General features: G+C 47.3%; 9 protein-coding genes, 1 non-coding gene and 2 pseudogenes across 39 annotated transcripts in view; 7 read left to right on the top strand and 5 right to left on the bottom strand.

Moving 5' to 3' along the window:
• SLC39A2 (solute carrier family 39 member 2) overlaps positions 1 to 1510 on the top strand; it is a 2587-nt gene extending 1077 nt beyond the window's left edge. Inside the window, exon 4 of the mRNA XM_012465900.2 lies at positions 581 to 1510. Coding sequence (XP_012321323.1) covers positions 581 to 1213 — 633 coding nt within the window. The 3' untranslated portion in view covers positions 1214 to 1510. The remainder of the gene's footprint in view (positions 1 to 580) is intronic.
• Positions 1511 to 13471: 11961 nt separating this feature from the next.
• On the bottom strand, positions 13472 to 22380 carry NDRG2 (NDRG family member 2). 10 transcript variants are annotated; one of them, XM_012465910.2, is made up of 17 exons: positions 22340 to 22380; positions 20683 to 20749; positions 19877 to 19957; positions 19500 to 19541; positions 19038 to 19143; positions 18722 to 18842; positions 18487 to 18549; positions 17452 to 17512; positions 17172 to 17258; positions 16609 to 16665; positions 16328 to 16431; positions 15805 to 15849; positions 15455 to 15506; positions 15148 to 15195; positions 14895 to 14930; positions 14681 to 14732; positions 13472 to 14459 (listed from the first exon to the last, which is right to left on the bottom strand). In XM_012465910.2, the coding sequence occupies exons 3-17, from the start codon at positions 19949 to 19951 to the stop codon at positions 14293 to 14295; spliced, it is 1116 nt and encodes a 371-aa protein (XP_012321333.1). In that variant the 5' UTR covers positions 19952 to 19957; positions 20683 to 20749; positions 22340 to 22380; the 3' UTR covers positions 13472 to 14292. The 10 variants fall into 10 exon arrangements, with proteins under 10 accessions (XP_012321333.1, XP_012321351.1, XP_012321327.1 ...); XM_012465928.2 differs by lacking the exon at positions 22340 to 22380 and adding an exon at positions 22056 to 22079; XM_012465904.2 differs by lacking the exon at positions 22340 to 22380 and adding an exon at positions 21665 to 21744.
• Positions 22381 to 23763: 1383 nt separating this feature from the next.
• TPPP2 (tubulin polymerization promoting protein family member 2) lies at positions 23764 to 29795 on the top strand. Of its 2 annotated transcripts, none has more exons than XM_012465984.2 (4): positions 23764 to 23886; positions 27561 to 27739; positions 27990 to 28143; positions 28873 to 29321. In XM_012465984.2, the coding sequence occupies exons 2-4, from the start codon at positions 27567 to 27569 to the stop codon at positions 29056 to 29058; spliced, it is 513 nt and encodes a 170-aa protein (XP_012321407.2). In that variant the 5' UTR covers positions 23764 to 23886; positions 27561 to 27566; the 3' UTR covers positions 29059 to 29321. The 2 variants fall into 2 exon arrangements, with proteins under 2 accessions (XP_012321407.2, XP_064230523.1); XM_064374453.1 differs by lacking the exon at positions 23764 to 23886 and adding an exon at positions 27205 to 27291 and having other exon boundaries at positions 27498 to 27739; positions 28873 to 29795.
• A 753-nt stretch (positions 29796 to 30548) lies between these two features.
• RNASE13 (ribonuclease A family member 13 (inactive)) lies at positions 30549 to 31273 on the bottom strand. Its single transcript, XM_012465996.2, has one exon. It carries the CDS (start codon positions 31271 to 31273, stop codon positions 30812 to 30814), a length of 462 nt encoding a protein of 153 aa, XP_012321419.1. The 3' UTR covers positions 30549 to 30811.
• A 7954-nt stretch (positions 31274 to 39227) lies between these two features.
• LOC105726527 (ribonuclease 8) lies at positions 39228 to 41176 on the top strand. Its single transcript, XM_012466007.2, has 2 exons — positions 39228 to 39394; positions 39885 to 41176. The coding sequence occupies exon 2, from the start codon at positions 39925 to 39927 to the stop codon at positions 40393 to 40395; it is 471 nt and encodes a 156-aa protein (XP_012321430.2). The 5' UTR covers positions 39228 to 39394; positions 39885 to 39924; the 3' UTR covers positions 40396 to 41176.
• Positions 41177 to 55298: 14122 nt separating this feature from the next.
• Positions 55299 to 55956, top strand: LOC105726531 (ribonuclease 8). Its single transcript, XM_012466021.2, has one exon. It carries the CDS (start codon positions 55299 to 55301, stop codon positions 55857 to 55859), a length of 561 nt encoding a protein of 186 aa, XP_012321444.2. The 3' UTR covers positions 55860 to 55956.
• Positions 55957 to 67294: 11338 nt separating this feature from the next.
• Positions 67295 to 86609, top strand: ARHGEF40 (Rho guanine nucleotide exchange factor 40). Of its 4 annotated transcripts, none has more exons than XM_021674842.2 (24): positions 67295 to 67314; positions 69967 to 70164; positions 70848 to 72099; positions 72247 to 72414; positions 72561 to 72681; positions 73273 to 73369; positions 73476 to 73556; positions 73687 to 73803; positions 75071 to 75166; positions 75266 to 75381; positions 75776 to 75902; positions 77544 to 77666; positions 77757 to 77900; positions 78392 to 79002; positions 79139 to 79373; positions 79707 to 79793; positions 80394 to 80609; positions 81313 to 81483; positions 82278 to 82455; positions 83923 to 84027; positions 84242 to 84385; positions 84886 to 85016; positions 85761 to 85807; positions 85945 to 86609. In XM_021674842.2, exons 1-23 carry the CDS (start codon positions 67312 to 67314, stop codon positions 85800 to 85802), a joined length of 4563 nt encoding a protein of 1520 aa, XP_021530517.2. In that variant the 5' UTR covers positions 67295 to 67311; the 3' UTR covers positions 85803 to 85807; positions 85945 to 86609. The 4 variants fall into 4 exon arrangements, with proteins under 4 accessions (XP_021530517.2, XP_012321455.2, XP_012321469.2 ...); XM_012466032.2 differs by having other exon boundaries at positions 72238 to 72414; XM_012466046.2 differs by lacking the exon at positions 84242 to 84385 and having other exon boundaries at positions 72238 to 72414.
• Positions 86610 to 87003: 394 nt separating this feature from the next.
• On the bottom strand, positions 87004 to 100435 carry ZNF219 (zinc finger protein 219). 11 transcript variants are annotated; one of them, XM_012466074.2, is made up of 5 exons: positions 100354 to 100435; positions 90495 to 90583; positions 88788 to 90201; positions 88315 to 88446; positions 87004 to 88067 (listed from the first exon to the last, which is right to left on the bottom strand). In XM_012466074.2, the coding sequence occupies exons 2-5, from the start codon at positions 90498 to 90500 to the stop codon at positions 87463 to 87465; spliced, it is 2157 nt and encodes a 718-aa protein (XP_012321497.1). In that variant the 5' UTR covers positions 90501 to 90583; positions 100354 to 100435; the 3' UTR covers positions 87004 to 87462. The 11 variants fall into 11 exon arrangements, with proteins under 11 accessions (XP_012321497.1, XP_064230863.1, XP_012321488.1 ...); XM_064374793.1 differs by lacking the exon at positions 100354 to 100435 and adding an exon at positions 95697 to 96980 and having other exon boundaries at positions 88788 to 90215; XM_012466065.3 differs by lacking the exon at positions 100354 to 100435 and adding an exon at positions 95697 to 96980.
• Positions 95644 to 100974, top strand: TMEM253 (transmembrane protein 253). 7 transcript variants are annotated; one of them, XM_064374803.1, is made up of 8 exons: positions 95644 to 96084; positions 98334 to 98427; positions 98551 to 98694; positions 99110 to 99220; positions 99313 to 99369; positions 99655 to 99765; positions 99879 to 100025; positions 100390 to 100974. In XM_064374803.1, exons 3-8 carry the CDS (start codon positions 98587 to 98589, stop codon positions 100507 to 100509), a joined length of 654 nt encoding a protein of 217 aa, XP_064230873.1. In that variant the 5' UTR covers positions 95644 to 96084; positions 98334 to 98427; positions 98551 to 98586; the 3' UTR covers positions 100510 to 100974. The 7 variants fall into 7 exon arrangements, with proteins under 7 accessions (XP_064230873.1, XP_012321526.1, XP_021530522.1 ...); XM_012466103.3 differs by having other exon boundaries at positions 98320 to 98427; XM_021674847.2 differs by having other exon boundaries at positions 98334 to 98694; positions 99972 to 100025; positions 100390 to 100970.
• Positions 100975 to 101163: 189 nt separating this feature from the next.
• On the bottom strand, positions 101164 to 118510 carry LOC135274202 (cytoskeleton-associated protein 2-like; annotated as a pseudogene).
• LOC135274363 (U6 spliceosomal RNA) lies at positions 111168 to 111274 on the bottom strand. Its single transcript, XR_010342206.1, has one exon. It is a non-coding gene; the product is annotated as a U6 spliceosomal RNA (small nuclear RNA).
• Positions 118511 to 122049: 3539 nt separating the features above from the next.
• On the top strand, positions 122050 to 122972 carry LOC105726601 (small ribosomal subunit protein uS2-like; annotated as a pseudogene).
• The last annotated feature ends 8295 nt before the right edge of the window (positions 122973 to 131267 follow it).

Below are 131267 nucleotides of genomic sequence, written 5' to 3'. Positions count from 1 at the left end.
CTAGATCCTCTGATACACCTCACATGAGTTTCCCATATTTTTAACTCTATTGAGATTGTGTCCCTTAGTCCCTCTGGCAGTCTTTTGTTGTTGTTGTTGTTGTTTTTGTTTGTTTTCTGAGACAAAATGTCCTCTTTGTCACCCAGGCTGGAGTGCAGTGATGCAATCTCGGCTCACTGCAACCTCTGCCTTCCGGGTTCTAGCAGTTCTCCTGCCTCATCCTCCTGAGTAGTTGGGATTACAGGCACGTGCCACCACACCCAGCTAGTTTTTGTATTTGTTGTAGAGACGGGGTTTCACGATACTGGCCAGGCTGGTCTTGATCTCCTGACCTCCAGTGATCTGCCCACCTTGGTGCCCCAAAATGCTGCGATTACAGACAGGCGTGAGCCACTGTGTCCGGCCCGCTCTGGGGTTCTTGTTGTTGCATGTCCATGTCTACTCTTAGCTTTATTTCCCCTGTTCTTCTTTGTGTTCTGTTACCACATTTTCTCATTCTCTTCAATCTCCCAATTCTATGTCCATCCAATGCATTGCCTATTCTTCCTTTTCATCTCACAGCCCTCCTTTTTATTCCTAGACGGAGTATCCCTATGGAGAGCTCATCATCTCCCTGGGCTTCTTTTTCGTCTTCTTTTTGGAGTCACTGGCATTGCAGTACTGTCCTGGGGCTGCTGGAGGATCAACAGTGCAGGACGAAGAATGCGGTGGGGCTCATATCTTCGAACTCCACAGCCATGGACATATACCCTCACCCTCAAAGAGTCCCCTGCGAGCCCTTGTCCTCTTGCTCTCACTCTCCTTTCACTCAGTGTTTGAAGGGCTAGCTGTGGGGCTGCAGCCGACAGTAGCAGCTACTGTGCAGCTCTGCCTTGCGGTCCTGGCTCATAAGGGGCTTGTGGTATTTGGTGTAGGAATGCGGCTGGTGCAGTTAGGTACTAGATCACGATGGGCCGTGTTCTCCATACTATTATTAGCTCTCATGTCCCCCCTAGGTCTAGCCATAGGGCTGGCTGTGACTGGAGGGGACTCTGAAGGAGGGTGGGGCTTAGCCCAGTCTGTATTAGAGGGTGTGGCAGCTGGCACCTTCCTGTATGTCACCTTCCTAGAAATTCTTCCACGGGAGCTAGCTAGTCCTGAGGCCCCTCTAACTAAGTGGAGCTGTGTAGCCGCTGGTTTTGCCTTCATGGCCTTTATTGCCTTATGGGCCTGAGAGGGTCCTGGCTTTTCTGATGGGCCTACTTACGATGTGATGACCTCTCTATCCCCAGGGACACCTCCCAAATGGCTTTGGCCCTCAGACATTTCTTTACTGAGACTAAATAACATTCAATAGGACTGGGACTGGACCCCAGCTTTTCTTTACTTGAGATCCCATTTCTCACCCAGGACTGAGAAAAAGATATTTAGGTTGAGCAGCTATGAATTGGAGCATTGGTACAGAGACCCTTCAGGTTTTGTTCTTGTCCATTTATGCTATTGTGTGTAATAAAATGCCCATTTTACCCTCCTTCAGCCGTCTTGGATTTTATTTCTCCGGGTTGCCTAGAAGCTACCTGGCACATGAAGCGGTGGAATAGGGAATGGGAAGAATGAATGTTGAATGCAGTATTTTCTTCTGGAATTAGAACCCCTAGCCATTCTGTCAGTTGCCAGCCACAGCTCCAGACATGGAACCTTGCTAAAATTCCAACAACCCCCTCCCACCTTACCCGCTGTAGTTCAGAAAATGAGCCAGTTCCCAGCATTTAAAAGGAAAGAAAGTTAGAAACTGAAATGATGTGGATTGATTATGTTCCTACATTTAACACACCCACCCCACTCCCAGTTCCTACTATCAGCCACCCATGACACGTCCAGGCTAAATGGAGATCAGACGGAATGGAGCCTGTCTCCATCAGGTTTCTATTTCTTCACACTGAGCCCTGTGTGGCCTCAGGGACACTGTTGCTCTTCTTTGAGCTTCTATCTCCTTCCAGCCGCCTTGTGTTGAGGGATTAAAAAGCAGGGTGTTTGGAGAGGAGAAAGGTGCCAGATATTAAAATAAAGGCCTGGGGCAATTACTTGGCTCTCACAGGATTTATTGGCTTTCTTTGTGTTTGCCTTACCAATTGCCTTTCCATCTGAGTAACCCCTACAATGTGTTGCTTCTCTTAAAAACTGCTGAGGATGACTGGGCACGGTGGCTCGCGCCTGTAATCCCAGCACTTTGGGAGGCTGAGGCAGGCAGATCACAAGGTCAGGAGTTCAAGGACAGCCTGGCCAATATGGTGAAACCCCATCTCTACTAAAAATAGAAAAATTATCTGGGCTTGATGGCACATGCCCGTAGTCCCAGCTACTTGGAGGCTGAAGCAGAAGAATCTCTTGAAGCCGGGAGGAAGAGGTTTCAGTGAGCCGAGACCGCGCCACTGCACTCCAGCTTGGGCGACAGAGTGAGACTCCATCTAAAAAAAAAAAAACAAAAAACTGCTGAGGACAAATACGAAAGCAGGTTAGCTGAAATTGAGTAGGAACAGGATAGCTATTGCGTAGCCCCCAGCTCATGAGTTGGAGGAATATCTCAAACTTAGTGGAGAAATGGGGAAAGAGAAAGTGTGCTCTGTGAGTTCAATTAGCTGCACAAGTTGGTCCTTCCTAGTATTTTTAGCATGAAAGTCCAAGTAGTCTTAACACGGATATTCATTCTTCTCAGTCTCTGTCTCCTTTTGATACTGTTCCCCTCCCTACAAAGTAAGAAATACAAGCCTCCTCACAAGCCCAGTTTACACACCCAGAGATCAGCGAGAAGGCAAGCTTCAGGCAAAAATGATAGATAGATAGAGAGATAGATAGATATGTCTAACACAGGAAATCATTTCCCTAAAGCACCATAGTATTGTTTTCTATTTAGTGTTAAAATGCAGTAACATGGGGCTGGGCGCGGTGGCTCACGCCTGTAATCCCAGCACGTTGGGAGGCCGAGGCAGGTGGATCACGAGGTCAAGAGATCGAGACCATCCTGGTCAACATGGTGAAACCCCGTCTCTACTAAAAATACAAAAACTTAGCTGGGCACGGTGGCACGTGCCTGTAATCCCAGCTACTCAGGAGGCTGAGGCAGGAGAATTGCCTGAACCCAGAAGGCGGAGGTTGCGGTGAGCCGAGATTGCGACATTGCACTCCAGCCTGGGTAACAAGAGCAAAACTCCGTCTCCAAAAAAAAAAAAAAGCAGTAACATGTAATACACTCAGAACAGTTGTCCAGTGTGTAGTAGTTTCTATCATAATAGTTTCTACATTGAACAACTGCTATGTGCCAGGTACCACTGTAGCAGGCCAAGTTTCACTAATGCAGGACTCCATCAAAACTGTTTCACTATTGACTGAGTGGTTAAGTATTAAAAGCTAAAAAAGGCTAAGTACGGTGGCTCACACCTGTAATCTCAGCACTTTGGGAGGCCAAGGCGGATGGATCACCTGAGGTCTGGAGTTCAAGATCAGCCTGACCAACATGGAGAAACCAGTCTCTATTAAAAATATTAAAAAAAAAAAAAATAGCAGAATGTGGTGGCACATGCCTGTAATCCCAGCTACTCAGGAGGCTGAGGCAGAAGAATCGCTTGAATTTGGGAGGCAAAAGTTGCGGTGAGTTGAGATCCTGCTATTGCACTCCAGCCTGGGCTACAAGGGTGAAATTCTGTCTCAAAAAAAAGGTAAGGGTACTCACCCCTGCTTTACAGCTAGGTAAGGCCTGGGACACATGGAGTTAGATGCTGGAATAAGTCAGACTTTATCTGCACTTCTCTCTAGGTCCTAGGCTCCATACCTAGTACATAGTTAAAATCCCAAACTTACCAAGGTTTTCACCAAAAGTAAAGGTTGCTAAGAGTTAACAGTGTAGCATGTATTTGGGACTATTGAAGAAACAATTTACATGCAAGGTGTGTAAGTAAAGTAAAATATACTTTTTTTGGCAAAATATTATAAGGAAGCATGAGAATGTGAATTTTTACCTAGATTAAAAGGTTAAAAGATTGTTTTAAGTTGGATACAATAAAGGTTTAAGCAAGTTGTAGAAGGTTAATTGTAGAGAAAACTCTGTGTATAAGCATATTGGCTAAAGTTAGAGGGGTATCATCCAGTTTTCCTGTAAGTTGAGCATTGAAATAAAAGCACAATGGGTTTCTCTTAGAGCACTAACTGGCTCTCTAACAAAATTTGTAAAGTGTTATAAAAAGTCTATAAAAATCTTACCTTATGATCAAACATTAAAATTGGGTAAATATGTCTATAAAGATTTATTAAGAATTGGGTTTGACATGAATAGTAATGTATTCACTGATGTAAAGGTGAAATTTGGCTTACTTGGTATGAAAATTATACAGGAAGCATTGTCAAATATGAAATAGTGTTTGGCTTTCTTTGGGCTATATTTGTGTAATTATGTTATTGGAATATGTTCCAAAGTTATGGGAGATTCCTACAATTCTGATATATCTTACTGTATGTTATCAGTAATAATTATAATTGTCATGTTAAATTATTGTGTGCCACAGAGGTAACAGATTTCCTTGTCAGTTGTGTCTCTTTCTTTTTCTTTTGAGACAGAGTCTCACTCTTGTCACCCAGGCTGGAGTGTAGTGGCATGATCTCGGCTCACTGCAACCTCCGCCTCCTGGGTTCAAGCACTTCTCCGGCCTCAGCCTTCCAAATAGCTGGAATCACAGGCATGTGCTACCATGCCTGGCTAATTTTTGTATTTTTAGTAGAGACAGGGTTTTGCCATGTTGGCCAGGCTGGTCTTGATTTCCTGACCTCCTGATCTGCCCGCCTCAGTCTCCCAAAGTGCTGGGATTACAGGCATGAGCCACCACAGCTGGCCATCAATTGTGTCTTTAACTATGGCTACCCTAAAACATTTTGTTATCTGTAAACAATTTTCGTCTTGTTTTGATCCTCTTTAGAATGTGGTTTTATAATCAGCTATAAAGCTCTAACAGGGCTGGGTGCAGTAGCTCATGCCTGTAAATCCCAGCACTTTAGGAGGCCAAGAACGGTGGATCACCTGATGTCAGGAGTTTGAGACCAGCCTGGCCAACATGGTGAAATCCCATCTCTACCAAAAATACAAAAATTAGCCAGGCATGGTGGCATGCACCTGTAGTCCCAGCTACTCAGGAGGCTGAGGCAGGAGAATTGCTCAAACCCAGGAGGCAGAGGTTGCAGTGAGCCGAGACAGTGACATCAGAATCAAGGAAAAACATTCAGGGCTACTGGGAACAAATGGACCTCTTCCACTCCAGTGCTGCACTTGGTGCTTCATAACAATGACCCTCTCTCAGCAGGAAGTAGCCAGAAAGATTACAATGTCCCATCTCCCTATGATTCTCATGATAAACAAAATACAAGCATGATAGAAATCATGCACAAATTGACTGTGGGGATTGTGGCAAGCCAGGCTTCACTAACGCAGGCCTCTATCACAAATGTTTTAGTACTGACTGGGTGGTTAAGTTAAATGTTAAAAGCCAGTGTCCTTATACAAAGGCTGTAATGTAACAAAAGCCCATCGAGAGTTTTGCCTACGCCTTTCCTGGCAAAACTTAAAGCATGACAAAATAACCAAAAAATGATTAACAGGACCCATTTAGGATTAAACAAGTTTTATTGAGGGTCTTCACAAACAAGTCACAGCCTCTTGAATAGCTGGGACTACAGGTGCATGCCACCATGCCTGGCTAATTTTTGTATTTTTGGTAGAGATGGGATTTCACCATGTTGGCCAGGCTGGTCTCAAACTCCTGACATCAGGTGATCCACCGTTCTTGGCCTCCTAAAGTGCTGGGATTTACAGGCATGAGCTACTGCACCCAGCCCTGTTAGAGCTTTATAGCTGATTATAAAACCACATTCTAAAGAGGATCAAAACAAGACGAAAATTGTTTACAGATAACAAAATGTTTTAGGGTAGCCATAGTTAAAGACACAATTGATGGCCAGCTGTGGTGGCTCATGCCTGAATCCCAGCACTTTGGGAGACTGAGGCGGGCAGATCAGGAGGTCAGGAAGTCAAGACCAGCCTGGCCAACATGGCAAAACCCTGTCTCTACTAAAAATACAAAAATTAGCCAGGCATGGTGACACATGCGTGTGATTCCAGCTATTTGGAAGGCTGAGGCCAGAGAAGTGCTTGAACCCAGGAGGCAGAGGTTGCAGTGAGCCAAGATCATGCCATTACACTCCAGTCTGGGTGACAAGAGTGAGACTCTGTCTCAAAAGAAAAAGAAAGAGACACAACTGACAAGGAAATCTGTTACCTCTGTGGCACACAATAATTTAACATGACAATTATAATTATTACTGATAACATACAGTAAGATATATCAGAATTGTAGGAATCTCCCATAACTTTGGAACACATACCAATAACATAGTTACAGGCCTTCGCAAACAAGTTTATTGGATATCTGAAGGAACTCTCCAAACCTCTGTGATTTAGCAGGAGGCAAGATAAGGGTAATCACCCCAGCACCTAGACCCATTTAGATTAAGCAAACTTCCTGAGGCTCCAGAAGTAGGTCTTCAGGACTCAAACCTTAGTTATAGATTAAAAGAAATTAATCACTTATGTCTTTAGATGAATGCACACTTACACGTCTCGAACTCCTGACGTCAGGTGATTCACCCTTCTTGGCCTGCCAAAGTGCTGGGATTACAGGCATGAGCTACCATGCCTAGCCCTGTTAAAGCTCTATAGCTGATTATAAAACCACTTTCTATAGCTTAGAAAGTATATAAACTCTGAAAAATTTTGTAATTTTGAGTTGGTCTGAAAGACAATTTCCAGGCCTCCCTGTAACCAGTTACAGAAATAAAAACTTTCTTTCTCCGCAGTTCATCTGCATTTCATTATTGGGCCACAAGAAATAGCAGCCTGATCCTTTATTTGATCCAGGAACACTATAGTATTGCTTTCACATACATTATCATTGAGAATGACACCAAACCAGGTGCTTATTTAAAGAAAGGAGGGGGCCAGGTGTGGTGGCTCACATCTGTAATCCCAGCACTTTGGGAGGCCGAGGCAGGCAGATCACGAGATCAGGAGTTCAAGACCAGCCTGGTCAACATGGTGAAACCCCATCTCTACTAAAAATACAAAAATTAGCCAGGCATAGTGGCATGCACCTTTGTCCCAGCTACTTGGGAGGCTGAGGCAGGAGAAGTGCTTGAACCCAGGAGGCAGAGGTTGCCCTGAGCCGAGATCGCGCCACTGCACTCCAGCCTGGGTGACAGAGTGAGACTCTGTCTCAAAAAAAATAGAACTAAAATAAAATAAAATAATGAAAGAAGGGGATGATCCCCTGTGTATAGAATGCTAAATACCACACAGCTACAAACTCATTTCTTGCCTCTAGTTCTTGTGAAAGACAATTTAAAACTCTTAGAAAGCAATAATTTTCTTAGGCAATCCACAATATCTGGGGGTTTGGAATGTAAATGGATGGACAAATGCCCAAATGTACCTGACTGACTCAATGTTTCATAACCCCAGCAGGTAGACATTACTTCTACAGTAAGTCCAAGGAAACTGGCATTCAGAAAAGCTTAAAAAATTAGATCATATCCTAGCTGGGTTTCAAGCCCATGTTTCTGTGATTCTAAGAAAACTTCAGTGTGTAGATTTTCTTCTCCCTCCTTACTTTTCCTTACCATCTCCCCAAGCTATATGAAAGGATCCCAGAAGAAAGTAGATAGTACATTAGATGATTGAGCTGAGATTAATAAAGGGAATATTTAGGAATGTGTGGGTTTGAACAGAGCAACAAATCACGGGGCACCACCCTGGGACTGAATAAAAACAATGCTATTACCTAGACTAAGGAGAAAGGAGCAGTTGTCAGAAACTAGAGAGGGCCAGCCGGTAAGGACTGTGGCCTTCAGTGGAGGGATACAGCCAACCTGCAGGGACCCAATAAGCACAAACCAGGGGAAAAAGTTGGCTCTTCTACTGTTTGATCTCCTGCCAAACCCAAACAGAAGCCAGATAATAGAAATATCTGTTGGTGCATTGCAGCCAGGTAAGCCTCACGGGGCACAGAGCATAGTACCCAGATCTAAAGGGGCAAACAGAAGATGTTGCACGTACCATCCATTCTCTGCTACTTTCAACTTGTGTGACCTTACTAGGACTTTGGGAGGGATGAATTGAAAGGTACAAATTTAAGTGAAAGCTAGAGAGCTATTTCTAGTACAGAGGATTGGTATGGCTACAGAAAGGAGACTTAAGAAGGAGCACATTAGACTGTTGGAGCTCTTCAGCATGTTCTGGGACACTGATGCTGTCAGCATTTGAGGTAAATGAGGTAGAGCTTGGGACATGCCAAGCATAGGTGGATGAATTATGAATTTTCTGCCTCCCTCTATCCCAGAAGCACTTGGATTCCCCCTTTAGCCTCCTCTGTCCTCAGCCCTCAATGCTTTCTTTCCTTTCCATGGCTATTTCCTTTCCTTTTCCAAAAATTCTTACCAACCAGGAACAGAACCATCTTTAGTTTGAAGCATATTGGTTTTTTTTTCTTTTTTTTTTTTAATGTATGAGAGGTTCTCATATTGCCCAGCTTGGCATTGAACTCATAGCCTCGCCTCCTCAAGCGCCAGGACATCTGGCCGGAGTCACCGCAGCTCCCGAAGCATATTGTCTTAAGAGCTAGACTAGAGCTAGAGAACGGCTCCATGTAGAGAATATCAGGGAGAACATCAGGACCAGGAAACTGAAATAATCTTTGGATTGTTTTCAGAAGATATGAATTACCAGCAAGGAGCCAGAGGGGGCTGTATGGGAACAGAAGATGAATGTGATTTCTGAATAAGATTAAAACAAGAAAGGCTGGAATAAGAACAGGCATAAGAACCATAGGATAGGAAGGAGAGCTGAGATGCCTGGGGTATGGTGACTACAAACCAGATTCAGGAGTAAGCCTTGATTCATTCAGCCCTAAGAGATAGATTATAACAGAATAACTAGAAAGATGAGCACTGAAAAAATAAAAACAGAAGGAAAAGACCAGGCACAGTGACAGACACAGTGGCACATACCTGTAATCCCAGCACTTTGGGAGGCCAAGGCAGGTGTGTCAGTTGAGCTCAGGAGTTCAACAGCAGCCCAGGCAAAGTGGCAAATACATACATATATACACACACACACACACACACACACACACACAAACAAACTAGCTGGGCATGGTGGTGCACACCTGTAGTCCCAGCTACTCAGGAGGCTAAGGTGGGAGGATTGTTTGAGCCCAGGAGATGGAGATTGCAACGAGCTGAGATTGTACCACTGCACTCCAGTCTGGGCAAAGTGAGGCTCTGTCTCCAAAAAAAAAATCAGAGGAAGGGCATGCAAGATGGAAAAAGGGATGAGGGAAAACTAGTTGAAATAGGAGAGGATTTTTGTAGAGCAATTCTCAAGTCTCCGCAACCTCTGTCCTCCATCCCTACCCCTCATTCTCCACCACACAGTGTATTTTGTATATACTTAAAGAGGAAGAAAATAGAACATGATACCTCCAGCTGCCCTCCTAGAGCCAGCTTTCCCTTTCTGCCACCAGCACCTTTTTCTCTAAATTAACCCTTTGAAACTCATCTTCCCTTTGCTTTCAAGCTGAGGGCTTCATTTGAATATTGCAGTTTTAGGATGACAATGTGTAAAGAAAGAGAGATGGGGAATAGCATCGGTGAGAAACCAGAGTTTCAGCAGTAGTATGGGAGGTCAGTCAGAGATCAACACATAAGGACAAGACACATCTCGGAACAAAAAACCAAAAGCTCCTGACAAACTCTTACGAGAGTTTGTGCCACTTCACCCTCGCCACAGGAAACGGTCCCTTGCTCCTACCTCTGGTCTGATAAGGTACAAGGAACAGCTGCCAGAGTTTGAGTGAGTTTGTATATGTGAGTGTGGCAACCAGCCAGACACCCTCACATTCCCCCCACTGACCTGAGGGGGGAGCCCATTGCCACTAACAAGGGGGAAGCAAAAGAGGTGCAGAGAGGGATGACGCCCCAGGCATCAGTATGGGAATGCTTACAAAAGGCTTGTTGTTGATTTTTTTAAATTTTAAATTGTGCTCTTTGTTACTGTCTTTAGAATGTCAAATACACAAAGGATTCTACTTTTACTATGTATTTATCCAATTTGTGGGAAATTCTGATGTTAGTGAGAAGGTACAAATGACATTGCTCTGGGCACTGTTTGCCCTCACCATATCCTGGCCTCTAGTCAGAACTGACTCTCACTTTCTAGTTAGTCCTAAAATCACTCTAGAAAGGTAGGATGTCGCCGGGCGCGGTGGCTCACGCCTGTAATCTCAACACTTTGGGAGGCCAAGGCGGGCAGATCACAAGGTCAGTAGTTGGAGACCAGCCTGGCCAATATAGTGAAACCCCATCTCTACTAAAAAACACACACACAAAAATTAGCTGGGCGTGGTGGTGGGCACTTGTATTCCCAGCTACTTGGGAGACTGAGGCAGGAGAATCACTTGAACCCAGGAGGCAGAGGTTGCAGTGAGCTGAGATTGCACCACTGCACTCCAGCCTGAGTAACAGAGTGAGACTCCATCTCAAAAAAAAAGAGAAAGAAAGAGAGAGAGGGAGAGAAAGAAAGAGAGAGAGAGAGGGAAAGGAAAGGAAAGAGGGAGGGAGGGAGGGAGGAAGGAAGGAAGGAAGGAAGGTGGGGTGTCCCCCAGCCAGGTGCAGTGGCTCAAGCCTGTAATCCCAGCCCTTTGAGAGGCTGAGGAGGGTGGATCACTTGACCTCAGGAGTTCGAGACCAGCCTGGGCAACATGGTGAAAACCTGTCTCTACCAAAAATATAAAAAATTAACCAGGTGTGGTGGCACACACCTGTAGTCCCAGCTACTCAGAAGGCTGAGATTGGAGAATCGCTTGAGCCTGGGAAGCAGAGGTTGCACTGAGCTGAGATCGCGCCACTGCACTCTAGCCTGGATAAGAGTGAGATTCTATCTCAAAAAAAAAAAAAGAAAGGTGGTGTCTCCCACTCCAGTATTTTCCCTTACCATTAATATCCTCTCTAATGTTTCACATCCATCCCTCAATGAACTGCAGGTTCATTGTTTCATGTGTACCTTCAGAGACTCACCCTTTAAAATCTCTTTATGAGATCCAGAATTTTTAAGCTGAAACTATAAGCCTCTTTTCACTCTGTTCTTGTTTTATTCTCTTTCCCATTGAATCTTCTCTTAGCTATCTTTGACTTCTGTCCCTAAAGTCTAGGATATACTCAAATTCCTTTACATTAAGGGTAAGAGAGAAACAGGAGTCCTAAGCCTAAAGCAGAGACAAAAAGTAGGGAGTCTGTGGTTCTGCTTCTGTAAAATCACCTCCCCTCTCCTCTGAGCCTTCCCGCTCTGATCTTGAAAGATCTTGAAAATGGACAGGAGACTCCAACCATGATATTAGGACCTCCTACAGAGCTACTAAACAGAACCACAAAGTACAGTGCAGCTGTAAGACTGGGGAAACAGCAAGGGACATGGGAACTAGAGAAAGTTATTAAGAACCAGGTCAACCACAGGGGGGCACTGTGTCCTCACGGGCTAAACTAGAATGTTCAGCTGATTGACATGGAAATGGGACATGGAATATGCTCTTGATTCTTGAGCATTTCGTCACTCTCCAACAGAGTAGGGAGGTCAGTCAGGGACAAAACCCCCACCCCACAACTAGCTCTCAGCAGAGGGCATCTTTCTCTCTACAAAACTCAGATTTCTTATGCAGAGACATCTATAGGAGAGACACACACAGCCATCACCCATTTGACACGCCCACCTACATGATACATATGTATGCACAAACTCAGCTATGTACACATACATGTAATGCGCCCCCACTTCCAGAGATTGCCCTGCTGACAGTATTACCTATGTAGGCAGATATGCAGAAAAGACTTGCCTTCCCGTCCATAATACACAAGAGCAGCTATTGCCAGCAAAGATTGATGCTGGTTGTAATTTTTTGCCTTTTCCTTGTGTTTTTCCAAGAAGCTAGTTGGTCCCCAATGATTCCAGTTTTGCCACTTCTTTTCTTCAGTGTGGTACTTCAGCACTCTGCTGCCTGCCCTGCTTGTGGTCACCCAAAACCGTCACCATCCAACAGCGAGCTCCATAACCCTCCTTGTTACCAAGTACCTCTGCTTCCCCTTCTGACCTTGGCCTACCACATTTAATATAGACCCAGTTCTATGGGGGAGAGTGATAAAATGCTCAAGAATCAAGAGCATATTCCATGTCCTATTTCCATGTCAATCAGTATGTCGGCACCAGGCATCAAGCTGCATTAGTCCTCAGCTGTTTCACTGAGGCAAGGGTATAATTGCCCGTGGAGTTTCTATAAAACAATCGAGGAAAAGACCTTGAAATATTCCTTCACAGTAGTGTTGCCAATAATGCTACAAGGTGCCTCCTCATTTTTACTTCTTGTGCCTCAAGAGCCTAAGGATCAGCCTGCAACAGCTGCAAAATATGAATTCCTCGATTGTTGTTCATATTTATTAAAAAGCTTCTTAGTAAACCACAAACATAGACTTAATTAGCTCCCAGATCCCTTGAATTCCATGAGGGAAGAGGAATTCCCAAGAGAAATCCCCTTTTTCCTGCACCTTTCCTGAAAGAGTCTTCAGATCGGAATGAACTATGAGCAGCCCGATCCTTACAGTAAGTTCATGTGCCCTGGTCTACTGATTGGACTGAAACATCCAAAATGGAATCTGGGTGACCCCCTAGGGAAGATTCTACAGGAAGGTGAGTCTCAAGATATCCTGGCACTTCTGTCATCAGCCTTCTTCAACTATTATTATTATTATATTTTTTTGAGATGGAGTCTCTGTCACCCAGGCTGGAGTGCAGTGGTGTGACCTTGGCTCATTGCAATCTCCACCTGGGCTCAAGTGATCCTCCCACCTCAGCCTCCCGAGTAGCTGGAACTACAGGTGTGCGCCATCAGGCTCAGCTAATTTTTGTATTTTTTGCAGAGACAGGGTTTCACCATGTTGCCCAGGCTGGTCACAAACTCCTGAGCTCAAGTGATCTGTCCACCTCAGCCTCCCAACTGTGTTGGGATCACAGATGTGAGCCACCACGTCCACTCTCTTCAAGTCTTTCTCGAAGGTTGTGATGTTGGTGGCATCTCTGAAATTCTGTGGCCTTTCTCAGTTACCCATAGTTGATAAGAAAGTCTCCTAAGATCTAAATGGTTCCTCTCTCCCAAGCTTAAAAATATTAACAATATCAAGGCAACACCATTGCATTGGAACAGGGCCTATTTCTATGTGGTCATATTTTGTTAAGTATCTATGCCACAGAAGCCCCCCAGGGTTTATATCACTTTGAGAAGAGAACATGAGACTAGGACAGGGAGAGGCTAGCATGATGCAGGCACACCCAGACAAAGAATAATAACAGTACTGAGATTCCTCTACAGTTTATTGTTAGAGCAGAAGTTGTGGGAGACAGGAGGGCACCCTCCACACATAATACAGTGTGGTCAGAGCCCAAGGGTAGCCCTTTCCACCCCATGCCAAGCCCCAAGCAGCCCAGCCCAAGTTTAGCTCCCTCCTAGCCCCACTCTAGATGCTGACAGCTACCAAAATTAGTGCAGCCAAATGGCCCCAGGCCCCTTCCTGTTGCCCCAGCACCAATCCTTCCCCCATACTCATTCATTGCCCACCACCTCCCATTCCAACCTCCTTTTTACACACTGGATGTTTTTATCACATCCTGAGGCCCGCTAACCCACCAGCAAGTCTCCCCTGACACACATTCATGTAGGTCCACACCCTTCAGAGTCCTAAAGGGTTAATGAGAAGCCATATCAGCTTTGGTGAACGGAGCCCCAGCCCCAAATCCTCTCCCTTTGCAAATATGGGGAAAGCAGGGAGAATCTGATGGAGGCACCATGACAGCTACAACAACCTCTTATCCCTCATCTACAGACACCTAGATCAGGACAGAAGATACATGCCCTCTCCACCTTAACACCAAAATGGGAGAGGAGGATCATTTAGGGGTCTGGGTCCCTAAGAGATATTAGGACATCTCTCCCAGGAGCTGGGGGGAATCACAGGTTAAAGGTCAAGGTTAGGGTAGCAATCAAAGATCAAGGTCATCTCCCCACATGATCTGCGCTTTTTTCCTTGTTTACTCTGGCCCAGTGCCCCTTCAGCACCTCCCAGGTTAGTTCTGGGGGAGGTGAGGGCTGGGACCCATACTAGGGCAACAAGGGTCATTCAACAGGAGACCTCCATGGTGTGCCCCGGGGGCCCTGAAGAAAGAGTCCCAGACTCGCTGCTCTGCGACAGGGTGCGAGAGCGGGACCGGTTTCCATCAATGGACGCTGCACTGGTTAGAGAGGCCGTACGAGACCGGGACAGGCGAGTCATGCAGGATGAGGCCACTGTGGAGACAGAAGGGTGCACAAGCAGTCAGAGAGAAAGAGTGGAAGGGGGGCTGGTGACTCAGGGCGCAGTTCTTGGATAATGACTAGTTATAACTAAGCCAGGGGATCAATGAGCTCAACTGGGCAAATGGTGAGTCAAGGCATTAACCTAAAATGATTCCACCCCACTCAGTGCCCATCTCTCCTCTAGTGCAGCAGTCTCTTGTCCCCATACTCACTGTAGCCCATGCCTTGCAAGAAGTACTTGAAAGCCTCGGTCAGCTTGCCTGGCTATAGAAGTAAGAAGAGGCAAGGGAGACAGATGAGGTTAGAGGCAGAGCTGGAGCCTCAGGCTGAGGCAGTGTGGGGACGGGGTGTGTTGCAAAGGGCAGAGCTCAGTGCCACCTGTATCCTATGCCACTTCCCCGTCCCATGGACGGCAGGGGTACTCACCTGAGTCAGCTGGGGCTGACCTCCGGAGTCAGCCATCTGTTCAGTAGAGCGCCACCCAGAAAAAGTGATACATACATAAATGAGCCATGTGGAGAGGTGGAAAGGGTCTCTCTTCCCTAGCTTCTTCACTCTAGCCCCTTTGTTTTGTTATCCATTCACCCCATTTGCTCCCATGCAGGACCCTGGAGGCTTAGCAGCTGAATCTAGAGAGGATACGTGGCTCTGGACAGGGGGCCAGGAGCAGGTTACTGACCTTGAGGAACGAGGTCTGGGTAGGGTCCAGTTTTGAGTTACATTCCACCTGGAGTAAGCAGGAGGCTGAATGAATGAGGTCACACCTACTGTGGCCCCTCCCCTGCAAGGGACCCAGGAACCCAAACCCCAGTCCCTTTTCTATCAGCTCCCTACCCACTTCCTCCATACCAGGAATCAAATTCTTAGTGCCCCAAAGTTGATCTCCCTGTGCCAAACAGGGCATCCCCCTTGGCAAGATACTCTTCTGACCACCACCCTAGGACCCCAACTCTCCTCCCTCACTCACCCCAAAATTCCCTACTAACCACTGCATCTTCATGAGGTGCTTGGTCTCCTACCACCAGCATCACAGGACACCTAAAGGCATAGCATTGGGGAGAAGGCAGTGAGCCTCTGGCACTCCCTCACTGGCCTCTTCTTAGAAGTGCAGCTGGAAAAATGTCTGGCTCCAAAGAGGAAAGGGCCTTCTGTGTCTCCCTGCTGATACCAGCAAGAGGATTCAAAGGGGGAAGGCCTAGAGGGACGTGATTTACCAAATAGGATGGGGGACATGACAAGGAAGTTCCCTGGCAAAAGATCCTCCTTCTTCTAAGGGATACAAGCTCCTAGGGAAGATCCAGGGAGACGGGCAATGCATTATCTCTTAAAGTCTTACTTGAGGGTGATGTCACCTCCACGCTCAAAGTTCAGGTCTCGGCGGCTAGAAAGGGGTAAAAAGAGTAGGAATTTTAGGTGGGCAAGGCTATCTAACCACATATAAGCTATCTCCCCCATGAGGAAACTATCTTCGTCCCAAAAATTACAGTCAAATATTGGTTATTAGAAGTGGAAACCAAAGGAGAAGGTGGCAGACAGGCCCCACGCACAGCCCTTACAGTCACTTGTGCCCTAAGTCCCTAGTCAGAGGGCAGCAAAGGGGGAGGAAGGGCACAGGACACAAGTTCATCTTATTTCTGGGAGTCCAAAAATCCAGAGGAGGTAAACAAGAAAAGGGGGACCACCCCTCGCAATCCTTCCCTCTGGCTCTGTCCTGAAGCTGCCCGCATTGTACACTAAATCCTGCATTCCTTGCACATTGCATACTACCCAGACTTCTCTCTCCTCCTCTGTGCCTCCCCATGACCCCCAATTACTGCTTCTACATTTCTCTCACATGCACACACACGCAGTCCACCCACTTGTTGTAGCTGTTCCAGTACAGTTCAATGTTATCCAGGTTGGGTGCATGTGTAATGATATTTCTGTACTTTTGTATCAACTCAGAATTTCGAGAGAGCTCTTCCTGAAGGAGAGAGCAAGGAGAAAAATTATGGATGGAAAGAGAAACCAACAATTACCAGAGGAAAAGAGGTAAGCCTTCTTCCCTCCCCAAATCCTGTCCCAGCTAAGGAAGTTACCCCAAGCATTCAAGTTCCCTGCTGTTCCCCTTGACTCTTCTAATTCTTCTACAACCACTTACCTGGCTGAAAAGATGTCCAAGGATCATCTCCGAAATGGAAGAGGTAAGGCCTGTCAGCTATGAGGAAAAGGCAGGTGAGAAAGTTCAGGATATTGGCCGGGTGTGGTGCTCACGCCTGTAATCCCAGCACTTTGGGAGGCCAAGGTGGATGGATCACGAGGTCATGAGTTCAAGACCAGCCTAGCCAAGATGGTGAAACCCTATCTCTACTAAAAATACAAAAATTAGCCAGGCGTGGTGGCAGGCGCCTGTAATCCCAGCTTCTCAGAAGGCTGAGACAGGAGAATTACTTGAACCCAGGAAGCAGAGGTTGCAGTGAGCCAAGATTAGGCCACTACACTCCAGCCTGGGCGACAGAGTGAGGCTCCATCTCAATTAAAAAAAAAAGAAATAAAGTTAGTTCAGGATATTATAAGAGACTTGGGCAAAGTGACAGCTTCACTTTCCTGCCCCTTCACTCTCTCCTTGAAGTTCGGAGTCCATCAGTTACTTTGGTAGAGCCTAACTGGATCCATATGAGGGGAACCCCCACCCTAGGTCTCAGTACCCAGGCCCCTCCAAACCTTGTGGGCTGCCCAATCCATCCAACCCTTGGCATTGGGATCAATGTTGATGAGGACAAGACCTTCCACTGTGTCCGGGTGGTTAAGCTGAGGGACAGCAGAAGGAAGGAAATGAGAAGTAGGCCATGGTCCTCCCCGCTAAGCTCTACCCACTCTTGGACTCCCACAGGGCCTGACTCCCCATCCCGTGCCCACTTCCTCCCCCAAACAGCACTAATAAACAGATTTTCCTAATCAGCCTGGACCCTCATTTCCCTCGTCTGGGCTTTTTATTTCTTACAGCATATCTCGACAGGATGTAGGCCCCAGCTCCAACACCAACTCCAATTATTGTAGAGAAACTGTGAAAGAGAAAGAAATATATGCCTCATGGGCTCTGCTGTTCAAACCCTGCCACAGCCCATCCCTTCAAACTCTTCGTCCTCCCTCCTGAGTCCATGGGCACAAAGAAGGGCAGACACGGACCTTTCTTTGGAGGATGTGAAAAAGAAGGGCCCAAGGAGTTAAAGGTTGGCATGGGTAGTCAGGGTAGATCCCTGAAGTCTATCCCCAGCTTTCTCCTAGAGACCTATTGTCTTAAAAACAAACACCCATATACTAGCCAACCAACACACTGTTTTCCTACATAGATCGCTCTTTGTGTATTCTCAGTTTCCAAGAGCTAGTTCAACTTGTTTTGCTTTAGTTCCTGGTTCCTCTAGAGGAACGGGAAGAATGGAACTTAAAGCAAATGTGAAAACAGACACGACTTTAGTGAACAATCAAGAGAATAAGGAAAAGAGCAGCAAAGAGGTGAACCAGAGGTGCTGAGCCCTGCTGCCTAGAAGCCAAGCTAAGAACAGCACCCAGGGGTCGGCACCTCCCTCTGAATACCAAAGACACCTGGTCTGGCGTTCTCTTCCTTCCCTCCCTCTCTCTCACCCACAGAGCTCCCCATCCACCAGGTGTGGGCATGAAGGAGGGGGGAGTGGGAGGGAAAGAGACAGGTCTATCTGGTTCCTCAGGGATTATGTCACCCCCTTCTGTTCCTCCCTAGCTTTCTGATCAGAGAAGGCCCTCCTCAGCCTGAGGCAGGGCCAAGCATGGACCCTTTTCCTTCCCTCCATCCACTGGGGCTACTCTGTGACTCTGGCCAGTTCTCCAAACCCACCACCTTTTCTTTCAATAATCAAGGTGGGATCAATCATGAAGGAAGAGGATATATTGAAGTCAGAAGCCAAAACTGGCTCAGGAACCATGGTGAACCTGCGAGTTCTAGGGGTCTCCTTGTGCTGGAAAGAGAACTCTGGTTTGGAGGGGTTCCCAGGCCTCTCACTTTAGGTACTGCAGGATGCAAGGGATCATGTCTGCGAGCTGGTCCAGAGATGGGTACTGGTATCTGGAAAAGAGAGGCATGTTAAGGAAGATACCAACCTGCCCTCACATCCCCCACCTTCGAATGTCCTACTCATTCTCTCCTGGAATCACCACTGCCCTCCCTTTCCTCCTCCCCAATCTAACCTTCCCCTGTGCCTCACAATCTGGTGAAGCGGTAAAGAGCTAATTCTTACCCCAAAGGGAACACAGCGGCTCCCTCTTCCATTCCAGGAGCATCCACATGAACCCGCACAAAATTCTGAATGATTTCCTGCATGTCCGCAAATTGAAACAGTGGCTGGAAGCAAGATTTATCTAAAGAGAACCCACATCACCCCAACAACAGAATCAGACACGGAAACGTGTTCCACCGTCAGAACTCACCCTTTCTTTCATGCCATAGTCAGACTAGGAGAGAACGTCTCCTTCCCACTGCTCCCCTCCCTCTGGGTTTCTACCCTTCCCCCACCCTCTTCCCAGACAGGAGTGGAGATGCATGGAGGTCCTTACAGTTCAGTCCCACATCGTGGTAGGTGAGGATCGCTGGGCGTTTGGGTTTGGGGGTGCCATAGACAGTGAAGGTGACAGAGCCATATGGTGTCTCCACAGAGTGAGTCTGCAGGAAAACAGGGCACCATCAGGTAGGAGCTAGGCTCAGAAAAGGAGCAACACCAAGGTCAGGGAGCTGGGAGCGGGCGGACAAGGGGGAAAAGGGAACAGAGAATTAAAAACGGGATCAGCAAGAATTGAGGAAAACGTGACACTGGAAGATGAGTTTGAGGATAAGAAAGAATAACGAAGATTAGAGAGAGAAGAGGAGGGGAAGGAAGAAAAGGAGAGAGATGGAGAAGGGAAAGGACTAGAATAGAAGGGAAGAAAGCAAAGAGAGAAGAAAGGGCCAAGCAGAGCCGGTCTCTACTGGGGAAGACGAGAGCCCCTCCTCCCACCTTGGGACTGCCCCCACACTGTTACCTGTCCCGGTTCCAGGAGGATTCGGGCAGCTAACTCAGCCTCCTGGAGAGACACACACACATACACACAAAAACACACGACCATGTGGCGTCACAGATGGAAAGACAGACAGACGAAGAGAGGCAGGTAAAGAGAGACCAACAGAGACGGAAGACAGAAAGAGATTGACAGAGAGACATGGAAAGAATGAAGGTTAGTGCAGTGACAGGACAAGGGCCTGATTCCCAATTGTAGTGTCTGCGGAGAGCGACTAGGGTAGAGGTGGAGGAAGTGGTGGTGTGGGTTAGAGTAAGATCAGTAGGTTTGGGAAGTCAGAGGCAAGGGGGATGCTTAGAGGTCTGGAATTTAGGCTTGGGAGTCAAAAGGTCTCTGATAACCTTGGCTGCCTCCGGTGTCTGTCCTGGCAACAGTGGCTTCTCCTCTGTGATCTGCACCTCCTGCAGCTCCGCCATGGTGGCCTGGCAGGATGAAGAAACAACGGGACTGGGAGGTTGTCTCCACACCCCGACATCACCTCAAACCTCAGGCTTCCTCTTTCAGCATGGGAAGATGCAGGGAGCAGAGGGACCCAGGGGTGGAAGACTACTCCAGAACACACAGAGGGCCTTTCCTGCCCGCAGCTCCGTTTCCAGGCCGATTGGAGGAAGCATTGGAAGAGGAATCAGGACACCGCTTCTCTTGATACTCACCATCGCCACTGCCACCCTCAACACCCACACCTCCAGACCCCCTCCCTCCTCTGTCCTGGACCAAAACACCAGGGTGGGGCAGCAGTGTAGCTCAGATTTCCCAGGCTATATTTAGGGGGCCACCCCCCACTCTCAGGTAGGGAGTGAAACTCGTAGCTCAGTGACTGAGTATTCTAAAGGACAGGGTACCAAAAGACAGGATTGTGAGAGTTCACAATTGAACATGACCTTCAGTTAAAGCCCCAAGGTCGTTAGCTTAAAGGAAAGGGGGCTAAAAATGACCAAAGCAACATGACCGATGGGAGAGGTGGGGAAGACAACATAAAAGGGACATCTATCCAACCAACCCAATGCCTCCCTTCCTCCCAAGACTCTTCCTCCCAACTCTGAATAAATTCCCGTTAAGTTCAACATTAGTGGAGCAGGTGAGGAGCAGAGCACCTGGACAGACCTGCACAGGAAAAGCCTGCAACCTGGGGGGTGGGGTCACTTACTGGGCTCCTATTGGCTGGATGCAGTGGGATTAGGGGTCAGGGTTCTCACTCCTTCTGACTCTGGGGTCTGAGAAAACACAGCAACGAGGTGAATGACATGGGAGACAGACCCGGGGTCTTTTAGGTACAGAAAGCCTCAGCCAAGATCCAGACTGCCAGGGTCACCAACCTCCCGGGGTCACTAACCCTCCCCAATATCTACAAAAAACACGTCCTCTCTAGGCTCGAACTGGAATCAATACAGGCTGCAGGGGCATCAGTTCAGGCCGCGTGGAGGAGAGAAGGAAGTGCTGATGTGGAGGAAAGAGGGTGGCCTTGTCAGAACCTCCGGATTCGAATCCCTGTTCTGCCACTCCCAGTGTGGCCTTGCCCCAATTAGTTACTACATTTGGCCTCAATTTTCCATCTGAAGGGGGACTAAACGCGGGGGACTAGGGGATCCCCCAAATTTTTGACAGCTCTCCAGTAAGATGAGGGTAGCAGAGCATGGCTGTTTCCCTCCACCATTTAAAAACAAACAAAAAGCTTGGTGCCGTCGCTTCTCTCCTCTACGCAGTCTCTGTGTAGGTCCCACGAGTGGAGAAAGGGAGAGGAGGGCGGTCCCACAATCTCCTCCCGGTCTCCCTCGACGGCCCGCGAGGGCAAGCGACTTCGGGAAGGGATGGGTGGGACAGAGGAGACTGTTGGGGCCCAGCACCCGAAACCCGTCCCTACGAGGCCCTAGGCTGCCCGTCCGCGTGGAGACAGACACCCTTCAGCGGCCAGTGCCAAGCGCCCCGGACCTTGCCCACAACCTCGCGCGCACCCCAAACATGCCCTGCCGCTCGCGGAGCCTCAGCCTTTGTGCGCAGCAACCGAGCGCCTCCTCCGTGCGGGCCGTTTCCCGCGAGCCGTCAGCTCCAGGGGAACCGGGATCACTCAGCCCACCGGCCCCGCTGGCGCTTTCCAGGCCCAGCGGCCCCTCGCCTGCCCCTCCCCCTACCTGCTGCCGCGGCGGCCGCTTCCACCTTCACTTGCCTTTGACTCGGGCCCGCCCAGACTCGGGATCCCCGCAGACCCGCCCCCGGTCCGCCCCAGCCTCCCCAGCCCGCCCACGGGCGCATGGCTCCCTGCAGACCCGCCCCAGACCCCCAGTAAACACGCCCCCCCTTCACCCCGCCCAGACTGCAGCTCAGGGAGGGGTGGTGCTGGGGCCGCGGGGGTGCTGGGGACGGGCGGCTGGACGCTTCCAGGCTCCGCGGCGCTCACCATAACATCCTGCCCCCCCACCCCCACCCCGCGCCGCGCGCATTGGGTCGGTGTGGGGAGTACGGGGATCCCTCAGCCTGGGGAGAGATCCCTCGGCTGCCTTCAGCACCGCCCCCACCCATGACCTGGATCTGGGATTCGCACTCTGGCTCCTTCCTTCGCCCCCCGACTCAGCGGTGGGAACCAGTAGTGGGGAGACGAACCCGGGGTACTGACAACCCATGAGTTCGAGTCCCCCCTCCCAAGCACGGAGAGCTAGATTAAGGAAAGAGGAGGTGGGCGGGACCGCCGCTGAGGAGGCGGGGGTCTCGCCTGCTGGCAAGGGCAGGTGTGCCGGCGCCGAAAGGGGGCACTGGGGGACGTCGAGGGCGCAGAAGTTCCAACTCCCTAGCGCCCAGAGTCCTGGTACCTCCTCTCTTTGCTGCGTCCCGACGCCTGCTCTCCGGCTGCTCCGGGAGAAGTTGGACAACAAGGAGGGCGGGGGGGCGGGGAATGAGGGGGGCTGCTATAAATAGAGGGCGCTCGCAGGCGGGGGTGGGGGAGAGGATGGCCAACGGGGACTCCGGGGTCAAGGCCTCGAGGGGGGCAGGGGCGGGGCCGGAGACCCCCAGAGGCTCTGACTCCTGGGTAAACAGGAGCAGGGGCGGAGTTAACCCTGTGGGGGTGGAGTAGGGGCTTGGGGAGAACGCAGTGTCCCGGGCTGGGACCCAAGAGACCCTGTGGCTTCGCCGCTAACCCCTCCCAGTCCGGCCCAGAAAAGGAGACCAGCTCAGACCCGCTGAATCGCAATGCCCAGGCGATGGTCTTAGGGACTGCCGCGTCCCTCTCGGTGCCTGAGTGGGTATGCCACTCCAGACTTCAAACACACACATACACACCACCCCAGATGAGCCCTCCTTGTGCCCCTCAGAGGAAGGCTCCCTGGAATGGGATAGTTGATTAGATGATGTGGCTAAGGGAATTCGAAATTGTTTAGGCAAAAGGAAACCTGACGGAATTTCTCCCCACCTGCCCCCCTTGTAGCTTCCCAGTCCCAGGATCATATCCACCCCATCCCCCTTCGGCCTGGTTCCTGAGTTGCCATTTCGGGGGCTGGGCGCCAGGCCAGTCAGGAACAATGGCCAATGGAACTTGAGCTGCCAACTGCAACACCAGCATCGACTGCCCCCCCAAGACCCCCAAGTTTCCCTGCCCCCTCCTGCCTGGGAACCACCCTCCCACCGCCACCCTCACCACCCGCAATACCCCTCCCATCCAAGGAACATCAATGCCCCTTTCATCCCCACTTGGCAGGGTCTACTGGAAAGAAGGAGAGGCCAAGAGGGAGGAGGTGACCCAGAGTAGGAGAACTGGTCGGGCTAAAACCCAGCCTTCAACAACCCCAAATCTAAGGAGCCCCTCTACATCCCCCAGTTTGGAGAACCCAACTTTTCCTCTGTTCCTTTCTCCCACTCCATTTATAACTTTTTCCCGAGAAACTGGCACAGAAACTGGGCACCCTGGCTCCTCTCCTAGTCCCCTCTTCCCTCTGGATGCCAGTTTAACACTCTTTTGGACAAGTAAAAGCCTGCTGGAATGAGGGTCGTAGCCAAAGATGCACAAGACACGAGAGATCTCACCAGCCCCTGAGGAACTTGGGGAGAAGGAGCGCCTCAAGTGAGGGCTTTTGCCTGCAGGCTTTTCTTTGCGGAAAGTAGTCTTACTTGGAGTGGGGGAGGGAAGGACCTGAAGGTTCCAGCATCTAAATTCGTCTCTGGGTCAGGATGACTCAGGGGGAACCTGATAAGGGGCCCACGCAGGGGCACGGGGCGGGCAGGAGGTGGGAAATTTCCACTGAGATCCATTGGCTTCCTAGACCTAGGGGTCTCACCCAGCCTGCTGCAGGCAGAAGTAAGGCTGGTACCACCCCAAGATGGAGTTCTTCCATGTCAGGGCAGCTCCCAGCCCGACCAGTGTGTAAGTATCACAAGGACAAGCTCTCTCTCTCTCTAACTCTTTCTCTTTGGCCAGAGCAGCTTCAAACTATACCTTTGACTAAGCAACAGTTTTAAGTATCTGTTATGTGCAAGCCACTGTGTAGATGAAATTCAAAGTGTGAGTCTGGTCACACCCTCTCTAGATATTTGCGATGGAGTAGTCAAGAGAAGGTACAAACACAGGACAAGTTAAGAAAAATTATGTAGGCAAGGCCTAGTGACTCGTGCCTGTGATCCCAGCCCTTTGGGAGGCCAAGGGAGGCAGGTCACAAGGTCAGGAGTTGGAGACCAGCTTGACCAACATGGTGAGACCCGTCTCTACTAAAAATACAAATATCAAATATTGGCTGGGCATGGTGGCGTGGGCCTGTAATCCCAGCTACTCAGGAGGCTGAGGCCAGAGAATGGCTTGAACCTGGGAGGCAGAGGTTGCAGTGAGCTGAGATCATGCCACTGCACTCCAGCCTGGGTGACAGAGCAAGACTCCATCTCAAAAAAAAAAAAAAAGTATGTATATATAAGATCAATTATTTGGACAATAAGTCCTATAGCAGTAGTTTCCCACCCTTCTCAAGTGGGAGATCAGAGATTTCCATCCTCACATAATAGTTTTAGTATCTCCTGATGGAGAAAATACAAACTATGAATTCATCAATACTTTGAAGTAAGTTTCTGTCATAACACCTGTAAATGTAGTAATACTTACACATGCAAGGCTTATTATTTACTCAGTTCACACTCACTCTTTATACGTACAGATTCTAGGGCCCTTTGCAAGATTTCAGAAATCCTCACACCAGGAGGCTGTGGCCCACAGTCTAGAAACCGTTATCTTACTATAATTCAGAGAAGGAAAAGGGCTTTGGTCCTAGGGTGAACCACCCAGATGAGAAGCGCAACCATGGAATATTTGAGTGGGAGTGAGGCATTCTATCCAGGCAGAGAGAGAGCATGAAGGACAGTGTGGAGGCAGAAACGCCAGGTTACTTTGGAGAACTGAAGAGTAGCTTCCCATGTGTTATCCCCTAAGACCATAAGGTTAGTGTTATTGTCCTCACTGTACAGATGGGAAAATGGAAACTCAGGAATGCTTAGGGACTTGCCCAAGTCCACTCTGCTAGTAAATGACATATCTAGGATTCATTTCCCCACCCAGATCCATTCCGCTCCAGGGACTATGCTCCTTCCACTACCAGGTAGCCTGTCAAGTGTATAGCAGTTAGGCCATATGACCCCAGCTGAAGAATAATCTGGTTCTTAGATTTTTTGTTATTTATTTATTTATTTATGTGATGGGGTCTCACTCAGTCAGCCAGGTGGGAGTGCACTGACACAATCCTAGTTCACTGCAACCTCAAACTCCTAGGCTCAAGCAATCCTCCCACTTCAGCCTCCTCAGTAGCTGGGACTACAGGTGCATGCCACCACTACCAACTAATTTTTATTATTTATTTATTTAGAGACAGGATCTCACCTTATTGCCCAGGCTGGTCTTGAACTCCTGGGCTCAAGCGATTCTCTCACTTTGGCCTCCCAAAGTGCTGGAATTACAGGCATGAGCCACCATGTCCCATCCAAGAATAATGTTGATGAGATGTGGGTGATGTTTGGTAAGGTAGATTGGGGCCTAGTTAGTCGTACAGGTTCTTGAATGCTAAGTAAAAAGATTTGGCAATGAGAAGCTGTAGTATATCTTGAGCCATAGGATATTCTTCAGCAGGAGTAATAAAAAATACTTTTTTGTGAAAAATTAATCTGACAGGGAGGAGGTAATAGAGATGGATTATGGGCGAGTGGGAGTGAAGAATTAGATTTAGGAAAGAGATCGTTTAGAAGCCAGAGTAGTCATCCAGATATGAGATGATAAGAATCAGAATAAGGGTGGAAGTAGTAGGAATATAAAGAAAGGAATAGATTTGTAAGACAAAGAAAAAAATAGAAATTGGTGGCATTATTAGATGGGAAAAGGAGGAGAGTCACCAGTCTTGTTCTGTTTTAGGATCCCTGAGGTTCATCTATCTGTAGGGCTTCTGACCAGAGAAAAGGCCAAAGAGAGAAAACCCTGAGGAACATCTCTGACCTGCATAGAAACTTAGATGAAGATTTTCAGAGTCTGAGCCTCACCCTCAGTCTGACCCAGTTTTATCCTGACCTGTCCACATCTGTTACACTCCAAGGCCTACTGGGCCCGACATTGGAAGCCATTTAAAGTTTCCATTGAGTCTGGCCTTTTAAAGCCAGTGGGATTCTTCATGCTGGTCACTATACATGGGCCTGGAGACTGGGAAAAAAATGCCTGTTTTTGTTAACCCCTGTTTTCATTAACTGCTGTGGTCTGAGTGTTTATGTCTTCCCAAAATTCGTGTAGTAAAATCCTGACTCCTAGCCGGGCGTGGTGACTCACTCAGTGACTCACTCACAAGTGACCTGTAATCCCAGCACTTTGGGAGGCTGAGGCAGGTGGATCACTTGAGGTCAGGAGTTTGAAACCAGCCTGGCCAGCATGGCAAAACCTTGTCTCTATTAAAAATACAAAAATTAACCAGGCGTAGTGGCGGGCGCCTATAATCTCAGCTACTCAGGAGGCTGAGGCATGAGTCGCTTGAACCCTGGGGATAGAGGTTGCAGTGACCCAAGACCACGCCACTGCACTCCAGCCTGAGTGAGAGACCACAAGACTTTGTCTCAAAATAAATAAATAAAATAAAATAAAATCCTAACTCCCAAAGTCATGGTATTAGGAGATGGGGCACTTTGAGGGGTGATCAAGTTTTATGAGGACAGAGCCTTCCTGAATGGAATTCCTTATAAATAGGCCCAAGGGAACTCATTCACCCCTTCTGCCATGCAAGGACACAGCAAGAAGGTGCCATCTGTAGACCAGAAAGCAGCCCTCACCAAACACTGAATCTGCCAGCACCTTGATCTTAGACTTCTCAGCCTTCCGAACTGTGAAAAATAAATGTCTATTGTTTATAAGCCACCTAGTTTAAGATACTTTGTTATAGCAGCCCAAACAGACTAAAACACCTTCCCTGGGCTCACCTCAGCTTCTGTTGTGGAGCAGAGCATAGGCAATTTGATTAGGACCCTGAGGATGGGTAAGCTGTGCTGAAATGATGGAAATGTGTTCATCCGAAAAGGTCAGAAAGTTGGCAGTTTGCCCAATTCAGCATGCAAGGTAGGGAGACTAAAAGCCCCCTCCTTTGAAGGCAAGGACTGTAGCTGGGGCCAGAAGTGATGTCACATAAACACTGCTGAGGTCATAGAAGCTTCCCTCTCCTCCCTCTGTCTCCTCATTGCCATAGCCAACCTGCTCCCACATATCTGCACGCACTTAAATACAAAGGCCGGAAGGGTCAGATCACCGTCCAGGTACTCTTAGGTACACAAAAGACGGGGGAAAGAGAGGACCATTCAGTATGTAGGATTCACACTGTTATCTCCAGTGCTGAGAAGGGGAGAGTCATGCTGTAGCTGTGTAGGTGCAATGGGAGCAGGGAGGGAGAGAGGAGAGAGCAACAGGGAAGAGGGGAGCTGTTCCTGTTGCTGACTGATTTTACCTTAACACTCGTCCTCATTACTCCACAGTCCTCCCTCCCCCTCCTCCTTCACCTCCAAGTCTCTCCCACGACCGCCCTCTTCCACCTCTAGCTGACCATGGAATCAGAGGCAGAGAAAACATTCCATCAGTTCGCTGCCTTCGGAGAATCATCAAGCAGTGGCACTGAAATGAACAACAAGAACTTCTCCAAGCTGTGCAAAGACTGTGGCATCATGGATGGCAAGGCGGTCACCTCCACGGATGTGGACATTGTGTTCAGCAAAGTCAAGTGAGGAGCCAAAGATATGGGGGTGGGGGTGAGAGAACGTCCAAGGTAGTTGGCCATGGAAGGGTTCATGTGGCGGAACATTTGCAGTGGGCCTACCGAGCACCGCAGGGTACCTGGCACTGTGCTATTCTTAGTCTTTGAGACACTCACTAATAGGACAGAAGGGCCAAATATGAGTGTGGGACGAGTTGGACCTTGAAGGTAATGCGTTCATGCTCTAAAGTTTCTGGATTTCTGTCTAACTGACCAGGGCCAAGAACGCCCGGACCATCACATTTCAACAGTTCAAAGAGGCAATGAAGGAACTGGGCCAGAAGCGCTTCAAGGGGAAGAGCCCAGATGAAGTCCTGGAGAACATTTATGGACTCATGGGGGGCAAGGATCCAGCCACCACTGGCGCTACTGTGAGTAACAGTCTTCATCCCTACCCCTTGACCCACTTCCCTAAATCCCCGTTGTTCCAGTCTGGCCTTGCTAACCCTGCCAACATGTGACTGTAGAGACAGGGCAGAAACAGACTTTAGAGATTGTCTAGATATTCCAGAAGTGAAGAAAATGTGGCACAGAGAAGGGAAGTGACTTGCCCAAGGTCCATGGCTATTTTAATAATAGATTTAGACTAACTCCCAAGTCTCCAGCAGCTGAGCCAGGCAATTAGGGCTTGGTGGCTTTTGGAGGACATTAGTGTAGAGGATTTGGTACCTGATGCCCACTCCTCTTCCAGTTTTTATTTAGGATTTAATCTCAGGCCTCCTGCCTCTCACCTACTCCCTTTTTCAATTGTCCCCTCTGAACTAAAAGCTCTTTCTACAATGGATATTGGGTAGGGGGTTGGAGGTAAAGTCCTCTGGCAGCTGCCTAGTTAAAATAACTCCTCTGGAAACAAAAAAACCCACCCTCCCTCTGCACACACCACACTCATTCCCATACCACACTCCTCTCTCCCATGAGTGAATGGCTCTTGCCAGAGTTCCTGCCCACAGCTGCATCTGGGCCCTAAGAAAGCAGCACCCATGCCAGCAGCAGAGCAAGAGCTCCGAGCACTTGTTCTAAGTATCTCTGGCCATCTTTGGGGAAGGGATGTGACAGTGTAAGGGAAGGAAGAGGGCTCAAATCCGTCCTCTGGCTTGCAGAAAGCAACCACAGTGGGTGCAGTGGACCGTTTGACGGACACCAGCAAGTACACCGGCACCCACAAGGAGCGCTTTGATGAGAGCGGCAAGGGCAAGGGCACTGCGGGACGGGAAGAGATGACTGACAACACAGGCTACGTGAGTGGCTACAAGGGTGCTGGCACCTATGATAAGAAGACCAAGTAGAGAGAAGCTTCATCTTAGCCTGCTAGCCCCCTGGCCCTGCATGCTTAACACCAGGGAGCTTGGAAAACAATAAACATCTGTGTGTGTGCAGCAGCTAAAAACTCTGTCTATGAGGGACAAATGGGCCTGCTGGTGTAGAGAGAGGGAGAAGAGATAGCCGCAGGAGTGTGGGTTATCAACCACACACGCTTCACTCTGCTTAGCCTTATGCCTACCAGCCATCAGTTAGCATTCCCCCTCAACAGCTGCTTCCAAGAACAGGGTGGAAGAATATATTTGGAGTTAAGAGATGAACCAGTTGTGGAGGTAAAAGTATTTGCTACTTGTGTTCACACCTGAATGGTATTCACCTCTCCACCCCACCCCCCAAAAGGGTGTAACAATTCCTGACGTGACGGGCTATGAACAAGATACCACCTATTAGACCCTTCCCTGTCCCTCTGCCTTCCTCATCTGTTGCAATTCAGGTTTTGCTTAGGGGAGAAGTAGAAGCCAGCTAACCACTTCTGTTACAAATTTGTTCCAGAGCTGGGGGAAGGGGAGAGTCTATTTTAAACACCAGCCCAGCTCTGAGTTTTGCCCTACATCACCTCCATCATGGTGTACATGGGACAGAAGATCTTAGTGACTGCTAAGGGTAGCCAAGGAAGATGACCAGTTGGGGGAAGCTGCCAAGATTCCAAGAGTAGGAGTTCCAGTGCACTGAAGAAAAAGGAATTAAAATAATCACGGAGTCAGATGTGTGTTCTTAACTTTTCATTTTGAAATGATTATGGATTCACAGGAAGTTACAAAGAAATAGTACAGAGGGGTCTTGTGTGCCCTTCACCCAGTTTCCCCCAATGGTTACATCTTACATACTCAGATGTGGTTTTAGAAATTTATGTTTGATTAGAGCTAGGCCTGCCTCATTTCCCTGCCTGGTCAGGGGCAGACTCTTGAGTCTGGGGGATTTGGGAGGAGCTGCTAGAAGAGAAGGGAAGCAGGAACCTCTGGGGAGTGGGTGAGAGACACTACCTTGAAATGCCAGTGAGCCAAGGTAAGAAGACTGGAAGAAAAATAAGTTGGAAAAAGGAAGGCAGGGTGACTAAGGTGGTTGAGAGTGTGGGGGAGAGACAGCCCTAGGCTCCGTGGTAAGAGGAAGGAGGAGAAGACAGTTATATGAAGGGAGAAGCAATGAATTCACAGAGAGAAGCAGGATGGAAACTGGGGTTTGCAGGGAAGTGAGGCTAATATGAGTCTAAGGGCCTCAGGGAGGTTCCTATAGCTAGCCATACCCCCTGTGTAGGTGGGTGAGTGGAGGTAATTGTGAGGGAACTGGGGGAGCCTTAGATGAGAAGGGTGTTGGGGATGGGGAGGTGAGACTCAGAGCTGGTGCCTGTTGCCATGGTGTGAGCTGAGGCCCTGGGCCTCCATCCAGGACTTAGGATCTGGCTCAGTGGGTGGACAGTCACTGCCAACTGGACAGAGTCAGCTTCTTGGGTGGGTTTTACTGTCTCTGGGAGAAGGAGGATGATGAGGAGATGGGACTGAAGAGGGGGTAAACAAGCTGGAAAGAACCTAGAAGACAGCACCACTTTGCATGGTGATCAAAGCCCTGGACATTTTCCTACCCACCTGGTCTTTTGGGAGGGGACCCTGCCTGTCTTGGAAGTCAGGAAGGAAGTCTTGTTACAGGGATCAGAATGTTGGAAATGGAGACAGGCCGGCCTGTGGTGGTAAAGGTTGGGGAGTGGCTCAGAAACTAAATGCCCTAATAGAGACCAATGATACCTATTGGCTCAGCCTCATACTTGCGGGAGCAGAGTAGGTGGGCCCTTTGGTTGGTTTCAGTGCTATTGTAGTAGCAGCTGATGGGTGGCTGTCGGTGGCTCAGGGAGCAGACTGTGATGGGGAAGGCATCCTTGGTGAGTGTGCAGTATTCATTGTAGTTCTCACAGAAGCTCTCACTTTGCTTGCAGACCTTCTGGATGACTTTCCAAGGGGCATGCATCACATAATGGATCTTTGGGCAATGTGAAGTTTGCATCTTGCCCCTCACATAGGCCATCAGACCATTACAATAGCCCTGGAAACCATTTGGGTAGATAACCTTGGGATAGTCGACGTTTAGTATACGGAAGTTCCTGACGCCAAACTGCATCTTGATGTCCGTGGCCAGAGTTGGCCCTAGAACAAGCTGGAGGAAAAGGAGCTTGGTCACAGCTGGTGCCATTCCTCCTGCTGGTAGAGTTAAGGTGGTTGGAGGCAGCAGTGAGCCTAGAGTGGCTGTCTGCCCCATCCCAGAGCCTCCAGCATTCCCAACCCAACGGTACTTCAGATATCATCTTACCCATAACCCAGTCCTCATGACCCAGAAAGAGAAGATGCTTGCCCAAGGCCACCCAGCCAACCAGCCACCTTCAGCCTTTCCTATTCCCTTGGTCCACCACAGAATCTCAGCCTCTGCAGAATCTGTGAGCTGCAACATTTGCAGAATAAGAGCTCTAACTGGTCCTTGGGTAAGAGACTCTTCCCAATTATCCCTGGGCCCCTGGCATCCCTGCTAGTAAAAGATGAAGAGAGGAAAGAAGGAGCAGGCTGACCTGATAATTCTCTGGCAGCTGGGAGGAAGGACAGGAGCTGAAGACAGCTGGTTGGGGACAGGTATTCTTTTTGCCTGAGGCCAAGACAGCCAAGAGATGAGGAAAGGCTAGAAAGGTTTCTGGGTAAAGATCAGTCTGGGAGGAGGGAGTGTCCCCTGAGTTTGATGGGACCCTGTGCTGAGGGGGTTGGATGGGTGGGAGGAAAGAGGCATTGCTATCTGTCTCCTCTCTGGTATCATTAGAACACTTAGTTCCAACCTCCTTGCCAAAAGTTCCTAAGTGCCTGGGCTTCCTTTGATGTTTTCTCTGTTCCATAGGCTCCGCTCTTGTGGTAAGGTGAGTAGGAAAGCACTGTTATGTTTCTGAGGAACAAAGTGCTTCTTATTCCTAACCCTCAGAGAAAAGAGGGTTCGCCACTTTGTCATCCCACTCACGGGAGCCCAGGAGGGCATGTACTCAGGGGCCTCCCACCAAAGTGCTGGGCTGAGAATCAAAGACCTCCATGTGGACTCCCCACAGCCCCCATCAGCCTTACTCCCGTCACACCCACAGCCCTCGCCTGTGACCTCAGGCCCTGTCAGAGTCTGAGCACTGCTAGATATCTCTGCATGCTGACTCTGAAGCCTCAAACTTGGCAGATTGGATTTGAAAGTATAACCTGAACCTGAGGGGCCGTGGATGCCAGAGCCTGGAGTGATCCATTTCTTGCTGTTGGGTTGTCTCGAGTAGTTTGCCGTGCTGGGGAAAGGGCCACACTCCTCTCTTTTTCATCAACACCTCGCCTTTCATCAGAATCAAAGAGCTAGCTCCCTGGAGCCTGCTAGCCCTCGCCCTTGACTTCCACAAGTCATTCAGCCTTGTCTGTCTGCAGGGTGTCTTACAGATTTGGGGCTTCCTCTTAGAATAGTCTTTTCACTCTTGCTGGACAGCAGAAGAGTGGAATCAGAACACAGAAAGCTGAGTGCTCCAAGACCCCCAGTATAGCTCAGGAGGAGGGAGGAAGGCTGCAGAGACAGATTGGTGTTCCTCCTGCACAGCCCCCTAAACTGGCACTTTCTGACAGCACAAACTACAGTCCAAAATGGAATCCATGCTCCCCACAACTTGTTTCTCTCCCTGTGTTGTGTGTCTCAGTTTCCCCGGTTATCTATGCAAGAAACCAGAAAGTGATCCTAGACCCCTCCACCTCCCCAGTCCCAGCTACTGGGAGGCAGTTCTGCATGGTGGTTAAGATCAAGGCTTTTGAGTAAAACAGACCAGGAATTGAAACCTGGCTCTGCAGCCTACATGCTGCATACCATCTATCTGTTTACTAACCCACTGAAAGCTTCCTTGTTTCATCTTTCATGAGGATAGTATTTTTTACCTCACAGCAGTATGAGAATTCATTAAGATGTATATCAAGAGTTTTTAGCCCAGTGCCTGGCACATGGTGGGTCTTCAATATGAGCCTGAGTCCATCAGTCTCACAGCCCTGACAATCTTAAATCTTTCCCAAGCCCATCTCTTCCCTTCCTATTTCTTCCTCAATGGATGCTCTTGCCTCTTCTGGACACCACACATTCTCCAACTCCAGTAAGACTCAACTCAAATATTTCTCTTATACAACTTCAAGAGAAAAAAACGTAGTCCCTTCTTTTGTCTAAAACTCTGCAATAGCTTGTTTCTCATAGAGTAGGGGTGCCCAATCTTTTGGCTTCCCGGGGCCACATTGAAAAAATTGTCTGGGGCCACATTGAAAAAATTGTCTTGGGCCACATAAATACACTATCACTAACGATAGCTGTTGAGCTTAGAAAATGCAAAAAAAAAAAAAAAATTTCATAATGTTTAAAAAAGTTTACAAATTTGTGTTGGCCTGCGTTCAAAGCCATCCTGGGCCATATGTGGCCTGTGGGTCACGGGTTGGACAAGCTTGTTGTAGGGTATAGTACAAACTACATCTCATAGGACATGAGACTTCCCATGATCTTGCACCTGCCCATGTGTGCAACTGCATCTGCATCCGTGCCTGCTTCCCACCTTGTCCCCCACCTCCTCCACGCCCTATCTCCTGCTGTCTCCTCTATCTGGAATGCTGCTGCTGCTCCACTCCTTACCCTCATCTATTCCATGGTGCTAGCTCATAGAAAGACTCAACCCAGAGGTCCCACTTAGAAAGTCTTTGCTTGGCAGACCTCCCCAAGGAAGTGGGCACAGTCAAGCAAGTGAGGATAAAGCCCACATGGGCAGGTGGTTCCTCTGTATTCTTCAGGATGCTCAACAAGGCAACACTGGGTGGGCACCAATGCAGGGTGGTGCCTGAGCCTGGCTGACTCAAGCCTTTGCTTTGAGGAAGCCAACCACATTGTCATCCCTGCCTTGAATCATGCCACTTCTTCCCTGGTCCCTCAAGTCTGCAGCTTCCTTGAGAATAGAAAGGGACTTTTTATACCTTTTGGCCTTCCTCTTCCTTCACTCCCCACCTGCCCATCACCGCTCTTCACTCCCCCGACCCGCCACCACTCACTTTGGCATACGCAATTACAGAAACTGAACAGCACATTATAGAGGAACACATTCAGGACTTAAATGATTTAATAATGATGAGTCTTTGGGTTACCAACTGCAATCCTGGTGATCTGTTCCCTAAAATCCTGTCCTAGAGGTGCTGATGCATAAGATTACTTCATCCATTCTGACATCCTCATCATGGTTTCATGTGCTTCCCAAGCCTGAGATTTGTGGGATTGTTACCCCATTACACTGGGCTTTACATACACAAGCATTACCTTAGGAATGAAAAACTAAGTTCTAGAGGGACGGTGGCTTGCTCAAGGTCATGTGTCTAATTCAGTAGTTCCAGGGACAGTTTGATAATGTCTGGAGACATTTTTGGTTGTCACAACCAGGAGTTGCTACTGGCCTGTGGCCAGGGATATTATTCCGCATCCCACATTTCACAGGACAGCTCCTGTAACAAAGAGTTATCCAGAACAAGATGTAAATAACACTGAGGTTGAGAAGCCCTGATCTAAATAATTAGCTAATCAAATTTCTTAACAAAAGCAGACTTACTTGTGTCTTATGTATTAAAAAGAATTGACAAACATCTGGGACTTCAAAATATTTTGTTAAACAGATTTTGATTGTGATGGTGCCGATTCTACCAGCAAAATGTGTATTGATAGTTCACCATTGAAACAATAACGGAGTTGCTTTTCCTGTAAAGATGACTCTCTGCATGTGATCATTTGCACATTCTCTCCCTGTCCTCCCCAGTGGGAAGCATTCGCAGAACAACCAGCTAGGGTGGCAGGTGTAAGAGTGACTCCCTGTGACTGAGGAGAACCCCAAAATTTTGCCATGATCTCAGTGGCATTACTTTTTGCCCTGTCCAATTCAAGTTGCTCAAATAGTATACTGTGTCGTGGACAGTTCCTGGGCTGTCCTTGAACCTGAAGGATTGCCTCAGCCATCTCAACCTTCTTCCCATAGTGTCACCTCAAGCCCAGGGCTGAAGTCCAGGAGCTGCACTGTCAGTTCCTCATATGCTAACCATCTCTGTGGGTTGGCAGCAATCCCACCTTCGACTGGGATCATTCAGGAGCAGATGGAATGCCTTCTAAAAGTTGAATCAGGGTCACTTATGTGCAAGGTACCATGCTATGTACTGTGAAATGTGCAAAAGAAGTGTAACAGGAGATCCTCGTCTTATGGGAATTGACAGTATAAGAGAAAAATAATACATACATATGAAGGAATAACCAATGATTCAAGGCAGAAAATTTTACATTCTGAAGTCAGTAAATGCTGTAGGAATTTAGAGGTGAGAAAGATGTCTCTGAATTGGGAGGGTCAGAGAAAAGTACCCTGAAGGGTCACCCTGGCTTGGGAATGGGTCTCATGGTGAAGTTAGAAGTTAAGTGGAGATAAAGAGGGTTATGGAAGACATGCTTGAGAAATGGGGGGAAACCAGTCTGGCTGGGGTTGAGGCACTCAGTGAGAGAAAAGTCAGAAATAAAATCAGAAAGACAGGTTTGCCCGATTATGGCAGACCCTGATTACCAGGCTATGGAAGTGATACTTACTCTGTACGTAAATGGGGAGCTGGGCGGGCTTGAGAGACAAGGCCCCAGTGAAGCCTCTCACCCCCAAATCAGTTTCCTCTGTCCCCCATCCTGGCTTGTCTAAAGGCATTGGCCTGCAAGCCAAGGATTCCAAACTTCTGTCAGTGCTGCCTCCTCTTGACCCACAGCTGTTCCGGGAAAGGTCATGGGAATTCAAGGACCTGAAGCAAGTCCCACATCTGACCTCGACTTGTGTGTGTTTCACTTTCTCAGTCTACAAAAACGAGCCCATTACCTTTGTTTATCAAAGGATCAACAAAATTAGGATAACAGAACTTGGATCTGCTCTTGCTTGGAAGGAAAATTTCATGGGCTTTCCATTGGTATCCAGAGGCTGTGTGGAACTCCGGAAGACAGAGAGGCTTGGCTCTGAAGGGTAGGCACCAATCCAGGCCCGGCCCTCCTCCCTCCCTTCCCCCTTCACTCCCTCCCAGCCAGGCAAGAGGAAGCAGCAGCTGTTGTCCTGTGGGGAAGACAGGCAGAGGTCCACCTGGCACTGTTGGGATTTTCACAACACCCGCCCCAACTTAAACACACACACACACACACACACACAACAGCAGCCCAGGGAGAAGTTGGGCCAAAAGCAGTGACTTCGGTGATAGAGTGAGAAGGAAGCAGGGGTAGAGATTGCTGGTATGAGGGACTTTTTCTTTTCTTCTGTCTTTTCTCCCACCATTTGTCTTCTGCTCTTGCCCTCTCTCTTTCTTCCTCCTGTGAAACTCCTGAACCAGTCTCTGGCCTGATGCCTGAATCTTTTTGTTCTTTCTAACCTTATTCCCCTTCCTCCATCTTTTTCTGTTGCCCCATGAATGTGGTGAAGGCGAAATAGCAAAATTAGCCTACCAAGTGCAAGGTGAAGCAGATCTTGGATGCTGGATGGTTTAGGCACACAAACAAAATCACCTCCCTTATCCAAATAATTGAGGCAAAGCAAAGGTTTCAGCTGAATTGCACATATGGTAGGTTCCACTCTATTTCGATTTTCATGTGCAAACTTAAACCTTTACTCTCTTTTCCCTTTGACCTGAGGCAGCAGGGCCATGTTTATTTCACTTTCACACAGTCCTAAGGCAGCCTTCTATACAGCCCAGCATACTGGAGTTGAAGACCAAACTAGGATAATTATAATGCACTTGTGTTTACAAGTGCAGGGGGAAGTTAAAATTGTGGCTTGAAAACATCTCACTCTAGGATAATGAGACGTGGAAAGGAGGCCGAGCTAGGCATTCAGATGAGCTAGCAGCCTCCCACCCAGCCTCCACTCAAGGGCTGGACTGGCCTAGTCTGCTTTAAAACGTGGCTTTTATCTCCTAATATTCATGTTTCTGCGGCAGCAGGGGCATAATTCTTTATCCAGAAGTTCAGCCCGCAAAGCTTCAAACACCTTAACAAAGAAGTGAACAGCTGTTCCCCCAGCCAAGGCCTGGCTGAGGGCAAACCAGAAGAGCCAGAGGCCTGTGTGAACTTGTTCTTGATTCTCTTTTGCCATCTAGTGGCATTTCTCATCTCCAACATCACTTTTTCTTCTAAAGATCCTGACCCTGCAATCCACAGCTGTGCTGTCCATCTACTGAAATAATGTCCTCCTGGCCTCAAAACAAACTCCCCATCCTCTGACTCAGAAGCATAAATTCTGGGTCAGAACACAAATCTTATGATCAGGATGGGTTGTGTGACTTCTCCACTGTTATAATCCACACAACAGCCAGATAATCCTTTAAGCAGACAAGTCCTTTATTCATCTACTGAGAACCCTCCCAGGGTTCCCTATCATGTTTGGAGTAAAAGTCACAGGCCTTCAAATGGTCTCTAAGTCTTCCCATGACCTGGTCTCTGGACCCTCTGTGGACCTCTCGGTCACCTACTCCAGCCACACTGGACACACTGCTGTTCCTCCAGCACCTTAGGCATCTATCTGTTCCGGGGCTTTTGCAGTGCTACTGTGTTCAGTGTGAACATTCTTCCTCCAGATAATCAAAGTTCACTCTTATCTTCAATTCTCTGCCCCAGAGTCAGCAACTTCAATGATCTTACATAAAATTACTGACTGTCAACCCCTAACCTGTCCTACTTTTTTCCCTGGCAATTATCACTTTGAGCAAAGTATACATTTTTTTTTACTGTCTTTCTCCAGTGGAATGTAAGCTCCACAAAGGCAGGGATTTTTGTCTTTGTTGTTGTTGTTGTTGTTTGTTTGTTTGTTTTTTGAGACAGGGTCTCACTCTGTCACCCAGGCTGGAGTGCAGTAGTGCAATCACGGCTCACTGCAGACTTGATCTCCTGGGCTCAACCAATCCTTTCACCTCAGCCTCTGGAGTAGCTGGGACCACAGGCATGCACCACTATGCCTGGCTAATTTTTCAAATTTTTTGTAGAGACGAGGTTTTGCCACATTGCCCAGGCTGGTCTTGAAATCGTGACCTCAAGCAATCCTTCTGCCTTGGCCTCCCAAAGTGCTAGGATTACAGGTGTGGACCACTGTACCTGACCATTGTTGCCTTTTTTGTTCAGTAATCTATCCCAAGTACTTTGACACTTAATAGGTGCTCGGTAAATGTTTGTTGACTGCATAAATGAAGCATGTCTGAGATTCTGAGATTATCTACTACTTACAGGTAAATTCTGAAAACAAAAATTCTATTCACCTCAGTTTCACAGGCCTTCTCACCCACAGAGGGCGATGCTCTGCCTTGTGTCTCGGTTCTCCTGAGTGTCATATTCCAAGCTCACAGGAACCCCCAGAGTAGCACTGACCCAGACACTCCACACAGTTGTAACCACCACAAGGAGCAGAACATACAAGGTGAAGGAAGCACTAAGCCAGGATGTCGAGAGTGGCAACACCAACAGCGTTCTAAGCACAAACATTTGTATGAAAGTTTTGCAATTTTCAATAAAGAGGGGAGGGAACAGGTGAAATTGAGAGGTGTTGGCTGCCTTCTCCAGGTAAAGCCATGTGGCCTTGGTTGGTACCTGGAACTGGACAGTCCTGGAGGAATGAATCGCTGTGGAATGGCTTTGCTATTGGGGATGGTGCTGGGTATCATGACCGTGATGCTTCACCCACTTCCCTCGTGTCTCTTCCATCTCCTCTGAAAGATAAGCAACATCTTCAGATGACAAGGAACCAGACAAAACATCTTCCTAGGCTGTTCTATCTGTACCTCAGGTCAGAGAAGAAGCAACCCTTAACCCCACAGTGACTGACTTTTCCCAGGATCCTGAGTCAGAGGTGCGTATGAGAGGACATAAATGACAACTCTTCCTGAAATTGATTTCAGTTGACACTGGGTCAGGTGCTTTATTAAAGAGTCATTAAAACCATGTGACCAGAGGACAAATATAGTCTTTGAATGTGACGATTCAAGCTTCCTCATTGCTGAACATGTTTAGGCAGGTACAGGTGTCCTTAGGTATCCATGTATTTGGGACATGTAAGTGGAGAGGTATGAACCTGATTCATTTCCTGATCCAATGATGCTCCCCAGCCCTCCCCCAAACAGAGGCAGCACAGCCCGGGCCAGCTCTTAAGACGTTCAGGAGTGAGAAGAGGCCCTCAGAGTTCTGACAGCCCAGCAGTGTGTGGGTGCAGCCCCAGCCCACTGAGCAGAAGTCACAGCAAGAAGACCAAGTGCAAAGGTGAGGCTGCGGCAGGAGCTGGGGAGGAGTGAGGACAGAGAAGGAAGGATGGGTTCTGACCAGATGAGAGTACACTCGCGTGAATGATAAAATGGATAAAGGAAGGAATGGATTTAGGGGAGATGAGGACACACATTGGGGAAAGGGGAGAGTGATGTTGGGGATGGAGGTGAAAAATGGAAAAGAACGGGAACACAGAGGAGATGGGAATGGGGAAGGGGAGGGGATGAGACACAGATCCAGGAACATGGGGACACAAAAGAGATGAGACTTGAGGGAAAGGGGAGAGGACAGAGTGACAGGCAGCAGGGCCAGAATGAAGGGAGGAGAAATACAAGGTGAGAGATGGGGCCGCAGTGGACGTGGACACACAGAAGAGGCAGAGATGAGACACAAAGGGAGGAAAGGAGACAAGCGGGTAAGGAGATGGGCGATTAGCTCATATGAGCAGGTATAGGAGGACTAATTTCTCGACTGAACACTGTCCCAGTGACCCCTGCCCTCTATTCTGACTGTTCCCCCTAAGAGAGATGGCACCGGCCAGAGCAGGATACTTCCCCCTTCTGCTGCCTCTGCTGCTGGGGCTGTGGGTGGCTGAGATCCCAGTCAGTGCCAAGCCCAAGGGCATGACCCCATCTCAGTGGTTTAACACTCAGCACGTGCAGCCCAGCCCTCAAGCATGCGACTCAGCCATGAGAGACATCAACAAGCACACAAAACGATGCAAAGACCTCAACACCTTCCTGCACAAGCCCTTCTCCAGCGTGGCCGCCACCTGCCAGACCCCCAACATAACCTGCAAGAACGGCCATAAAAACTGCCACCAGAGCCATGGGCCCGTGTCCCTGACCATGTGTGGGCTCACCTCAGGGAAGTACCCGAACTGCAGGTACAAAGAGGAGCACCAGAACAAGTCTTACATAGTGGCCTGTGACCCTCGCCAGGAAAAGGACCCTCAGCAATTCCACCTGGTTCCTGTGCACTTGGACAGAGTCCTTTAGGTTTCCAGATCTCCTCACTCTTCGGCTGAGCCTCAGGTCCCTCTCCTGGGCTCTGCACCACTCCTCCTACACCCAGAGTGCTCTCTTCCCCTCATCTCTTGGGACTCTGGTTCAACCTCTGCTGGGAGGCTGAAGCTGACACTCTGGTGACCTGAACTCTAGAGTCATGGCCTTTCATCTTTTTGTTGCTGTTTTCCCAGATGCTTATCCCCAAGAAAGGGGCTGAGCAAACTCAGGGCTGTGGGTTCCCTGGTCTCTGCCTTTGCACATGTCTCCCTTGTCCTCTGGCATTATGGCAGCATGACAAGGGGAGGAAATACATGGAAAAGGGGCCTATGATTTGTGGATAGAGCTGTTTCTGTTCCTGAACTAGAAGTCTTCCCCAGCTCTGACGTGGTAGTGAGGTGACCTGAAGCAAAGAAAAATATAAAGAAATACCACTTCATATTTATATAGTGCTTCCACGTGAACCCTCTAATCCCTTGTGATGTAGACTTGACAGGGATTGTATGCCTTCTTTATGGATGAGGAAATTGAGATTTTAGAAAGCTTAATTAATTAAATAGCTTGTCTAATTAGTGAGCAGCAGAACCTGGACTTGAACCTAGGTCTCCTTACTTAAATATAGCATACTTTCTACTCTACCAGTTGGGCAAGAAAGCAGATACTGTTACAGGGGCAAGAGGTGAACTAGGTAAGAGTTCACCCATGAAGAATGAGTGCTCTGAAGAGCCAGTTACCCTGTATTGGCTGCAATAAAGCTCATTACCTCTCTAGCCAAGAGATTGTTTATGAGGTGCTCTGGCATCTTATTCATTCTCTCTCCTCTCTCTAACTGCCCCTCCCGCTTCTCTAGCCCACTGCTCTTCCAACCTAGGCCCTGGGCCTGGCTCTGGCTAGATCCTCTTGGCCTGAAGATATAAGGTAAAGGGATTGCCTCAGCTTCAGCCCCCAGATCCAGGATCATATTTCCCTTGACCTTAAGGGACTTCCGTGGCCCTGAGCCTGCTCGTCACAAACAGGCTGGTGGGAGCTGCCAGAGCTTCCTTCCTCCTGATAATGATCTCCCCTGCCTGTTGCTTCCCTGGCTCTCCACTCTGGCAGTCCACCGAGGCCTGAGGGGTTGAGATGCGAAAATGCCATTTCCCTGTCCCCCTGGGCTACAGATACCATTTCTCCCTCTCTGGCGAGTGGAGCGGAGAAGATTTGGCTTGATATTGGCAAGTCCTGATGGTCCCTCCAGCATTACCTGATCAGCACCATCCCCTTCTTTCTTCCTCTATCTCAGTCTCAAACAAGCATTGTGTCCTCTGCCCTATTTCAAACCCAAATTTATTATAAGACATTCCCAGCCCTGCTGAGGATTCCACTCTACTGATCCCTCCCCACCAACTCCTGTGCTTTTTCACTACTGACCAGAGTCAGAGTAAGCTTTGGAGCCGGACAGAATCAGGTATAAATCCTGACTCCCCACCTCTAGCGATCAGCTGGTCTGTTTCTCTACAGCAAAATGAGAGTAATCCTACCTGCCAAACAGGATTGCAGATAAAGATGTGGAAATGATATCTATGAAACTCTTGTCAGCCCCAAGTACCAACAGGCAATAGATCACGATAACTAATAGTAGCAATATCCATCTTTGGAAAACACGCAGATCCAAGGCAAACCTCCCCACTAAGGTTTCCCCAGAGAATTCCTTCTGCCAGAGTGTTGTTCATGAGCGGGTTAGAGTACAAGCCTGCAGACAGAGTCCTGGGCCCAGAGAGCTGTGGTCTTGGAAAGAGCCGTAAGTTCCACGGTGGTTCTCACGGTGAAGCTTGGAGAAGACATGATACTCCCCGGCTCCACCATTACTGCTAATATAAGTAAAGTTTGTAAAATTCATACCTAATAAACAATTTAGGACAGTTGTGTCTGCTTACAGGTGTTACTTGTCTGTTAAAACTAGTCTACAGATTGTTTCGTGAATGCTTTGTCAAATTAAGAAAGTTAAAGGGCAACAATCTTTGAAGACAATACGTGATGGTGTATCTCGTTTCTAATAAGAAACTTTTTTGCCTTTGCTTTATCTTATTAGGGAGTTAGATGTCAGTGTATAAAACGTACTGTGTGGTGTAATAAGTTTAAAATAAACTCTTTAAAAAAGTGTGCTGAACTAGCCCTGTAGATTTGTCTAGTGCATGTGATGAAATCTGTAGCTTTATTGGGGTAAGGGCAATGCTCTGCTGGTTTACTTTCAAGTGGCTAGGGTTTTTTTAGTTTGACAGGTGCAAACTTTTTAAATTGGGCTTTGCTTTAGAAATTGTAGGGTGGGAGGAGGACATCTTAACTATGTCATGATTATATTTAGAAAATTATGGGCACAAATCTGAGTTAGCCTGAAGAAAATTGCTTCAGTCTACACAGTACCATTTTAAGTTCACGTAAAAGGTGACAGCTCCTGGTTCACTGTCACGGATTCATGGCATTCAATGGTGAGTGGTAGTGGTATAAACACTGGTATATTTTGAAATTGAATGTTAGATAAAATTATTAGCCTTAAGGTTGGTAAGCTAGTGATCAATGCTGGAGTGGGAAGCTGGCAAGCCAGTGGCCATTAGATAAATGCCTTTCAAGTGTGAGCTTAGGAGTCAACCCTAAAATACTTAACCGTAACACTAATTTGTGATCATTATGAATCCCTTCAGTCACATTGCAGGGAAAGTAGTTGACTATATATTTCATTCTTAGTCCAGTCAGTCTTAAAAACATCTTGGGTTACCCGCTCTGTCCACTCCCATAGGCTTCAGGAAAAGTCATACAAGTGCATGATTTCCAACCGTATGTGTTTTCTGCAGTAATTTCTCTTGTTCCTGGCCAAACTACCCCAAAAATCCTTACCATTCCACAGAGTTATGCCATCATTTATGCGCCCACTTTCGCTGTAAGTGTACCACCACATTGCATTTCTGTTTGTGTCATGTCTCTCAGGAGACTAGGCTACTATTTTCCAGGGCGAATTTGAGTGTAAAGAAAATGTAGACAAGGAATTGCCCAATTCCAAATTCTGACTTTGCTGACTTAATTTAAATGCTCGTTTCTCTGAACCCATTTTCTCCTATCTTCTCTGGGGGTTTCTAAAGGCTTCACTAATTGATTTCCAAGAAGTACTCATGGCAAGTTCATAAAAGTTCTTGAGACCTAAATTTCTTCTCAAGAAAAGGTCTTATGATTGTGTAGAGGTTGTTCCACTAAAGGAATAAATGTCCTTTAGAAAGAAAGAAAAAAAGAAAGGAAGGAAGGAAGGAAGGAAGAAAGGAAGGAAGGAAGGAAGGAAGGAAAGAGAGAGAGAGAAAGAAAGAAAGAAAAAGAAAGGAAGGAAGGAAGGAAGGAAAGAGAGAGAGAGAAAGAAAGAAAAAGAAAGGAAGGAAGGAAGGAAGGAAAGAGAGAGAAAGAAAGAAAGAAAGGAAAGAAAGACAGAAAGGAAAGAAAGAAAGAAGGAAAGAAAGAAAGAAAGAAAAAGAAAAGAAAGGGCGACTTCTCCGGCCCCTCCCGTCGGACCGCAGAACCTCGCCCGGGAGCCTGAATAAATTCCTTCACATTGGGGGAAAAAAAAAAAAAAAAAAAAAGGGCCGGGCGCGGTGGCTCACGCCTACAATCCCAATACTTTGGGAGGCCGAGGCAGGTGGATCACGAGATCAAGAGATCGAGACCATCCTGGTCAACATGGTGAAACCCCGTCTCTACTAAAAATACAAAAAAATAGCTGGGCGTGGTGGCGCGTGCCTGTAATCCCAGCTACTCAGGAGGCTGAGGCAGGAGAATTGCTGGAACCCAGGAGGCGGAGGTTGCGGTGAGCCGAAGGTTGCGATGAGCCGAGATCGCACCATTGCACTCCAGCCTGGGTAACAAGAGCAAAACTCCATCTCAAAAAAGAAAAAAGAAAGAAAGAAAGAGAAAGAAAAAAAGAAGGAAGGAAGGAAGGAAGGAGAGCAGATTATTGAACAATTCTAACAGAATGAGGGCCAATAAGTTGATGAGTTGGCCACCACAGCCAAACGACTGAGCGTAAAAATAACTACTACCTGGAAACAGAACATCGCGATTATCGAATGGACTGCTGGGATTTTTGAGTAAATCTGAAGTTTATCCAAAATCTGAATTTGTTTTGAACTCCTGTGATCACTACACTACATTCACCATTCTAAGGAATGATTTTCACTTGAGGTGCATGGAAAAGCAAGATACTTGGGGCAGCCGATTTTTCTCTTCATTTTATTCTTTTTCCACAGTCTACTTTATTGATAATCTTTTTTGTGGATAACATGGTTTTTCACAAAATTTAAAGTGGCTAAAATTATGCCTTTAATGCATCTTCCCAAAATAAGAAGAATTTCCAAATAAAACTTTTTTCTTGAAAGACTGATGACCTAAATAGCATTAAACAACCAGAAAGTCCTGAAGTAGTCTGTGGTGATAGAGTTCAGAATAGTTGTAGCCTTGGGGAATTGCTGACTATGAAGGGGCATGGGGGAGCCTTCTGGGGACCTGGAAACATTCTGTTCTTGGTCTGGTTATGTTTCCTGTGTGAAAGCTCATTGAACTATACACTTAAGATTTGTTTCAAGAAGCAGCAGGTGGTCATACAAATAAATAAGTAAAAAAAGATTTGTGTACTTTACGTGAGTTATATCTCAATTTCAAAAAAATCTTTAAAAAATATATACTTCTTAAGGAATTATTTTATTTATATAATAAATGATAATACACCAACCAATTCTAAAAAGATTATAATTAAATCATAGATAGAATTATGATAAGATCTAATTTCTATTGTTCTGCTTTGTACTATTTGTTAAATTAAATACTACTTGTGCTATTTATTAAATTGTTATAAATACCTTGGGTCAGCCGGGCACAGTGGTTCTCACCTGTAATCCCAGAACTTTGGGAGGGCTAACCAGAGCAGATCATTTGAGCCCAGGAGTTTGAGACCAGCCTGGGCAACATGGTGAAACCTCATCTCTACAAAAAATGCGAAAATTAGTCGGGTGTGGTGACACATGCCTGTAGTCCAAGCTACTCCGGAGGCTGAGGTGGGTGGATCCCTTGAGCCCAGAAGGTCAAGGCTGCAGTGAGCCATGATCTGCACTGCAGCCTGCCAACTAATTTCCTATTTTTATATTACCTGTCAACTAATTTCCTATTTTTTAACCATGTGTAAATTTTTGATAATCGTTTCATACATAATATAAACTTTTACAACCATTAATAATAGCATCTTTCTTAAAATAATAATATGCATTTATACTTCCACTAACGGACAGAATTCCAACATAAGAATTTTATTTAAGTTCACAAGGAAAATTTCACACCAAGTTACATCTAGAATGCTCACAAATATTTGGAAATAACTATTCAGATATTAACAATAAATCCAAATGATCTGGCCTGTTCTCATTACTGCTGCCCTACCTGTTTAGATTTGACGGTCACTCAATCCTTCACATGATCTTGATCACAGCCAAGTTTAAGGATGCCAGGAATGGTGATGAAATAGGAATTTGGAGACTCAGCCTTCCAAAAGCCAAAGCTGAGATACAAGAAAACAATAATTTGGGTCAAATACCAAAGCTGGCTGAACTGTGATGCATTCCTATTTGAAAGCTGAAGAATGGGAAAAGGAGAATGCTTAATTATAAGATATTCTGTTGCTGGGGCTGGGAGCATGGAGAGAAGAGGATGGTGTCCAGGAGAGCTCTGCCCAGTCTTATGCAGATGGACTTAAAGAGAATTGTTTCAACATTGGACCAAAGGAGCAGAAATGGAGTTCAGTAAAGACAGTAACCCAAGACCTGGAGCCAGATGAGCTGGCTCTCCTAGAAGGGAGACTATCTGGGGTAGACTGGGGAGGAGACTTTTCTACATGACTCTGGTTGCCAGAACTCTCCACACACTGAAGTAAATGAGCCCTAGACGCCATGAAGAGGGCCAACAGAATCACTGGGAAGAGAAGGATCCTTAGCTGCAGGGATTTCCTCTGCCTACATCTTGCCCTTAAGATCAGGACACTTTGGCCCTCTTCACAGTGTCTAGGGCTCTGGGGAATCCTCAAGCTATGGCACCAAAAAAGATACCAGTAGCAACAACATCCAGGGAGCCTCTCTTCTCCTTGGGAGAGCTTCGACTCATTTCCTCACATTTCTTCCATGCACCTGCACAACTGTCCTCCCGCTACCCCTACCCCACCACAAATGGGCAAAAAGAAGAGCAGTTATAGCTTTTACCAGGAAGCTTACCTGTGCAAGACTCCAAAACCAGTAAGCTTGGGAACATCCACGGAGCCACAGGGACATGAGAAAGCCCACCATTGCTAATGAGATCTTGTAAGAAGTCCATAGTTCCTAAGAGGAGGGGTAAAGAAAAATGTATGGTCGTGATGAAAATAGACACTGTGATAGAAGCCCTCTTAGCTTAGGGAGGTGGGAGTTTCCCCATCTATATAAACGGGTCTCAAACTCCTGAGCTCAAGCGATCTACTAGCCTCAGCCTCCCAAAGTGCAGAGATTACAGGTGTGAGCCAATGCGACTGGCAATAACGTTACCAATAGATGGTTTTGGGGCTTGAATACGTTCAGGGACACGGATCTTCACTACCACTTCACAGGAGTATAATGTAGATTAAAAGTAACAATACCTGTAAAGCGCTTAGCACAGTGACTAGCATGTAGGGAAAGTTTGAGAGGTGTTAGCATTTATATTTATCATTGTGGTGTCAGATGCTGAGTGGCCAAACCTGTGATGAGTGGAGCAGGCCTGACTTCCGTGACAGAAGAACAAAGGATTTAAAGAAGGGAGGCCAAACTCCTCATCCTCTTCTTGCCAAAAAGCTCCTAGCCAAGAGTAGATAAGGTTCAAGGGCAGACAAAAGGGACAATATGTATTAATTTCTCTAGATAAGGTAATTTGGGAGGAAGGAATGGGTACTTTGGATTGAAGGGGAAGAAAAGGCTTTGGAGAATTTCTATTAAGATTACTTTACTTAAGAAAGGTTTTTCTCCTCTCCACCCTCTGTGAATTTATGAATCCAAACATAAGAAAATAAGTTGGAGGACTTAGAACCACTAATTTTTGAGGGTTCCCTCTGTATTCCCTCCCATCCAAAGGGTTTGATTATAGTAGCAATCAATGGAGACAGGGCTCTAGTGACATTTCCAACTTCTCCTCCTAAGATATCTAAATTAGTCCTTAGGAAAGTTTACTATCTCCTCACCTCCATTGTGGAAACCTCTTATATTTTTCCCACCCTCTAATTCAGCTCCATTTTCTGGCTATTTTCCATCACTCAAAACCTCCACCAATGCATGTGACTCATGTCCAATGGATTGATTATAGCAGAAAAACATTGTGGTCATTATTTTCTGTGGTTTTTTTCATAGAAACTTAGTTGAGCTTACACATTTAAAACATAAACTAACTGTGGTGTGAATTAGTACCAATTCCTGCTTGGGTTGTGGCATTTAGCACAAGATGATACTTCCTATCTGCATGGCTTTGGGGCTCTTTCAAGTAGATAATCATAAAATTGCAATGCTGCAAGATATCTTGTCCAGTGATCTCAGAGATCATCTAGTCCTGTCTTCCTCATGTTGCAAATGAGCAAAGTAAGACCCCAAGGACTTAAACACCTTGCCCAAGATTACATGGATAATTTAGGCAAGAACTCAGGTTTTTTTTGAACGAGCCCTTTGATATTTCCAAAGTGGCACTCCAACTAATAGTATCAAATGGATCTCAGCTATTTTTCAAGATCAAATTTACCATACATGGACTGGCAAATCGATCTGCAAATGGGCAGACCCCTGGAGTTGAGGCAAAAGCATGTTCATCCAAAAGAGTATTTAGTGCCCATAATCCTGACACGTTGCATTTCTGACCTCCACCTGAATGCTCATATTGTATCAAAATAGAAAAAAAAAAGAAGTGCATGAGTAATTGATGGCAAGCTAGTCAAGCATGTCCCTGGCCATGCCATTGGCTGCTGGAAACATAAATAAGGATATGCAACAAGAAAAAGGGCCTGGACCTTTCATCTGCTATTCAGGACCAGGGTGAAACATTACAGAGATCCTGTTTGGTGGAGCTCCAGGTGGGCCTGAGATATCCCAAGCATTTATCTTTGGTAAGGTTTACCACTTTTTACCCTTGAAGTTGGCATATCCAGAACAGGATCTTCATGGTCCACTAGAACCTGAAGAGCAATATTTCCCAGAATTTCCCCTGAAGTGCTAGTAACTGCAGAGGAAGATTAACTAAAACACCCAAAGTAGTGCTCAATGAGCTTGGGCGTTCTCTGAAGTCTCCTTCTTTCACTTAACTAATATTTATAAAATAGCCATGCATATGAGTGTTTTATATGCTATCTTAAAATTTCATTTGTGGTAACAATAATGGATCCATGTCGATTTCCTGGTTTTGGTGCCTTGCTGTGGTTATGCAGGCAAGAGTACTTGTAATTAGGAAACAGTCACTGAAGTATTAAAGCGTAATGAGCATCATGTCTGTAACTTGTTCTCAAGTGGTCAGAAATGTTAACAATTGGGAAACTGAGTGAAGCATATAGGGGAGCTCTGTGTGCGCTTTCCGAAACTTTTATATACATTTAAAATTATTTCAAAGTGGAAATATTTACAATTTTTTAAAAATGTAATTCACTTGAATTTTTCTATCATACAATGTTATTTTCTGTAAAAATAATAATAATAATAATGCCTTAAATTACTCCTCACCCCCTAAAAAGATAGTTTTAGTAAAATTGTAAAGATGACATTTATCTTGTGACTTTGTGTACCCTCTGCACACATCTGTGTTCCACCTGGGGTAGAGTACACTGTCTTTAATGTTTTCCTTAACTTGTTCTTTGTGGGTTTCTATCTCTGACCAGTATTTCTTTTCAAGAACTGGGTGAGGAAGATAGGACAGTCATGGGGCTGGGGCATTGGAAAGGTCATTCTCATGCTGAAAAATGAGAAAACAGACGTAGAGCACTTGGAACTGTGACTGGAACATAGAAAATCCTCAGTAAATGTTAACTGTGATTGCTGTTGTCATTGTGGCCCTTATCACTCCTGGGAGGGCTGAAGGCTGCACGCAGGCTTGTTGTGGAAAGTCAGAGGTCTTACAAAGGTAGCCGGCCTATGAGGGGAGCTGGCATATCCAGGGAGCCACATGCCTCAGCTCTGGTTATGTTAAAGACTACATCCTCTCCCTCATGAAGATGAATCCAGGAGTGAGGGGACAAAGGGAGATAGTCCATCCACAGAGACAAGCTCACAGTACAAATGGGCACCTTGGGAAGGCCTCAAAGAGCTATATAGAAAAGACAAATGGACCTGACAGGAGACAGGGTTAGCCACGAAACAGAGCAGGGCTTCCTGAAAGGAGTGTGGCCACCGGATTCCATGTGACGGAGCTCTGCGGCTCAGAGCCATAAACCAGGGTCTACACCACAGGTCTCTCACCACCAGGAGGCTGTTTGAAGGCTGAAGCTTGAAAAACCCTGTGGGTGTGGCACCTGTAGTTCAAAGACTACCCTCATGGTGCTGCTGTCCTTCAGGCCAATAACCCAGGAAAACTTCTCTGGCACCCTCACCCACCCCTCCTGGGGTACCCTGAAAGAATTGGTCTTTGGGGGATGGTTGCTTATCCCCTTCTTTCAAGGCACCTTCTTTCATTCTAGTAAGGTGCTGGCTACTAGCACTTTGATGTTTCTTCTTATGTCACACAAGTGTCAGAACCAGGGGGCATTTCAGAAATTATTTAACGGAAACTCCTTGTATTATAAATAGTAAGGAGAATGAGAGGATCAGAGCAATGACTGAGTTCAACACACAGTTACTGAGTGCTCCTATGAGCTAGCCATGTGCCTGGCACTACGAAGATAGAGAAGCGCTGACGGACCTGATTCCTGTCCCATGAGTTTGCCATCTAGTTAGGAAGACTGGATGCTCTTACTGGATGAAAGAGTTAAATAGCAAAACAAGGCAGTACATGATTTGGAAACCAAATGACTGATACTATGAAACAGTTAATGCTAAAGGAGGTCAGGAGTTGTATGGGAAGGCTCATAAATGTGATCATGAGCGAGCTAATATGATCAAGAGGAGTTCTAAAGGATGGATGATATTTGAAGGAGGACTCGCAGGAAAGAGAGAAACATAGAAGCAAAGTAGAAGACAGCAAAATGTGCTGGAGACAAAAGGAAAATCAGGCTATTAGGATAGAATTTTGTTAGAATAGTTTGTGTTTGGAGGGAAGATGGGGAGGCCACTCGAAAGGGATGGATAGACCGGACTCAAGGTGAGTAGGAGAAGGCTTTGATTCCAGCCTGGGAAGGTTGGATGGCACCTTGCACACAAGAGAACCACTGTAGATAAACAGATGTTCTTTAGAGAAATGATGCAGGAAAAATGAACATTTTAATAAGATCCACCCGATATTATTATATATGCTTAATTAAACTCAGGAGAAAGGGCAGGCAAGGAGGCAGTTAGAAGCTGGTAAGAGTCATCCAGACAGGCAGTGGAAAGGGAAAGAAATATATACAAGAAAACTCATCAGACTAAATGACTCAAGTGCCCCCATGATTTGACCATGCTGGTTATTCAGTCTGTTAGCCTACTAAATGATATGGGGATGAAAGATTAGAAAAACTCAAAGGATACCAATATTTTCAACTGGAAGTGCCAAAAACAGAAACAGGACCTTGCAAGGGAAAAATCATGTTTTGAGAAAAGTTGAATTCTCAGACAACAGAACTGGCTGCCTGATATAACTGGTGGGTAGTGAAGGTCCCTGTCCCTGAAGGTATTCAAGCCCAAAACCCAGCTCTTGGTAATATTACTGCCAGGCACACTGGCTCACACCTGTAATCTCAGCACTTTGGGAGGCCAAGGCGAGTGGAACGCTTGAACCCAGGAGTTTGAGACCAGCCCTGGCAACATGGCAAAACCTGTCTCTACAAAAAATAGAAAAATAAGCCATGTGTAGTGGCATAGGCCTGTAGTCCCAGCTACTCAGGAGGCTGGCATGGAGGATCACCTGAGCCCGGAATGTAGAAACTACAGGGAGCCCTGATCGTGCCACTGCACTCCAGCCTGGGTGATAGAGCAAGACCCTGTCATAAAAAGAAAAAAAATATACTTCTGATCAGTGGAAAAGATAAGATTCGATGAACTCGGAAGTGCCTTCCCGCTTTGGTATTCTATGAAACTTGGTACTTGTAAGCTAGTGAAGTGCCTTGCCCAAGATCATGCAGCTAATTAGTGAAAGAGGTGGGACCAGAATTTAGGGCTGGCTATTCATGTCTGGTTCAGTATTCTTACCACTAAACTATTTTAACTTTGATTATACTCTGAGTTGCATTCTGAGGGGTGACCAGAAATCCCATATAAAAACAAGATCAGTAAATATTGGTTCTGAAATGAAACAAAGCTGCAACACAGTGTACAGAGTGTAAATTTGAGAGTCCGATCGAAGTGGCTCTGTCACTCACTCCTGTACGGCTATGGGCAAGTTACTCAACTCCCCTCACGTGGACATGGTTCCTCATCTATAAAATAAGCATAAATATTTCTATCTAATGGGGATGCTGCAAGATGAGTAAGGAGATGTTTTTAGATCGATTGACCACAAAACAGATTATACATACACACACACACACACACACACACAGCTGAGTTCAGTGTCAAGAACATAGTAGACATTAGAGATGACATTCAGTCTGCTTCTCTTGTGATCTGGTGGGAACAGGCATCGACCAATCAGAGCCAAGACTGGCTCATCTCCAAACGAGTACACACAAGGTGACTCAGTCCACAAGAGGAGGAAATGTTTAGACCTGCCCTGGGCTCCTGCTGCCATCCCCACTCTGTTACTTCAAAGGCTGGCAGCTTGGGTTTGTAACTGTTAATGAATTATCAATAAACAGGAAAGCAGTGTGGCAAGGAAAGATAACATGAACTTTAGAGCCAAACAGACCTAATTTCTAATCCTGGCCCTGCCACTTAATAAACCTGTGATCTTAACCTGCCAGAAACTGTTTCCTTTTCTATGAAATGGGGATAGTATCATGGAACACATAATACAGTTTGTATAAAAAGTTGTACACAAAGCACGATGCCTTGGCCCATGAAGTGCTTTTTAAAATGAGGTTTTTTATTTTCCACAAAGAACCTAGCACTGTACAGAACACATGTGAGATGTCCACTAAATGGTGGTTAGTAGCATTCCTTTCCTCCTGCTGCTGTCCAGCCCTGTGCTGACCTGAACCATAAGTAATGTGGTGTATGTTATCCTGGTGCCTTTAGAAGGTAGTAAATATTATACTCTATACTACCATACTCTTAGGCAGTTTACCACTCACCACACCACCTTGAATATGTAAGATATATATTCCTCGTTCAATATCACTTTTGCAGAAATGTATCTGAAAAGATTTTTAAAGTTTTACTTTTGAAATTATTTGACTGCAAGTAAGTTGTGATGGGCACTGCTCCTTCTGCATTCAAGGTACTTGGGAATTCCTACAAAATGAGAAAACTAACAAAAGATTGTTTCCCAATGTAGTGAGCTTTTTGTGTGTGCCAAATTTCAAAATAAGTGAGATCAACTTCATGTTACCTTAGTGGCAGGTAAGTAAATATTTTTTACTTGATTCTATATTTGACTTTTCCTGTATTGGAGCCAATATATTTTTCCCAGTCTCAAATACTTTAGGCCCTTGGAAGCCTCCCAGATTCTAAGCACTGAGCCTCTAGTTCTTAATGGATAAAACAGCCCTGAGTCTGCGGCAGTTGGGAAAACTCATGATGAATGACTAGGATCAAAATACACAATCAAAGGAACCCCTTTCCCAGGCCTCCCTGAGTGAGGCTGGCCAGCTGCATGGGCCAGCACCTACTTGAGGGGAAAGCATGTTTGCAACTTAATTGGAATCAGAGCTTGCAAAGTCTCTGATCAGTCATCTTGGTTGGCAGTAAATGTTTAGGCCAGCCCTGGGATCCTGCTGCCATCCCCACCCTCTCACTTCAAAGCTTGGCAGCTCCCGTATGTAACCGTTAATGAATAATCACTTGGTAACCCTTCCATCCCAATGAGAGAGGCTCAGCTGAGGGCCTGCAAGTGAGAAATGACTTCCTGGGGCAGGGGGTGGGAGGGAGCAGTGGAGAGGGAGGGAAAGATTTGTTCCCTGGTGCCCAAGTCAACTGCTTGCTGGGTAATGTTTTCCTGGGTTCAAAAATCAAAGTTTTGTTTGCTTTGTGGGGAGGAGTGTATGAAGGGATCCCTGCTGTGGAAAGGGTGGGTTCTATTGGCAAACCAGGCTCCTCCACCATGTTTGCCTGAGATGACAAACATCTCAGAATTTTTACATTCAGCAATGCAGATGCTAGGAGCCTCAGTGATTTTTGCCACTTGGGAGAGGACTTTATCCCAAAGGCAGAGAAGTGACACAAAAATCCCAGAGGTTGAGAGACTGAGCGGAGGCCAACACACTATCACCGACCTGAGAAACCACAGTGCAAAACGAGTTCCCCAACTGCAGTCACTTTCTGTAACCCTGGACAATTCCACAACATCTGCTTCCCACCCCTATTATATTAATAATATGCTAACTATACATTTACTCATTGATTTGAAATAATTCTTTAAAATGAAGCTAAGTAATGCCGTCTTTCAAAGAATGCTAGTGTTACTTCATAAACAGAAGTAAAAATAAATGTAATGAATGTCATCCAACTTTTAAAAATCCTACCCAGATACTGTTTTCAGCTGAAGATGCAGCCTGAGGCCTGTTGTCTTTATTGAAAAGGAGGAAACAAACACTGGAAAGTGTAAAAGAATTCACCTTCTTGCTCTCAGAGGAGACTTTCTCCTAAATGTTATCAGAAGGGTCTGAAGAAAATTACTTAAGGCAATGTGCACACACCACCTAAAACTGCAAACAGAAACACACTGTGCTCTGCTCCTATGGGAAACTCTTTCCTCTTCCCTCTTTAGCTTGGCACCAGCCCAAAGGGATGGGTTGAACATCAGGAAGCTCTTAGAGCCAGCTCTGCCACTCACTCGGCAGCCTTGGGAAGGGCACTTGCCCTTTCAGGAACTCGAGCTCCTTCATCTTTAAAATGAAGGAGTCAACTGAGATGATCTCTAAGGTCCCTTCCAGCCGTGACCCTCTATCCTTTCAAGACATTCTCCAGCAGGGCAAAATGTCAGGCGTGGAAAGAACCCAACTTGCCATGCTGCTTTGCCAGCTACAGCAGCCATCCCTTCACTAGGAGTGGCCTTTTGTTCTAACTTCCATGACAAACTGGGCCACAGAATAGGGAGAAACGCATTTGACTCCACGACCTTAATATCAACTCTTTCGGAAACACCTAAGTTAGCCCAACAGAACACCTAAGCTAGTCCAACATGGACCCTTCACATGTTTTTCTTCAAGATCTAGTTCCTCTTTGTGATTTCTCACACTTTCAGAAAAGACACCTCGGAGTGTGGGAAACACAGGAGTTAGGGACCCTGAGAGGTCTTGGTTAAAATCCTGTATTTGACCTAGCTGTGGGATGATGGGGAATTTTCTTAACTTTTCTCAGCTTTGTTTTATTCCTATATATATAGAGAGAGAGAGGAATTTTTTAATGATACATATAAAAACATTACCCTTCATATATATATATGAAGGGTAATCATTTTATGTATATATGAAGGATAATCATACCTCATAAAACTATTGTGAGGGATAAACAAGATAAGTGTTTATTAGAGGCACAAAAAGGCACATTATCTGCTGGTACTAACCAATAGAATACAGGGGTGTTCTTCACTATCTTAGGCTGTGCATTGCCCTGCAATAACTGACTTAGGGTATGAAATTCTTAGAAGGACTAGCCAGGCTCCCCCATGATGACTTATTCACCCACCTATCTCTTCCCTCTGTTCCACTGTCCCCCTTAGGAGAGATGGCACTGGCCAGAGAAGGATGCTGCCCCCTGCTGCTGCTCCTGCTGCTGGGGCTGTGGGTGGCTGAGATCCCAGTCAGTGCCAAGCCCGAGGGCATGACCTCATCTCAGTGGTTTAACACTCAGCACGTGCAGCCCAGCCCTCAAGCATGCGACTCAGCCATGAGAGACATCAACAAGCACACAAAACGGTGCAAAGACCTCAACACCTTCCTGCACAAGCCCTTCTCCAGCGTGGCCGCCACCTGCCAGACCCCCAACATAACCTGCAAGAACGGCCATAAAAACTGCCACCAGAGCCATGGGCCCGTGTCCCTGACCATGTGTGGGCTCACCTCAGGGAAGTACCCGAACTGCAGGTACAAAGAGGAGCACCAGAATAAGTCTTACGTAGTGGCCTGTGAGCCTCCACAACAGGGTGACCCAGAGCACTCACTTGTTCCTGTGCACTTTGATAAAGTTGTGTAAGGTCTGCTGCCCGCGCTCTACCCCACGCTCTGCAGACTGTATGTGCTGCTGTTCCTCCCTCAAGTTCTTTATTAATCCTTGTTTCCCATTGCAAATGCCATTTCTCTCCCACACACCCAACCTCACATATTCTTGGTTCTTTAAGGGGTTTTATGGACACTCCAAATGATGAGGGAAGAGGGCAGATTCTCTTCAGCCTTTCACTGCAGCTTACTTTGAAGCCCTTCCAGAGTCAAGAACTCAGGATCCCCACAAGGATGGATCGGGGTTTGGTGAAGCCTGTGGCTTATCTAATTTTGAAGATCCTCTTAAAGAAAAAGAATATAAAATTACAAATCCAAAATAAGTCAGCTCCTTGGAAGGGCTGTGGTTGGACAGTTCAGGGAGATCCCAGACAGGGGTGATTATCTAAGAAAGGAAGGAAGGGGAATCTATGCTGTGTCCCCTGTGTTGGGGAAAGAAATGCATCTGATCTTGCTGTAGTAAATACTCTGCTGTTGCTGATGGAGTGTGTGTTACTGTCCTGGGGTAAATGGGGAGGCTTGGAGCTCCAATTCCGAATCCCTGAAAAGGTCCTGAAACACTTATCTCCCTGAGGCATCAGCTCCACCTGCTTTGCAGGCCGGAGGGAAAGCAGCACCCTGACCAGGCACAGTCTGAGAAACTGAATTAATTCTGTCCTCCAGCCCCTTGAGAGCTCTCTAGTGGTCCCCTCTCATGGGAAGGGGAAGAGTGAAAGGAAGGATAGGCTGAGCTCTGGGATGCCAGTCAGGTCTGAGGCCTGACCCCCTTGTTTGTGCATAAGACCTGAGTTCATGTTTCATCAGCATGATCCAGAGCAGGACCCTCAATGTTCTGAAGTGAATTTCCCTTCCTTGGGAATTTCAGAATCTGGACCTCCCAAGAATCTTAATCTGGTCTTAATCACTGCTGAAGACTAACTGTGGTAAAGGAGCAGTTTTGTATGCAATCAGTCATAGACCAGTACTTTTGTAAAATATGATAAAATGAATTACTAGAAAATGAAATAGAACATATAACTATAAAAAATATAAGTTCAATATTTTTATTGCTAGATTCAATTAATATAAACTAGTCTGTCAAACTGCCATAAAAGTTGCTTTTTTTTTTTTTTTTTTTTTTTGAGACAGGGTCTCACTCTGTTGCCCTGGCTGGAGTGCAGTGGTGCAATCTCAGTTCACTTCAGCCTCAACTTTGACATCCTGGGCTCAAATGATCCTCCCATCTCAGCCTCCTGAGTATCTGGGACTACAGGTGCAAGCACGCTACTGCACCTGGCTAATCGTTGCATTCTTTGTAGAGACAGGGTTTCACCACATTACCCAGGCTGGTCTCAAACTCCTGGGCTCAAGCGACCCACCTGCCTGGACCTCCCAAAGTGCTGGGACTATAGGTGTCAGCCATGGCACCAAGCCCATAAAAGTTTCTTAATGTTTCCTCTCAATTTCTGTACTTGTATTAATAGATATTCACAGAGAGAAAAACATACACATATTATACACGTCTACACACATACATACCTACATACCAACATAAGGCACACACATACACACCACATACAGAGGCACACAGTCACAATGTGCACCTGTGTGCACAACACAGACCTACACATGTACTCACACTCAACAAGACACCCGCTCTCCTTCCCCATGCAATCTCTGCTTCCTTATTACACCTCCCTTCCCATATTTGAAAAGTTTCCTACGCAGACTATGACTCAGAGTACGGAAAGGATGTTTGGTGAAACGAAGTGGCAGAGAAAGCATAGAATCCAGAAATTCCAAATCCCAGCCCCCGTTCTATGCTTTCTAGAACTAGAGCTCAATGTAGTGTCTCACAGCAACACCATCTCACCCCAAGTGTAGTTTCCCCCCACAGCCTGTAAGCCCCTCCACACTGCTCTGCCCATCACCACCATGATGTTGTCCACACTTGTGCTTATAACCAGGGAAAACATCTGGAATAAAGAGAGAAATATCCTTCCATCCCCTGGCTTTTTCCCAGTGTTGTGGGCAGGCTCCATTTCCTGTGGCTGCACCTTAAATGATGGTGGTTTTTTTCAGGGTCCTATTCTGAGCTCTGTTTTCTTCCCACACTGTATGCTCCTTGAGTGACTTCATTTACTTCCATGGCTCCAACCACCATTAACCTACTCGCAAAGACAGGTGTATCTCCAGCCCAGAGCTCCCAAAGTCCAGGCATACATGTCCATCTTCATGCTGTTACTAGCCCAGTCAGTGTCCCACAGACATCTCAACCCAAAACACTCAGAACTAAGCTCATAATCTGCCTGGCTTCAAAACCTGCCCCTCTCTACTCCTGCAGCCTCTTAGTGTTCGTTAGTGGAAACATCATACTCAATCATTCAAAGTCCTAATCTAAAAATCACCTGTGTCAGCTCATTCTTGTTTATTTGTTTCTCCAGTAATTGCCCATTTTATCCCAGAAACTACCTCAAGAGGGCATAAAAGTTATTGACTTTTATTTTCTCTTCTCCAAATAGCACTGGGCTCCTAACATATGCTCAATACACATTATGGTCTTGGAGGACGCCATGATTTGGAGCTAGGCAAATATACATAGATTGGTACAACCACAGATTCACTATCTTGTTTAGGGGGCAAGATTAAACAGTACTTATGAAACTAACAAGTAATAAGATAGAAGAGAAGAATAAACCAAATGGATTCTGTAACATTTTTTTCCCACCTCCCCTAGGGTTTCATTCATCCTGAGGTTCATTTATCCTAACCTGAAGTTCATTCTCAGTTGAATGTTAATTCTCCTGTTGCATATCTCTGGCACAGCATTAGGTCTGTAGCCAGGGTTAGGGAATACCAGAAGACATTCATCCATTCAATATCTGTAAGAGTTGTGGCCCCAGAAGCTGGGAAGAGTGTGAAAAGAATTCAGAATAGAATGAATCGTTAAGTAGACTAATTATATCCAAACAAGTGGGGTAGCAATCTGGGTAGGAGTTTCTGACTTCCTTGTGTAGGCTGAAGAATTAGATGGAGTGTAACCTGAATCTAGGGTTCATGGGCTGTAAAACTGGCTCATTCTGAGAGTAATGCACAGCACTCATAAAACAGGGCTCAGTGGGGCACTGGGTCCACAGAGGAGCTGCCCAACAGCCTTGGGACAGAATCTCTACGGGATATGCTCTCTGGGCCCCTGAGAATGTATTTCCAAAAAATCACTTAAGAAGGGACTCCTCAGCCATTTGGGAGGACATAAGTATTTTCTAGTGGGTAAGTATGTTTTAATATCCAGAAAATTTAGAATTAAGTATAAAAATGTTTAAAAGAATCAACATATAGCATTAATATCTTTATATTAAGGAATTTGTATTAGGCTTGTCATTCTGATTTAAAATGCACGATTTGAAATGGGACTTTCCTTTAAAATTAGTTTTGGATCATTTAAGAAAACATAGAAATTGAATCATCCTATTTATAAATTGTTAGATTTATAAAGGTTTTTATGTATTCAGGAATATTTTGTTGGTTAGCTCAAACGGCCAAATTATAAGGACATGGAATATATATTGAATTTATAAAGTATATCTTTTAATGTTTAAAGAGTTTCATTAACTACTTACAAATAAGATCAAATAGTCAGTGAATACAATTCTTTAAAGTGATTATTAGAATTTATTTCTTTGTAAGTTAAACGTAAAAACTTAAGGAAGAACTGGACTGATTTATAACTTCAACATAGGAAACATAAATCTTAAAAAGCCAAGTGGCCCTCTAAATATTATTTGCTAGGCACAAAAGAAACGTTTTTAAAACTCACATTGATGCTGCAAAACCAAATCATTTTCTATGATATTTTCCTCTATACTGCACAGTGGCCTTTGGTGATTATATTTTCTGGTGTTAACATGCTTGTTGATTTTGCTGGGCCATTTATTAGCAGGGAGGGAAGCGCAAGGCTCAGGCTCAAGGGCATGCAAGTGTCAGTGGAATCTTCAGAACTGAACCTGGATCTCTGTCTCTCCTCAGCATTCTCTTCCCTGCACTGTGCTGCCTTCAGTTGGGTTAGTTTTCTGACTTGGGAATGGGAGTATTATATCCTAGAGAAACTGAAAAAAGGGAGCAGGATTTCCCTAAGGCCAGTGTAGGGGTGGCAGAGGAATTCAGCAAAATATACTCCAAAAAAAAGTAAAACTCAAAGACTGCAGTCAGGTCTCCATCCTCTATAGGGACTTTTCCTCTTTGGTCGGAGTTTTGAGACTACTTTTACTAAGTAAAGCAGCTTTTAAAATATAAACAAAACAGGCTGGGTGCGGTGGCTCATGCCTTTAATTCCAACAATTTGGGAGGCTGAGGCAGGAGGATCAATAAAGCCCAGGTGTTCAAGACCAGCCTGGGTAGTATGACCTTGTATCTACAAAAAAAAAAAAAAAAAAAAAAAAAAAAATTAAATTAGCCGGGTTTAATGGTGTACACCTGTAGTCCCAGCTATTTGGGAGGCTGAAGTGGGAGGATCACTTGAGCCCAGGAGGTGAAGGTTGCAGTCAGCTGAGATTGTACGACTGTATTCCAGGCTGGGCGACACAGCAAGACCCTGTCTCAAAAAAGAAAAAAAAAACGAAAACAAAAAATGGATTTTAAGCAACCCGTTTCTTCAATAAATCAGAGTGCCTGCCTGAAAGTGGTGTGTATGTGTATATGTGTGTATATAAGCACACTTGTGTTCAGGGTGAGGAAGTAAAGTTATGTTAGTGGAATTAGGAGTGCTATATTCTGCCAATTATAGATCTTTTGGGATTCCAAACTCCTCATTTGAAGTGCAAATATCTATTGGCACGAATAAAACAAGATAATGTAACAATTACTTGGATCAATCACTTAGGTGTTGGGTTTGGCTTGGGGTTATTTGGAGGCAAGGTAAGCATATAGGTTTTGTAATGGGGGCTCTTATGAGTAGGTTCAACATGGGCAGAGACCTGGAGGTAGACACTGAGTACAAAAAAAGGAGATGTCATGGAACAAGAGACAAAGTGTTACCTGCTGCTTTGAAGTTCTGAAGCCTAGGGGATGGGAGTGATTTCATACTGTTGAAATTCCCAGATTGCCTGCCCAGGAGACTGGCTCTGCTGGGGATCTGCCAATGAGAGCTGGGGCCACTGCTAACTATAACAGGTACAGGTTATGGCTTAATAAATGTTCATTTAACAAAATGTGGTTTTGGAACAAAGGGCTAGGGCTAGGAAAATGTACAGATCACAAATCTGGAAAGCTTATAAACAATTTCTTTAAAAACTCTCTCATTATGCTTCAAATTTTTCAATGAGAGGGAATTTACCTATGGAGACAGCTTGTCCCATTTTCAGGCAACTCTAAATATTTAGAACTCCCTTACATAGAACCTAATCTGCTTCTCTATAACTGCAACAATTCACTGATGCCCTACTGCTTTCAGCCATTCAGAATAAGCCCAATTCCTCTTCACAATCAACCTTTTAAATATTTTAAGAGCGTTTCATGACCGCTGCCCTCCATATATTGCCACATCTGGCAATAACAAAAGTTATAAAATGGTTCCTACCATTTGACCCAATCATTTCATTTTGTATAACATACCAAATGGGAATAATTCAAAGTGAGGAGGAGTAAATTTCTACAAAGTTTTTTATACCTTTTCTTTGTACAAAGGAGAAATGTTAAACATAATACAAATTCCCTAAAACTGAGAGAAACTACGTGAATAATGAACAACTACTTGTTGCTTTTTTTTTCTTTCTTTTTCTTTGGACAGTCTCGCTGTTATCGAGGCTGCAGTGTGGTGGCACGATCTCAGCTCACTGCAACCTCTGCCGCCTGGATTCAAGTGATTCTCCTGTCTCAGCCTCCTGAGTACCTGGAATAATAGGCACACATCGCCACACCCAGCTAATTTTTGTATTTTTCGTAGAGACAGGGTTTCACCATGTTGGTCAGGCTGGTCTCGAACTCCTGACCTCAGGTGATCCGCCCGCCTCGACCTCCCAAAGTGCTGGGATTATTCAGGCATGAGTCACCGCACCCGGACTACTTGATGCTTTAACTGAAGACAACATAGGCAAAAATTTTACTGATGCATGGAAATGTATATGGACAATGCTACATGAAGAAAGCAGAACACAAAACTGTTATTTTCAAACGGGTTACAACTACATAAAAAAGTGTCTGGGTTTGTACATCAACAATGTCTGTAAGCGACTTTGGAACCTTTCCAGAAGTCCCCCTCCAAACCATACATCCTCCACTCTTCTACTACAATGAACCTACATCTGAGCCAGATGATGGTCCACATCTGTCTTAAATTCTGTCCTGTGGATGGGCATGGTGGCCCATGCCTGTAATCCCAGCACTTTGGAAGGCCGAAGTGGGTGGATCACCGGAGGTCAGGAGTTCAAGACCAGCCTAAGCAACTTGGTGAAACCCCATCTCTACTAAAAATACAAAAATTAGCCAGGCATGGTGGTGGATGCCTGTAATCCCAGCTACTTGGGAGGCTGAGGCAGGAGAATCACTTGAACCCAGGAGGCAGAGGTTGCAGTGAGCTGAAATCGCACCACTGCACTCCAGCCTGGGCGACAAGCAAAACTCTGTCTCAAAAAACAAACAAAAAAATTCTGTCCTACATGCCTTCCACTTGCAAATATCCACCAACAGACAAACAAAAAAACTGCATGAGGACTGATTCCAGGAAGACAGGAAAGCAGCTGACCCCCAAGCCCCTGCCTCCCCATTCCCACCTCTTACTTGCTCCCAACACCATTCCTGTTCTGTGTAGCTTTCTGCCCTCCTTTCAGTCTTCACCTGGATTTATGATCTCTTTTGGGGACTGTTTAGACACTAGCTGAAAAAGAGCAGTGACAAAATAGACAAGGTCCTTCATTTCATAACGTTTATTTTTAAATTATATGTGGTGGAAAGGTGAGTCTATTATGATAGACAGAAAATAAATAAATACATAATCAAATAGAGATAAATGCTGTGAAGAAAATAAAACAGAATAACATTATTCAGAAAGGCAGTGAGTGACAGACCATGTTAGACTGGGTGGTCAGGGAAGAAGACCTTTGAGACTGTAACACCTTAGTTAAGTACTAACAGATGAAAGCCAGCCACTAGAATTATGAATAAAAAGAAAGCTCCAGACAGAAGGAAAAGAGAGCAAAAAGGTGCCAAATTAAGCATCTTTAGGAATAAGTAAGGCATGTAAGAGCTGAAAGAAGGGGCTGAGCACAGTGGCTCAAGCCTGTAATCCCAGCACTTAGGGAGGCCAAGGCAGGTGGATCACCTAAGGTCAGGAGTTTGAGACCAGCCTGGCCAATATGAAACCCCGTCTCTACTAAAAATACAAAAATTAGTTGGGTGTGGTGGCACACACCTGTAATCTCAGCTACTCGGGAAGCTGAGGCACCAGAATCACTTGAACCTGAGAGGTAGAGGTTGCAGTGAGTCTAGATTGTGACACTGCACTCCAGCCTGGGCAACAGAGGAAGATTCTGTCTCCAAAAAACAAACCAAAAAACTGAAAGGAGGTCACTGTGGACGCAGGGTCACTAGTGGCTTAGTATAATGTCACCATGGGGCTATGGTAAAAGATAAGGCAGAAAAGGAGTCATGATGTGAATGGAAAGCCATTAGACAGGGTCGATGAGATCTATTTGGATTTTTTAAGATTACTCTAGCTATAGTGCAGAGAATGGCTCATCAGAAGGTAGGAGTGGAACAGGCAGACCAGTCCGGAAACTAATGTGCTAGCCCAGGCAAGATACTGGTGGTATCGACCTTGATGACACCTAGTTCAGAGAAAACAAGCTGTAAATTCTTGAAAAAATATTACCAATTGAATAAAACCAAAACTCATGAAAAACTAAACCATAAATAGAACTGATATATATTTACATATCACACAGATTTTTTTTTTTTTACCCTAAAATAACTAGGATATTGGCTGCCAGTTTCCTTGGAAGGCACAGCTAACAAGAACATATTCTCTCAAATCCGTCTCTAAAATTTCCTTGTGGTGCTTCATTAATTCCCCCTTAACTTGAGGCATGGGGCAGAGCCCTAGTCACTGCTACTCTCCAAGGGAGAAATAGTGAGCATCCTAAAACCCCAACACTCTGTAAGGTGGCAGTCATAACTCTTGATGCACTTAAACCAGGCAATAAACAGTACAGACACAGGTGTTTCTTCCACCTTCCCCCATATTAGGGTAACATTAGTTTTCCATAAGAAGCATACTGGAAATGTCTTCAGAATTGTTTTAACTATTACTCTATAACAAATCTAGAAAAAAGGTGGTTTTTCTTCTCTCACCCACAGGGACATATCTATCACTTTTAAAATCTCAGTGCTGGCTTCTACAAAAACAAATTTAACATTTTTTTAGAGTGATGGTTAGGTGGCAGAAATGGTGATGTGGTGTTTAAAACTCTTCTTCTTCTTCTTCTTTTTTTTTTTTTTTGAGATGGAGCCTCGCTCTGTCACCTGGGCTGGAGTGCAGTGGTGCAATCTCAGCTCACTGCAACCTCTGCCTCCTGGGTTCAAGCAATTCTCCTGCCTCCAACTCGAGAGTAGCTGGGATTACAGGCGCCCGCCACCACGCCCAGCAAATTTTTGTACTTTTAGTAGAGACGGGGTTTCACTTTGTTGGTCAGGCTGGTCTTGAACTCCTGACCTCAGGTGATCTGCCCACCTCAGCCTCCCAAATTGCTGGGATTACAGGCGTGAGCCACCGCGCCCGGCTTAAAACTCTTCTTTTATGAACGTTGACAACTTAGATGAGACCCTATAACTTACTGGTTGAGAGTGAAGGCTCTGGCGTCAGACAGCCTGGGTTCACATCCTGGTTTCTCATTTGCTGTGTAACTGAGAGTTTCTTAACTTCAATAAGCTACAATTTCATCTGTAAAACAGGAGTTCGAGAAGCCCCAAAGAATCTTAAATGGGTAAAATACGGTAAGAACTATTTGTGAATGAAAAGGCTTCTAAGACTGGTCTATTCCCAGCCTCTAATTTCTCTGTTATAACCTTACCCCTTCAGATCCCCCACTAAAAACACACATATCAACACATACTCTGTTGTGTACACACACACACATTTTTAAGTAAGAGCCTGCATTCTTCGGAGAAAGTGGTATTTAACTGCTGCAACCACATGTCACTTACTTACTTAAAATAAACCACTGTAATTTAGCACAGATTTTTAAACTCCTGGAAAGAAAGGGTAACTGCATCCCTGATTCTGTATCCAAATTCCCTCACTCCACCAGCTCAAAAACTTTCAGTGGTTCCCCATTTTTTCCATGAAAAAAAAAAAAAAAGATCAACTCCCTTTTTCCAGGAGTTTGTGGACCCCACAGCCAGATTAATTTATATTACACTGCCTAAGGGTAGCAAGCCTTGGAATCCAGTGGACAACCTTGGACACTACCAAGCGTTCCCTAAACAATTTGCTGCCGTATAAGGAATGGAAGGCCTGGCGAGAAAAGGTTCAGACTCTCTCAACATCGAGAATGGATGAGCTGGGTTTGAGACAAGTGAATAAGGTTCATAAAACATCTTCTAAGAAAGTTTTCTAAACACTGGCCCCTGTAACCAGCCACTGGGCAGTATTTACTGAATGGACACCAGGGGGTAGCAAAATCTCACTCTACTAGCTCGCAGGCCCTCGTAATAAGGAAGCTGGAGAGTGTCGGTGACTCGAGGGTCGCATTGCCTGGTGTTAGAAAGAACTCCAACTCCACGGCTCTAACTGTGCGGGGAAGATGGTTGCTGGGGCTTGTTGCCTTAGGTTCTTTCTTGACTCTATGGAGTATAGGCCTCTTCCTGCCTCTAAGAAGGATGAACATTTGCTCTGTCCTTTTACAGGCTCAGCGGAGCGGAGAAAAAGGTGGAGGTTAGCGTCCAGAGGAGGTGAGAGAAGAGCACATTACCTGGGCGACGCCCCCGCCTCCCTTCTTGCTGTTCCAATCACTGCCTAGAGGCGCCGGCCTCTGAGGAACTGCGGGCGAGGCGGACGTTTTCTCCCGTCGCCCTCCAGCTGCAGGGGCACACACGTTCACGCTCCTCCGGGACTATTCGGCTTTCCCATCTCCCCTCCTCTCCTTTCCGTCCACCCTTTGGAAGGGCTCACGGAGCCGCGGGGCTTCCCGGCGCCTGCTCAGAAGCGGGGCGGGGCATCTCCCCGCCGTGCCTGTGCCTCCCCCGGACTCCTGGGAGACCCGTACCCAGCCTTCCTTTCCCATTCAGACACGGTGGGGAGACGCTCGGGGTTTGATGAGGGAGAGGGAATGAGGCTAGAACTTTCTTAACTAGCCCACCCCACTTTGTCCCCTGCGCCAGATACCCATCCCCATCGCCACGAGCCCTAGCGGCCCTGCGGGATTCTATAGCCACCGCACCAGAAGGAAGGCGCTGGCGTCCAGTACCCAGTCCTCGAAGTGGAGGCCTGGTGCCTTCCCTCTTCTAGCCGAATAGAGAGATAAGGGATGCGGAAGGGAAGAGCCAGGGAGGAGTGAACTCAGAAAATATCCGGCGAAATGCACGCCCCAACCTGAGCATCCCGATGCGGGAACCCTGCCCCCTCGGCCACGCTGTCCGCCACCATCCCGAGTCTTCCGCTGCTCCCTAACTCCCGCACACTCCCGCCTTCCCCAGGCAGCACAGAGGAGCCCATTGTCAGCCCAGAGGCTCGAGGCCCGAGGAGATGGAGGGAAAGGAGGAGGGCGGGCAGGCCCCTGTGGCGTTGGGGAATCCCCTGAGTTCCTGGCCCTCTGCGCTATGCTAGGCCGGCAGGGACCTGATGGTCTCTTTTGAGCCCCGGGTCCTGCCAAAGTCTAGAAGCCGATGGGAGAAAAGGGTCCCGAGCGAGTTAGAGACGGGAGGTTTTCCAGCCGTAGGAAGACCCCAGTTCTGAGCAGGGGAGCCCCAAGGGAATTCACGCACGCCCCAGCCTTTGGAGCGTCCCTTGCCGAGGCTAAACTGATCGCGCGGGGAGCGAGGCCGTGGCGGGAAAAGAGGGGCATCCTCGGCTGGGCCGGCCTCCGAGGGTCGGAGTCGGGGTTATCCGCTGGAGGGCGGGGCGGAGAAGAAAGAAGGTTGCGGGTGAATGGGACGGGTAGGCTGGGGACGCCCGGGTAGCTGCAGAGAGTCTCGGCGCGGGAGAGGGAGTCCCGGCAAGGGGTCCCGCGCCGAGGCGGGGGCGGGCGCTGAAGGGCGGGGCGGGGAGGGGCGGCCGTCTCGGCCCTCCCTGGCGGGGCCCCGCGGCCTGGAAGCCGGAGCGGGCCGAGCCGCCACCGCGGCCGGAGCTGTCCCTTAGCCAGACCCGGCGAGACGCGAGCGGCGGGAGGGAGGCGGTGGCGCGCCCGGCCCCGCCCGCCCGCCCGCCCGACCGAGCGTCGGACGCGGCCCGGCGCCGAGCCATGGTGAGTCCAGCGTCGCAGCCCCTGAGTCCCCTCGGCCTTCGCGCAGTCCGCTCCGGGCCCCCCGTCCCCAGCCTGGTGCCTCCCTAGCCTGCCTCGGACTGCTCAGCGCTCCCGGGACTCTCCTCCCTCCCATCCCCCCTTCTTCGATTTGTCTGTCGGTCCGTCTGCCCGACTGTTTAGCTCAGTCCCCACAGGGTATTGCCCTCACCCTTTCTTCCTCATCTCCTCCGCCTCCTCCCCCATACTCCCTCGGGTCTCTCCCCTAATCCGCACACCTCCCCCCTCCCCGCCCTTCTCTGTCCTGACCCGTGCCTTTCCTGGAGCTTCCCTCCCCCTCCTGGTCCCATCTCCTGACCCGCGAGAGACCCCTGCGGGTTGGTCCTGCAGTGGCCCTGGAAGAGGCCCGGCCCCTCGGGTCATGAGAACTGACCTGCCTGGAACCACCATTTTCCATCCCGGTCCCCAACCCGGTGAGGCAGGCCCACCCATCCGGCCCTGGGGGACTGGCCACAGCTGTGGCTGGGCCGGGGCCAGGGGCATGGCCAAAGAGGGAAATTCCCGCAAAGAAAAAGGGCTGCCTCGGGGTAGTTGGGGGTGCTTGGGGGGAGCTCACAGTACTAGGGGGCGTGACACTGCCAGAGCCGACCTGGAGTTTGCAGGGGAGGGAAGTGCCCCAGAGCTCTTGCTGCAGGGAACCAAAGGGCTGCCTCAGGGCACTCCTGCTGCAGAGGAGAGGGAGCTCGAGCCAGAGCTCCCTGTAGAAAGTAGGCGACCCTGGCAGCAGCAACTTGGGGCGCTGGAAGCAGGAGGGTACCGCTGAGAAGCCCACACCAACAGGAGTGAACACTGCCCTGGGAACTTTCACTCCAGAATAGTCTGAAGCACCACTGCGAGAGTGGGCACTGCCAGGGAGAGCACCCACTGCAAGGAGGGCGGGGGCATGGCCATGGGGGCGCTCGCTGCAGAGTGGAGGAGGGGGAGAGGCCTTGCCAGGGGGAGCTCACCGCAGGCAGAGGAGGAGGGGCAGGGGCAGGGGCACTACTGCGGCCGCCCCTGTACGGAGGGAAGGGCACCCTCTGGCAGGGAGGCTGGAGGAAAAAGAAAGAGGAACTGGGCCAGGGACAGCTGACTCAGTCTCTCTGGTCTCCTTTCTGGTCCCCGCCGGCAGGAGGCTGGGTCTCCGTGCTCCCGCCCGCCGCCTCCCTCTCCAGACCCCTCCTCCCCTCCTGCCGCTGCCGTTTCCTGTGGCTGAGACTCTCGCTCAGCCATGAGCTCACCGCCCCTAATGGGTTGCAGCTGCCTTGCTGCTCAAGCCCTAGCTCCCCACTCCAGGCCTTGGAGCAGACTGTCCTACTCTGCCTCACCCTCGCCCATCTCCACCTTCCCTCCACCCACGCGTACTGCCTCCGCCTGGTCCCGGGAACACTGGGGGGTCTGTCTGCTCGCCCACACACCTTGGGGCGGGGTCTGCGCGCTGACGCACTGAATGTCCCGTCTCTGCAGTGGTTGCCCTAACTTCACAGACGGTCGAGACAAACGGGCAACTCTGGATGGAGGAGCTGAGAGAAAAATAAGCTCTTTTGTCTTATGGCAGAGGCAAGACATGGGGGTAGGGCGGGTAGAGACCAAGGTATAGGCTGCATTGAGTATCCCCTTCCCCGTTTACAACAAAAAAGAAAAAAAAATCCAGTAAAAGGAACTTCAAAGACTGTCTTGAAAGAGAAGTTTGCAAAGGAAAAGCCCAAGGGATGGTTGATTAGGTTATGGGATGGAGAAAGATGTCTCATTAACTCACTTAGGGAGGGGGGTCTAGAGGATGAAGCAGGGCTGAGTCTTTCGAGACTCCTAGTGGAGGTTGGCAGAGAGGTCCCACTAGAATCAGAAAAGACCAGCTCGAAAGCATGCCATCAAGGCCTCCTCCTCCCTTCCCCACACGTTCCGTTCCTTTTGTGACTTTTTTTCTCTTTCAACTGCCCCCACCCAGTTTTTATAACCCAATCCCACATGCTCTAGGAATGGATGATTGCTTCAGAACCACTGTGGGAGAGGGAAGAGGCATGCTAGAAAGACCCAAGACAATCACAGACAGTCTTTGCATCCTCCTCTTCCCACCAAAGGACCATCTCTAGCATATAAATGACCATCTCTTTTTCACTAAATGGTCATCTCTAGGACATAATTGTGGGTGATGGCACCTCCACTTAAGATGGGGAGCTCTGGATGGTGGGTCTTATGAGAAGGGGTTTGCAGGATGACTGTGTGGAAATCTCCCTCACATCCTCTAGAGTTCTCAGCCATAAGCTCAGTCCCCTGCTAGCCCAGAAGCCTGTCTCTTCTCTCCTGGGAAAGATCTATGCCATCACCCCAACTCACAAGCACCCGGAACAGCCCTGATCAGAGGCATTCACAACAAATTCTCCCCGATCTCCAAAGCCAAGGTCTCAGAGCTTGAGTTTTGAGTGCCCTGCCAGGCTTGCGCACTCTGACCCAGCCCCACTCCCATTCTGGGCTCATTAGCCAGCATTTCCTGAGGGCCCACTTTTTTGCACACATTGTACAATGGGGACCTTGGGTAACACAGCCACCCCTAGACCAGTGCAACTCCCAAGGAGCCATGATTGGGTGATCTCTAGCCTGGTCCTATCTCTACAGGAGCCTGAACCAGTGGAGGACTGTGTGCAGAGCACTCTCGCCGCCCTGTATCCACCCTTTGAGGCAACAGCCCCCACCCTGTTGGGCCAGGTGTTCCAGGTGGTGGAGAGGACTTATCGGGAAGATGCACTGAGGTACACGCTGGACTTCCTGGTACCAGCCAAGCACCTGCTTGCCAAAGTCCAGCAGGAAGCCTGTGTGAGTGGCTGTGCATCACTATTCTGCCTTCCCCAAGATCCACTGCCACACTCTAGAGACTAGCCAGGCTAACTAATGCCCCCACTAACCTGGAGATACAGCCTCCCCTAATACTGATCTCCCCAGAGTCATTTAAGCCTCATTCTCTGACCTCCCACGAAGTTTAACCTTTATAGGCACTGACCATTCAGACACTAATGCACATACACACACATTCATCTTCCCCAAATATTGACCCCTAAGAAACACTAACCCCCAAGACCCTAACCCTCCGGACCCAATTCCAGACATTTTCTCCCCTCATGAATTTCTTAAGATACTAGCTCCCCTGTATATGACTCAACAGAGATCCTTCATTTCTACAGATATAAAGACTCTTAAGAGTCTTTAATTTCTCCAAGACAATGGCATCTGCTGACCATGTCTTGGTAATGATTCAGTTCTTGCCCTCCCACACATGGAACTAGCGTCCTAGAGAAGCTTCCTACCACCAGGAAACCAATCAGTCCCAATCCCTTCCTCTCTGCCACATGAATACCCCAAGATCTCTCCTCCTGCTCTCCTGAGAGTATAACTTTCCAGGCAAATGGCCAGTCCTGCCTCGGGTGGGTCCATTCTAACTGCCCTCTCCTGCTGGTTTCTTCAGCAGAGGCCTGAGTGCAGCCTCCCACCTCTCTCCCCAGGCCCAATACAGTGGATTCCTCTTCTTCCATGAGGGGTGGCCACTCTGCCTGCATGAACAGGTAGTGGTGCAGCTAGCAGCCCTACCCTGGCAGCTGCTGCGCCCGGGAGACTTCTATCTGCAAGTGGTACCCTCAGCCGCCCAAGCACCACGACTAGCACTCAAGTGTCTGGCCCCTGGGGGTGGGCGGGTACAGGAGATTCCTGTGCCCAGTGAGGCCTGTGCCTACCTATTCACACCTGAGTGGCTACAAGGCATCAACAAGGACCGGCCAACGGGTCGCCTCAGTACCTGCCTACTGTCTGCACCCTCTGGGATTCAGCGGCTGCCCTGGGCTGAGCTCATCTGCCCACGATTTGTGCACAAAGAGGGCCTCATGGTTGGACATCAGCCAAGTACACTGCCCCCAGAACTGCCCTCTGGACCTCCAGGGCTTCCCAGCCCTCCACTTCCTGAGGAGGCGCTGGGCACCCGGAGCCCTGGGGATGGGCACAATGCCCCTGTGGAAGGACCTGAGGGTGAGTACGTGGAGCTGTTAGAGGTGACGCTGCCCGTGAGGGGAAGCCCAACAGATGCTGAAGGCTCCCCGGGCCTCTCCAGAGTCCGGACGGTACCCACTCGCAAGGGTGCTGGAGGGAAAGGCCGCCACCGGAGACACCGGGCGTGGATGCACCAGAAGGGCCTGGGACCTCGGGACCAGGATGGAGCACGCCCACCTGGCGAGGGGAGCAGCACCGGAGCCTCCCCTGGGTCTCCCCAAGGAGCTGAGGCTGTCCCAGAGGCAGTAGTCTTGGAGGTGTCTGAGGCCCCAGCAGAGGCCTTGGGAGAAGCTTCTAAATCTTGCCCCCTGAGGCCAGGGGAGCTTAGAGGAGGAGGAGGAGGAGGCCAAGGGACTGAAGGACCACCTGGTACCCCTCGGAGAACAGGCAAAGGAAACAGAAGAAAGAAGCGAGCTGCAGGCAGAGGGGCTCTAAGCCGAGGAGGGGACAGTGCCCCACTGAGCTCTGGGGACAAGGAAGAGGCCAGCCACCAAGAAGCCCTTGGCAATGTGCCCTCACCAAGTGAGCACAAGCTTCCAGAATGCAGCCTGGTTAAGGAGGAATATGAAGGTGCAGGGAAGCCAGAATCTGAGTCAAAAGAGGAGCTCAAACCAGCAGATAAAAAAGAGCCTCAGCCCCCAGAAGCCTGTGGGCCAACAGAAGAGGAGGCCAGAGAGAGAGAGCAGCAGGGGCCAGGTCTGCTGTGTATGGCAGGTGAGATGACACTGAGTCCCATGGGGCAAGGGCCAAAGCAGGTCAGGCCTAGAGGAGGGAGCAGGAGGAGGAGCAGGGTTAGGCTGGGAGCAGAACAACCAGAACCATCTTAACTTCCGTCCCATTTTTCTGTCTGAGTCTGTGCAGGACACACAGACCCCAAAGGCCTCCTGTCTGACCCTCCAACATCTCCGCTGGAGACCGCGCAGGGAGGAAAAGGGGACAGCACTCCGGAAGAGGGCCTTCCAGTCTCCATCTCTGATGATGCTGATGTAGCTTGGGACTTGATGGCATCTGGATTCCTCATCCTGACCGGTCAGTGGGCATCAGTGGGTGAAGGGAAAAAGGATTGGGGAAAGAGAAGCAATTGGGTGGGCTTGGGGGCTGGGGGAGGCAGGGCGGAAGGGAGGTAGGCGTGGACTGCTCCCAGCCAGGACAGCCTGGCCATTTTGTGTCTTCAGGAGGGGTGGACCAGAGTGGGCGAGCTCTGCTGACCATTACCCCACGGTGCCCTCCTGAGGAGCCCCCACCCTCCCGAGACACGCTGAGCACTACTCTTCATTACCTCCACTCATTGCTCAGGTAACCGAGGCCCAGTCCTGGCACCCTGGACACTAACCTCCTGATTCATAAGGCCCCTCACCTCCTTCTCAGGACACTGTCCTTCTGACTGCTAAGGACACCTGCTTCTTCAACCTTCAGATTTCAAGTCATTGCCCTCTGGCCTTACTGATCCCAGCCTCCAGCTTCATATCTTCATTGATCCTCAATAGCAACACTGTTGACTTTCACTCTCCTCCACTACTACCTGGATCATCAGGACATTGGTTCACTTATTCAACAAATATTTATTGAGCACTGAGTTCCTGTTAGGCACCATACTACAGACTGACATTGAATTCATACCATTCCGGAACAGAATTCCTAACTTTCCAGACCTTAATCCCTTGACCTAGTAGCCATATGAATATAGACTCCCAACTGCTAGGTCACTTCTTCTTGTACACACATCCCAGAATTTGGCCCTTTGCCCATTTCTTCCCAAATGTACCAGCTACTAATTTCTCCTGAGGACTATTAACTGAAAACAGACCCTGTATATCTGCCTTGCCTTATCTGCTATTCCCCAAAACACACACACAGCAGCGTCCTTGGCTCTTCCTGCCCCCACAGGCCTGATCTACAGATACTGGGGCTGTCCATCCTGCTGGACCTTCGCCAGGCACCTCCACTGCCTCCAGCACTCCTTCCTGTCTTGAGCCAACTTCAGGTAACCACACTTTGAACAGGCAGTTCCCCTAGATCCTAACTCTTCACTAGTGGCCAGTCCAGGACACCCAGTTGCCCAGTTTAGGGTTTTTCTTCTCTGCCCTTAGGACTCAGGAGATCCTCCCCTCATTCAGCGACTGCTGATTCTCACTCATGATGACCCTCCAACTGAACTCTGTGGATTTCAGGTTTGAGCCCTTCATTCCCACCTAGTTTCCCATCAGTAGTGGAGAGAGGAGAAAAGGCTGGCTGGAGCCCCAGGCTGGTTTCTGAGTCCTTGGGTGCCCAGGAAGAAACCCCCTGCCTTACCCTCTACAGGATGCTGAGGTGCTGTCAGAGAACGATCTGAAAAGAGTGGCCAAGCCAGAGGAGCTGCAGTGGGAATTAGGAGGTCACAGGGACCCCTCTCCCAGTCACTGGGTAGAGGTACACCAGGTAAGCTTCCCCTCTACCACCTAGCATGCTGGGAGCCATGAATGACCCAGCTGAAGACATTCTAGGAAAGATGCCAGATCAAGGACATACCACGGGGTTGCAAAAAAGTGGTTTCCATTCCATTCCATTCAACAAGTATTTATGGATTCCAAATCATGAGGAAAATATGTGCACTGTGCCATGGTCTACTGGGGAGATGGGAGGAGTATGTTAAACAAATTATTATTATTTTTTTTAGATAGTCTCACTCTGTTGCCCAGGCTGGAGTGCATGTTATTGTGTAGCCTCGACCCCCCGAGCTAAAGCAATCCTCCCACATCAACCTCCTGAGTAGCTGGGGCTACAGGCACATGCCACCACACCCAGCTAATTTTTGTATTTTTTGAAGAGACAGGGTTTTACTATGTTGCCCAGGCTGATCTCAAACACCTGGACTTAAGTGATCTGCCCGCCTGAGCCTCCCAAAGTGCTAAGATTACAGGCGTGAGCTACTATACCCAGCCAAATATATTCTTAATATGACATTAAGTAGTCATTTGCTTTGGTGGGAGATAAAACATGAAACAAGTAGAGTGCAAGATAGTGTCATTGGGTTTCTGGAAAGCACTGAGAGTCAAAAGGCTGGTTCTTGTTCCAAATTACTTTACCTCACTTGCAGAAATAGTGCCCTTTCTGTACCTGCTCCTTGCACCAACATCCAGCCCTCAGGATCCTCATCAGCGAAGTGTAGCAATTATAGTATAATTGCTAAAGGTCCTTCCAGCACTTATGTGATTCTATGAATATAAGTGCTGTGAGTATTCAAGAAGAGAGAAATAAACATGATCTGAGCTGAATACAAAAGAGGGGGTCTGTAGATGGTCTCTAAGCTTCCCCATTAGTGTCAAAGGGGAAGTAGACATGAATAGGTGGGGGTAGACAAGAGAGAGGGGGTTTGACAGGGTGAAGCCCCACTGAAGACAGAGGGAAAGGAAGGTCACAGTTACCAAGCTGTACAATGTGCCAGGATCATACTACTTGCTGAGCTGGCATCATCTCCTTAAAAATCACAGAAGCCTGGTTTATCCTGACTTTACAGTTGAGGAACTGAAGTTCAGGAAGGTTTCTGGACCTGCCCAGCATCATACACCATAGTAAGCAACAAACTCAAGAACTGAATTCAGCATTGCCTCCATAAAAGTCTCTGGGGCTACCTCACCCCAACCCTAGGGCTTAGGTTCCTTCTTAAACTCTGATCCTCAACTCCGTCCCTGCATGTGGGTTTCAGGAAGTGGTAAGGCTATGCCACCTGTGCCAAGGTGTGCTGGGCTCGGTACGGCAGGCCATTGAGGAGCTGGAGGGAGCAGCAGAGCCAGAGGGAGAGGTATGAAATGAAATGGGACAGCGGGGGATGGGATTGGGATGGGGCTGGGGTAGATACGCTCTGGTGGAACCCCAACTGGCAACTGCTCCCTATCCCCAGGAGGCAGTGGGAATGCCCAAGCCCCTGCAGAAGGTGCTGGCAGATCCCCGGCTGACGGCACTACAGAGGGATGGGGGGGCCATCCTGATGAGGCTGCGCTCCACTCACAGCAGCAAGTATGAGGGATGGGTGTGTGGAGGCAGGTGGAAGTGGGAGGTGGAGACACAGCCAACGACTGCCAACAAACCTTAGCTGCCAGACCATTCTTACTGTGCATGTATCTGGGCAAGATACCATGCTTTTACACTTGCTATCTCATAACCCTCACAACATCCTTCTGTGCCATTTACCATTACAAATGAGGATTTGGAGGATCAGAAGTGTTAACTGTCTTGGCCAGCATCAGTCAGTAAAGAGTCAGGATTCAAACCGAAGCAGTGGGGTCCAGCCCGTGCTTTTGATCCATGCCGCTATGCAACCTCTCATGTTTGCATCCCTTGGAGGGTTGGGAGGGCAGAATGGAGGGGCCCAACAAGGGCAGTGAGTCATTCTTCCCCGCTCCTTCCCCAGGCTGGAGGGCCAAGGCCCAGCCGCGCTGTATCAGGAAGTCGACGAGGCCATTCACCAGCTCGTACGCCTCTCCAACCTGCACGTGCAGCAGCAAGAGCAGCGGCAGTGCCTGCGGCGACTCCAGCAGGTGAGCCAGAACCCCCACGTCCCTCTTACTCAGCCTGGGAGCATGGCCCCCAGCACCTTTCCCGCTGGTGTTTATAGTTGATGATGTTCTCCTGTCCTGGCTTGGTTGAATGTCCCTCCCTCTCTCCTCACCTCTGTTGGAGCTTGGTCATGGAAAGTGTGAGATTCAGCAAGAGGGTGGGAGTATCGTAGCACCAGTAAAGAAAAGAAGCCAGAGCTCCCCGTCCCCTCTGTATATCATGCTTGATTGAAGATGCTGAGAGATTGTGAGAGATGCTCAGGTGCCGTAGGGGATTCTGAAAAGAGCTGATTGACTCTGGAGTGCCTACCTCCTTGGCTGAAAAATAATAAATGTCTATTGATACCAGGTCATTAGTTACACTGCCACACAGGCACCCTTAACTCCTTATGCAATATCATCCCTCAGACGTGAGGCTGGAAATGTCCCACCTCCCTCCGCCTTGGAAGGAGAGAGCAAATACAGGCCTCTTTGTGGGGAAGATTCAGGAATAAGGCTGGCTTCTTTGAACCTTGATTCTTCTCTCCTGAGGTTAAGAGCCTCATACAGATTTGCTCTCACCCTACCATGTGGGGTAGAGGGGGCTTTGAAATCTGATTGTTCCTTCTTATCCCCGAGCATGGTGAGTGAACACTTCATGGACTTGCATGTGGGCATCAGGGGAAAGGTCATCTCAGGGCCAGTGCTAAAGCCGGGGCCAAGACTTTCTGTTTCCTAGGATTCCTTCATATTGGATTCCTCTAAGCCAATATCCTAGAGGTGGGTTGCATCTCCTCCCATTTGCTTACTTGCTTATTAGCTGTTTCCCCAACTGTTTAAAAATGAGATTTGGAGTCTAAAGTGCTCAGCTTGAGTTCTAGTTCTGCCCTATGTAAGATGTTGGACAAGTCATGAAGCCTCTCTGAGTTCCCAAGTCCTCATCTGTAGAATGGGGATGATAACAATTTGCTGACAAGGTGGTTAGAAAGATCAGATGAGTTTAGCAAAGGACTATAAAAGTGGTTGTTATTATTGGCACTGGCTATTACAAACAGTCTCAGACTTCTCATCCTCAGGCTGTCCCACCCCCAGCTTCCAGCCTTTCTTCAGAGGAAAACATTACCATCCCTTTTTGGTCAAACATCTCAGAACCAGCATCAGAGTTCTTATGGCCCATAATAGGCAACTAAAGCCAGACACACACACACACAAACACACCCCTCCACACACACACCGCTTCTGTGCTGTTCCTCCAGGCCTGGTCCCTGGGACCCTTGCCCACCAGTTGCCAAGGCTTAGTGAAGGGCCTCAGTCATCCATAGGACCCTCATCCTCCCTTTGGTTCACTCCAGTTTGATGTACTTCACCCTCAGGCATAGCCCTGAAACTTTGACTCGCCTCCCTCAGTACTTCCCATCAGCCCAGCTTCCCTCTCATCTGGCACGTTACTAAAGATTTCTTACTCGGTTTCTCAGTTGACCCTTGTGGAAGCTATTACTATTCACTGTTGTCACATGTTGCAGATGAGATGCAATAGTTTGCTCAAGGTTCTACAGATTGGGGTGGTGGGGACGACTCTGGATCTCAGCCCTTCCTTGCCTTTCCACTCCATGGCCGCATGCCCTCCCACCCCATCTGCCTCAGGTATTGCAGTGGCTCTCGGGCCCAGGGGAGGAGCAGCTGGCGAGCTTTACCATGCCCGGGGATACCCTGTCTGCCCTGCAGGAGACAGAGCTTCGATTCCGGGCCTTCAGCGCTGAGGTCCAGGTGAGAAAGGGCAGGAGGGCAGGTGAGAAGAGGCAGGCGGAGACTACCTGGGAGTGAGGACCAGGTATGAGCACAGCCTCCCTTCTCCAGGAGCGCCTGGCCCAGGCACGGGAGGCCCTGGCTCTGGAGGAGAATGCCACCTCCCAGAAGGTGCTGGATATCTTTGAACAGAGGCTGGAGCAGGTTGAGAGTGGCCTCCACCGGGCCCTGCGGCTACAGCGCTTCTTCCAGCAGGTGCATGCAGAGTCTTTTCCTTCTGTGCCCACCATTTCCATTTATCTACTTCCCCTCTGCCTGGAGAGGCTAATCAAGCTGTGAAAAGCAGAGGCTGAGGAGCCCATCTCCTTGGTTTTGACTCTTAGCTCTGCCACCTCCTTGCTGAATGACCTGGGACAAGATACTAAACCTGACTGTGCATCCATAGATCTGGCCCACAGGACTGCTGTGGGGATTACATGAGGCAATATATAAAAGCACTTAGCACAGAGCCTGCCACTCATATACTTCGTATAAGTACTGGCTATTCTTTTATATAGGCTCCTCCATCTCCATACCAACTCCGAGTGACATGGTTAGGCAGTGATGTTGGAACAGTGAGAAAACAGGGAGGGCGATGGGCACAGGGAAGCCACAGGCAAGAGGACACGGGCTCTTCTTGGGAATCCTTTGGGAGCAGCACAGACCTTACCCTTTCTCTCCCATCCCCAACCCCTTTGACTTTGTAGGCACACGAATGGGTGGATGAGGGTTTTGCTCGGCTGGCAGGAGCTGGGCCGGGTCGGGAGGCCGTGCTGGCTGCATTGGCCCTGCGGCGGGCCCCAGAGCCCAGTGCTGGCACCTTCCAGGAGATGCGGGCCCTGGCCCTGGACCTGGGCAGCCCAGCAGCCCTTCGAGAATGGGGCCGCTGCCGGGCACGCTGCCAAGAGCTGGAGAGGAGGATTCAGCAACACCTGGGAGAGGAGGCGAGCCCGCAGGGGTACCGGCGATGGCGAGCAGACAGTGCCAGCAGCGCAGGGGCCCAGTGGGGCCCCCACAGCCCCTCACCCAGCCTCAGCTCCTTGCTGCTCCCCAGCAGTCCTGGGCCACGGGCAGCCCCATCCCATTGCTCCCTGGCCCCATGTGGAGAGGACTATGAGGAGGAGGGCCCTGAGCTGGCTCCAGAAGCAGAGGGCAGGCCCCCACGGGCTGTGCTGATCCGAGGCCTGGAGGTCACCAGCACTGAGGTGGTAGACAGGACGTGCTCACCTCGGGAACATGTGCTGTTGGGCCGGGCCGGGGGGCCAGACGGACCCTGGGGAGTAGGCACCCCCCGGATGGAGCGCAAGCGAAGCATCAGGTGAGATCCCAGCCCAACTGGTGCCCAAGAGGCAGACTCAACTGCCCAGTAGGAAAAGAAGATGACATTGTCGAGGGTAGTGGCCCCTCCCATGCCCCAGATGACACCTCCTCTGCCACTCCTCTTGTGCCTGCAGTGCCCAGCAGCGTCTGGTGTCTGAGCTGATTGCCTGTGAACAAGATTACGTGGCCACCTTAAGTGAGCCAGTACCACTCCCTGGGCCTGAGCTGACTCCTGAACTTCGAGGCACCTGGGCTGCCACCCTGAGTGCCCGGGAAAGGCTTCGCAGCTTCCACCGGACACATTTTCTGCGGGAGCTTCAGGGCTGCGCCACCCACCCCCTGCGCATTGGGGCCTGCTTCCTTCGCCACGTGAGTGATCTCCTCAACTTCTTCCAAGTGCTGTGCCATCTCTGCTCCAGCCTCATCCATCTGTCCCTCCTTCTCAGTACCCACTGCCCTCACGACTCTGGGGCCCAGCCCTGTTTTGTGGGCACCTCTGCCTCTACCAGCTCTGTGTCCCTCCTCTCAAGGGCTGCTGGGACTATACTCTCTCCACAGGGAGCCCTTCACTCCCTGGCAGGCTGAGTACTCCCTGGTGACTCATCCCTCCTTTGGGATACAGAGAGGATGGAGAGGGGGAAGGGAGAGCTTTGTCTGCAGGGGCCTAACCAGGGACGCATTGTCTGTTCTTTACTGGCGCAGGGGGACCAGTTCAGCCTTTACGCCCAGTACGTGAAGCACCAGCACAAACTGGAGAATGGTCTGGCTGCGCTCAGCCCCTCCACCAAGGTAACCCTTTCTCCAACCTTCAGAAGAAAAGAGGAGGGCCAGGAAGACCTAAAAACCCACCCAACAAAATCCTTCAGAGAAAAAAAAAAAGCTTTCCTGGACGTGCCCAGGAACATCACCTACCAATCATCTCCTAGAATTACCAAGCGTGGGGCAAGCAGTGGACTGGTGAGGCTGGGTTCCTATCCCACCTACCTGAGGGACTAGGCAGGACTCCTGATTCCTCTGGGCCTCTATTTCCACATCTGGTAAATGGGGGCATTAGTCACTATAGTCAGCTCACAGGGAGGCTCTGAGTATCAGAAAAGCTCACATCAAAAGATATACAAGTGACTTTAAAAGTTCAAAGCTAGAGAGTACAGATGATTACTATTTTAATTCTTCTTCCATTTCCCTTCAAGATATAGATGATGTTTGCTGGCCTACAGGCCTGCACCTGCTTTCTTTCCAGGGAAAAGGGTTTTTGCCTTACTTTAGGGAGCATCTGGGCTTCATATATACCCAAAAGCCTAGCGTATCACCCATCCACCCCCCAACCCCTGAGCTTGGCCCCCAGAGGCTCCAGCCCTCCCCTCATACCCGTCTGTGTCCTCAACCTAGGGATCCATGGAGGCTGGCCCTTACCTGCCCCGAGCCCTGCAGCAGCCCCTGGAACAGCTGGCTCGGTATGGGCGGCTCCTGGAGGAGCTCCTGAGAGAAGCTGGGCCTGAGCTGAGTTCTGAGCGCCAGGCCCTTGGGGCTGCTGTGCAGCTGCTCCGGGAACAAGAGGCCCGTGGCAGAGACCTGCTGGCCGTGGAGGCGGTGCGTGGCTGTGAGGTGAGGCCCTGGCTCCAGTCACTCCCGCTCAAACTGCCCAGCCCTGGCTTCAGAAGCCATGTAGGTTGGTGACAGGAGAACCAGGCACCAGGTCAGAGGGCCCAGGCTCTAATTTCTAACCAGCTGGGTGGCCTTGATTGAGTCACTGAACTTCACTGGGCCTCGTTTTTCTCATTCATAAATAAAGATGCTATGTCCTCCCAATACCCCATGTTCCTACATCCACCTTGTACTCTCCCGTTCCTTTCCTAATTGTTATCTTTCCCCATCTACGCTATACTTTCTCCTGCATCTCAACACCCAACACATACCTTATTCTCCTCTACCTAGTCTTTTTCCAGCCCTGAGGTTCCAGAACATGTTGGAATCCTGTATACTCCTCTGGAATAGGCCCTATTTCCCTTTCAGTTCTTTGCTGATTCTCTTCCTGGATCCCCAGCTTGCAAAGGCTTCCCCACAGGAGGTTGTAAACCCTGCTGTGCAATGCACCTTCCCATCTTCAGAGACAGGGCTGTGCTGCTCGGCCAGGTGTGCTGTGCATGGCGACCAGTGGATGGACTGTAGGCTGAGGGCTTCCCTGGCTTCCTGACTCTGCCTGCGAACCAATGCATTAGGCCTCTTGCCCTATAAATCTATTTTTGCTCCATGTGAAATACAAACAAAGGACCCCTGGGCCAACCACTTTTCCTTTTCCTTTCTCCAGATAGATCTGAAGGAGCAGGGACAGCTCTTGCATCGGGACCCCTTCACTATCATCTGTGGCCGAAAAAAGTGCCTTCGCCATGTCTTTCTCTTTGAGCATCTCCTCCTGTTCAGCAAGCTCAAGGGCCCTGAAGGGGGGTCAGAGATGTTTGTTTACAAGCAGGCCTTTAAGGTACAATTCCTGGAGTGGGTGGTGGAGGTGACAGGAAATCATTCTCTTCTTGAGAACTCAGGATGTTCTGGAAATTCAACCCCAACACAGGTTTAGAATCTGCATCATCTAGAATAGGCTTTGGCTTGTAATTGACCGTTGAGTTAGGGTGTCAGGGGATGTTAGAAGTCCCTGTCATTGGTCTACCTCATGAGGTTTTCCTTATCATTCATGAAGGAGACTTAGGAGACATTCCAAACCAGATTGGAAGAGGAACTTTCCCACTAAGGATACACATGCTTTTGGAATTAGGGATGGTTGCTAGGGCATGAGGAGAAAGCACACTATACTTTGACTAAAGAATCCAAGAAGAGGGAAGCCTTGCTTTAGGGAAACAGCCTTGATATCCAGATAAACATTTATAGCAACGTGTCGTCCGGGATCAGGCAGTGTGGGATGGATTCTAAGGTTTCTAGACTTTGTACCCTTCGCACTAGTTCCAGCTCTTCAGCAGGGAGTATCGCATAGAAGGAAAGGCCTGGCTTTGGAATAACATAGACGCTGGGTCCCATTCCGACTTTAATAAGCTGTGAGAAGACTTTGTGCAAGTTGCTTCATGTTTCTGGGTCTCGTTTCCCTTCCGTAAATTATGGTTGTTACAAAGACTAAATGTAGAGCCCTCAGCACATTATAGGGGTTGAGCAAACGTTTACTGCACATCTATTAGATGCCAGGCGAAGCCCAGTGCTTGCCTTGTGGGGCCACCTAGCCAAGACTCGCTCTGTCCTCACCCGCTGCCCTCTGCTCATCCTCAGACTGCTGACATGGGGCTGACAGAAAACATCGGGGACAGCGGACTCTGCTTTGAGTTGTGGTTTCGGCGGCGGCGTGCACGAGAGGCATACACTCTGCAGGCAACCTCACCGGAGATCAAACTCAAGTGGACAAGTTCTATTGCCCAGCTGCTGTGGAGACAGGCAGCCCACAACAAGGGTACTGGAGAGCTGAGGGAGAGGGTGCTCGGAGTCAGGGTTATAGCAGGAAGTTTTCTGGAGAGTGTGCAGACTGCTTGGGAAAACAGTGAATAGGGTGAAGAAAAAATGGTTTACAATAAGATTCAAGATCTGGCTTGAGAGAGATTACTGAGGTAGAAATGAGCCTAAGATACACCAAAAAGAAAGAGAAAGCTGGCAAATTTCAGGAAAGCAAGAGCAAGTAGGGGCTGGGTGCAGCAGTGGCTTAGGCCTGTAATCCCAGCACATTTTGGGAGGCCAAGGTGGGAGGATTGCTTGAGGCCAGGAGTTCAAGAACAGCCTGTGCACATAGTGAGACCCCATTTCTACAAAAAATTTTAAAATCAACTGGGCATGGTGGTGTGTGCCTATACTCCTAGCTATTTGAGAGGTAAGGTAGGAGGATCACTTGAGTCCAAATGTTCAAGGCTACAGTGGGCTGTGATGGTGCCACTGTACTTGAGCCTGGATGAAACAGCAGACTCTGCTTCAGGTTGTGGTTTCGGCAGCAGTGTGCACAGGAGGCATGGCCTGGGTGACAGAGCAAGACCCTGTCTTTAAAGAATTTTTTTTTTTTTAATTTTTGGCTGGGAGTGGTGGCTCATGCCTGTAATCCCAGCACTTTGGGAGGCCGAGATAGGCGGATCACCTGAGGTTGTGAGTTCGAGACCAGCCTGATCAACATGGAGAAACCCCATCTCTACTAAAAACACAAAAATTAGCCTGGCATAGTGGCGGGCCCCTGTAATCTCAGCTACTCCAGAGGCTGAGGCAGGAGAATCGCTTGAACCTGGGAGGCGGACGTTGCAGTAAGCCGAGATCTCACCATTGTCCTCCAGCCTGGGTGACAGAAAATCATAATAATAATAACATAAAAATAATATTAATAATAATAACAAAGCAAATGGCTTGGAAAAGAAGGCGAGAAACTGCTCACTTGGATTTAAGAACTGCTGCTACTTGCTGTGTGACCTGGACTAGTTTTTTGTTTGTTAGTTTTGTTTTTAGTTTTTGTTTTTTTGCTGGGTTTCACCTTGGTTTTAATTTTCTGAACTTCATTCCACTCATCTGAAAATGAAATAGTGTAACAGGAATGATTAAGTAAGGTGAGCTATATGGAAGCACCTTGTAAACTGTAAAGGTATGTAAAAATGTGAGTTTTTGTTTGCTCTTAACACCCAAGATGCAGAGTAGAAATCAGGTGGCTAGATGCCAAATGGGCAAGATGCAACATACTTGGGAGAAGAGCCAGATATCTGAGAGGAAGTCATACCATCATCGCCATCCATGTCGTGGTAGTCAACAGAAGGAGTAACAAGACACACCAGAGGAATGAGAGGGAGGAATGAGGGTTAGGAAGGAGAAAAGAAAAAAGAGTCAACTGTGACATGCTAGAGCTAGAGGGAGGGGCAGGAAGACGTTGGTAACAAGTGTCCCTGTTCCCCAGAGCTCCGAGTGCAGCAGATGGTCTCCATGGGCATTGGGAATAAACCCTTCCTGGACATCAAAGCCCTTGGGGAGCGGACGCTGAGTGCCCTGCTCACTGGAAGAGGTGAGGGCCAGGGTGCTGGGGGGTGGCCCCCAGGAGTGAAGACCTTGACAATGAGGATACAAAGGGGAGGTGTGGTGGAAAGTCAGGAAGGGCATCTCGTCCCCAAATCGGTGGGACTGACTGGGAGGCCCTCTATGAGACTGAGGGTCATTCCAGGGAGCCAAGTGGGGTTTCCCACACCAGCACCCCACCCCCAACTCCCCACTCTCTGCAGCCGCCCGCACTCGGGCCTCCGTGGCCGTGTCATCCTTTGAGCATGCCGGCCCCTCCCTTCCCGGCCTTTCGCCGGGAGCCTGCTCCCTGCCTGCCCGCGTCGAGGAGGAGGCCTGGGATCTGGACGTCAAGCAAATTTCCCTGGGTGAGGCACCTCTCAAGGGGTGGCTCCCAACAGCTCGGTCATGGTGGTGATGTTCAGGCTGCTTGCTGCTGAGCAATTCCTTTCTCTAGCCAAGTAGCCCAGTTGCCATGACAACTATGTACAGCTTCCCCACTGCTAAAAGAGCCTTCTGGTTGCTAGGGTGATGCTTACAACAGCCTGTTGCTAAGAAGCACTTCCTCTGTACCTCTCTCTCTAGCTCTCCTTGGGTTTCTATGGAAACTGCCTCAGCTTCCTGTTGTACCCTCCTGGTTCACCACGGCAATCCTTATAGTTTCCTGTCGCTTCTTCCCTGGTTGCTCTAATGATGCTGCTGACAATTTCCTGCCTCTTGGTAGGGGGTTCCCTTGCAACTGGATCGCTATGGTGACTCACAGCTTCCTGTTGCTATGGAGCTTTTTCTTCCTTGATGGAGCAGCTTGATTGCTTAAGGTAATCTGGAGGGATTCTATACTCTGCTCTCACCCTAGCTTCCCCTTCAGCCCCAGAAACACTTGACTCTTCTGGAGATGTATCCCCAGGACCAAGAAACAGCCCCAGCCTGCAACCCCCCCACCCTGGGAGCAGCACTCCCACCCTGGCCAGTGGAGGGATCTTAGGGCTATCCCGGCAGGTAAGTTCCTACAGTGAGGCTGGGAATGGGGTGATCTCTTTGGTGGCTTTCTGGGTGGGCTTTTCTGATCATTCAATCCCAGGGCGGGGAGGGGGGCAGGGGGAAGTGAACTTGTGCTCCCAGCTGAGGCTACAGACTGGATTTGTTATCTTGTCTACCTTTTTCCTCTTCCCGGGACCTGGCTAAGAGGCACCAAGGTCATAGGTTAAGAGGAATCTTGAACAAGGAGTATAGTGCTGGAGTGGATGGAAAGGGGAGAATGCCAATGGCCTGGCTTGGACTTGGGTTAAAATAGCAAAACTCATGCCAGGTGAGGTTGCTCATACCTGTAATGTCAGACTTTCAGAGGTTGAGGCGGGAGGATCACTTGAGCCTAGGAGTTCAAGACCAGCCTGGGCAATGTAGTGAGATCCCGTCTCTAAAAAATTATAATAATAATAATAATTTTTTTAATTAGCTGGACTTTTGAGGGGTGCACACCTATAGTCCCAGCTACTTGGGAGGCTGAAGCAGGAGGATCTCTTGATCCAGAAGCTGAGACTTCAGTGAGCTGTTTGTGCCACCCACACTCCAGTGTGGGTGACAGCGATCCCCTGTCTCTGAAAAAAAAAAAGTAAACAGCAAAATTCAAGGACTCTGGGGAGGAAAGAGAGTAAATTGACAGGCTTGGGGGAGGGATGGAGGGAGGAAAAAAGAGAAACAGGAAATATGTCCCTAAATTAACTGTAGTTTCTCTCCCCCCAGAGTCATGCTCGAGCCCTGAGTGACCCCACCACGCCTCTGTGACCTGGGTGAGTCAGCATCCCTAATTTCTACCACAGCCAACACTCCTTCCCTCTTGCATGTACCTTTCTTCCTCTCCCCGGCTACGTGGGAGTCAGCTTCTTCCCTCTCCCAACTCATCTCCCTCTTCTCTCCTGGCTTCTAGAGAAGATCCAGAACTTGCCTGCAGCTTCTCCTCTCAGCACACTTTGGGCTGGGATGGCAGTGGGGCATAATGGAGCACTGGGTGATCACTGAATTTCTTCCCTCTGCTTCCTGGACACAGAGGAGGTCTAAGGACCAGAGCATTACCCTGCCACCACTCTCTCTAGTCTCCCTAGCTTGGTGCCTTCTCCTGCAGGAGCCAGAGCAGCCACATTGCTTGCCTTCATACCCTGGAGGTGGGGAAGTTACCCCTCTTCTGGTGCTTTCCCATCCTGGGCCACTGAATCCAGGACATCACTCCCATGCCAGCCCTCCCTGGCAGCCCGTGTTCTCCTCTTTTCTCACCCCCTGACTTTCCCTGAGAAGAATCATCTCTGCCAGGTCAACTGGAGTTCCTGGTGACTCCATTCTGAGATGCCACAGGAAATGGAGCTATGCAAACAATAATAGGAGGGTGTGACAGGGGAACTGTAGACTTTATATATGTAATTACTATTATAATACTATTGTTATATTAAATGTATTTACACATACTTTGCCTCCAAGGAGCTAGAGTAGTCCTCTGGATTAAGGTGATAAATAACTTGAGCACTTTCCCTCATCCAGCCCTTAACTAGAACACAGAAAATAAAACCAAGACGGGAAGGCCCCCTCTACCCCTCCCAGGCCCAGAGCTGACTGTGTATGAGCCTGGGAGAATGCGCCTCCTCCACAGTGGCTCCCAGAGGGTCCACACACTCTCTGAAGCTCCTTCTTCCACATTACACCTACTCCTTGAGGCTGAACTGGTTGTAGACAAACTGGAATCCAGCTCAGTCCAGCAGTTCTCAAAATGAGGTCCTCAGGCCACAGTGGATGAGAACCTACTTGGCTACTTGTTGAATGCTAATTCTTGGACCCCACCAGAGCTGCTGCACCGAAACCTGGGGGGTAAACCCAATATTCTGCATTTCTTATCAAACTCTTTGGGTGATAACTAAGTGTCTGAAGAGGTGATTGTTTCCTGAGCAGAGGGCCCAAGGAGGGGAGCAGGACATGGGTAGCCAGACAGACACAGGGCCCTGTGCCTCAAGACACCTGTTTATTGGGGACACGACTCTGCGACAGGGATGACAGGAATCGTACCAAAAATAGCAACGTCTACAGGGCCCCTGATGGGGCTAGAAGGGTACAGTGCCCCCCACCCTCACCCCTTGTACAAAAATAAACTCTCACGCCTATGGACCAGCAAAGACTGGCAGAGTGGCTCCTCAACAGGGACACAAACCCTCTCTGCCAGCCCTGGGACTCCGTTCTTTGACCCTCACCTCTGCCACTTCTAAGGCACTGTGACTCCCTTGGGCTGGGTGGGTACCACCAGCCCACCCTCCTACGCCCGCCGCCCCCTATACCTCTGGTCCGCCTGGGGCTGGGATATGGGTCCCACGCTGCCCCCTGCTGGCGTCTCTACCCAACTACCTCTAGCGCTCCCCCGCTCCGGCGGGGTAAGCTCACTAAGCTAATCGCCCCTGAGGGCTCACTACCGTTCTTGCCCCCCCAGCCCTGCCTCTCCCGGTCTGGACAGCCCGGAACCCTCCTCCCCTTCCTGCAAAGGACTGGGAGGGGTCTCTCCCGATGGTATTCGGACATAGGGTGGGGACGCGTCAGCCTGGGGTGGCCGGCGGCCTCTAGCCCGGCGGCTGTGGTGCACTTGAAGGTGCAAGGCCATGAGCTCTGGGGCTCCAGTGGCGAAAGGGCAGAAGAGGCACCGGTGGAGGGCACCCCCCGGCCCGGCCTCGCCTCCCGGCCCTGCCCGCAGGGACAGGTCCAGGGGTTCGGCCTCACCGCCTCGCCCGTTGCGCAGGGTCCTCCCAGGGCTGGCGGGCTTCCGACGGGACCCTGGCCCAGCACCGCTGGAAGGAGGCCGGGGGCTTGAGGCGCCCTCCACCCAGGTCGCAGGCTGCGGAGACGGCTTGGCTCCAGATGGCGGGGCTGAACCCCGCTGGGAAGGGGGCGGTGGCTCCGGGGGTGGCCCGGGGCCGGCCCCACTCCTCTGCTCCCTGTGGTGGCGCTGTAGGTGATACTTGAGCGAGCCGGACTGGGTGCCCGCGTAGTCGCAGTGCGGACACTTGTAGGGCCGCTCGCCTGGGGAGAGTGGGTGGGATAGGGTCACAGGGTCACGATCACAGCACGCACTCACCCGAATTTCGCCCAATTTACAGACCTCAACCTCAAAACCTCCCACCCACTTTGATTGAATAAAGGAGCGTTTCCCAAGTGATATCTAGCCAAACTGAACGCTTCGGAGCAAACTTCACCTCCTGGTGTTTCGGCAGCCCTCACCTTTCTAGCTCCACAGTCCCCTCTCCACGCCGGAGGCTGCCTCCCTCACCTGTGTGCACTCGCAGATGCACTTTGAGGTGATGTGCCGAGCGGAAAGATTTTCCGCAGAAGGGACAATCCTTGCCGGTAGCGCCCCGGCCCCCTTCAGGCCTGGTCCCTCCAACCAACAGCCCATTCTCTTCTGCAACACATACGTTAAGGGGAAGTCAGGGGGCCCTTCACCCTGTCCAGGTCCCGCGCAACCACCCCACACCCACCCCATAAGGCTGCTTCCCCTCGGGGTCCAGGAGGAAACAGCAGGTATGGGGGAACTGGAACCTGAGCGGTTAGATTTGTTGTGACTAAAGAGTTAAGTGTCCTCAGATGATGGCAAAGCCTCCAGGAAAAAGCAAAACAAACAAACAAAAAAACTCAGGAGAAATAAAAGATAGGTTCTTTTAAAAAGGAAGCTACAAGGGGAGTGGCGGCGTAAGAGTCAGAGAAGGACGCAGCGTACCCCGAGAGAGGAGGGTCCCTACATACCCTGCGTGGCGGTCGATCTCGCCTGGGCCCCAGCAGCAGGCGCAGAGTGCCCGGGTCCCTCACCCGGGCGCGGGTGCAGGGAAGCCAGAGGGCCCATTGACCTGCCCCGGGCCCAGGTCTCCTCCTCGGCCTCCACCACCTCCTCTTCCTCCTCGGGCTCCTCCGCACGGTGCCGGCGAGCCCGGGCCGGGAGAGCAGAGGATAGCGGGCGGAAGCCTCCGAAGCTGCGGCCAGCCCCGGGCTCAGCACCCTCGCCATTGGGCCGGCCCTCGCCAGCTCGCAGGCTCAGGTAGCCCAAGAGGCTCGGGGGGTCACGGCGCTCGGCCGGGGTAGGCGCCGGGGCCAAGAGGAGCGCTGGGCCCAACGGCTCATAGGCCAGCAGGCCTAGGTCAGGAGGCTGGGGAGCCCGGGCAGGCCCGGAGCCAGGCCCCGGGGCGCGCAGTGGGCCCAGCTTGCTGGCGTGCACCTTCATGTGGTTCTTAAGGAACCAGGGCTCCTTGAAGCAGCGGCCGCACACGGGACACGCGTGATCGAAGGAGGCCTTGTGCTTGCGCATGTGGCCCTTGAGAAACCAAGACTGTGTAAAGCTCTGGCCGCACACTTGGCAGCGGAACTCCGGAGGCGCTGGGGGCTCCTCGGGAGCGGCAGGAGCTGGGGCCGGGTTTGCCTCACGTTCGGGCTCCGGCTCTGGCTCCGGCTCGGGGACCGAACTGGGTTCGGGCTGGGGTGGAGGCTGAGGCTGGGGCGCAGCAGAGGTGGCCGCCAGAGGGCGCTCGGGAGCTCCGTGGGCGGTCAGGCTGTGGTGCAGCAGCTCCTCCTCCTGGCTGGCGCCGAAACTGCACAGGCCGCACTTCCAGGGCCTGTGCAGGATGTGCAGGTGGCGTTCCCGCTCAGCCAAGGTGCGAAACTTGCCTTTGCAGTAGGGGCAACGGAAGGCGGACGATGAAGGAGCCTGGGGCCGCGCCAAGCCCTCAGTGGCAGGGGCAGCCTGCATGCCCCCTGAGCTTCGGGCTCTCCCCAGTCGGGCCTCGCGCAGTAGCGCACGCTCTTCCAACTCCAGCAACAGGCGAGCAGCAGGACTACGTGGGCGCTCGGGCTGGTGTGTGCGCAGGTGCGAGCGCAGCAGAGCCCGTTGCGCCGCACGGTGGCCGCAGTGAGGGCACTGGAAGGCCTGGGCGCCTGGGTGTGCCCGCAGGTGCAAAGCCAGGATAGAGTTGAAGCGGAAGCGCTTCCCGCATACAGGGCAGGGGAAGCGCCGTTCGCCTGCACGACTCTCAGACCAGCTCACTGCTCCCATCCCAGGTGACCCTGTGCTCACGGCTGGCCCGTTGGAGTATCGCTGCAGATCCAGCTCGCCGTCGAAAGCCGGCGGCGACGGCGCTAAGTGGCCGCTCGGGGGGCGGGGACGTGAGCCCTGTGGAGAAAGATCTGCGTAGAGCAAAGGGTGAAGGTAGAGCTGTAAAGGAAGCAAGGGCGTCGCCTCGAGGGCCAGAAAGACGACACGAGGGAAGGTGGGCTGGGGTCTGAACTAGGAACACAGGGTGCCACTCACCTCGGGAAGTTGGGGGGGCTGTGTGGGAATCGAGATGTCAGGGCCAAGGAGTTAACTTCTAACAATGGGAGGTCAAAGAGAGAGAGAGGTAGGCAGGAGAGGGAGTATACAGTTGTAGGTAGGTACTTGTAGGTTGAAGTCAGAGCTTCACTCACCTCCATGGACCCCCTTCACATTCTTTGGTTCTGGGGAGTGCAGGGAAGAGAAGGAAAGGCTGCTAATGAAGGCAACAGGTGCTGTGGAGCTAAAGCAAGAGACAGATTTGGAGGAAAAGGTGAGCCCTAGTTTTCAGCAGTAAAAACTACCCCTACCCCTAGACTCTCAGCACTCTGTATTCCAAAAACCAATCCCTTCTCCCTACTTGCATCTTGAGACACGAAGGGGCTGCTGTACTCAAAAACTGTACCCCTTGATTTGCCAAGCCCACCAGCCTCCCAGATAATTCAGATTTCTTCCCCAAATTCTGTATTTTAAATGCATGGTCCAGAACAACCACAGCTACCACCCCACCCCCTGGCGGTGGGGAAGACCATCACAGTATGCCCCCCTCCCATGTAGATTGGGCTGTACAGTGTGGTGAGCAAATGGGGTGGGCTTGACATGCTCCCCAGTTATCCAAGTGGGACCAGTTGCTCTGAGAACCCTGACCAGCCAGCCACACATCCTTCCAGGTTCCACAGTGCTTCCTTCTGCCCTTACCCCTTCTGTCTTTCCCCCCTTCATTCTCCCTCCCTCTGCCTGGATTCCTGATCCATTCATTTCCATTCATTACAGAGACTCATTCATGCATGGGAGAGAAACACCTCCCAGCAGCAGAGTCTGAAGACAGACAGAGGGGGAGGGGCATGAAGGGGGAGGGAGCCAGAGGGAGAAGGAATGAAGAGAGAGTTGGGGGAGGAGTGGAAGTTAAGGGGCACAGCTAGCCTGGGGAAGGGGTTAAAAACTGCAAATACCGTATAGGATTCATCCCCTTGTTTCAAACCTTGGAGCCTGCAGTATGATGGGGCATCTGAGCCCCTTTGTCCAGGGCTGTTCTGAGGCAGGCTTTCCTCCTCTCTGCAGGGGAGAGGCTCCCTCACACAAGAGGAGGATTACACTGGCTCTGAGCTCAAGAGGCTGGAGTGAGGGACGGGGGGCGGGGCTGGGCCATCTGCACAGATAGGGACTCAGCACATGCTGTGAGCAGGAAGGGGTTAAAATTCTCCAGGCTAAAATTCCCTAGGCCTGGGACTTGCAGAGCTCCAGTGCTGGGGAAGAAGAGCATTGAGAGGAAGAGGATGGGGGCGGGAGGGGGGTACTGATCCTAAGCTGCAGAGGAGTTCAGCATGAGGACTTAGAAGAAACCCCAGGATCAAGATTCATGGAAGTAGGCCTGGAGGATGACCAGAAGTCATCTAGTCTACCTTTCTGCCTCGTATAGAATTGTATCTGGTCAAGGCTAAATGAATGTGGGCCTTTTTTTTTTTTCCTAAGAAAGAATATTTGAAATATAAAGAACTTGCTTACAAGAGGCATCATGAAACTGAAATGGGTTACTGAGAAAGAAAAAGATGCAAGCATTACTTTGCCTAAGGATCTTTAATGGAAAAGAACTGGGCCAAGCATCAACCTGCCTGTCAGCAGAGAGAAGAAGCTCTGGAGGTCCAAGGCGTCTTCAATTTTTGACATTTATCGTATGTGTTAAGACTCCATGAAGGGGCAAGTACCTGTTACATGTGGAATCTGGGCTATAGGATTATTATTAGCAGACGATTAATTAACAAAGTGTCCTTGTCCAAGGGTCACTAGGCGACTTCCACTACGATTTAATATGTGTATTTCTGTAGCTTCAAATTAGGGCACCCTCTCTCATCCTCTGGATCTTTTCCTGGGACTAAGAGCCTCGCCAGGCTCACTGAATAGTGTCACAAAAGGTGAATTAGAATAGGACTGAGGTGTACGAGGCTATTGTAGGCCCGGTCTGAACATTGATAACCCTACAACCTTCACTAAATCACTTAACTTCCCAGTTTACTCATCAGTAAAATAGGGGATTGGACTAATTTATATTGTTAGTCCCTTCCTGCTCAAAAAAAATGTTTGTGGTTCTAAATCACAGGATTCATTTGGACCCCAGAGATATGTTGAAACAAATGGTCATCCCTTCAGTACCATGGAGAGTGCAGTGGGCTACCACAGAAGCCACTTTGGCCACCTCAGTACCATAGATAGAGCTAATGAGGTGCTAGAGGGGCTGTTTGCCATTTTAGCATCACAGATACAACACAGAAAAGCTAGAGCATTTTTTTTTTTCGTTCCTATCTGGAAACCATAGAAAAAACCCAGTGGTACCAGAGGGATTATTTTGGCCTTTTGGATGTCACTGAAAATAGAAAGAGCTAATAGAAAATAGATGTAACTAGAAGAATTTTAATTAGCTATAAGGAGCGTCCTGACAGTTACAGTTTGTACATCCTGGAATGAGTTACTGAGGCATCATATTTGGGTCCATCACATTCTGTTGCTCTCCTGGGGATTCCCGGAACATCCTGGTGTACAGCCAATCTGGTATATTCAGAGGAAGCAGATGGTGGTGGGGGGGGGGGTGCTGGGAATACTGCATGGTCATAGCTGACTAACCTATGGGCACATACTCTGATTCTGAGAAGATTCTAGGGCCCCTAAAACTGTCTGTAGGATAGCAAGCAAAATCTCATATAAAGCTGGCCTCATATCTAAGGCAAGAAGAGTGGGAATAGGGCAAAGCTTCCTCTCCCAAAACAAAACAACGATAAACCACTTTGCACATAGCAGTTTCCAGAACAGAAATAGAGTGATATGCAAGAAGGCCCAGACTGAAGCTGAATTCCCCAGCAGGGAAAGTTTCCCCAGAGGGTGGCCTAAAATCAACAAAACTCACTGAGATACCTTCCTAGGCCCAATCAAGATCTCCTGAATCATCTCTGTGTCAAACCAGGTTCCAGACACCTGATCCCATGATTTTTTCTTAGTAGGGGAAAGAACTGACAGGGACTGGGATACTATGAACTGCCTTGGAACTGAGGTCATGAGTGTATTGCCCCTGTGCAATAATCACAGAGTTTTCCATAGTCAGGACTTAAACACCATCCTCGACACTTGGCCAGACAGCAGCACTGACCTACTTTCCACCCCCACTGGGAATCAGGGGTTATCTTGCCCTTATTTGGATTCTATAAGGATGCAGGGCCAGGGATAGGTATAAGAAACCTTTCAAAAGCAACAGGCCAATTATCCTCACGTTCTGGGGCAACTGGTAGGGAAGTGGGTGTGGACCACTAAACCTTAGTAAAGAAGGATGGAATGGTTGGTGAAAAAACTTAGAAACAACAGGGACAGGTACATAGAAGTATCTATGTCCTAAATGGACCACAAAAACTGTCCCTCAAGTTTTGCAACTCAAAAGTTTCTAGGGTCACAGTATAAGAAGCAAGGGTTCAGGACTTCTGGGGTCCAACTGTAACTGTCTCTTGTCACCTCTAACACCACGGTTTTCCCTCTTGAGAATCCTACACCTCCCAAATCTGCTAACAATTATGATTACCACTGCACTAGACGGAGTTAAAAGGAAAGGGAGCTTCTTAGGTGGTCTAGAGTCAAGACTACCTTGATCACACAGACACACCAGTAGTTTGCTTTTATGGTCTCCTCTTCATGGCCCTCTGAACCTCACCGCTCAGAGAGCTCCGCCAAACCCACTCCACTATGCAGCTCGCTAGCCTTTTTGGACTGAGTTCTTGGTAAAGCCTCCTTCCCTCCTTTCTGTCCTCACTCTCCTGAGTTGAGGACATGGAACCTCAGCCATGGACTCCAAAGGTACAGCAGGAGGCGAGAAGAAGGCACATCTGCTCACCTGCTGCCACCCCACCATGGGGAATCTTATCCCAGAGGCATGTCCTAACGCAACCCCGATTTTGATTTTGAAAGTTCTGGAGGACCCGGGTTTGGGGAAGGGGGACATGTAGCCAGCCGTAAGTCCCCTTAACTGGAGCTGACCCTAGAAAAGTCAGTCCTAGCACCCACGTGAGCCTCAGTCTTCAGACTGGGAAGTAGGGGTGATCGAGGGAGCCTCTGAGAAAATCCCCCTCCCAGAAATAGATTGCTAAGTAGGGTAGGACCTGCAATCTGCCCGAGAGGTTTCTCCAGCAGCACCTCAGACCCCTCCCCAGGAAGATAAGCCAGAAGGATGATGGGGGGCAGGGTTGAGAGATAGGGAGGCCAAGGCTCAGCTACCCCCAGCCAGGAGAACAAAAGCTGAGTTACAGCCGCCTCCGCTGCTGCCGCGGGCCGAGCTCTTTGTGACACTTTGTTTGGGACGCAAAGAGGGAAGCACCCCCCATCCTCTCCCCTCCCCCGCCACCCCGTGCTCCCGGAGAGTTTGGACTCCTTCCCCCTCCCCCACCAGCCCTACCTGGGCCGGGGACTGGGGGGTGCGCATCCACTCAGGCTCGCAGCTCTGCCGCCCCTCACCCCCAGGCCCCTCGCGCCCTGCCTTCGGGCCCCTACAAAGACACCCGCCACCTCCGCCCCCACATCTCCCCCCAGTTGGCCCTTCCCTTTGGTGTCTGCTCACCCAGCTCCTCCACCTGGCCCCCCCTCCCTCGGGGCCCCCCAGCTCTCCAGGCTTCCGAGGCCGCCACCCCCACCCCGCCCCCCCCAGGAGCTCTGGGCGAAGTTTGCTTGGGGCCGAGCCGGCGCCCCTCCCCCGCCCCCGCCCCCTGCACCTGCTCCGAGCCGGGCGCGCGGAGCGGGCCCCCCCTCCGGGAGGGGGGGAGGGGGCCGGGGGCGGGGGCCGGGTGGCGGACGGGGGGGCCCGGGAGTGGGGGGAGCGGCTACTCACGAGCCCCGGGCGGGCGGCGGCAGAGCGGGCGGCGGCGGCGGCGGCGGCGGCGGGCGGCGGGCCGGCGGCGCGGGCGTCAGCGTTACGTGGGGCCGGGGGAGATGCGCCGGGCCCCGGCCCCCCCGCCCCCGGCCCGGCCCCCGCCCCCTCCCCGGTCCCCCGCCCCCGGCCCTGGCCCGCATTGTGTGCGGCGGGAGGCGGCCCGGCCATTAGCATGCGGGGGGCGGCGCGGCGGGGCTGGGAGCCGCGCGGGAGCCGGGCTCTGGCTCCAGGGACTGGGAGCTGGGGACCCCGGGAGCCGCGAGAGGCGGCAGCCAGGGGCGGGGTGCGGGCGGTTTGGAGACGGGGGGCACTGTCGGAGGGAGGGAGGAAGGGAGGGAGCGGGGGTGGGGCGCACAGACGATTCCAACAGGAGACTGGAAGAGATTTTGAAAGGTCATCTCGTCCTTCCCCCAGCCTCCAAGCAGCACTGCCCCTCCCACCCTAAACCCGGACATACCAGGGAAGGAGTTGGCTCTGCCGCTCTTTCTGCCCCAACATGCACAGACTCGGGAAGTTCTTCCTGGGGTTTTATCTCAAAGCCTCTCCCTTACAATTTCTGTCTCTCTTTTGGGGAAGGAGGAGGGGCGATTATAGAGATAGTTAATGTCGGCCGTATAAGAAACATTATTAAAGTTACTCTTCGGTCCTTTCCGTTCTTTATAAACAATTCCTGCTCCTTCCTCTCGAATTCTATTTTCCATTCCTCAAGTCACTTTCATGGCTCTTCAATACAACAAATATTTACTGAGTGCTTACTAAGTACCAGGCACTGGGCTCAGCGCTGTGGGGAATGAAAGAGAAGTGGTATCTTCCTTCCAGGCGATTGTAGTCTAGACTACAAACTGGTAAGTACTATACTCAGATTTAGTCAATATTTACTGAATACCTATTCACTTATCTAATAGTATATAATCTTTCCAATAACCCTCTATAATAAAATTAGTCCCCATTTACAAGTAAGAAAAATGAGGCTTCAGGGAGTCTCTTTCTCCAATGGCCTGCAGGCTCTGGGATTCTCAGTGCAAGCCCAACATCTCACATCGCCAGCAAATAAAATTAATGCATATGGGAATCGAGGAGGAGTAGACACACAACGGTTTTCTGGATCTCTTTAAAATGTGACTCCCACTCGCTGGGAAAGAAAAGAGTAGATACGATGCCCCGCCGATGTTGGCACAGCACGGATGGGGCAGAAGTGGCTTACAAAAAGGTCACTTGCTTCCCAGGACCCTGCCTCCTGGTACTAACTTCTGGGGTCCTCTGGCATAGTCCCCTCATCGTCAGCAACAAGAAATAATAATAGTGATGATGACGATAGACACTAACATTGAGCACTTATGTGCCAGGTACTGGGCTAAGCTCTTCTTCCATGCTAAAAGCAACCCCTTGAGGCTGGTATTATTTAATTTCCTTTTACAGATAAGGGAACAGAGAGATTAAGCAACTTGCCAAGGGCCCCCAGGTAGATCTGGGATTTGAACAGAGATCTGATTGCCTCCAGCCCTCAGGCTCTGTATCAAGATGGGCCTTTCCTATTATATCTTTAATCTGTAGAGTATATTTGGGCCCAGCTGGTTGTGCTTCTGACTGTAGAATTGTGTACCCAGCTTAGCTTCTGAATAACACCTTTAGTGTATGGGCATCAGGCTTATCAGTGTGACCTCATCAGCACCACTAAAGTTATTAAGCACCCACCCCGAATCAACAACTCTTCACAGTCATATCGTTAGCCCCCTTTTACCAGTGAACAAACTGAGGTTCAAACAGGTAGAAAAATGTATCTAATAGGCCATACATAGTGGCTCACACCTGTAATCCCAGCAGTTTGGGAGGCCAAGGAAGGGGTATCTCTTGAGCCTAGGAGTTTGAGACCAGCTCAGGCAACATGGTGAGACCCTGTCTCTACAAAAAATTTAAAAATTAGCTAGACACAGTGGCATGTGCCTGCCATCCCAGCTACTTGGGAAGCTGAGGCAGGATGATTATTTGAGCCCAGAAGATGGAGGCTACAGTGAGCCATGATCATGGTATTGCATTCCAGTCTGGGCAACAGTGAGCCCCTGTCTCAATATAATAATAATAATAGGCTATGCACGGTGGCTCATGCCTGTAATCCCAACACTTTGGAAGGCCAAGGCAGGTGGATCACTGGAGGTTGGGAGTTTGAGACCAGCCTGACCAACATGGAGAAACCCCATCTCTACTAAAAATACAAAATTAGCCAGGCATGGTGGCACATGCCTGTAATCCCAGCTACCTGGGAGGCTGAGGCAGGAGAATTGCCTGAACCTGGGAGGCAGAGGTTGCGGTGAGCTGAGATCAAGCCATTGCATTCCAGCCTGGACAACAAGAGTGAAACTCCATCTCCAATAATAATAATAATAATAATAATGAATCTAAGATCACACAGATGGAAAAGCAGCAGAGCTAAGATTTCAGTCCAGGTCTGTCTGGCTATGAGGCACCTTCTCGCTCAAAAATATTGTTGCAATAGTATCCTTTCCAAGACTCACTATTTGAGGACTGTCTATATATATACATATATATATGTGTGTATGTGTATATATATATATGTCCAGCTGCAGGTTATCAATCAAAAACAATTTCCACTATAAACAGGACCCCTCATCCACTTAGTGTTCAATTCAGAGTAAAACCTTCAAGAAAGGGAAGGGAAACTGTCCAGAAAGTGAGAAGCAAGAAAGCCACTGGAATTCAACCTTACCTGGTCTGGGGGCAAAGCTGCAAGTAGTAATGACAGGGGACCAATCCAGACAGAAAGTAAGGTCTCTAGGGAAGGACAAGTAATGTGAGGGGGAAGTCAAAGAAAAGGAGTAAGATTATATGGAAATGAGGAGAAACTGAGGTCCAGAGTGATAGTGTCCCTGAGGATGAAGTTAAGTGAAACCAGAAGAGGAACCCAGGATGGGCAGAAATGGGGGTAATGAGAAATGGGAACACAGTGGGGTCAGGCTAGATGTCTTGTGGAGTGAACTGAGGCTGGTATGTACCCAGGGCCACTCCCTAGATCCTTAGGCCTTCATAGAAACCTTTGCCCCACCACACCCCATCCCTGACAGCCTTTCTCTGCCAGGACAAGTTTGTCGTCTGCTCTGAGCTATCAAGACCCTCAGAAGTCCTAGGACCCAGTTGGGTCCCATCCCTTTGGAGTAGCTGCTTCAGACTAGGTAGGTGTGAGGCCCTGGACCTCAAATCCCTGGATATTGGGAGTGGGCAGAGGTGTAGCTGAAAGATACGTTGTTGCATGTCCTGTCTCCTAATAGACAGAACCCATAATGTATTTTTCCCAGCCTAGGAAGCATCTAGTTCTTGTGGGTAAAGGAGCCATGGAAGATAGAGCTGGTCAGCAAGAGCAGGAGAGACACAGCCTTCGTCTGGAAAAGCTACAACGCTGGGCAAGGCACAGGCAGAGTGGGCACCTCTTGGTGCTGGCGGTGAGGCCAGGCTACCCCATCCCAGGTCTCAGCATGTCCACTTGTACCCAGTTCAGTTCCATCCATTTATCCATCCATGTTGAGTGAGCACGTACCATGTGCCAGAAAATGTGCTAGGTTCTGAATGGGAGGAGGGTGGAGAAAACATAGAAATAAACAAGGCAAGACCCTTAATCTCCAAGTAACTTCCATCTTGCGGGGAAAACATACAGGTAAGTAACTAAACTACAATATGAGGCAGAAAAAATTAAATGATACTTAATTTTTAATGATCACTTCCTTCATTGCTCTGGGTTGACTGCTTTCCTCCACCCTGCATAAAATCCTATTTGCTGATCTCTAAAGAGGTAGGAGTTATGAGAAGGGAAGGGAATACCTGACAGTTCCTCCTCAATTACCCTCCCCTGACCCCCAGGTGAGCCAGCTATGGCTGGCAGTGGTGGTGGTGCCCTTTGCCCTCTCAGTCGCCTGCCTGAACTCTGATTGTCACATGGCTACAGCGCTGCCTCTTGGGCCTGGAGTCTCAGTAAGACCCACCACAAGGGAGGGTGGAAGGAAAGTCCCAGGGCCCCTTCCTAACAGAACCAGAGCTCAACACTTGCCCTTCTCACCATTCAGGGTCTCCTCACTGGGATTGTCACCCTTGAGCTTCGCAGAGCACCCCGCCTCTGGAAGGTGAGAGGGAAGAGAATACAGCACTGTCCTCCCACTCCCTAAAATAGACACCTACACCCCTCAGCCTAGGAAGTTAAGTGGATAAGTGTTGACTTGCCCTCTCAGCTGTCACCATTGACTGGCCTCAATGACTGAGGAGGGAAAGCAAAAACGTTAGAGGGCTTTTGGCCCTGTTTGGAGGCTTAGAAGCAGGAGGTGAGTTTTGTCTTCAGCTAGGCTGCAACTGGGGATTGAGGTTGGAATGAGTCCCTGAGGCTGGGCAGGACTGAGCTGGCTCACTGGCAGGTGCAGGCCATGATGATATTCAACACCTTCAACTTGATCTTGGGTTTCATCGTGGTGGTGGTCGAGGTGATGAAGACAGCCTTGGGGCCTGCCCCAACTGCCCCCTCCAAGGTACTGGCAAATGAAGGGGAGGTGGGAAGATGAGGAGACAAGAGATGGAGAGCGAAAAGGGCAGGGGCAAACAGGTGCGGGATCCCTGCATTCTCAGCCCTGTCTACCTGCAGCAGGCTGGCTTGCTGGTGCTGGAGCTCAGTGCTGAGGCCTTCACCCTAGGGGGAGTGCTGGTCTCAGTGCATGCCCTATTCTTGCTGAGCCAGAGGAAACCGGGATGCTGCAAGAGCCAGAGTCTACACTACCAGGAGCTGCAGGAGGTATGGGGGCAGGGAGGAAAGAATGAATAGCTAGCTGCCAACTAATTTTTCCACTGGCTATCCTGGTGAGTGGCACTTAAGGGAAAACGATGGGGCAGGAGGTCCTAGAAAAGAAGAGGTCCTAGAATGAAACTGATTGGCTTTCGCTGGCTTTGGACATTTCTCCCCTAATGGTGGGTAAGAGGGAATTGGGAATCCAAATGATTGAGGTTAAAAGAGTGGGAAAGCATTAGGAAGCTGCCTAAACATTGAAAGGACTATGGGAAACAGGATAAAAAATTGGGCAGGAGAAAGCAGTTGCTTCTGTCTGGAGTTTCTTCTTTCTCACCTCTGCAATTTGCTCACACCTGTCTCTGGTTTTCAGGGCTTCTCTGAGTTGGAGGAGGTTCCTGGTTTGGAGAATGGTCCCACGGTGGCCAGCACAGGAGCAAATGAGAGGGCAGGACAGCGGGAGCAGACACCTGTTGCTCTCCTTCCACCCTGAGAGAATGCTCTCCAAACATTCCTGCATCCCACCCCACCAAACTCAGAAGTTAGCTGGGATCCCTTGAGTCCAATATGAAGTCCGGGAGTGCCTTCAGTTTTCACTCAGAGCAGGCCCCTTTTTCGTTCCTTCCCTGTTAGGGGAAGATATACCTGGACGAGAATATATCCTCACCTCAGCACCCTGAAAAGCTGCTTTCTCCCTTCCATCCATATCCTCCCTCCCCGTCACCTCCCTACAGAGCTTCACATCTGCCTCATCTCACTCTTCTCTTCGGTCCACCTTTTATAATCCCATCCACTCCAAACCCCGGACCCTGCACATGCCAACTCCCTGAATCCAATTCAGGAGTGTTCCAGTTCCTCTTTCGATCCAGCTCCTTGCTACTGCTGCGGAGACTACAAGTCCCAGGATGCCCTGCTGGCCCGTGACCGGCTGGGAAATAAAGAGCCTTCCCTTCGCGGTGGGGGCGCTGTGGATGTGCTGGGTGACGCGAGGCGGGGAAGTCTGGGCCTAGCCTAGCGCTTCCTCGGACGCGACCACTGGCCCCGCGTTCGGGGAGGAGCTGGGCGGGCGGTCCTGCACTGGCGTGCCGCTCCCCCAGCCACGGCAATTGATAAATGGCTCTGGGTCGCCAGCCCTGCGCTGGCAGCTTCACAGACTGGCGAGGCCTCGGAGTTGGCGCTTGGCAGAGCTGAGGCTTCCCAGATGCTGTCGCCGCACCCCCTCGCAGGAGGGAGCAGGTCCGAAGTCCTGAGACTTGGAGCGCGCGCGAGAAAGGGGTTGGAGATGATGAGTCAGAAACGCAGGGCGTTTCTCGTCCCCTCCCCTGGGGCCTGGGCGCCGAAGGAGGAACAGGCTCGCTGGGCAGGCGGATAGATAGGGTAGGCAGAGGGAGTGACGCTGCGACCCGTGTCTCTCCCTACCGCTTTCCCGCCTCTTGCGAGCACGCTCGCGCTGTCGCCACCCTTTCTCTCCAACGCGGGAGCGGGACTGCGCAGGCTCGGCGTCTGGTCGGACCCGCCGACCTTTGATCCCGCTGCGATCGGGTTGCTGAAGTTCTGGCTGCGTTCAACCCCCACCGTTTGTGACCTTTGCAAGTGTGCAAAGATAACAGGCTCGCGTGAGCTTGGGAAAAGCCCAGGAGAACGGGGAGTCCCAGTAGCAGCAGCAACTGGGCAGCTTACTAGCCGCTAGAAACTAGAAATTGACCAGAGCTGGAGTACCAACAGAACTCACCCCAAATTCACATAGTGCCCGGGATGGCTGTTCGCCTCATTCTCATTTTTGTTCCCACTTGAGAAGGCTTCTTTCCCTAGAGAATGCTGCTTTTCCTGGCCTAGACAGGCCCAGGCACCAGTGAGTACAGAGCGCAGCCTGGCTGCCTTGCCTTGGCGTTGCAGTGGCGCCTGCTGCAGCTCCTCTGTGACACCTTGGAAGAGTGGTAATAATCTTCCTATGACAAGGTTAAGTGTGAGTACTAGTGGGTGGGGACAGTTCTGGGATCAGGCTCTGGAATGGAGAAAAGATCTAGGCCTTCTGCATTTCTTCCTCTTCCCCCAGTCTAATTGCCAGTGTAATGGAGAGCTCGTGTGCAGGGCTGAGAAAACAATAATTTTCTTGAAAGTCAGAAGGTGGTAGATGAGGAAGCTGAGGGAAGAAAATTAACAATTTGCTCTGTTTTCCAGGTTTAGTGATTTGATCAGATTAGATATTGCATTCTAGTTCCTAGACAAGTTTGATGGCGATGGAAATTAACCTGCATCAGTCAGATTAGGCTAGGCTGTGGTAAATGCCAAAACCACAGTGGCTTAAAACCACACAGGTTTATTTCTCATACTACGTTTCCAAAGTAGGCTGGCAAGGGGTTCTGCTCATTGCAAGTGTTTCAGGTACCCAAGTTCATGGAGCGCCACCATTTTGAGATCCTGCCCTGTCACTAGGAGGGTTAAGGTTATGCCTGGTCAGAATGTGAAGTAAGCTTGAAGAACTGTTCTTAGACTCTTAAATGCTGCCCTGAAGGGATACATTCATGTCACTTCCACTCATTCAGTGGCCTAACCAAGTCATATAGCCACACCCAACTTAAGGAAAGCCAGAAAGGCAATGCCTGCAAGGAGAGGGGAAGCAGAAATACTTCATTAAAAGAAACATAGTTGGCCAGGCGCGGCGGTTCATGCCTATAATCCCAGCACTTTGGGAGGCCGAGGTGGGTGGATCACCTGAGGTCAGGAGTTCGAGACCAGCCTGGCCAACATGGTGGCTGTCTCTATTAAAAAAAAAAAAGAAAATTGGAGAGCTTGGTGGTGGGTGCCTGTAATCCCAGTTACTTGGGAGCATGAGACAGGAGAATTGCTTGAACCTGGGAGGCGAAGGTTGCAGTGAGCCAAGATCACACCACTGCACTCCAGCCTGGGAGACAAAGCAAGACTCTGTCTCTAGGGGAAAAAAAAAGAGAAAGAAACAGAGTTAATCATTTGTGATGATTTTTGAACAGCTTAGCAGTTGAAATTTATCTGTTCCAGCAGTTATGCCCATACCTACTTTTTTGGTTTGGTTTCATGAACCCCTAAGTGAAGTTCTTACTAGAAATTTTTCCTCAAAAAAATAATAGGAGTGGGAATCAGGAAACCTAGATTCTAATTCTGTTGCTTGGGCAAGTCAAACCTTTCTGAACTACCTTTTGTTCACTTGGAGTTTATAGTAATAATATTTTTCTCTCTACCTTACTAGAGTATCAAGGCTAAAATAAAATCACACAAGGAAAAGTACTTTAAAACTATAAACCACTTCAGGTGTTGAAAATAAATTGCCTGTAGAAGTGGTTTAAATGATAATTTCTTAAAAATCAAGAGCCAGATTCAGCTATAGTCCTTCAATCATCAGTCTGCATTAGACAAACAGTAGCAATTCAGGTTTTGGATATGTGATACAGTTCACGTAGATCTTGCAAAGTCCAAGAGTCTTAAATTAAACATTAAATTCTTAAAACCTTCCTGATAAAACTTTTCATCATAGCCTCTAGGGCACTGGTTCTGAGAGAAGGGTCATTTTGTTTCTCAGAGGATATTTTGCAATGTCTGGAGACATATTTGTTAGTCACAACTGAGGAGCGGGGGAGGTGGAAATATGTAACAATGGAAGGCGCATTAGATGAGAAGTCAGATTTGGGATTTAGTTCCAGTGCCACTAATGCCGCTTTCCTGTGCATTATCCTCTGCCAGCTGCAAGCAAAGACTGTTTGAGACTTGTCCTGTGTTCCTCATTATTCCCCCTCCACACTGCCTATTGCCAAGAGTCCCAGGCTGCTCCGTGACAGTGTTTTGCTTTGCTGCGTGATTCCCAGCAACCACTGTATCTGCTTCTTTCTTCATCAGTTTGGCAGCCTCTGTGGAGGTCACTCATTTTACTTGAATGGGAACTTCACAGAAAGAAGAAACTGACAAGGTTTCCGCTGACGTCAGTGTTCAAAGGCCATGACCCCTATCTCTTCTTTTAAACATTAGAGAAATTCAGTTCATGATATGTGGCTTCATATGCAGCTGTGGCGCATTGGTGGTTGGGAGATTAGCCATGCAAATAAATTGGACCCTCATTTCTTTGAAATTCTGTCATTTATTCTGGCTTTTAACACATGATTATGGACAACTGACGATATTTCACAAATGAACTCTTCGGTTTCTGAATCTGCTTTTTGGCAAGATGGCTCAGGTTTCGTGTCTGTGGCTGTGTCCTCTGCTGCCATCTCGTGGTCTCTTGGCTGTCCAGGTCAAGGTCTCACAAAGCACCTTTCCTCAGGTAATGGCGTTGGGCAGTGGCTTAGTTGGGGAAGACTCTCCTCTCCTCGGTGTGGGGTGCTTCCAAAGTTCCTCCTCTGCAGTGGGTCCCTGAGGGTAGCAGCACACTCCACCTGGCGGGAAACCTGGGCCTCACAATGAGGCAGGAGGCAGAGAGCCCCTCCCAGTTGTCTGCACCCCCTTGGGCCTCTGTGTCTGTTATGCAGTCCTGGCCAGGAACCACCAAATTCAGTGAACCCAACTGCCCAGGAGTAATTGGAGCTGACCTCACCTGCTTGGCCTGAAGAATGCATTCTCTTGCCACTTGCCAACGGGGGCTGTGATGCTCTTAATTTAAGTAAGAAATGAAGACTCTCCCATCAGGTTTCTAGATTCTAAACCCACACAAAATGGGCCTAGACAAGAAAACAGAAGGGTGTGTTGCTCTGTGTCCACACCCTTCATCCTGGTGGGCCCAGCCAGTGCTGCCTCAAATTTGACGTTTGATTGATCGACTGAGCGGAACAATGGCAGTGGTGTGGTCGCTGAGTCACTGTGTTTCCTATAAATATGACAGGATCTATGTACTACAGTGATCAGAGGTCCATCTCCAGGGAACTGGGAATGTGAGAGACTGCCCTGACCTGGGTTGCTGCTGCTCGTGACTGAGCAGGAAGAGAGAAGGCAGGAAAATGTTTTTAGTTGCTATTTTTTTCATTGTGATAACGTGTGTATGTGTGTGTATATATATATGTATATATATAGACACAAATATCTATGTATATACATGTTATATATATATGGTTAAAAACCTTCTCATTGCTAATACAAATTTGTACAACTTTCCCCTAGTTGTTAGCCCACTCCTCTGACTCCACCCAGTTCCCATAACCCCTAATCCCAGCCTTCTCAAAAAAAAAAAAAAAAGGAAGAGGAAGGGAAGGAGAAAGGGAAGGAGGAGGAGGTGAAATAAGACTGCTTTTGGTGTTTGCTTTAACCTGATGTCCCCATTATAATAATTCAGAAGGAAAGGCCTCCTCATATAATTTCCTAGGGCCTCAGGCCAGAGAGAGCCATACTTACAGGTAAATTGCTATTAAGCTGGCGTGTATTGCTTCTTAAAATTCAGATGCCATTTACTATCATCTTGTTTCTTTTATGTTTGTTCTCGTTTGCCTATTTTTATTTTTCCTGACTTACTTATATTTTGTGTTCCCTGTTTTTCTTCGTTCCTCTTAGCATCTGAATCTTTGGTTCATTTTTCTTATCAGAAGCTTTTCCTAAGTTCTGTCCAGAGTTAATGAATTTTCTTTGTTGATTCTTGACAGTTTTCCTTTGCCATTGTAAAGTTTTCTTTAAAATGTTTTTACCCAAGTCCAAACTTCCAAGATAAAATTTATTTGCTTTGCCTCTTTATGTGCTCCTCTCTTTATGTATAAAGAAAATGCTGGCCGGGCACCGTGGCTCACACCTGTAATCCCAGCACTTTGGGAGGCCAGGGTGGGCAGATCACAATATTGAGAGATCAAGACCATTGTGGCCAACATGGTAAAACCCTGTCTCTACTAAAAATATAAAAAATTAGCTGGGCGTGGTGGGGTGTGCCTGTAGTCCCAGCTACTCAGGAGGCTGAGGCAGGAGAATTGCTTGAAACCGGAAAACAGAAGTTGCAGTGAGCTGGAATCGGGCCACTGCACTCCAGCCTGAGCAAGACTCTGTCTCAAAAAAAAAAAAAAGAAAGAAAATGCTATGTGCTCACTTACTCTTATTCCTTTTTTTTTTTTTTTTAAGACCAGGGCCTGGCTCTGTCACCCAGACTGGAGTGCAGTGGCATGATCTTGGCTCACCACAACCCCTGCGTCCTGGGCTCAAGCCGTCTTCACACTTCAGCTTCCCAAGTAGCTAGAACTAGAGATGTATGCCACTACATCTGGCTAATTTTTGTATTTTTTGTAGAGAAGAGGTTTCACCATGTTTCCCAGGCTGGTCTCCAACTCCTGAACTTAAGCGATCCACCCGCCTCAGCCTCCCAAATTGTTGGGATTATGGGCGTGAACCACCGTGCCCAGCCCACTCTTATTCTTTATGTAAAGCTAAAATCATAGCACAGGAGAAACAGAATTTATTCTTTTGTGAATCGCAAAGATAATTATGATGAAAAGAAATTGTTCTTTGCCAACCTAAGAAGTGAAACTGGGTCCAGTGGTTACTTGTTATAGAGAGGCCAATTTTAGACTGAAAAATAGAAACTGAACACCTTACAAAAGATGAGATTCTTTAAAGTTAGGCTCTCAACCTGTGGATATATTAGAGGTGTTTTGTGTAATGAACTTTCTCATGCACTGACAGGTTATTGAAGCAGATATTCAAATATCAGCTGAGTGGTTGAGTTAGATACCTTTTGATTTTTCTGCCAACACTCAGATTCCATTCATTCGCTATTCAGTGGTGGTGATGTTTTTTAATTGACCCATCCATACTCTCCAATGTCTGGCCCTGGGCAAAATTATAAAGTAAGATGCTGGTATTCCTCTAGTCCCCAGAACCAAGTGTATCAGTCCTGGCACTGTTGATATTTGGGCCAGATAATTCTTTTTTTATGGAAGACTGTTGGGCACATTGTAGAATGCTAAGCAGCAACCTTGGGCCCTGCCTACTTGATGTCGGTAGCACCCCTCCCTCCAGTTGTGACAACCAAAAATATCTCTACACGTTGCCAGATGTCTGCTGGGATGCAAAATTACTTCTTTCTTTGAAAAACAATGCCTTTAAAGGATATGATAAGAAAGGTTTTAATAACTTAATGTCAAATCTCTCAAGCTCCTTGTATTTAAAAAGACCTACAAAGACCTATCGTAACCAAATAGCACATCCAAAATCTGAATTCCTGCCCTAGCTTTTGCCCCCTACTCCTCTTTCCTGAATTTTCTGTCTTGCGTTATTGCAACCACATCAGGCCAATCTGGTTCAACTTTTATGTAACAAAGTTGTGAGTTATTTCTCAGTTGCCATGGACCCCAGGTTGAAAGTCATGTAACCTGAGCATGTACAGATGAACACATGTGCTACCACACGGGAAACCTGAATGCTCAGACCAAGAAGGGTGGGGGAGACTGAATTGAGAAGCAGACACCGCATAGCAGGATCCAGAATCCAATCAGATGAGCTCTAGCATCACCTCATGGCAGGATCCAGTCATATCATGCCTCCTGGCATGATCGCATTGCAAAATGCAATCAGATCAAACCTCATTACCCTGTGTTTATAAAACCCAGCCCCCAGCTCAGAAAGACAGGTTTGAGCATTTCCTCCTTTCTCCTTGGCGGTTGAATCATGCTGCTTTCCTGCTTAAAAGCTCTTCAGTCTTCCGCATCACCCACAAGATTAAGTCCAAGACTTTTTAAATGGTGCATGGACCTCTGTGATTTGGCTCCTGCCCACTCTTCCAGCATCATCTCCCATGTCCCCTCTTTTGCATTTCACAATTTGGTGATAACAGTTTGAGGGAAGTGGCATTTATATTTTTTTCATTACCAGAGCTTTCTATTTCATCTGTTATTTCAGTCTCAGAGTATGTTCAGCATAGTACTACGTTAGGACAGCATACAGCGGCATCAGTATCACTTCCCAACTCTGTTAACTCTTCCAGTGGAGACACGCAAGGACACCAATGATCTTTCTACATACCTGGCAATGTTAAAGTTTTATGTTGACATTGAGAACATATCACTGGTGTTGAAAACTTGAGCTCTTTAAATGTTTGTTTAATCAAATTGCACCTTCTTTTTTTTTTTACACTTTGCAAATATGGCATAGTAAATACATTATATTAATTAAGCAACTTGCCCTAGTTTCTGTATTGGAGATTTTAATATTATAGGTTGAATCTTTTGTTTTGTCATCTGCTGTTTTTCAGAATCTTGAAATAGCACATTTCCATGATGTTTTTTCCCTTCCGTGTCTGTGGAAGCATAAAAAAAAAATATGTCTATTCCCGATTTCTGGTTTTCCTGACTCTAGATTAACAGTTGTGTCTTCAGCGTTGACCTCTTGGACTTGTTCCTTGGTTGCACAAGCCTCCTCAGTATTTTCTCCAAAACTGACATTTTCTTAACTCTTTATTGTTAGAATATCTACAATTGCCGGGCGCGGTGGCTCACGCCTGTAATCCCAGCACTTTGGGAGGCCGAGGCGGGTGGATCACGAGGTCAAGAGATCGAGACCATCCTGGTCAACATGGTGAAACCCCGTCTCTACTAATACAAAAAAAATTAGCTGGGCATGGTGGCGCGTGCCTGTAATCCCAGCTACTCGGGAGGCTGAGGCAGGAGAATTGCCTGAGCCCAGGAGGCGGAGGTTGCGGTGAGCCGAGATCGCGCCATTGCACTCCAGCCTGGGTAACAAGAGCGAAACTCCGTCTCAGGAAAAAAAAAAAAAAAAGAATATCTACAATTATGTGTCGCATCTCTTCAATAGGCTGAGCCCCTGACAGAATGGTCTTCTCATAGATTGCAAGAGGATATTCAATAGGACTTGGTTCAGTGTGTGTAAGACATATTCAGTATTTTATAAGATTTTTGGCATCTGGAATATTTTTAATCAGATTGTTCAGTGTGACAAATATTTCTTCTTCTGGGCATCCCTCATTAATTAGGTTTAGGCATTCAGAAAATGTGTTGCTTGCCTTTTCAGTAAATAGTTTTTGTTCATTTTCTGCCATGGTAGTCCAAAAGGACTCAAATGGTTTTTCATTTTGTCCTTAAGACTCACACTAGGTAACTATTGAGTTAGGAGGCCTTTTCAGCACTGTTTCTTTGCCAGCTTTCCACTCATTCAGATGAGCTTTTCTCTCTTCTGAATTTTCTTTGGATTGAGTTGATCTACTATCAGCAGTTGGTTTTGCTATAGTATGTCTTCACTGGTCAATAGGTTTTGATTTTTCTATCAGTTTGGCATTAGAAGATGAAGCAGGAGTTGGGGGCGGTGGGTCACACCTGTAATCCCATGACTTTGGGAGGCTGAGGTAGGAGGATCCATTGAGGCCGGGAGTTCAAGACCAGCCTGGACAATGTAATGAGACCCTGTCTCTAAAAAAAAAATTAAAAAAAAATAAGATGAAGCAGGCCTGGCTACAATTTCACATTCTATGCTCCTTTTTTTTTTTTTTCCTTTTTAAAACTTTCTTTATTTTGGCAACCTTTTGTCCAATAGATCAGATGCTATGCTTCTTGATTGTGCCTTCTTTTCTATGTCCTGAGAAGATCTGGTTTTGACACTAGATAAAACTGTTTTTGATTGTAATAATTCTTTTTTATGAGACCTTTTCTTGATTATAAACAAGGCTGAAGTTCTACTGATGCCTTCTTTCACAGTGTCCTGGGTATTATTAGATGATTTCTAATAAAAGATCACACAAAGTTAGTGAGCATTACATTTGGTTTACCCCAAGTTACATTTAGTGCAACCCAGGGTCCTTGCACACACTGTGAACAAGTACACACTTACAACTGTTGCACCTTGAATTTTGTTTCAAAAATTCCAGGAACAAACAAAACAAAACTCATTGGATCCAGAGATGCCCTCTGAATTGGAGATTAATTTGGCAAACTCCCCACATTACCATACAAAAAAATCCCACCCAAGGAGGAGTTTATTTGTCAATGTCTATACATGTGATGTATGAAGAAGCATGATCGATGACTTTACCTCTGCATACGATGACTCAGCTAAGCAGCTCAATACAAGCCCTGTTTTCAGCTTTGTTCTAGGAAGAACTGCTTTGGGAATTATCCCCAGTATTCTCCTTACTTGTTGCAAGTAATGAAATCCCCTTGTTAAATTTTCCTTGGTTGTGGTCATTGGACTGTCACTGGTCAAGCGACTGAACTCACCCATCATGTGGGTAACAGTGGCAGTCATATTTGAGGCTCTATTAATTTTCACTGTTCCACTGCTGATGTTTATAGGCTGAGGCTCTGTGGCTTTTGGAATAGTAATTGAAAATTTCTTTGTTGTTGCAAAACTCTCATCTTTGACTTGTAGAGGTTTTCTACATGAATTAATCTTAGACTGAACAATTTGGCCACAAGATTCCATCTCAGACTTCTTGGGTATGTCAGCCTCTTGCTTTTGTTTTTCTTCAATTATTTGTTTCTGTTTACTATTATTGTTAAGGTGAAATGTCTTATATTAATGCCATACATTGATGTTGGGGGTCATCTTCAGTTGGTAACAACTTCAGAGTTTATTATCCTCAAATTTACTTGTGACAGTTACTAACTATAGTTGAATTGGTCAGTTCATTAGAAGGTTTTAAAGGAATGCAATTTTTACCATCATTGTATTATTTTTGCTCCTCATGAATCTGTTGACATTTTCTCTATCAGCCATTTCTGATTTAAGTTTCAAAATATTTGTCTTTTCCTGGAACTGGTCCTCAAATGTCACCACTCTCTGGCCTCTATTGACATTTACACAGCTATGGTAGCCAACTACAGATTCCAGCCCAGGTCCTTATCATTCTTAGATGCAAAAAGCCTGAACACTATCTGATTTTCTGATTTTCATGTTTGTATGTAAAAAATGTTTTTCTTCTTAACAGAAGACTCTTGAGTCTTTGTCATATTTGTTCTTTGAATACGAATTGGGCTTCAGGGGCCACTGCAGGTCCCAAGACATGGCTTGGGTATTTGCCACAGCCTGAAGTGAGGGGATCCATCTTCAGCTTTGACTCCTTCAGGCCAGAGCCAGTGAACACTGCCTATTTGTTTTTCTTGTGTAGTGAAAATCACAATTGAATACTGTGTGGCACCCATTTTGCTTTGATTCACACCATTTCCTTAGTGCCACTCAGCAATTAGTGAAATGATCTCTGGTGTTGCACAAAATATGAAATGCTTCAAGAATTTGCATGTCATCCTTGCTCACAGCCCATGCTAATCTTCTCTGTATTGTTTCAATCTTAGCATATGTACTCCTGAAGCGAGGACTAAATTATTAATTAATATGTATAACACTCCTTCGTCTCATCCTTGCATTTCAGTCTCTCCCTCCCCCTCCTTTTTTTTTTTTTTTTCTTGTTCTTTTTGATTATCCCAAGGATGATGATGATAACAGCACTGACTCAGTGATGGGCTAGGTGAGGGTCAGGGCTGTTTGTTGCACACGTTTGTGAGATGTCAATGAAAAAACTGTTCCTGGACCAAACTGAGGGTTGGGCTGCTATTTCTCGTGGCCCAATAATGAGATGCAGATGAACCAGGGAGGAAGAGAGTTCTATTTCTGTAACCTGTTACAGGGAGAAGGCCTGGAAATTATCACTAGACCAACTCAAAATTACAGAGTTTTCCAGAGCTTATATACCTTCTAAGCTGTATGTCAGTGTGTAAGTGTGCATTCATCTAAAGACATAAGCGATTAACTTATTTTAATCCATAACTAAGGTCTGAGTCCTGAAGACCTTCCTCTGAAGCCTCAGTAAATTTACTTAATCTAAATGGGTCCAGGTCTTGGGGTGATTACCCTTATCTTGTTTCCTGCTAAATCACAGACTTTTGGGGAGTTCTTTAGGACTTCCAAAAAACTTGTTTATGGAGGCCTGCGGAGTTTCTTCAGACCCACAATAAAACTTGTTTAATCCTAAATGGGTCCCGTTAAGAATTCCTTCATTATTTTGTCATGCTTTAAGGCCCAAGAAAGTCATAAGCAAAACTCTTGATGGGCTTTTGTTACATTCCAGCCTTTGTATAAGGCCACCAGCTTTTTTTAGTTTTTAATATTTAACGAAACCACTCAGGACTGAAACAGTTGTGATAGAGGCCTGCATTAGTGAGACGTGGCCTGCCACAAAACCACTCGTGGGAAGTCAAAGTCGTATGATGTCAAAATAACAGTCAAAAATTCTTACTTCAGGATACATATTTCTTACTTCCATGCCTCATTTAAGCTATTGTATCTAGTCCTAGCCCTACGCCTGTCCTTCAGGACTCCCTCTGCTCATTACTCACCCACTTTGGGAAGCTTCCCTTGACCTCTCCAATCACCATCATGATTATGGTCTTCAGTGCTCCCTTAGTACTCTGTACACAGTAGAAAAAAAAAATTTTTTTTTATTTAGATAGTGTCTCACTCTGTTGCCCAGGCTGGAGTCCAATGGCGCAATCTCAGATCACCGCAACCTTTGTCTCCCAGGTTCAAGTGATTCTCCTGCCTCAGCCTCCTAAGTAGCTGGGATTACAGGTGCGTGCTACCATGCCTGGCTAATTTTTGTATTTTTAGTAGAGACAGGGTTTCACCATGTTGGCCAGGCTGGTCTCAAACTCCTGACCTCAGGTGATCCATCTGCCTCAGCCTCCCAAAATGCTGGGATTACAGGCATGACCACTGCCTGGCCCAGTCTATACTTCAGATATCTTACTCAAATTATTATGTGTTGACTTTTGAAATAGGAACTGTGTTTCATTCATCTTTGTTAACCTAGATTTTAGCCAAGTGAATGGCATATAGGAGACATTTGATAAATGTTTGCAGAATTAATATATAGACTAAGTCAGAAGGAACCTACTATGGTTTGAATATTTGTCTCCCTCCAAAATTCATATGTTGGCACTTAAACCACAAGGTGATGATATGAAAAGGTAAAGCCTTTAGGAGATGATTAGGTCCCTTTAGAACCTTTCAGATCAATGCCCTTATAGGAGGGCTAAAGAGAATTAGCCAGTTCCTTTTTGTCTTTCTGTTTCTTCTGCCACCTGAGGACACAGCAGTCCTTCCCTCCAGAGGATGCGGCAGCAAGGCACCATCCTGGAAGCAGAGACCAGGCCCTCACCAGATATCACACCTGCTGACTCCTTGATCTTAGACCTTATAGCCTCCAGGACTGTGAGAAATAAATTTCTCTTGTTTATTATAGATTACCCAGTCTCAGATACTTTGTTATAGCAGTACAAATGGACTAGGGCAGAACCTTAGAAGGCATTCTACTCAACATAGAACAACAGTCTGATAGTCATCCAGTCTCTGGTTAAACATTGATAACAATGGTGCCACTGGAAAAATTCATTCAAACATGGCTGCTGGTGCTGCAACACATTTGCAATCTCTAACTGCAACTAGATCCTAAAAGGTGCACCATAATGCACTATTAGTGGCTCTCAATTTCCATAGCTGCTACTTCAAATTTATTACCTTGTCCTCAATAGTTATTCTAAAGTGAATCTGGAAAATAAACAATAACAACAAAAACAAACAAAACCTTCTTATGAGAAGAGTATGTCATAGACTTTATCTCTCGGCGATTAATGTACATTATAAAAATGTTTTAAGATCACAACAACACGGTATTAGCACTAGAATAGACAGATAAATGAACAGAACAGAGAGTCCATGAAAAAGCTCAAGTATATGCAAAGATTTAATTTATTTTAATGAGACTATTTCCTATCAGTAAATGGTAGTCTAATTTTTAAAAAATAAATGATGTTGAAACAACTGAATAGTTGCGAACAAAGTAAGGTAACATTTCTATCATATGACATATACCAAAGTAAACTCTAGATTATTAAACGGAAAAATCAATACCATAAAAATATGAGAAGAAAATATAGATAAATATTTATATAATCTAGGAAAAAATGAGGTCTTTTTATGCCATAACACTGGTTGTCAAGACATAAAAGATTAAGAGATTTAATGTTAAAATTTTTATTTTTTTCTACTTATTTATTTATTTATTTGGAGACAGAGTCTCACTCTGTTACCCAGGCTGGAGTGCAGTGGCCTGATCTTGGCCACTAAGATTTTATCTAATAAAATAGGGGAAGTGGCCATCATATATTTGTATATTATTAAACCAAAATACTATATTTGAATGATCCCAATTTTATTGCAAAAATACACATGCTGAATAGAAAAAAACCTACTGAAAGAATATATACCAATATGTTACTAGTGATTATGTTTCAAAGGGGTGATCATAGGTGAATTTTATTTACTTTTTAAAAAATATATTTTCAAAATTTTTCTAGTGAATGTTACTTTTTTGTTGTTTCGTTTTAATTTTTATATTTTCTTTTATTTGTGTGTGTGTGTAACAAGGGATCACTCAGTCACCCAGGTTCTGGAGCACAGTGGCACAATCATAGCTCACTGCAGCCTTGACTTCGGGGCTCAGGTGACTCTCCTACCTCAGTCTCATGGGTAGCCGGGACAACAGGCATACGCCACCATGCCCAGCTAATTTTTTGTATTTTTAGTAGAGATGGGATTTCACCATGTTGCTCAGTCTGGTCTCAAACTCCTGGACTCAAGCAATCCACCCACCTCAGCCTCTCTAAGTGCTGGGATTATAGGCATGAGCCACTGTACCTGGCCCTATGTTACTTTCATAATCTGAGTTTTAAATAGTTTTGTTTGTTTGTTTTTCTTGTTTTTTTAGGATGGAGTTTTGCTCTTGTTGCTCAGTGATACAATGTCGGTTTACTGCAACCTCCTCCTCCTGTGTTCAAGCGATTCTCCTGCCTCAGCTTCCCAAGTAGCTAGGATTACAGGTGCCCACCACCACGCCTAGCTAATTTTTGTTTTTTTAGTAGAGGTGAGGTTTCATCATATTGGCCAGGATGGTCTTGAACTCCTGACCTCAGGTGTTCAACCCACCTCAGCCTCCTAAACTGCTGGAATTACGGGTGTGAGCCACCACACCCGGCCGAGTTTTAAATATTTTTTTAATATATTAATCTGAGTTTTAAATATTTTAAAAAATATTCTCATATATATATATTGAGCTCAATTTTATCAATACATTGACCCAAAAATTCTCTTTTTTTTTTTCCTTTTGAGACAGAGTCTCTCTCTGTCGCCCAGGCTGGAGTGCAGTGGCACAATCTCAACTCACTGCAACCTCCACCTCCCAGGTTCAAGCAGTCCTCCTGTCTCAACCCCCAAGTAGCTGGGTTTACAGGTGTGCATCACTGCACCTGGCTAATTTTTGTATTTTTAGTAGAGATGGGTTTTCACCATGTTGGCCAGGCTGACGTCGAACTCCTGACCTCAAGTGATCCATCTGCTTCAGCCTCCAAAAGTGCTGGGATTATAGACGTGAGCCACTGTGCCTAGCCCAAAAATTCTTCTTAGGGGTTAAATGAAAACTTTAGTTGAGGTAAAGTTGAAAGAGTTTTAAAGATAAATAACTAAACTATTTAGAAATTATTAAAATGAAGGATGAAGAGTGAGGAGGAGGATGTTCAGAGAGACCAGTAAACATGTGCTTAGACATGTTTTAAAAATCTGAGCTGGGCATATGGCTCACACCTGTAATCTCAACTACTTGAGAGGCTAAGGCAGGAGGATCCATCGAGCCAGTAGTTCAAAACGAGTGTGGGCAACACAGTAAGAACTCCTCCCCCTGACAACATCTCTAAAAAATAAAGAAAACGATAAGATGCTGACCAAGTGTGGTGTTGTCCATATATAACCCCAGCTACTCAGGAGTCTGAGGAGAGAAGATCACTTGAGCCCAGGAGTTGAAGGCCAGCCTGGGCAACATGGTGAGACTCTGCCTCTAAAGAATAAAAATAGGCCAGGCATGGTGGTTCAAAGGGCTAGGGGAAAAAAAAGAAAGTTAAAAAAAAAAACTTCTTGCATAGTTGTCTAGCCGAGTCAAAGATGTTATTATTGTAGGAGAGAAATATCTTTTGCTTTAAAGACAGAGTCCCCCTTTGTCACCCAGGCTGGAGTCCAGTGGCAAAATCATAGTCCACTGCAGCCTTGATCTCCTGGCCTCAAGAGTTCCTCTTGCCTGGATCCTCCCACTTAGGCCTTCCAAGTAGCTGATTCTACAGGTGCCAAACACCATGTCTAGCTGAGGAGTATCTTTCAAAAATGGAAGAGAATGAGGACACCACAAAATTATAATAGGAGATACAGACTAAAAGTTGCTTTTGCAAGACATAGAGCCAGGGAGTTTAAAAATAACTCAGAAAAGGAATAAGAAAGCTGTTGTCCAAATTTGTGGCCTCTGATTTTGGCTGGCCACTGGGTTGCAGGAAAAGTGAGCTGCAAGTGTGGTTTGTGTTCATGAAAAGGCCTTCAGAAGGGACCTTAGGTAATAACAGTTACGCACAATCATGTAGTATATATAATAGTAATAAAGATACTCTCATTGTTAATATCAATATTTACATAGACCTTTGTTATGCTTAGTATTATATATTTGGCACTGTCCTAAGCATTTTAGTGTTTTAACTCATTTTGTCTTCACAGTACCCCTAAGAAACAAGCACTGTTACCAGCTTTGTTTCACAGATAAGAAAAATGAAGCACAGGAAGGTTGAGTAATGTCTCAGATTTCTAATGTCACATAGTTAGTAAGTGACAGAGCTAATTTGTAGCCAGGTGACTTTACTCTGGAATTCATGCTGTTAACCACTATGTTATACTGCCTTTACAGCCAAAACATCCCCTCAGGCAGTAGTTCACAAAGTGTAGTCCTTTCAAGAAGTCTAGAAGGTCAAAACTATTTTCATAATAATGCCAAGATTTTCTTTTTCTTTTTTTTTTTTTTTTTTTTTTTCAGAATCTTGCTCTGTTGCTCAGGCTGAAGTGCAGTGGTGCGATCTCAGCTCACTGCAACCTCCATCTCCCGGATTGAAGTGATTCTCATGGCTCAGCCTCCTGAGCAGCTGGGAGTACAGGCTTGTGCCACCACACCCAGCTAATTTTCATATTTTTTTGGTAGAGACAGGATTTTTCTGTCGGCCAGGTTGGTCTCGAGCTCCTGGTCTCAAGTGATCTGCCTGCCTTGGTCTCCCAAAGTGCTGGGATTACAAGTGTGAGCCATGGTGCCCTGCCTAATACCAAATTTATTTGTTTGTTTTGTTTTGTTTTGCCTATTTTACTTTCATTCTGAATATGCAGAGGAGTTTTCCACAGGCTACAAGACATGATAACATCATCACTCTAAGAGCTAACAGAACATGTGCTTGTATATATAGTCTTGTATTTTCTAGAAGTTTCTATGGTAAACTCCTTATGGTCCTGAAACCAAAAAGTTTGAGAATCATTGCCCTAAGGTAAAGGAAACATTAGATAATCAGTACCAATTGATTGATTCTCAAGAGATAATCAATACCAGTTGCCAGAATTCACCCATTAATTCAGTCAGTCAATCTATAATTATCAAGCCCTACATTCTAGGCATTGTGCTAAGTGTGGGGATTACAGTGGTGAGCAAGAGTGGTATGGTCCCTAGACTTACTAGAGCATGTAAGTTTACATAGTTTAGTAAGTCTAGGGACCATAATGGTTCTAAAATATTAGGGGGCAGAGGAATCCCTTGGTAAGTTAATTTAAAATGCAAATTCTGGAGCTCCATCCCAGAGATGTTGATTTATTTTTAAGGGAATTGAACTCAGGAATTGTCTCTTTTTTTATTTTTATTTACTTATTTATTTATTTTACAAGATGTTTAGTTGATCCTGAAGCAAAAGAAACTACACTGAAAAACATTGTTCTAGTGGTTGTTTAACCTGAAGAGAAAACTTGGTGAAATGAAAATGATCACCATATATAAAGACCTATGGAAAAAAAAAAAAACAAACTCAGATCTCATGAGACTTCCATAAAAAAAAAAAGACCTATGTGACTCCAGAGAGCAGAATAGCTATCAACAGGTAGAACCTAACCTGAAGACAGGTTTCTACCTAATATTAAGAATGGTCACTCAGCTGAGGCAGTGAGTTCCCAACCAACTGCAAGTTTTGAGTCTGCTAGAGAGCCATCCCAAAGACATCAGATGTGATATTTTTCCATATGACCTCTAAGCATAGGGAATTATAACAAGAACCAAGAGGAATTGATGAATACTGGTGACTTAAGAAATAAACCCTCAGAATCTCCAAAGTGATAAGTGTCTTTCATGTGCTAATGAGATCTGGTGACTGGGGGCTGGATGCTGGGGAACCAACTATGTGATTAGAGGGTTAGAACTTTCAGCCGTTGCCTCTGCCACCACCATGAGGGGAGAAGAGCTGAAGGTTGCATTGATCACCAATGGTCAAGGAATCAATCATACCTATGTAATGAAGCCTTCATAAAAACCCAAAAGAATGGTGCTTGGAGTGCTTCAGGATTGCTGAACACTGAAGGGTGGGGTGGCCCCAGGAGACAAGAAGCTTCCATGCTCCTTTCCCCATACCTTGCTCTATGTACTTCTTCATCTGGCTGTTCATCTGTATACTTTGTAATACTCTTTCTGATAAATCAGTAAATATTAAGTAAGTGCTTCCCTGATTCTGGAAGCTGCTCTAACAAATTATCAAACCTGAAATGGAGTCAAGGGTTCAAGACCAGCCTGGCCAACATGGTGAAACTCCATCTCTACTAAAAACACAAAACTTAGCCAGGTGTAGTGGCACGCCCTTGTAGTCCCAGCTACTCAGGAGGCTGAGGCAAGAGAATTGCTTGAACCCAGGAGGTGGAGGTTGCAGTGAGCTGAGATTGCACCATTGCACTCCAGCCTAGGAAACAGGAGAAAAATAGGCAGAGGACCTGAATAGACATTTCTCAAAAGAAGACCTACAAATTGTCAACAGGTATATGAAAAAATGCTCACTGGCCAGATGTGGTGGCTCACACCTGTAATCCCAGCACTTTGGGAGGCTGAGGCATGTGGATCACGAGGTCAGAAGATAGAGACCATCCTGGCTAACACAGTGAAACCCCATCTCTATTAAAAATACAAAAAATTAGCTGGGCATAGTGGCATGCACCTGTAGTCCCACCTACTCGGGAGGCTGAGGCAGGAGAATCTCTTGGACCTGGGAGGTGGAGGTTGCAGTGAGCCAAGATTGTGCCACTGCACTCCAGGCTGGGCGACAAAGCGAGACTCCATCTCAAAAAAAAAAAAATAAAAATGCTCAACATCCCATTAGTCAGTGGGGAAATGCAAATTAAAACCACAGAAATTGGTATCACCTCACACCTGTTAAAATGGCTGTTATCAGCCGGGCGTGGTGGCTCAAGCCTGTAATCCCAGCACTTTGGGAGGCCGAGGCGGGTGGATCATGAGGTCAAGAGATCGAGACCATCCTGGTCAACATGGTGAAACCCCGTCTCTACTAATACAAAAAATTAGCTGGGCATGGTGGCACGTGCCTGTAATCCCAGCTACTCAGGAGGCTGAGGCAGGAGAATTGCCTGAACCCAGGAGGAGGAGGTTGCGGTGAGCCGAGATCGCGCCATTGCACTCCAGCCTGGGTAACGAGCGAAACTCCGTCTCAAAAAAAAAAAGAAAAAAAAAATGGCTGTTATCAAAGACAAAGGTAAGTGTTGGTGAGATTGTGAAGAGATAACCATTGCACACTGTTGGTGGAAATGTAAATACAGCCATTATGGAGAAGAATATGGGGGTCTGTACTAGTCCTTTCTCCCACTGCTATAAAGAACTACCTGAGACTGGGTAATTTATAAAGAAAATAGGTTTAGTTGACTCACAGTTCTGCAGGTTGTACAGGAAGCATGGCTGGGGAAGCCTCAGGAAACTTACAATCATGGTAGAAGGTGAAGGGGAAGCAAGCACACTGGAGAAGGAGAAAGAAAGTGAAGGAGGACATGCTACACACTTTTAAACAACCAGATCTCGCAAAAACTCACTATCACAAGAACTGCAAGGGGGAAATCCACCCCCATGATCAACCGCCTCCCCAGGCCCATCCTCCAACCCTGAGGTTTACAATTCCAGATGAGATTTAGGTGGGGACACAGACCCACACCATATCAAGGTCCCTCAGAAATGTAAAAATACAATTACCATAGAATCCAGCAATTCCTCTTCTGGGTATAACTTCAAAAGAATTGAAATCAGGATATCAAAGAGATATTTGTGTGCACCTGTGTTCATGGTAGTACCACTCACATGGAAGTAAACCAAGTGCTATCCATGGATTAATGGATAAACAAAATGTGGTGTATATATACAGTTGAATACTACCGAGCCATTAAAAAGAAGGAAATGCTGTCATTTGAAAAACATAGATGAACCTGGAGGATATGATGTTAAGTTAAATAAGCCAGGCACAGAAAGACAAATCTCACATGATCTCATGCATGTGGGGAATCTAAAAACATTAAACTCATGGAAGTAGAGAGTAGAATGGCGGATACCAAGGGCTAGTGCTGTGGTAGAAAGGGGGTTGGGGAGATGTTGGTCAAAGGATACAAAATTTCAGTTAGGAGAAATAAGTTCAAATATCTATCGTACAGCATTGTGACTACAGTTGATAACAATACATTGTATTCTTGAAACATTTTAAGAGAGTTAATTTCAAGTGTTCTCACCACAAAATGACAACTATGTGAGAAATTCCAGGTTAATTAGCTTGATTTAGCCATTCCACTATATATATAGGTTTTAAAACATCGATTTGTACGTATACAATGTAATCTGTCAATTTAAAAAAAAAACACCTTTTTTTTTCTATCATGGCATTGCCTCTTTTATTTGCTCTCCTTCTATGTCAGTGGGAATTAGGTCTAGTAATATATAACAGAAAACCCAAATTTAAGCAGCATATATAAAATAGTTTTTGTTTTCTTCTATATGAAAGAAGTTGCTAGGCGCGGTGGCTCATGCCTGTAATCCCAGCACTTTGGGAGGCCGAGGCGGGTGGATCACCAGGTCAAGAGATCGAGACCATCCTGGTCAACATGGTGAAACCCCGTCTCTACTAATACAAAAAATTAGCTGGGCACGGTGGCGTGTGCCTGTAATCCCAGCTACTCAGGAGGCTGAGGCAGGAGAATTGCCTGAACCCAGGAGGCGGAGATTGCGGTGAGCCGAGATCGCGCCATTGCGCTCCAGCCTGGGTATCAAGAGCGAAACTCCGTCTCAAAAAAAAAAAAAAAAAAAAAAAAAAAAAAAAAAAAGAGATCGAGACCATCCTGGCCAACATGGTGAAACCCCGTCTCTACTAAAAATACAAAAAAATTAGCTGGGCGTGGTGGTGCGCCGCTGTAGTCCCAGCTACTCAGGAGGCTGAGGCAGGAGAATTGCTTGAACCTGGGAGGCAGAGGTTGCAGTGAGCCGAGGTTGTGCCACTGCACTCCAGCCTGGTGCCTGGTGACAGTGAGACTCTGTCTCAAAAAAAAAAAAAAAAGTCCAGAGGTAGATATAGTTCCATATAGTCACCAGGGACCCAGGCTCCTTCTGTTTTCCTGCTCTGCCATTCTTAGGGCAAAACTTCCATCCTCAAGGTCACTCATGACCCAACATGGCAATTCTAACTGCAGTCTTCATTTTATCTTAGTTCCAGAGAGGAAAAAGGAGAAAGTAGGGGGCAGGGAGTGCCAAAGGAAATAAATCCCCAGCTTTTTTCCACACCACTGCCCTAAAAATATTTTTATTAATTACCTTCATTTCCCTGTATTTCATATTAAATGTTCTGTTCTCATCTGAACTCTCAGCGACATGTGATATGCTTGACCTCACCACACTTTTTGAAAGAATGCTTTCATCTGGTATCAGAGACTCCACATTCTTCTGGTTTCTTCGTACTTCATTGGCGACTTCTTAGTCTTCTTTGTTGGATCCTCCTTGTCTTCCCAATTTAAATATCAATTGCCTCTGGCCTCATTTCTTGCTCCTCTCTTTTATATACGCTATTTCCCTAATGATCTCATCCAGGCCCATGATGTTAAATATTTACGTTGTTGCCTTTCCTCGCTACCTGCCGAGGGCTCCATATGGCATTGTTCTGGATTGCTCTTTTCTTTCAGATTCCCATCATAACTTAAAGGGAAACTTTCACAATGTTCAGAGCCCTTGATGTCCTGCAAATGAAGGAGGAGGATGTCCTTAAGTTCCTGCCAGGCCGCAGAAACCCATTTAGGTGGCACCAACCTTGACTTCCAGATGGAGCGGTGTATCTATAAAAGGAAAAGTGTTGGCATCTACATCATAAATCTGAAGAGGACCTGGGAGAAGCTTCTCCTGGCAGCTCGTGCCATTGTTGCCATTGAAAACCCTACTAATGTCAGTGTTATATCCTCCAGGAATACTGGCCAGAGGGCCTTGCTGAAGTTTGCTGCTGCCACTGGAGCCACTCCAATTGCTGGCCACTTCACTCCTGGAACCTTCACCAACCAGATCCAGGCAGCCTTCCGGGAGCCACGGCTGCTTGTGGTTACTGACCCAAGGGCTGACCACCAGCCTCTCATGGAGGCGTCTTGTGTTGACTTGCCTACCATTGCAACACAGATTCTCCTCTGCACTATGTGGACATTGCCATCCCATGCAACAACAAGGGAGCTCACTCAGTGGGTTTGATGTGGTGGATGCTGGCTCGGAAAGTTCTGCACATGCGTGGCACCATTTCTTGTGAACACCCATGGGAGGTCATGCCTGATCTCTACTTCTACAAAAATCCTGAAGGAATTGAAAAAGAAGAGCAGGCTGCTGCTGAAAAGGCTGTGACCAAGGAGGAATTACACGACCAATGGATTGCTCCAGCTCCTGAGTTCACTGCTACTCAGCCTGAGGTTGCTGACTGGTCTGAAGGCATATAGGTGCCCTCTGTGCCTATCCAGCAGTTCCCTACTGAAGACTGGAACACCCAGCCTGCCACAGAAGACTGGTCTGCAGCTCCCACTGCTCAGGCCACTGAATGGGTAGGAGCAACCACTGAATGGTCTTAAGCTGTTCTTTCGTGGGCTCTTAAGCAACATGGAAATAAGATTGATGGAAAATAAACATCGAGTTTCTAAAAAAAGAAAAAAAAATACTTATGCTGCTGATTTTATAAGTCTGCAGGTCCAGACTTCGGTACTGAACTCCAGACACATATGTCATCTCTACTTGGGTATCTTATAGGGGTCTCCAGAAACATAACATGACCAAAACAGAACTTTTTTTTTTTTTCTTGACATGGAGTCTCACTCTGTCACCCAGGCTGGAGTACAGTGGCACGATCTCAGCTCACTGCAACCTCTGCCTCCCAGGTTCAAGCAATTCTCCCGTCTCAGCCTCCTGAGTAGCTGGGAATACTGGTGCACCACCATGCCCAGCTAATTTTTGTATTTTTGGTAGAGATGGGATTTCACCATGTTGGCCACGCTGGTCTTGAACTCCTGATCTCAGGTGATCCACCCACCCTGACCTTCCGAATTGCTAGGATTACTGGCATGAACCACCACACCCACCCCAAAAACAGAACTTTACATTTCCATCCTAAAAGTAAAAATAAAAAATTCCATTTTATTTTTTCCCATCTCAATAAATGACCCACGATTCATTACAGTTGCTGTGGCCAAAACCTAGAAATCACATTTGATTACTTTATTTTCCTCCCTTTCCTGTCCTCTTTATGTCCAAAATATATCCCTAGCCCAGCAACTCTTACACCTCAAATGTTCTTGCCCACATCATCACTGTGTTTTTGTCTGGTTTATTTTAACAACCTCCTAATACTTTTCTTCCAGTTTTGTTTCCACTAATGGTCAGCATTAATAGTTACAAAAAGCAAACACTAACTGGCTAATTTAAGCAGAAAAAGAGATAAAGCTGGGTGTGGTGGCTCACAACTGTAATCTCAGCAGTTAGGGAGGCCAACGCAGGAGGATCACTTGAGTCCAGGAGTAGTTCAAGACCAGTCTGGGCAACATAGTGAGACCCCTATCTCTACAAAAAGTGTTTTGTTTTGTTTTTTTTTTTTTTGAGACGGAGTTTCGCTCGTTACCCAGGCTGGAGTGCAATGGCGCGATCTCGGCTCACCGCAACCTCCGCCTCCTGGGTTCAGGCAATTCTCCTGCCTCAGCCTCCTGAGTAGCTGGGATTACAGGCACGCGCCACCATGCCCAGCTAATTTTTTGTGTTAATAGAGGCGGGGTTTCACCGTGTTGACCAGGATGGTCTCGATCTCTTGACCTCGTGATCCACCCGCCTCGGCCTCCCAAAGTGCTGGGATTACAGGCTTGAGCCACCGTGCCCGGCCTACATAAAGTTTTAAAAATTAGTCAGGCATGGTAGTGCATGCCTGTAGTCCCAGCTACTTGGGAAGCTCAGGTGGGAGGATCGTTTGAGTCCAGGGGCATGAAGCTACAGTGAGCCATAATTGTGCCACTGTACTCCATCCTGGGCAACAGAGGGAGACCCTGTCTAAAAAAAAAAAAATTTTTGGAGGAATACTGGCAAGGAATTTGGGGACAAACTGTGTATAGCATTGGTAAAGTGTATAGTAGGATGCAGCAGATAAAATAATTATTACACAGTTGTTAGAAGCAAGTATTAGAGGTACTTGACACAGCCTCCATAGATACCATCCACAGGTCTAGGATGTTGCCACTAGTTTTACCGTGAAGCAAAAAGCAACGACTGTTCCAAAGCAAACCTGCAGAAAGGGGAAAGCAGAATTTTAAGAAACCTTTCTGGGCTGGGCATGGTGGCGCACGCCTGTAATCCCAGCACTTTGGGAGGCCGAGGCAGGTGGATCACCTGAGGTTGCGAGTTCGAGACCAGCCTGACCAACATGGAGAAACCCTGTCTCTACTAAAAATACAAAATTAGCCGGGCATGGTGGCACATGCCTGTAATCCCAGCTACTTGGGAGGCTGAGGCAGGAGAATCACTTGAACATCGGAGGCAGAGGTTGCAGTGAGCCGAGATCGAACCATTGCACTCCAGCCTGGGCAACAAGAGTGAGACTCTGTCTCAAAAAAAAAAAAAGAAGAAGAAGGCGGCTTTCTTCACTCTCACTGCCACCCTCTCCCCAGACCATAGTCTTCCCTACTTTCCCCTGCTCTCCCCACTCCCATCTTCTCCCACCCCTTTTCACACAGTTTAGTGCAAGACAGACTCTAGTTTTCCCCAGGGTTTCCTACAGAGGTGGTGGTAATGATGGTTAATTCCTGGTGCCTGTGCTTACCTCTTAATTTGTATTTTCTGCAGGACTGATTTCAGAACAAGGAGCCAACAATCTGAGTTCATTGTCATCTGAGCAGTCACAGGTGTGTTCCGATTCTTCACAAGTCCTTGCAGTCATTGGAGGATGCATTGTTACTGAAAGGAGGGGTCAGCCTGGAGATATTTTTAAACCCAAACTGCACAACTTATAGAAAGCTGATTACTGCCACCAGTGCAATAATTGCAACCCTGGGAAGGGATCTAGAATGCATCATTGATTAAGAGTCATCTTAATTAACAAATACAGTTGCTTGGCTAGTTATTTTAAGTCTCTCATGGTATGCGCAAGAAATAAAAATGGGGAAAAAAGCTGTCTCTGCCCTCTAGTGGAAAAGGAGAGGAATTATAATTATAATACTGGAAATTTAGATAATTGCTTTAATAGAAGTATCCAATAACAAAGTTATTAAGAGTATGGATGCTTAGCAAAAGGATGTCTTCACAGGAAAGTAGCATTTTAGCAGAAAACTTGAAGAATGTATAGAAATTTTCAAAGAAAGCAAATAGAAGGAAAATGGTACAGGCAGAGTACAATATGATGCAAAGAAAAAAGGTTTGAGGAAATACAGCGTATTTTGGGAAATACAAATAGATCAGTGTTTCTGGAGCATAAACACTGAGAAAGGTACAAGAGATGAGATGAATGAGTAGGTAATCCTGAGGAATTTAGGCTTTATCCTGTAAGTCAATGTTATCAACTTTAAATAAAATTTTAACAGATTAATTTTAAAAATTATAAGAAACCACAATTGAAAAATAAAAGCTAAAACATATTTGTTTTATATTTGTGAAAACTCAGCCTCCCAGGTTCAAGCGATTCTCCTGTCTCATCCTCCCAAGTAGCTGGGATTACAGGTGTGTGCCACCATGCCCAGCTCATTTTGTATTTTTAGTAGAGACGAGGTTTCACCATGTTGGTCAGGCTGGTCTCAAATTCCCTATCTCAGGTGATCCACCTGCCTCTGCCTCCCAAAGTGCTGGGATTACAGGCATGAGCCACTGCGCCTGGCCTCTTCTTTCTTTTTTTAAAAAACAGGGTCTCACTCTGTTATCCAGGCTGGAGGGCAGGAGCATAATTATAGCTCACTGCATTCCTGGACTCCTGGGCTCAAGGGATCCTCCTGATTCAGCCTCTCAAGTAGCTAGTCCTACAAGTATGTGCCACCACACCCAGATAATTTTTTAATTTTTTTGTGGAGATGGGATCTCACTATATTGTCCATTCTGGTCTCAAACTCCTGGTCTCAAGTGATCCTCCTGCTTCAGCTTCTCAAAGTGCTGGGATTATAGACATGAACCACTGCACCTAGCCTAGAAAGTGTTTTCTCTTCTTCAACTTTTCAGGAAAGTTTGAGAAAAACTTTTATTAGTTCTTCTTTAAATGCTTGATAGAATTCAGTAGTGATGCCAGCAGGCCCAGGGCTTTTTTTGTGGTTGTTAAAAGATTTTTTTATTACTGATTCAATCTTTTTACTATAGTCCTATCCAGATTTTCTATTTCTTTGTGATTTAGCTTGGTAATTGTGTTTCTGGGCATTTATCCATTTCATCTAGGTTATAAAATTTGTTGGTGTACAGTTGTTCATAATAGTCGCTTATAATCATTTTTGTTTTTATAGAATTGGTAGTAATATCTCTGTTTTTATTTCTGATTTTAGTAATGTGAATCCTCTCTTTTTTTCTTAGTCCATCTAGCTAAATGTTTGTCAATTTTGTTGCTATTTTCGAAGAATCAACTTTTGGTTTCATTGATTCTCTGTATTGTTTTTTAATTCTCTCTTTTGTTTGCTCTAATCTTTACCATTATTTTCCTTCTGCTAGTTTTGGGTTTAGTTTGTTCTACTTTTTCTAGTTCCTTAAATTGTACAGTTATGTTGTTGTTTTGAGAGTTTTTTGTTTTTTAACATAAATATTTATAGCTATAAATTTTCACCTTTAGCACTACCTTCTTTGTGTCTCAAAAGCTTTGATATATTGTATTTTTATTTTCATTTGTCTCTAAGTACCTTCTAATTTCCCTTGTGATTTCTTCATTCATTCATTAGTTGTTTAAAACTGTGTTATTTAATTTTCACAAACTTGTGAATTTTCCAGTTTTACTTTTATTATTGATTTCTAACTTCATCCCATTGTGGTCAGAGAAGATATATTTTATAATATCTATCTTTTTACATTGACTGAGACTTCATTTGTGGCCTCAGATATGGTCTGTCCTAGAAAACGTCCCGAGTTCACTTGAGACTAATGTGTATGCTGTTGTCAAGTAGAGTGTTCTGTATATGTCTGTTAGATCTAGTTGGTTTATTGTATTGAGTCCTCTATTTCCTTACTTATCTTCTGTATGGTTGTTCTATCCATTATTGAGTGAAATATTGATGTGTCTATTGCTGTAAATATGTCTATTTCTCCCTTCAATTCTATCAGTTTTTGCTTCATATATTTTAATGGTTTGTCATTAGGTGCATAAACTTTTACAATTGTTATATCTTCTTGCTGTATTGAACATTTTATTGTCATGTCCTTCTTTGTCCCTTATAACTTTTAAAATTTAAACTATATTTTGTATTTTGAAAAGACTAATATCCAGAACCTACAAGAAATTCAAATCTCAACAAGAGAAAAATAACCCCATTAAAAAGTAGACAAAGGACATGGACAGATATTTCTCAAAAGAAGATATGCAAGCTGCCAACAAATATATGGAAAAATACTCAACATCACTAATCATCAGAGAAATGCAAATAATAACCACAATGAGATACCATCTCACACCAGGCAAAATACCTTTACTAAAAAGTCAAAAACAGGAGATGTTGGCAAGGATGGAGAGGAAAGGAAATACTTATACACTGTTAGCAGGAATGTAAATTAGTACAACCTCTATGGAGAACAGTATAGAGATTTCTCAAAGAACTAAAAATAGAACTACCATTTGACCTAGCAATACCACTACTGTCTATCTACCCAAAGGGGAAGAACATCATTACATAAAAAAGACATCCACACTCATATGTTTATTTCAGCACTATTTGTAATAGCAAAGTCATGGAATCAACCTGGATTTATCAATGGATGATCAGATAAAGAAAATGTGGTGTATATATAGACCATGGAATACCAGACAGCCATAAAAGAGAATGAAATAATGACTTTTGCAGCAACATGGATGGAGCTGAATGATATTATCCTAAGTGAAATAACTCAGAAACAGAAACTCAAATACTGCATACCCTCACTTATACGTGGGAGCTAAGCAATGAGTATACATGGACATGAGGGAAATAATAGACATTGAGGACTGTAAAAAGGGAGAGAGTAGGAGAGAGCTGAGGGCTGAAATATTACCTATTGGGTACAATGTTCACTACTTGGGTGATGGGTATACTAGAAACCCAAACCCCACCACTATGCAATATATTCACATAGCAAATCTGCACATGTACCCCCGAACCTATTTTTAAGTGTATTTTGTCTGATACTAGGAAAATCACCTCTGCTCTCCTTTGCTTGCCATTTTCATGAAATATCTATCATTTCATTTTCCATTTATTTATTTATTTATTGAGACAGAGTCTCAGTATGTTGCCCAGGCTGGTCTCAGATTCCTGGGCTCAAGTGTGTCTCCTGTCTCAGCTTCCCAGGTAGTTGGGACTACAAACATGCACCACCATACCCAGCCATCCTTTCATTTTCAATCCATTTTTGTCTCTGGATCCAAAGCGAGTCTTGTAGACAGCACATAGTTGGATCATGTGTTTTCGTCCCTTTTGCCCATCTCTGTCTTTTTATTAGAGAGTTTACTCCATTTATGTTTGGAGTGATTATTGATAAGGAGATATTTTCTTCTGTCATTTTGCTCCTGTTTTCTCCAGGCCTTTGGGTTTTTTATTCCTAATTTTCTGCATTACTGTATTATTTTGTGTATAGTTGAGTTTTTGTGGTGAAATATTTAAATTTCTTTCTCATGTTCTTTCATATATATTCTATAGCAATTTTCTTTGTGGTTACTACAAGGATTACATTTAACATTTTAAAGTTATAACACCCTAATTTGAATTTATACCAGCTTAACTTCAATAATATTAAAAAACTATGCTCCTTTATATCTTTATACCTACCCCTTTTAGTTGTTGATATCACAAAAATGTATCTTTATGTATACAGTGCCCAAAACTAATAATTTAAAATATTATGTTAGACTTTTCAAGTATGAGAAAACAAAATAATCTTTAAAATTTTTTGTAGAGATGGGATCTCACTATGTTGCCCAGGCTGGTCTCAAACTCCTGGCTCAAGTGATCCTCCTACTTTGGCCCCCAAAGTGCTGAGATTATAGGTATGAACCACTGCACATAGCCTAGAAAGTGTTTTCTCTTCTTCAACTTTTTAGCAAAGTTACAAGCCAAAGTAACAATAATACTAGTTTCTAGACTAATAATATTTGTTGACTATATTAGTCTCTTAAATCATGTAGAAAAAGAAAAAGTGGAGTTATAAACTGTTGTTACAATAATGTTAGCTTTTATCATTACACATGTATTTACTTTCATTGAAATCTTTATTTCTTCACGTGGCTTCAAGTTACTATCTAGTGTCCTTTCATTTCTGCAGGACTCTCTTATTTCTTGCACAGTAGGTCTATTGATAATTAACTCCCACAGCTTTTATTTATTTGAGAATGTCTTAATTTCCCTCACTCCTGAAGAACAGTTTTGCCAGATAGAGGAGTTTGGTTGATAGGTTTTTTTTCTTTTAGCACTTTGAATGTATCAGCCTACTGACTTCTGGCCTCCAAAGTTTTCGATGAAAATATTACTGAGGATCCTTTTTAGTGATGAGTAGCTTCTTTCTTGCTGCTTTCAAGATTAAGTTTAATTATAATGTGTCTCAGTGTGAGTCTCTCTGTCTTTTTAGCAATTGATACTTTGTATATTGCCCAGACTGGAGTACAGTGCCTATTTATAGGCATAATCATAGCATGGTGCAGTCTTGAACTCCTGGCCTCAAGTAATCCTCCTACCTCAGCCTCTCAAGTAGCTGGGACTACAAGCATGTGACACTGTGCCAGGCTCTTCAATGTGGGTCTCATAGAGCTCATCTTACTAGGAGATTGGTGAGCTTCGTGGATATTTATGTTCCTATTTTTCATCAAGTTTGAGAAGTTTTCAGTCGTTATATTTTCAATTATTCTCTTTGCCCTTTTCTCTCTTCTTTTGGAATTTCCATAATTCATGTTAGTCCACTTGATGGTGTCCCAGAGTTCCCTAGGCTCTGTTCATTTTTCTTCAGCCTTTTTCTTTCTGTTACTCAGACTCAATAGTTTCCATTATCCTATCTTTAAATTCATTGATTCTTGTTTATTCAAATCTGCCTTTGAATCCCTTTAGTGAATTTTTCATTTCAGTGATGGTACTCTTCAGCTCCAGAGTTTCTTTTTGGTTTCTTTTAGGTTTTCTATCACACATCATTTGATTGACTTTGTCCATCTCTTCTTTTAGTGTTTGAGTATCTTTAAGGCAGTTGCTTAAAAGCCCTTGTTTAAAAATCTGTCATCAGGTCTTTTTCAGGAATATTTTCTCTGATTTCTTTTTTCCTTTGACTGGGCCATACCTTTTTGTTTCTTTATATGCTTTATGATTTTTGTTAAAAACTGGACATTTTAATTTAATAATGCAGCAACCCTGGAAGTCAGACTTATCCCCCCCTCCCAGTGTTTGCTATTTTTTACTATTGTTTGTATTTTTTTTATTGTTGTCAGCTCTCTCTTTGCCAAGGATAAGTTTGAGGTATAAACTTAAGTTCTTTTTGGGTTTTGTTCTGAGCCTGTACTTTTCCTTGGGCATTTACACTTTCTAATTTCTCCCATGTGTATATAGTTGCTTTTGAATGTCCTAGTCTTTAATGTCTGTCTCCCAAAAGGAGAGAATAGAAAATTTAAGTGGGGAAGAATGCCAACCTTTTAAGTCCCTGAGAACTCACTTCAGCTGAGGAGGTGGGACTTACAATGGGAAGGAGTATATCAATAATGCCTG

Source organism: Aotus nancymaae, unplaced genomic scaffold, assembly GCF_030222135.1.
Source record: "Aotus nancymaae isolate 86718 unplaced genomic scaffold, 86718_ANA_hifiasm-v0.15.2.pri h1tg000011l, whole genome shotgun sequence".
Taxonomy (NCBI): Eukaryota; Metazoa; Chordata; class Mammalia; order Primates; family Aotidae; genus Aotus; species Aotus nancymaae.
The sequence above is the reverse complement of the archived record's forward strand: the minus strand, read 5'-3'. Positions and strand labels throughout refer to the sequence as shown.

Coding starts and splice junctions, on each gene's coding strand:
- NDRG2 (XM_012465910.2), bottom strand. CDS start 19,951: ATGGCGGAGCTGCAGGAGGTGCAGATCACAGAGGAGAAGCCACTGTTG. Junction 18,550..18,721: donor GCCGCTGTGTTCCCTTTGGG/GTAAGAATTAGC, acceptor TCTCTTTTCCAG/ATACCAGTACCCATCTCTGG. Junction 15,196..15,454: donor CACCTCATGAAGATGCAGTG/GTTAGTAGGGAA, acceptor TGCTTACTCCAG/GTGGAATGTAACTCAAAACT.
- TPPP2 (XM_064374453.1), top strand. CDS start 27,567: ATGGAATCAGAGGCAGAGAAAACATTCCATCAGTTCGCTGCCTTCGGA. Junction 27,740..27,989: donor ATTGTGTTCAGCAAAGTCAA/GTGAGGAGCCAA, acceptor CTAACTGACCAG/GGCCAAGAACGCCCGGACCA. Junction 28,144..28,872: donor CAGCCACCACTGGCGCTACT/GTGAGTAACAGT, acceptor TCTGGCTTGCAG/AAAGCAACCACAGTGGGTGC.
- RNASE13 (XM_012465996.2), bottom strand. CDS start 31,273: ATGGCACCAGCTGTGACCAAGCTCCTTTTCCTCCAGCTTGTTCTAGGG.
- LOC105726527 (XM_012466007.2), top strand. CDS start 39,925: ATGGCACCGGCCAGAGCAGGATACTTCCCCCTTCTGCTGCCTCTGCTG.
- LOC105726531 (XM_012466021.2), top strand. CDS start 55,299: ATGAAATTCTTAGAAGGACTAGCCAGGCTCCCCCATGATGACTTATTC.
- ARHGEF40 (XM_012466032.2), top strand. Junction 73,557..73,686: donor CTGAACTCTGTGGATTTCAG/GTTTGAGCCCTT, acceptor TACCCTCTACAG/GATGCTGAGGTGCTGTCAGA. Junction 73,804..75,070: donor ACTGGGTAGAGGTACACCAG/GTAAGCTTCCCC, acceptor TGTGGGTTTCAG/GAAGTGGTAAGGCTATGCCA.
- ZNF219 (XM_064374793.1), bottom strand. CDS start 95,737: ATGTTGGGGCAGAAAGAGCGGCAGAGCCAACTCCTTCCCTG. Junction 90,584..95,696: donor CAGAGCCAACTCCTTCCCTG/GTATGTCCGGGT, acceptor CTCTTGCTTTAG/CTCCACAGCACCTGTTGCCT. Junction 90,216..90,494: donor TGTGAAGGGGGTCCATGGAG/GTGAGTGAAGCT, acceptor TGCTCTACGCAG/ATCTTTCTCCACAGGGCTCA.
- TMEM253 (XM_021674845.2), top strand. CDS start 98,536: ATGTATTTTTCCCAGCCTAGGAAGCATCTAGTTCTTGTGGGTAAAGGA. Junction 99,370..99,654: donor GAGCACCCCGCCTCTGGAAG/GTGAGAGGGAAG, acceptor GCTCACTGGCAG/GTGCAGGCCATGATGATATT. Junction 99,766..99,878: donor CCCCAACTGCCCCCTCCAAG/GTACTGGCAAAT, acceptor GTCTACCTGCAG/CAGGCTGGCTTGCTGGTGCT.